The 143861-nt window shown below is 42.9% G+C and overlaps 2 protein-coding genes across 4 annotated transcripts; one reads left to right on the top strand and one right to left on the bottom strand.

Annotated features, from left to right (window-relative positions):
• Nucleotides 1-20651: 20651 nt before the first annotated feature.
• Nucleotides 20652-53771, top strand: LANCL2 (LanC like glutathione S-transferase 2). 3 transcript variants are annotated; one of them, XM_075083742.1, is made up of 9 exons: nucleotides 20652-21786; nucleotides 33455-33572; nucleotides 36339-36546; nucleotides 38786-38933; nucleotides 39545-39691; nucleotides 43046-43228; nucleotides 45289-45465; nucleotides 48806-48878; nucleotides 50600-53771. In XM_075083742.1, the coding sequence occupies exons 1-9, from the start codon at nucleotides 21583-21585 to the stop codon at nucleotides 50713-50715; spliced, it is 1374 nt and encodes a 457-aa protein (XP_074939843.1). In that variant the 5' UTR covers nucleotides 20652-21582; the 3' UTR covers nucleotides 50716-53771. The 3 variants fall into 3 exon arrangements, with proteins under 3 accessions (XP_074939843.1, XP_074939846.1, XP_074939844.1); XM_075083745.1 differs by lacking the exon at nucleotides 20652-21786 and adding an exon at nucleotides 24058-24081; XM_075083743.1 differs by lacking the exon at nucleotides 20652-21786 and adding an exon at nucleotides 28977-29215.
• A 5275-nt stretch (nucleotides 53772-59046) lies between these two features.
• On the bottom strand, nucleotides 59047-125059 carry VOPP1 (VOPP1 WW domain binding protein). The gene is made up of 5 exons (XM_075083741.1): nucleotides 124672-125059; nucleotides 82813-82871; nucleotides 67502-67579; nucleotides 65314-65450; nucleotides 59047-61416 (listed from the first exon to the last, which is right to left on the bottom strand). The coding sequence occupies exons 1-5, from the start codon at nucleotides 124720-124722 to the stop codon at nucleotides 61235-61237; spliced, it is 507 nt and encodes a 168-aa protein (XP_074939842.1). The 5' UTR covers nucleotides 124723-125059; the 3' UTR covers nucleotides 59047-61234.
• Nucleotides 125060-143861: the final 18802 nt, after the last annotated feature.

Below are 143861 nucleotides of genomic sequence, written 5' to 3'. Positions count from 1 at the left end.
TAGAGGCATCAATCCACTCTTTCCTTTTTCCTATCCTGCAACAGCTTTTGGCTCAGAAATATCTGAAGTGGTGTGAGGAAACCCTTCTGGTGAGAGGAGCACACCTCTTCACCCCATCCCACCTTGTCAGGCTTGGGCTGCTAAATCTGTACCACTCATGCCAGTAACATGTCTGGTCCTCTTGTTCCACTTGATACCCCATCTGCTTCATCACATCTCAAACAACTCAGTATAATCTTAAAAAACCACCTTCTGCATCCATTATCATATTCCTTGAGCAAGAAGCACCTCTCTGGGAATGTCCCTCAGGCTTTTCATTTTTCTCTCAGTCCACTCTCACCACTCATTTATGTTATGTGACCAAAGAACTCCTCCTGGCCAAGACAATGGAACTTTTCCTGGCCAAAGCTAGGAAAAGGTTGGGGCTTTTCTTTTTTTCTTTTCTTTTTCCTCCTTCACATGCTCAGTCTACTTGCTGTTTAGGCCACAGTCATCATCTCCACATTAAGGGACCCTGTACCCTGTTCCTACCTTTCCTTCACCTCCTCAAACCACTCACCATCTCGTCGGCTTCACATCCCTTCCTGATCTCTGATCTCAGTGCTGTGTTCTCTCACATTAACATATAGCTCTGACTAGCACCATATGCTCTTAAGGAGGCTAGATCTGATACAGCTACAAGGAGTGTGCACCCTACTGAGGAGGAACATCTCATAACCAAAGCCTGTAGCCATCTCCATCTTGTCAGCCACTGCATCAGTTACACTGATGCTGTCTTCTCCCCTCAGGGCTGCTTTGTTTGAAAGATATATATTTTTCTTTTCTTTTCTTCCCATGGAAAGCTGATAGCTTAACTTACTTAATGAAGTCCTCTACAGCCTGATGACTGTGATTTATTTTGCTTCCCAAATGGCTTAATTCTACATTTGTTAACCTTGATTTGTCAAAAGGACCAGTAATTGGAACAGGAGTTACAGCGGCTGCTTTAGATCAAATTATGCAAGAATTCCCCACAGTCTTCAGTGGGCCACAGTTTTTCTCTTTTCTGGCTGTATTTTCTTTTTCAGTGTCTGCCAAAAATGCTTATTTTTGTTGAAATTTCCAGCAAAAATAGCTCAGCAGTTTGGAACAGGAATGTGGTGTCAGAGGTAAAGGGAAGGATGGAAGGCATCTTGTGAGTAAAAACAATCTCATGCTTTTAACATCCCTGAAAAGCAAAACAGTTAGCTACTGAACTAGCTTTCCTCAGCAACTGTGCTTTTAGATATCACAAGAGAAACTGATTCTGAGTGAGCACATCCTTTTGCTAAGTTAGAAGGCTGTGCAAGTCAGAAATCGTTCACTGCATCAGACTGGATGCAACATTTAATGGGCTGTGAGGTCTGGCCAGGTGCTGTCAGGACATAGAGGGCTGTTGGGAAACCTCCATCCCTTGCAAGGCAAAGAGATCTTCCCAGCATTTCATCAAGGTAGGTGCTGATTTGGTGATGTCCCCCATGAACATAGCTGTGCAAAATCTAAAATAGGTCTTCCCTCACACATTGCTGCTGAGGGGGCTCTCTGAGCACAGACATCTCTCTCAGACCAAGTGAGACATCGCTGCTCATTAAAACCTGGACACCTTAGGGTTCTTTCTGATGGGCTGACTCCAGTGTGACATGAACTGGACTATCAGAAAACTATTTTTGTTCAAGTTTAGTTGCTTCACAGAAGTAGAGCCCTAATTCTCTTTATGCTCAAATACTTGAAGATTGAGATGATACAAGTCCAGTACACTTGGAGGCTGAGTTAAACTTAACTGGGAATGAGTGGCAAAAGCATCTTGTTTTGGCTGGCCCAGGGTATCCGTATATCCTTGGCATAGACTACCTCAGGAGAGGGTACTTCAAAGACTCAGAAGGGTATCGGTGGGCTTTTGGTATAGCTGTCTTGAGTAAGGAGGAGGTTTAACAGCTGTCTAGCTTGCCTGGTCTCCCAGAGGATCTGTCTGTGGTGGGGTTGCTGAGGGTTAAAGAACAGCAGGTGCCTGTTGCTACCATGACAGTGCACCAGCAACAATATTGCACCAGTCAAGACTCCCTGGTTCCCATCCATAAGTTGATCCAGTAACTGGAAAGTCAAAGAGTGATCAGTAGGACTCATTCACCCTTTAGTAGTCCCATATGGCCAGTGCAAAAATCTAATGGAGAGTGGAGGTTAACAGTGGACTATCGAGGCCTGAACAAGATCACACTGCTGCTGAGTGCTGCTACACCAGATGTAATAGAACTCCAATATGAACTGGAGTCAAAGGCCACCAAATGGTTTGCAGCAACTGATATCACCAACATGTTTTTATCAATCTCTCTGGCAGCAGAGTGCAGGCCACAGTTTGCTTTCACGTGGAGGGGTATCCAGTACACCTGGCATCAACTGCCCCAGGGGTGGAAACACAGTCATTTGTCATGGGTTGATACAGACTGCACTGGAACAAGGTGAAGATCCTGAACCCCTGTAGTATATTGATGGCATTATTGTGTGGGGCAAGACAGAGAAGGAGGTGTTTGAGAACAATCCAGATTCTTTTAAAAGCTGGTTTTGATGTAAAATAAAGTAAGGTCCAAGGACCTCCACATGAAATGCAGTTTTTAGGAATAAAATGCCAAGATGGGCGTCATCATATCCCAATGGATGCGATCAATAAAATAACAGCTATGTCTCCACCAACTAACAAAAAAGAAACACGCTTTCTTACATGTCATGGGGTTTGGGAGAATGCATATTCCAGGTTATAGTCTGATTGTAAGCTCCCTCTATCGAGTGATTTGGAAGAATAATGACTTTGAATGGGGCCCAGAGCAGCAGCAAGCCTTTGAAAAAATTAAACGGAAGATAGCTCATGCAGTAGCACTTGGGCCAAGGGCAAGATATGAAAAATGTGCTTTACACCTCACACAGGGATAACAGCCCCACCTGGATCCTCTGGCAGAAAGCACCTGGAGAGACTGGAGGTCGACCCCTAGGGTTTTGGAGATGGGGATATAGGGGATCTGAAGCCCATTACACTCCAACTGAAAAGAAATATTAGCAGCATATGAAGCAATTCAAGCCACTTCAGAAGTAGCTGCTACTGAAGCACAGCTCCTTTTGGCACCTCAGTTGCCTTTGCTGGGCTGGATGTTCAAAGGGAGGGTCCCCTCTGCGCATCATACAACTGATGCTACATGGAGTAAGTGGGTCACACTGATAATCAATAGGCTTGAATGGGAAACCCTGACTTCTTGGGGAATCCTGGAAGTGATCATGGACTGTCCAGAAGGCCAAAACTTCAGAGTGCCACCAAAGGATGTGCCCCTTTATATAATAAATTAGCAGAAAATGAAAAGCAATATGCCCTGTTTACAGACAGATCCTGTTGTATTGTGGGAAAAGGTCGAAGGTGGAAAGCTGCTGTGTGGAATCCTACAAGACAAATCACAGAAACTGCTGAAGGACAAGGTGAATTGAGTCAGCTTGCAAAGGTGAAAGCCATCCAGCTGGCTTTAGAGATTGCTGAACACAAAAAATGGCCAGTATTTTATCTCTATACTGACTCATGGATGGTGACAAATGCCCTGTGGGGGTGGCTACAGCAATGGAAGCAGAGCAACTGGCAGCACAGGAGTAAACCCATCTGGGCTGCTGAATTATAGCAAGATATTGCTGCTCAGGCAGAGAACCTGGTTGTAAAAGTGTGTCATATAGATGCCCATGTACCCAAGAGTCGAGCCACTGAAGAACATTGAAACAATGAGCGGGTAAACCAGGCTGTTAGAATTGAAATGGCTTAGATGGATCTGGATTGGGAACATAAGGGCAAACTAGTTATAGCTCAATGGACCCATGACACTGTGACAAAGTGGCCCCAATGATCCCTGTGAAATTGCACAGCTTCTGACCAACGCTATTATGGACTATGTCCAAGCAATACAGTTGAGCTTTGGCGAGATTTGCAACCAAACTCAGATCCACACATCTTTAGGTTAGAAAATGCTCAGAACAAAAGAAAACTGAACAAAATGTGCTGTGATCAGATACCTTTTATTAGTTTGAACATGATACTGCCTTTCAGTGTAGTGATGGTAGAAAACATTAGGCATCAGAAAACATCCACTTGAATACTGAGTGTTAAAAAAAATAATTTTGGCAAGTAGAACACATCTGACAATTCTGTTAAAATATAAATCTTAAGTTTTGCTCTTCCTGCACTTAAGTGAACTCCTGTCTTGAAGAAAAATGTAGTGAATATGTGTATTCCCTAGTACCCTATAAAACCAGTAAGTCAATTCAGTTTGGGCTTGAACAAAAAACCTATTCCCAGATGATGTTTCTTTGATTCTTTTGCATCCTGAGGCACTTGGCAAGAATCCTGACAAACAAGGTTAAACTCAAAAGAGACTCAAAATACCTGAGGCAGTGGGTTTCTAAGCCTTGATCAACTGGAAAAGAGGGAAGCATTTCTTTTTTCAGGGAGAGGAAAAAAGAACAAAGAGAGACCAGTTAAGCAATGCAAACTCAACACAGATACCAAAAATAGAAAACCCTAACATTGACAAACCAGGAGGCAGCAGGCAGAAAATATCACATCACTAATGTTATTAGTACAGCCAAAATAGTACAGGGTGAATTACCACTGAACACAAAATAAAATCTGGGGATGGTATAGATTATAACCAGCTCTAGCAAGCAGTGAACTGATTATTCACCAGCAATAGCTGCTTGGTACTGTTCCTCTAAAAGTAATGTGATATCTTTGAAAAGGGAGGGGTTACAACTAATGTAAATCTTTTCCACTACAAGCAGATCTTTGGAGAATAAATATCCATTTTCCATATTTTACTTGATACTGTAAATTCTAGCATTGTCACAAGCACAGCATATCCATGATTTTTTTTTTAATCAACATGTCTAATAAAAGGCCAGGCCCCAGAAAAACAAGCTCTTTTCTTTTTACAGCAATGCCCTTCAGCTTTGACCCTGGCTGAGATGGTAGCATCACAAGGACGCCTGTATGCCCATTTCACAATTTCTTGAGATTGCTACCAGGTGTAGAGTTAATTAATACCATCAGGATACTACATGTAAAATGCACATCTTAACTATCATAAAGTTAATGTATCTTTTATTTAGAAAAGGAGTAATACATATGCATTTCAGTGAAAGATATTTTTGTTGGTACATTGAAGCACTTATAAAAACCAAAATACCTACACATAAGGACAGAGGAAATCGAACAGTATTTATAACAGAGAGAAAAGCAAGCCAGGGTGTCTTTTTAAACTATGCTATAGTTCAAAGGTAAGTTCTCCACTAGCTGCAGAAATTGCTGTATGATGCTCTTTGGTTTGCATTACTTAGGAACACTGACCCACCATTTTAGCTGTAGAAATCTGAATCTCAGAGATGAATTGGTAAAACCTAGAAGCAAAGAAAGAAGTAATGAAAAAAAATATTATTACATCAAAATACATTAAAACTTCTGAGTCTTCTCAATTCTTTCTCACAATACTTTTTCTGTCAGTGCAATCAGGAAAGTAGACATATATATAAGTGTTTCTTTATTATTCAGCTGGTCTTACACAGGCACCTATTCAGAATCTTCTGTACTCATTTTAAGATAAAAATACTGTTGTTTGAATCTTAGTCATGTGAGCTCCAAAAATGCTATACAGCTAGGAAAGCACAAACTACATTCTAACTCACTTTGTTTTTCATTGAGAGTATTGTTTAATTAAATCCCAGCCAGAAAGATTCTACAAATTATAGGCAAGTTTTAATCACTGGTGGTGATGATAAAGCTAGGAAAAAAAAAACACACTCAGTTCTTAAATACCATGTTGAATTTTTCAGGATTTGCAAATTAACCATGTCCTCCTGTTACAAATCCTTTCTCCCGTCTCTGTAACACTACTGTTACAAAAGATGCTCAATTTATTGTTAGATAAATAGGGATGCTTACACTGTTTCAGTTTGCATTCTTAGAGTAGACATCTGTTCATTTCAAAAGCTCCTGATATGAGAAGATAAGCAGGTCATGTTCTCCAGACATGTGCTGATGGGTATTTACTACATCTCTGCCTATCTTTGAGAAAAATGTGAGCTTAACTAGCTGTAACACAGGCTATTCCATTGTCTCAAAGTGGAATAATAAGCATTCTTGATACAGAAAACAGAGATCACATCATTGTGTATTAACTTTTCTCTTTTGAGGTGCTTGAAGTTATGAATTAACAGGCTTTTTCTTAAATTTTAATCTTATTCATTGATGGAGGTTTGTTTGTAATACAGTGAGAATACCCAAAGTTTAAAGTAAGCACTACACATAAATCTTTCCCTTTGTAGAGAAATAAAATGTCCTATATATGTTAGGCCTTTGCCTATTATATTGTTGATGGTCAGTGAGATCTTCTAAGGCACCACTAGCAGAAGAGCTAACCAACTCTTTCCTTTAGCTAATTAAGACACCATGTCCTCTTTCTTGAGAGTAACAGTTTTCTGTTATTTCCTCTAAGCAAAAAAAACCCTGCTGTTTAACTACTCATAGGTAGAATCATAGAATCATAGAATTGTTTAGGTTCAAAAAGTCCTTTAGATCATTGAGTCCAACCATTAACCTAACACTGCCAAGTTCACCACTAAACCATGTCCCTAAATGCCACATCTGCACATCTTTTAAATACCTCCAGGGATGGTGATTCAACCACTTCCCTGAGGAGCCTTTTCCAATGCTTTACCACCCTGTCAGTGAAGAAATTTTTCCTAATATCCAATCTAAACCTCTCCTGGTATAACTTCAGGTCATTTCCTTGAGACCAGCACCCACCTCACTACAACCTCCTTTCAGGTAGTTGTAGAGAGCAATAAGGTCTCCCCTGAGCCTCCTTTTCTCCAGGCTAAACAACCCCAGTTTCCTCAGCCACCCTTCACAGGTCTTGCTCTCCAGACCCTTCACCAGCTTCATTGCTCTTCTTTGGACATGCTCCAGCACCTCAATGTCTTTCTGGTAGTGAGGGGCTCAAAACTGAACACAGTGTTTGAGGTACAACCTCAGCAGTGCTCAGTACAGGGGGACGATCACTTCCCAAAAGGTACAAGAGAAATGATTGCCTTGAATAACACTTCAAAGCCTCAGGCTTTGAAGGCAAGGTTGCTGACCTTATGGCCGCTTCTGCCTCTTTTCAAAAATCAAGTCGACACATTTAAAACTCACAGGTCACTGTGCCTCAGGGTCCAGCTCTATGTCATTTCCAAGCATACACCACATGAAATTCTTGAGTCCCTGTAAACTAGAACAGACATATATCAGATATTTCAGGCATTCTGCTTGCCTCAGTTAGATGCAGAAAAATCTTTTTTTTTTCCTTTCTCAGTAACAGCAGGAGTCTGTTTAAGAACGAAGAATTAACAAATCCCATCTGCTAAGCACAGTTACCTCCTTCACCCAACCCTCTATTGCCCACTATCTATCTCTTGCTGCTCCTCCGAGATGCAGGTCAGTGGATGTTTATACCCATACCTCTGCTTAGAAGGGTAAGAAGAGCATTTGCAGTTTCTGGTGGTCTGAGGATAATGACTCCAGATTAATAGCCAGGAGATTAGTGTGTAATAAAGCTAGAACTCATTCAAACTTAATTTCCTTTGCTTCTGAAGCTTTCTCAGAAAACACACTTTCTCAGAACAGCTTCTTCCTTCCCTCCTACTCTGTGCCTTTTCTCAACAGCATACTGCAGCAGATGCCAGGGTTTCTGGTAAGGAGCGGAAACATCGTTGTAATGGGTCTTTTGCTATCAGACATCAAGATTCAGGATGCAGTGGGAAAAACGAAATCTTTTTGCCCCAGACCATGGGGCAGCTCCATTGGCATCCCTAACTCACTTCCTGTGTTGGGGGTCTCCACTGCTTTCCCCACATGAAAGGAGGCATGGAATCCAGACTCAGCCCCAGGACTCACATTTGATGCAGAGATCCCAAGGCCTCTGTATTTGGAGATGTGCTGCTGCAGAAGAGGAGTTCAAACACCTGTGGATGTTGCATTGGGGAAGCATATGGGGGAAGGAAGAGCTGGCACCAAACCATAAGGCTCCTGGTTGCCATGTCCCTAAGGGGAACAGAAGAGCTCTGTCCTTTTTGCTGATCCATCAGCTCGTCTCTGGGGATCTGTTTAGACTGGGGTAAGGCTGCAGTGTCTGGGGAAGGAGGAACCAGGAGGGATGCTGTGTTTGTGCAGACACTTGCCCTCTGCACTGCACATAAAGCACCCCTAAGCTGGCTAACAGAGGGCTGAGTTGGTGACACCAGCCAACGCTTTGCCTGAACAGTGGCAGCAGTCAGTAAAGCTTCCCCCCTTTAAGGCTGTTAGCAGCATTTAGAGACACTGAACAGTGTACATGAATCCAGCAGCTATGTAAGGAGAGCACTACGCTTCCTAGTTCATAGGTAACTCCTGTATTACATCTCAAATCCGGGGCCTCACAACTGGCATTCAAAAACCCAGAGCTTTTCTGATGAATGCACAGTCTGCTGTAACTATCAAGCAATGCCCTTTGCTGCTGCTGCTTTAGACATCTGATTGAAACCAGCACTGGTGCAATCTTTACATACAGACACTTTATTTGGGAGAGCTCTTACAAATGGAGCTGGGCTGAAGTGACAGTATGAAGTCAGGTTTTACATTCCCAGCTTCCCAACAGGATTAGGGTCATAGCTCTCCAGTGACCACCTTACTAGATGACAGAGCTAGAGAATACAAATGTGCAAATAATAAACTTGGAAGCCTTTACAGTCTCTGCCCTGGTTAATGAACACAAAGCAGATTTTGGGCTTAAACATATTTCTCTGCTATTGCTATTTCTCTGTTCTTGAGGTCCTACAGCTTGCCCTCATCTCTTCTTGCCTTTCAGTTTCTTGTATGCTTGGTCTTTCACATTAAGGTTGTGTTCTGTCTTATCCTCCATTTCCTCTTCCACAATAATCCTAAGAACGGTCTTTCAGGGTATGTGCAATTAGCCTGATTTCTGCAAACCAGGATACCAGCTCAGCCAGACTGCTGAGGTTATTGGGATTTCATTATACACACCAGACAATTCTTAACAGGCCTCCCACAGTTCCTTAATTATATCCTGTTCTCCAAGTATCATTATTCCCTAACTGGCCCCAAATTAAAGTCAGTTTAAAAAAAAATATTTAATCTCATTCCTTTCTTACTTGTGGTTGTCTAACATCCATATAAAACAAAAGAGGCCTTATAATTGCCTTGTATGTTTGAAGCTTGGAACTGAAAATTATCTGCAAAGATAATAACAGTCAACCCTGCTGTGTTCCTGGTCTTAATTTAATAGAATAATGGCAATGCAATCCTGATAAGGACCTCCTAGGATCCTTTCTCCTCTCTGAAGGATAGGGCTATTATACCTAAACCATATGTAATAATTTGTCAGGTTTGATATTAAAACCCTTCCATAAGCAGTCCTCCTCTGTGCAGCATATTTAGGCACTGAACCACAGACACTTCCTAATACCAAACCCCAAAGTATCTCCAAAGCAAATTCACTGAGTCTATTTGCAAGGGTCTTCGAGAACAAATCACCACCTTTCCATTTAACAGGTCTTTCAATACTGGATTATTATTACATCTTAGCTCTAGTCTTCTCTTTCATATACCACAAAGCCATTTCCTTCAATATTTTCTCGGAAGTCATGTCTTTGGGTCTTGTTTGCTGGCCATGTTTTCTTTATCCCCTACCCTTTTTACTTCCCTCCTCTGGACTCCTCCCAGTTTAGCAACACTTCAAAAGTGTGGTGCCCAAAACTGTTCAGTGCCAATATCTGTGTCCCAGGGCCAAGAAGGGAAGGAATTACCTTGCATATGTTACCTTCAACACTTCTGTCAGCATTGCACAGCATGAGTTTTGCTTAGTTTTGTAACAGTATCATATTATGACAATTTCATTTGTCATGGCTCCTTTAGATGGCTCCACCTAAAGCAATCACATCTCTTCATTCCCTATTTTATAATTTGTATTTTATAGTTTGTATTTGAGTACTGAATTTTCCCTTGTTGTTTTTGGACCTTTTTTTGCTGTTTCTTAATATGGTTCTGAATTTTGATCCTGTACCTTAAAGAGCTTGTAATCCCTCCCAGCCTCATGTTGCTTGAAAACTTGTGTGTTTAATGACTCAAGTTGTTAATGAAAATCCTGAGTAGAAATATTATTTCTGCAGAGCCCTGCTTTTAATGCCTTCCTAGATTAACATCAAACCACGTGAGTGTGTGCTCACTGTATCATGACTCTGGGAAGATACACATTTCTTTGCTTCCTTAAGAGCATGTTAGGTGGGACCATGTCAAAAGCCTTAGTAGCGTTGAGATGTATCTACTGCTTCTCCTTTATCCACAAGAACAATTATCCTGTCAGAGAAGGAAACAAGGTTAGTTTGACATAATTTATTCTCAGCAAATCTACTCCAGCTGTTTTTATTAGCTTATTATTCTCTAGGTAGTTATACATTGATTCTTTAATAATTTAGTCTTGTGTATCTTTCAGGATAACACAGATAGACTTGTTATCTCCCTAAACCTTCCTTTTCCTCTTTTGAAGGATGGGTTCTGTGGGTTTTCTTCTAGTTCCTAGAGAACCTTCTCCTCTTTTGTTACCAATGAGTGTTAATGGTTCAGATACTGCTTCGGTTTCTTAGATATTCCAGGGTAAATTCTACCAGGCCACTCTAAGTTTAGTATACATAACACATTAAATATTTTCAAACCTCTTATTTCCCTACTCAGACTCATGCATCTCTGCTCTTGTAAACAACTTAATTGCTTTAGGCATTTGCTCGTAATTTATATCATGCCTGAAGCAAAGATGTCATTGAATATATTGGCTTTCTCATCGTGGCCTGTTATTTGCAATCCTCCGCTATTAAGGAATGGGCCTGAATTTTACTTCGCCTTTTCTGCTCTTGTAGTGTTCGTACAATCTTTTCACATGAATTTTTATCACCCTCAATAGTAGTACATCATTGTGTACTTTATCCTTCTAGGCTCACCCATACACTTCTTTTTTTCTACTCAGCTTTAGCCGGATGTCCTTGTCCCTAATTTGTAAATAAATCCGTTTTTAATATTCAAAACTTCAAAGAGCTTCTGCTGCAACTATTCCTTCTTCTTATGCTTATTCCTTTCTCCCTAGCACAATAATTTGCTGTTGTGTCTTAAATACAGCTTCTTTCAGTAATTGCTCTCTCCTGCACTTCTTTATCCTTAAATTATCTTCCCAAGAGAATCTACTTACAAATTCCCTGAGTTCATCAATGTCTGCTTTACCAAAGCCCATTATCTCTATTTTGCTTCTCTGATGCTGTCCTTTTCTTAAAATAGTGAACTATGATCAATAGCTTTGCAACCATTTCCTTCCCCTTAGTCCCTGCAATCTATCATTTTTACAGAAGTTGGGCCAATATGTTAAGAAAACCCTGTGTCTGAAAGCTGTAGTTTCTGGTCAAACAAAAGATATGAAAAAGACTGCAAAGCACTCATGCTTGAGCCTGGATACAACAAAACCTGTACTACTTCATAATGGTCAACATTACTCCAGAAATGTGCAAAGGTGAACTGTTTAATTCTGGTGTGTTGTGTCATCTGAGTTGGAACACACACATGGAGAAGTAATGTTAATCAATTTTGTTACTGAAGGAAACCTAAATCAGTCGATGCAGTTACACCAGCAGAGTTTACATTTTCTAAGGTGTTAGCAATCATCACTCACGTTATTCAAACATACAAACTTCTGTACTGTATCACTTCTTCTTAGCATCTTCATAACTGCAGGGGGATATTCATACTGGTATCCTTCAGCCTTATGGTGAACAGCATCCAGTCCAACAGTGATGGAGGCACTATACGACGACTAAGTCATTCCTCTGTTCTGTGACCCAAAATGCTCTTCAAAGCTAGAATATCTGAGGAAAAAAGGGGCACACACCCCACATAAATTCCATACCTGTTCAGACTAGGAAAAATCTAAATATGGCACTATTAGTAGTCTCCTTTTTGTGAGACTGACAGATTTTAAACAGCTTCCAGGAGGGCATCACTTTCATATTTCAGCTGTCTTCTCATTATTTTTAGACCTGGAAGCTCAGTACTGGATGACAGAAATATTTGTACAGTTAAACACCAGGAGAGTGCTACGGAAATAAAAACACATGTCAGGAAACTGTCTGAATAGGGAGTTCACTTTAGAAAGAAATCTCCCTTCAAGCTATAAAACGGAAAACTGCCTAGATCCATCCATTTCTAACTTACTCTTATCTGTCACTCCAGTGATTAGCCTTGTCATTCCCCTGGCAGAATTTTAAGCAGGTTTAGATGCCTGCTCTCCATCCCCACGTAAACACCACATGTGCAGAACTGTTAATGATAATTAGACTTTAAAAGCCTGCTGTAGGAAATCTCACACAGAAGCTCAGTGAATATGACAACCAGGTCACTTGCCTATATACCTCCCTCAACAGGAAGTTTATGAAGGTGAAAAAAACCCCTATGCTCTCTCAATTACTGGCTACTAAAAACCGTCAATGAATAAGGAGAAGCTCTTTCACATCCCCTGAGGCCACCATACTTTCCAGAGGCACAGGACTATGAGCATCTTGGTTTACTGGCTCACAACAACCATATTATAGCATTTTTTTTCCAAGATGCTTATTGAGGTCTTTCTGAAAAGCCTCACTGAAAGATCGCTTCAAAACCCTCCTCCCTCTGATAGTTAAACCCGTTTTTGTTTTTAGCCAGAATTTCACCAAGGGCAACATATAACCATTTTGTTCAGTTGCAAGTATGGTCCTTAATCATTCTGTCTCCTCCCTAGTACAGATACAGATCTATATTTATATCTGTTTCATATTTATGAACAGCAACTATACACCATTTCAGCCTTCATTCTGCTAAAAAAGCCAGAGTGATCCAGGTTTTCCTCATAAAACAGGCTCTCCATTACAATTCTATGCCTCTGCTCCAGTTTTAATGGATCTTTTCTGGGCATGACGCACCAGCTCTACTGCAGGCGGACTTATCATGACCTTGGACTGCAGTCAATACATGCTTACCCCTGTTGAAACTACCAACCTCATGTTCATAATTTCCCATTTCTATCACTTTAGTCTTCTACTACAACATTATGATAATTCTCTGCAGAATTGTTATTTTTTTCTTATTTTCTGTACAAACACTGTTAATACAAATGTTCATTAGGATCAGTCCCAAATCCACTCCTCTATTACCTTACCATCAACTCTATTAGCTTTCCTCTAGCTCCATGCATGTCGTCTGACAGCAGCACATTGTTGCCTCCCCCTCTGCTAGATCCTTGCAGATAATTGTATTAATCTGCTCTTGGGCTACATGGGAAATTACCAGTTATGCTACTGTAGTTGTACAAATGAGTGACAGCTACTGTATGTCTTTTAGCTACAGAGCTGCTTCTCTCATCAAGGAACAGTACAGAGTTACTGTGCTGTGAGTGACGTATTATAAACCCATGTTGTATTTTTTCCCTTTCCATTTATCTCCATCTCCCCTATTAATCTTTTCTTCAACATTTGTTTTAAATCTTTGCATCCTGCACTTGGGTCACAACAACCCCATGCAACACTACAGGCTTGGGGAGGAGTGGCTGGAGAGCTGCCTGGAGGAAAAGGACCTGGGGGTGTTGGTTGACAGCCACCTGAACATGAGCCGGCAGTGTGCTCAGGCGGCCGAGAAGGCCAATGACATCCTGACTTGTATCACGAATAGTGTGGCCAGCAGGAGCAGGGAGGTGATCGTGCCCCTGTACTCGGCACTGGTGAGGCCACACCTTGAGTAACTGTGTGCAGTTTTGGGCCCCTCACTACAAGAAGGACATCGAGGTGCTGGAGTGTGTCCAAAGAAGGGCAACAAAGTTGGTGAAGGGTCTAGAGAACAAGCCTTAAGAGGAGAGATTGAGGGAGCTGGGGTTGTTTAGTCTGGAGAAGAGGAGGCTGAGGGGAGACCTTATCACTCTCTACAACTACCTGAAAGGAGGTTGTAGTGAGGCGGGGGTCGGTCTCTTCTTCCTAGTAACAAGAGATAGGATGAGAGGAAATGGCCTCAAGCTGCGCCAGGTGAAGTTTAGTTTGGATATTAGGAAAAACTTCTTAACTGGAAGGGTTGTCAAACATTGGAACAGGCTGCCCAGGAAGGTGGTGGAGTCTCCGTCTCTGGAGGTATTTAAAAGAAGGGTAGACGTGGTGCTTGAGGATATGGTTTAGTGGTGGACTTGGCAGTGATGGGTTAGTGGTTGGACTCGACGATCTTAAGGGTCTTTTCCAACCTTAACGATTCTATGATTCTATCCTACTGAGGTCATACTAATGATTGGTAATGGAGTGCTTCATTATTTCTCTATTCGTTAAACAGGTCCTATATGTGCTGTTCTCTAACCACATAATATTGCCTAATTTGATAACTGCACAGATCACTGAGGGAACTGCAGTTTCATTTGCCAACTTTTATGATCCCAGTTAAGCTGGGTATTAAATTATTTAACTTTTGTTTCAACCCAAACCCAGAATGTGGTAATTTGTTCTCCTTCACTTGTTCCCATTACCCTGTTTCACTGCCACATTCTGTAATTGCCACATTACAGAAAGCTGAGCTGAAATATTAATTTTGCTTTTCATTAGACCTAGATCACCCTTAATCTCCTTAATACTTTTTAACCTTCTTCTTACCTTATTTTAAAAACAAACAAACAGACATATTTTTCTTTGCTCTTTGTTACTTACATAGCTAAAGGGATTTTAGTGTTGTTACAGCAATTATTGATTTCTTTTGCAAGACCCTAGTCACCTTAATTTTGGGAGCACTGACCTTTCTTATCCTATTTTCTGACAAAACAGGGCTTTTTTTAGAAATGCAAATCAGAACTTGGAGACAGGTTATAAGAAGAATTCAAAAGACAAGATCATCTAGGCACATTTGGTAGAATGGGGTTTTGGTTAGCATGGACCATTTCAGTTACTAACGGAAAAAATGAAGCTGCTTCTTTTTCTGTCTCTCCCTCTTCCCAACCTCAAGTTGCAGAAACCATGGGAAGAGTGACACTAATGGTGCAAACTGTGCACCCTGCAGGGGGACTGACTGGGAAGGGCTGGAAGGGATGAGCTGCACGACCTCTTACCTGTGACTCCATCTTACAACATGTGAGCAAGATTGCACCAGGCAGTGATAATAAGGGGGCTGTGACTCCCTTGGTCATCACTGCTCTTCTGTAAAAATGCACCAGCTCCCTATGCTGTTCTCCACAAGGTTAAAAGAGGGATGTGTTATACCTAAATCAAGTGACTGGTCTCCACATGGAGTCTCTTCCTGTATGAAGGCTGTGTTAGGAACTTTTCCACATGAATGTGGTTCTCCTTTGGCCTTTCAGGTAAGGAGGGAAAAATATTTATCCTTTTGTTGACCCCCATCTCCCTCCTTACTCTGTGATTTCAGTTCAGGCTTGGACCTAAAGCACCAGATGAGACAGTTCCTGCTTCCATGACTAAGGTTGGGGCATGGACCCCACAGCAAGGGACGAAAAGGGCACTGCTTGGTGGTCTCCACAGCATCAAGCAACATGCATAATGTTTCCACCAGCAGATGTCCACCTAGAAATTTTATATTTCTAGTAAAATATGTGAGTGGTGTACAGGAGAAGGACAGAATCCCGCTGAGTACTGAATGCTCGAATAATATCTTTGTAAATTGGTCTCTGATCCAGGCTTCTGAAAATTATATGCTCATCAGAAGAGCTCTCGACAGCTTGCAGGAACACATCCATAACATAGACCAGAAAATGAGACTTTCTATGCTTCTACAAATGCTGCAGGCCCAGGGGCTCTCAGACAATTAGCGGTAATCAGCTGAGATACACAAGTAGGTTTAGTGCTGCAAAAGTTCTAAAGTTACCTTGCTTGAAGGTGCTTGTGTTCTGCATGTTTAGTCCCCCCAAAAAACATCCCGCTCTGTCCTGATGTGGTGAAAACCACTGAAGATAGAAGCCAAACCTGTGAACTTGTGAGCACTTTTTGAAGAATGCAAACCTCTCTGATCAGACCCTGAACGAACAGGACTGAGGTAATTCAGAGCACCATGCCCATTACTTCTGGTGAATCTTGGGCCTGGGTCTTTCACCTATCCTTACCTCAAAGTAGAGACTTGGGCTGCTCTTTAAGCCCCACAGACATTGTGTCATTCAAAGGATAACAGAAGAAGTAAGAAAATAAGATGTAGCAGAGTTAAAGTCAAATTTGAACATCCAGCTTTTAACAGCCTCCTTAGGCAAAGGGAATCCCCTTGTCCAACACTTGTTCTTTTGCTCCTTTTTATAGATACTCTCCAGCCACAGCTATCCCAAAAGTACACACTCCCCTCAGTTCACCCTGGTCCTTGCCTTTGGGAGAGTTACATTTGTTTTCTACTAACTGAACTTTTCTTTCCCTGGGCTTACAAACCTTGTCGGGGTCAGAAATAGCTCCTTTGAAAATCCAACACTAGACTGATTATTATTAAGGGTACATTTTAATAACAGTGAGCTGGTTTCATTTTCATCATAGACAGTAAAAGACGTATAAGAACATTTACAGGCATCTTTGCATTATTTCATTAGCTGTACTGCTCAAGATGTGCAAATCGAAAACCACTGGGATTAAGGGGATAAGGAAGGGAAAAGTTTGATTATGACAAAAGACATTCTTTGAAAACAGGCTGAAGTGCAACAACTGCTGCTCAGGCTTATCATTTATTATCGTGCACTCATCAAAACAGAAGTGCAACAGACTTGACAACACTGCTTTTTCTGCTACTGGACAAAGATAAGAACAGAAGATAAAACAAGAACTGTATTAGATGGAGTTATTATTAAAACATTTTTTGGTGGTTGAGTAGCACGGTGTCTTATCAGATTCACAGACATCTCTGAGATCTTAAATAGCAAGATTATGCTATAATAGAGATCGGTTACTTATAGCAGCCAGAGAAATCTGCTGCTACTGAAAAGAAATATGATAACAACGCATCACACAAGCCCATTTGTTCTTGCATTGGATTATACTCCACCTGAAGCTGAATTGAAACACAGGACTGAATTTGGTCCAAAATCTATAAACCTTTTGCAACTAAAATGCAAAACTTGATCCTGCAGATTTTATTTTGTAATATCATCATTATTGCAGGAAGCAGTCCCCTATAGTTTATTAGGCCTAAACAGTTTTAAAGTATTTCGTTGCAGAATGTAATATTAGATTGTGGTGGAGAAAAAAAGAAATTAGGAAGTACAGCTGAGGGGAGGGGACAGTAATGGTGAGGAGGGAATTAGGAAGTCCTTATAGGCTACTATAGGCCTACGGTAGTGATAGAGGAGAAAAAGGCTTGCTGCAGAGAACAAAGGGTGCAGCACAGACAAAGTGCAGCCTGAAGAAGAGAGGACCAGAGAGCAAGAAAGTAAAAGTCAATATGAAAGATTTCATTCATGTTGAATAAATGTCTAATCTGTGATTTGCAGTGAGTATAAACTGTCCCATCTGCACTGACCTGCTGTCCTAACTAATGCCAGCTGAAAAACTGCCATATCTTGTTTTTCCACAGGTAAATACTGAAGAAAGCAGTTAACAGCCTTGTCCTCTATTATGTATGACATTAGCAGGGCCCATTCCTGAAGCTCTTGCTTCCCTCAGTTAATTTCAGCTGAATCTCATAGCTCTATATTTAGAAATAAAATGAGATTAATGCCAGCTGCTACACTGGTTTCCCAGAATTTACAAGGCACTTTACCATTGGTGCTGAAGTCTCATACTCATCATCCTGTCTCCATGGAACAAAACATGGACAGGGCTCTTGCTTGCACATATCTGGAGCCATTGTGCACGAAAATAAATGAGCGCTATTATACTGTAAGAAGAATGAACACAGCTGCTGAAGGAACTATTAAACATGTCACAGCTAGAGCTTCGGAGATTCCCGATGGTTGCTCACACTCATTCTGCAAGCTGCATCATGTTGCAATATGATGTAGTTCTCATGGGGTATAGCGTGCAGGACAGCTGTGTGCTAGCCCTTGGAGGGTTGGCTCTGTGATATACAATGCTCTTTCCCTCCTTGTTAGTTAGGATAATTTACTACACATACTGGGAATCAAACAGTAAAATATATGGGAAAGCACAGCATCTTTAATGGTTTATGCATGGATTCTGATTATTTAGCTCTGGCCCAAACAGTAACAGATACTTTTTTTATTATTTGAAAAATTGGCACTAGTCCCACTGGGAGCACAATATCAGATGCTGTAGGATGTAAAGAGGATTAAACGGAAGGAAAGGTCAGAAGAAGTAAAAGAGAAGGGTTTATGAATTCCTCCTGTGTAAAGAATGAGTAGCCCAATGATATGTTAAGCAAAACTTTTCATGAATTACGTGAAGAAACTGACATCTAAGCAGGAATCAGGCCTTGGTTAAACATTCATTCCAATTTTGCCTGTACCACAGAAAGGAAAAGAGCAGCTTTTGGCTAGATCAGCTTACTGCAGGGCTGCACGTTTGCCGGTGTTGCAGAAGTCAGGTTACAGGAGTGCATAGCTGAAGCGAGAAGAAAGGATGAGGACTCACTGCTTTCAGCGGCATTTAGAACTATTCTGGATGCAAGCGCCCAGGAAGTAATGATTTCAGTAGGTAAGGCCTCCAGCTCCGTAAAGGTTGTCACCTCACTCAGCCCAACCTTTTTCTTCTTCCTGTATCCATGATTCCCATTCAGGCTGTGGGAGCTCTGTGTGCATCACAGGTAAAGGAGCAAAAATAAAGCCTAAAATTCTTTTGAACTATATCCCGCCTGTTAAGAACAAAAGAAGACTTTGTATGCTTGAGACAAAACATACCATATTCCAACAAATATGAAGAACGGTGAAGATGGGAAGAAAATCTCAGGTCCACAGGCACAACAGGGTGTTAAACACAGCAGTGTGCAGATAACCAAACAGCACAGCAAGGCCACGGGCAAGAGATGCAAACCCACCACCCCCCAGCCCACCCCTCCAGAGGAAGAGAAGAACCTGCTCTTGCAAAGTGCCAGGGAGCACCTTCACTTCTCATCTGTGGGCCTTGAGCAGGTACCAGTTGGTATGGTCTTGCCTTTATATGCCCACCATTTTGATTGAAGGGAGTAGAAGGTGTAAGAAAACAGAAGCCACACACATTTGTATTAAAGGTTTAATTCTGATCTTCGTTATGGGGATGTAGTTATTTGCACTGACACAGCTGGTCTTTGCTGAGAGCCTTCTCTCAGCCACCTGAGATGAAAACATGTTCTTTGCAAAATGCCTACACAGAGACAAGAGATCTTTTTAAAAAGGTTCTGCGTTTACCTTTTCAGGCTCCACAACACAGCACAAAAGACTTCCCCATTAAAGAGGAAATCATGCATAAAGTGATTTTTTAAAATGATTACAGAACAGGATATCTTACAGATGATTGTGTAATTTTTGAGTGGATTGATATTTTCACCTTCAGAGCAAATAGGAGGTACTTCTTGTTGGACAAGTTGTTTGGAATTTATGCTTTGTCATCAGGTCAATTTCTAAAAATACATAAAATGGAGAAAGAACGTCCTAAAATTTAAAAATATAAAATTTATATCCTGCCACGAGTTAATGGACATGTCCCATTTATTTACACATACAAACAACTGTAAACTGAAGCCAATGCTGGGACAGGCGTCACCTACATTTAAACGTACACACTGAGTATGTATTTTGATAGCAAAAAAATTACTCAGCACTGAAAACTAAAGATCAATAAGTCTGCACAGTGTCCAGGTCTTGAATTAATAGTTTACAGTCTGGCTGACTGACAATTACTAGCAAAAAGCGATGGCATAGTTGGGAGTAAATATTTGATGGAACAACAAGGTCTCCTGCGTACCTATTTTTACACAACACCACGTGCCGTGTTTGGCCGGATTGGAGGCTTTTTGCAGCCTGTTTCTACACGAGAGGGTTTCAGTATGTGATAAGAATTCTGGAAGGCTACAACAATATTGACAGCACCTACCATTTATTCGTGAATAGATAAGACTTATCCTTGGTTATTTTACAGTGCCCCTTCACCTGGAGCTCTTCTCCTATCTTTAAATGGAGGTGTCCGTAAAATAACGGGCTGAATTTACGTTGACTCGGTGCCCTGGCGTTCAGTGCCCGCTCCCCCACCCCCGCCCCAGGACAGGATCCCAAACCAAAACGCGTGATCCACATGGGACCGATCCACTGCTCCTCCCGAGGCGGGATGCCATCCCCGCCCCCACCCAGCGGCACGGATCCCTCCCCGCCGGCCCGCGCCCGGCCCTACGCGTGGAGGGGGGCCAGGACGAGCTGCCGCCGCCTCTCCCCTCCAATGCTGTGGGGATTTTTTTTTTTCTTTTTTTAATATGTTTTGGCTGTTGGGAGCGTGCTCGCCGTGGGCAGAGCGGTGCCTGCAGCCAGCGCGGCCGCAGTGAGCCGGCGGGTCAACACTACTGCCCGAGAGCGGGGAGGGGGCTCCCCCAACATCCTCTTCTCTCCGGGCGGCTGCCTCCCCTCGCCGGCTGAGGGCGGCCGCCGCCTCCCCCCCTCCCCGGGGGGCAGCAGCCGAGGGCCGCCTCCCTCCGCTCAGGGCGGGCGTTGGGGCCGCGGCCACCTCCCCCCTCCCGCCGGGGCCGGCCGAGAGTGGGCGCGCAGGGCCCGGGGGCTGCTGGCGAATGAGTGCGGCTCGGCGGAGGCTGCGGATGAGTCGGGCGAAGGAGCTGGTGGCTTACTGCCTGCTCCTGGGGCTGTCCTTCCCCCTCCTGCTGCTGCTGCCCTTCCTCTGAGATGCGCTGGGCGACGGCTCGTCCCCGCCGCGGGGGGACGGGCGGGAGGAGCCGGCGGGAGCCCCGCTCCGCCGCCCGCCGTGCGGCCGCCGGCAGCAACAGCAGCAGCAGCCTGAGGGACTGACGCCCCGGCGGGGGACGATGGGGACCTCGGACGGGCTTTGCGGCGGTGCCACCCAGCCTGCGCGGGCGGGCGGGCTGCCTTTCCCCGCGGGGGGGCCCGGCCGCGGCCCCGGCCGCGCTCTGCCCCTACGGGTGTGATGGCGGCGCCGCCGCGCTCGCCGCTCCCTCTCCCCGGCTGACGGGGACGCCAGGCAGAGCCGCGGTGTCGCAGCTCCCCTCTCGCCTTCCCAAGTTAGGCTTCGGCGGCTCGGCGCCGGGGCCGGCGGCGCCTCTGCCCTGAGGCGGCCCAGATGGGCCAGCGGCCGCGGGCACTGCCACCGCAGCCCCCTCAGCGCGGGGCCGGCGGGTCGCGCCTCGCCGCCCTCCCTGAGCCAGCGCCAGCGCCGCGGGGCGGCCGCGGGCCCCTCGCCTCCGCGCCCACCGGGCGGCGGCTGTAGCCGGCGGCGGCTGCCGGCCGCGGAGCCCGCGTTGCTGCAATCCCGCCGCTCTGCGGGGCGGAGTGTGTCCCCGCCGGCTTGCCGTGCGGGGAGGCGGGCCGGGGGCCGGCTGAGATGGGAGAGAGCATGTCCAAGAGGCTGAAGCTGCAGCTGGGCGGCGAGGCGGAGATGGAGGAGCGGGCTTTCCCCAACCCCTACCCCGACTACCAGCCCCACGGAGCCGGGGCTGCTGCCGCCCCCAGCGCGGCGGACGGCCAGCGGGACAAGGCGCCGCTCCAGCCGGAGGAGGAGTCTCTCCCCTTCGGCGCCGACGGGAAGGTGAGTCCGGGCGGCGGGCGGGTGCCGCGCCGCGGCCCACCGAGCCGAGCTTCACTCCCGGGGTCGCTCCCTCCCCGCAGGGGCGGCCTCCGCCGGGGCCTGGGGCCCGGCCGCAGCCTCCGGCGGCGCGGTGGGGCGGCCCGCGGCCTGTGGGCGCCGCCGCGGGGCGCCGGGCCGGCCCCTGCCCGCCCCGGGGCAGGACGCCGGGCCGTTCCCGCGCGGCGGCAGCGGCTTCCGGGGCTGCGGAGGGGAGAGGCGGGCGGGTGAGCCGAGGAGAGGAGCGGGAGCCGGGCTCAGCCCGGCCCCACGGCTTGGAGTCGGTGACAGTGACTGCTGAAAGCTGTTTTTCCCCGGAACGCGAGTGAGCGCGGGGCCGGGCCTGGAGGCTGCGCTGCGGCTGCCGCCGCGGCGCTCTCACGCCGCTCGCGAGTTGCCCGAGTTTCAGCAAAGAAAGCACACAGAATCAGAGAATGGTAGGGGTAGGAAGGGACCTCTGAAGATTATCTCATCCAACCCCCCCTGCTTGAGCAGGGACACCTAGAGCAGGTGTAGGAAAGCCGGGAAGGGAAAAGATGACCGTGCATCTAGAAAAGAGGAATTTCTCCTCAGGTGACAGCAACACTCAGGCTTTGGGTGATGCGGGACCGTTCTCTCCAAGGCATGTGTTTACTGTCATACCCACGTGTATGGATCCAGGTGCGCCACGGCAGTCGGTTCGGCCCAGCAGAGGGGCTCTCTGGTGGCACTGCACACACGAGTCCGTCCTGCTCCACTTATCTCCTTGACAGCACGTGCTGCTGGTTGGGGAGCTGTGGGTGTTCTAGGCTTTAAGCACAGAAGCTTCTCTGGTTTGTTACCATGCAGGCTGGCTTACGCTGCAGAAGGAATACCAGAATATGGGCCTTCTGTCATTTTAGCCCCTGAGCAGCCTTGTCTTTCAATACTGTGCTGCTTTGTCACGTTTCAGATGAAAAACACTGCACTATGACCTCTCTAGAAGTGCAAATGCACTGGGTGCGAAGCTGACTTTCCTAGCTCGCACGACTGTATGCTGAGGTGAATAAAGGGGAGCCTTTAATCTCTGCTGTGTATTTTCCTGCTTGTGGCAGTAAGGAATCTTGTCTTGTGGCAGACAGAAATCCCTATATAGTCAGTGCTGGTAAAATTAATTCTTCTGTGAAAGAGAACTGTGATTTCTTTGTATTTTGTATCTGTCTCAGTATATAAAAATATCCAAGTACAGTGAGTTAAGGTATGAAGGCAGAGAGGAGATGGCAAAACAGCTATAGCTATATATTGTTGTTAAATTGGTAAAAAACGTACCAAGAACTTTCTTTTAAGGCCTTCTGTAGGCCGGTCATCCTTCTTATGTACCTGCTTCAGATCTGACACTTCATGACCATATTTTTAAAGAGAAAATAAACCTTCATTTACTGCTGATCTAGGTTGACTACAGCTTTCCAAAGTGAGAACTGATGTCAGAGGAAGGTGAACTTCCTTAAATTTTTATTTTTAGGGAATATTAGCTGTATTGCAGAATAGTTTGACTCTAATTTACTTCAGATTTAATTCTTGAATTAATCCAAATTCAGAGACATTCTTCTGCGGCAGAGCTGAAATGAGTTAGTCAATGATTTTGTAGCCCTAGATTCACATTAAGAATGCCTGTCCTGCTCAGCTGTAGATGAGTATGCTATTTTACAGTGGGTGCAAATATTTTTAACCAGCATCAGTGGTGGATGACATTCCTTGTTACTGTGTGGCAGCTGGCAGCTGTTTTTGCAGCTTTGTTCAGAAAATATCTTTGAGCACCTGTCTAGCTGTGTAATTGATAAAAAGTGGTGCCTGGGCTTTGTTACATTCGAAAGTCTGAAGCTCCTCTGGAAGAACAAGTCATCTTCTGTACCATGTAAAAGTGATGTAACTGCACCAACTTTCAGTAGCCTTTGAATTTTTTCAACTCTTTGTATTTTGTAGGAGAAGGCAGATATGTGTGTACATTTTCCTTTGTTTCTGCATCTGCAAAAGCTGAGGAATTGTCCTACATATTTCTGGGCTAGAACGTAGCCATGAATATATTTATGTGTATTCATATTCTTTGCAGCATTTGCATATTGTCAATCCTAGTACTATCCTGGCTTTTATGAGACTTCCTGATGAGTATTTTGGGGTGCTTTTGTTGCTGTTTGTGTTTTTTGGTTTTATGGTTTTTTTGCATTTAACAGACTCCAGTCCTGTAAGAGAAACATCTTTGCCTGCCTAAAGCCCCAGTGAAGACAAAAGGACTTTACACAGGTCAGGGAATCTGTTCTGTATACTGCTGTACACAATAGCACAAGCCTCCTAAAAATGAGAGCAGCTTTCAGAAGCTCTGGATAATTTCTTCCTCCCATCTGCTGCTGTGTGGAGCGGTGAGCACTGAGTGACTCACGTAATGACAGCTAGAGGTGTGCGGGGCTCTGCCATTGTCATGGAAGGCAATGCATTATTAATTGGATTTCGTAAGTTGCCATGATTGCCATCTAAAATTCATTCGGCTGATAAAAGGACAAGAAGCTCTTCAAGTCATTGTCTGAAATGTGAGACAACTGGGACAAAATCCTTGCTGCATGTGTTTGTATGTATAAAGTACAGTTCAGGAAGCTAGAAGGTAGGAGAGCAGAAGAGAAAACAAAGTTTGGGGCTGCTGATTTGCATTCTTAATAATAGTCACAGTAAACACTGCAGTTATCTAGGTGGGCTCTGCTCACACAGTTGGAATTCACTTTCTCCTAACTAGATTTCTTCACTGTGAAAGTATCATGGACTTGAATTACTTCTCTAACTTGTCTGAGAAAGCTGAATGTAGTAATTCATCAGGCAGCATTAATTCTAGTTTAATAAGAAACATAATTTTAAATATAAGCCTTTGTTTAAAAAACTACAATCCTTTCAATTAAATATAGGTCCTATAACCCTTTTCCTTTTGATGTGGAACCCATAGTGATACCTTAGCCTGAAAAAGTACCTATAGATTTTATCTCAAAGTGGTCCAAAAGTTTCCAAAATGGAATGCTCAGGGAGGCAGAGGAATTAATAGACAGCTGTGGATTCAGAACAAAGGTTATTCCCTAGTTCATGGGAAAATCAGTTTGTCTGTTAAGTTTCTTTTAATTTTTAATTCATTGTAATTGTTTATTGGGGAAAGTATTAATATTTAAAAAGCAGGTGTTCTTCCGATAGTTTCCCCCACATTGTGGGCAACTCTACTTATAAACTCATCTGTTCTTACATGTGGCAATTTTAGGCTGTGGGCCTGCGCAGGTTGGGAACCAAAGAGTAACTCATCTGAGGGGTATTGTGCTTTGCTTTCCTACCTGAACTGGAGCAGATATAACCTATAGCTGCAATTAATGTCAAGACTCGTTGGCATTGTGTTGCCCATTGGCTGTGGGTGGGGGTGTGGGGGACCGAGAATGGGGAGGTCTGCGCAGGCTTGCATGAAGCGGGGACAGCCAGTTGTCCTGGCTCAGAAACTGTTTATCGAAATCTTCATGTGATAGAGAGCTCTGAAGCTCTAGTGGATTTCCTGGGAAAGGGAAGGGTGAGGAGAGCTTGCTGATAAGGGTGGTGATGGCTTGTTCAAGGACCTGGCCCCATGGGTGGCCCACCAATATCAACTTCAGATTGCTCACCATCTTCAGAGCCATCACAGCTCTGTGGCTACATCTGTAGTATAGTCAGGTGTGATTTGGGAGCCACCTTCACACCATCTGCAGGCCAGTGACTTGGGAACCAAAGGCAGGCTGATCTTACCTGCTTGCCCAGGGGAAGCTGGAAGCAATCCCATGCCTAGGCAAACTGATGTGGATTTTGTGTGTTTGCAAGAAAAGCACCCCGGCATCAAGGTGTTACTGCATCCCTGCCTTCAATTTAAGTTTGTCTGGATTTGTTGAGGCATCACAAGGGAGTCTTTGACAGCACTGAAATTGGATTCAAACTTCATCATAGGTCACTAGGATGCCCAAACAGTAACTTCTTTTCGAGGCCAATTCTTTTTTGATAAGTTTTTTTCTGACTTGCCATGACATTTTAAGAATATTAGTAAAAGGTGGTGTGTTCTGACAAATGTATACAATGTACTTAATTAGGCTTCGTGGGGCGGCTTCTTACAGGAAATGCGTTTTTAAGCTAATGATGCTTACTGGCAAAGAGTATCACTAAATGGGGATACAGAATATTTACTTAAGATTGTTTTTTGGATTATTTAGTGATGTTTAGTTTCCTGGTGCTTTCTCAATTTCCTGTTAGTTCTGATAATTCCTCTATGTGGCTTTTCTGTCTTCCTCCCCCTTTAAAATATCTTTTAAAAATATGTCTAAAGTTCTTTGTGATTGCTTCACTCTTCATTCCCTTCCCTCTGGTATTTTTATGTTCGTCAGGTTTTCTCACTGGGCATTTTAGTTGTCTCACTGAGAGGAGCAAGTTCTCTCTGTTCTGGGACCGATTGCAACTGCTTACACTAGTAGGAATCATACCACTCACTGCACTGGAGGCAAAATTGAACCTTCAGAGCCAGTAATTACTTCTTACCACTTTTTTTTCTGCTGGAGATGTGGGATGGGGTAGCTGCATTTCTTGAGATGGCAACATTCTTGACCATTCCAGGCACCCCATCTCAGGTGCGTGCTATTTTAATAGAGGATTCTGAGTACTGCAAATCATGTTTCTGTTGAAGGGAAATTTGTTTTGCTTTTTGTGAGTCTTGGTTGAAATTGAGTCTAAGAATCAGTTTATTGTATTTCATTGTCCATTGCTAACTCACAACAGTTAGCGTACACAGCCTGAGAGGAAGAATGGCTGCTTCTTTCCTACAGTGCGCATCAGCGTCAAATGCAGCTTAGCACTTTTCTGATGCTTTCATATTGAAAGCCTCTCCTGTTATTCAGGACAAGACCTTAACTACATGTTTAAGCCTATTTGGTTTTAGTCAACCAGTTCTGAATGAAGATGCTTTCTTAAATCAAAACCCAAGTTCTGATTAATTTGTCTCATGTCCATCCACCCTTTGCTGGTTTCTAGTTTCATCTTGCAGACCTGTGTTAATGAGTTGTTACTCTTGGCTAGTTGTGTGGGCAAATGCAATAACAAGTACTCATTTTCTGGTGAAAATAAACGATGTCTGCGGTCTAACTGCACAACAATGATGTGCTGTCAAGTTCAATATCTGGAATATACCTGTGCATCAAATATGTCTATGCATCAAAATAATTTAGACAGTATTGGCTTTTTTTACAACTTGTGGACCACCTAAAAATGTCCCAGCTAGGGTGGAGACCTCTGTGTAGTGAGTGACTTTAAATTATACTCAAAACACTTTTATTTTCTTAGTTTTCAAGAAGTAGCATGCTGATGCTAGGCCACTTGGAGGACCAGTGATTTCCAGTATTGCTCTTTTGCTTTATCAGCCCACGTTTCCCAGAACACAGGATAATGTTCCTTGGTGTCTGTTAATCGTGTGTATTTTTGCTACCAGTAATCAGAAGCTTTTTGATGACTCTGTAGGATATCTAAATCTTTAGGCTTTGGGGTTTTTTGCAGCCTAATCACCAATGAGACAAATACCTCCTTTTAGACACAAATGGATTAGAGGCACAGTCTCACTATTTCTTACATGCTTTAAACAATTCTTTTTTGTACCTTGAATGAATTGTCTTTTAATGCTCTTTTTCATTCCCTCATCTCCTCTGAGGCAGGGTGACGCCTGCATTTAAAGCCTATTCCTGAACTAGCATTTGTTAGCAGTGTAGTAGTTTGCCTACAGCTATTGATTTCTTTCTCTCTTTCACTCCCTTCACCCTTTTTTTCTTTAATTTTTCCCCCACTATTACATGCATGGTACTAGGTGCCAGATCACTGAAAAACAGAGCAATGTGTTCTACAGACAGAAGTGTTTCAAATCATTTATTAAGCATGTGATTTTGCAGAACTGGCATCTGTTTCTGGAAGGACCTAACTGACTAGTAGCAGAGAACTGTGTTTAACTGTTTCAGAGGCTGGGTGATGCAGTTTCCTAGTATCTGGTATTTTCAGAGAAGAAAAAGAAACTGCTCTGGGATCTGTAGCAGCCCCTTTTGATTTAGGTAAAAACAAAGCAAAGCTTGTTTTCCTGTACAAAAAGGCAGGTGGCTTCCCAGCTGACCTTGCTAGGGTCTGCACGTGGTATACTACGCCTTCTGGTCAGCTCTTGAAGGAGCTCTGTGGAGGTGAGTGTTGAGACCTCATCCTGCTTCAATAAAACCGTGCTCCAGCGCGTGGGTGTGAAACCTGGTTCCCTTACAGTCAGTGGCAAAGTTCCCAATGATTTCAGTATGGCCAGGATTTCTCATTTCAGTAGAGCTGTGTTGTCCCCAACTCTTCTCCCTTACCAGTGTCTGTCATGTCCCTTGTGCAGTCTTCTATGCAAGTTTGGTTTCTGAGTAAGTCTTTGCTGCATGCCAACTTGAGCTGCATTGGTTTTTTGTCCATGAAATGCGCTTTCCCTGAAAGAAACCCCAGCACCATGTTATGTCTCCTGTTCTACACATCACCAACAATAAAGTCACTTCTCCCTGAGATCTCTTTTCTTAACCTGATTTAAACAGAGATAAAATAAGAGTTATTTTACTTGTTTAGTAGGTACCCTCTGTGTATAGGCCATCTCCTTGCTGCTTTTGCATAACCAATTGCTTCCTCCTTCAGTCCACCAAAAGGTGATGGGGTAAAATAGAATACTGTAATGGTAAAATAGGGTTAATAGGGTTGTTTTGGGAGCTGGTGGTGACAATACTGGTGTGTTAGCAACTAAGCTCAGGTCTCCAATGTCCTGCCGTGAGTCTGCACAAGTTACTTGGCATAGATGTGTTGAGATACAAATAAATGCTTTGAAAAACGTCAATATCTAACCGTCTTTGACAAAGGCAAATGAGATAATTCACCCTGTGTCAGTCAAACCAGAGTATTACGTCTAATAACAAAAGGCATGCCATAAGGTCTTGTTGCATTGTCACATGTACGTAAGCACTATGATACCTAGTCCAAATGTACATGCTTTATTTTAAAACCTGCAAGACTTCAAGTTAAAGGCTTCTCTTACCCACCAGAAGTCATCATGTAAAACACATACGTAGCTGCTACTTATTGCTGTAATGGAGAGGTAGTTCAGGGAGGATTGGTATTTTATTGTCATATCAACTGCAAGTGAAATGTGCATTTGTTTTAGGAAGTTTTTATTTGCATGGTGGTAGGTGTATTTTTTTTTTTGTAGTGTGTGTAGTTTTAGTGCTGAGTTTACAAAAGATGGTGATTTAAGTTCTCTTTAGGAACCTTACAAATACAAGAAAGCAGATAGGGGAAACAGGTATTGCTGACAGTGACAGCATAATTTGGACACCATATCATTAGTCCTAAGGTGAGTGATATTACATATATGTTTACATTCCTTATGATTTTGTTGGCTTTAAAAGGCTTTGGATTGGGATATAGCTTTGCATACCACCTCACTGCAATGGGAAAAGTGATGTGGTTCCAGTAAATCACAAAACAATTTGCAAACCCAAAATGTTTGTGTTTTTCTGTACTACTTTTGTTTCATGCTGATAACAAGCCTTTCTTGTTACTGTAATCAGTATTGTGCAGGGTTCTGTTGGGTAATATGGGAATGAGCTCTCATTTTTTGTGTTTTGCCAATCTAAAACTTGAACAGTGGTTGGGATGATAATGCTGTTCTTCCTGCAGCAGCAGAGGAGTAATGCAGTAGTTGAATTCCTGGAGAAAAACTGTTTATACTTGTTAAAGATACTCTTCAGGTCCTGTTATCACCCAGTCTGTTGTGAACCAGGAGTAAATGTGATATTGGGTATCAGAGGTCAGGCTTCCTGGTTTTTGTTTTTTCCCTACAGGAATAACAAGTCACCTGCAGAAAGGCTGAATGCCAGCTGGAATCATCCTCATGAAATTAATATGCTTCTCTTGAAAATCAATCTGTGCACAACACAAATTAGCTTTATGCTCAGCTGTAATGCTGCCATAAGATTTCTTGAAGGAAGTTTATAAATATTCTAAAGCCATATTTCAATATTAATTTCTTTATGTAATTAATTTATTCTAGTGCACGTAAGCATCTGTTATAAGCTTATAGTGGAATCTTATCAAATGAACAATGGCTGTGCTCTGCTTCAGAGCAACCAAAAAAAAAAATACCCAAAAAAGGCAAAGAGGAGGTGGTGGAGGAATAGATGGGGAAAACTTTGTTGTCACTCATAACTTATTCACACTGGCATAAGCTTGGGAGTAGCTTTGTCTGGGCTGATAAATGTTTGTAATTGTAATCAAAATATCCTTTGATCTATACTTTTCCAAGCACTGACTTATACGTAAGTAACAATTCCCATTTTAGAGAGAGGGAAATGCCAACCTGAGCTAAATTACTTGTATGGGACTGGAGTTTCAAAGCAGAACCCAGGTGTCCTGATATCCTAGTCCTCCCCTCCTGCCTCTAAGTAGTTTGATCTGGTATTTGATAAAAAACAACCTGATTTGGTATCAGCAGGTGTATTGTCAGAACATAGATAACCAGACTGCTGTGATGTGCAGTAAGTAAACAAATCAGGAGCCTCTGAAACCTTAGTTCACTCTTGTCAGATAAACTGAATGCTATGCGTGGATGCATCCATGTGGATATCCTCACGCTGTTTCTCCATATGCCTTAGCCTTGGCATAGCTGTCTCTCGAAGGAGAGAAGCTCTGCCCTTGGGAAAGATTGTCCTTTGTGTTGAGACTTCACTGAATTAGTTAAAGGGAAGGGGTGTGTGTTGTGTGTGCATGTGTCGTGGTTTAGCCGGCAGCTCAGCCCCACACAGTCGCTCACGCACTCCCCCACCAGTAGATGGGGGAGAGAATCGGAAGGGTAACGCTCATGGGTTGAGATAAGAACAGTTTAATAATTAAAATTTAAAAAAACAAAACAAACAAACAAAAAAACAAAAAAACAAAAAAACAAAAAAAAACCAAAAATGCAATGGAAAGGAAAATAACAAGAGGCCCACCTGGAGGGGGTGGGGGTGGGGAACGAACCACCGAAATAAACCACACGCAATGCAGCCGCCCGCTGACCCAACACCGCGCCTCCCCCGAGCCACAAACTGTGCCCCCCCCGCCCCATACCGGCCATGGTGTCACATGGTATGGAATGAACCTGCCATTGGCCAGTCGGGGTCAGCCACCCCCACCGTGGCCCCGCCCCTCCCAGCCTCCCGCCGCCAGCGCGGCAGAGCGCAGGAAGCTGGAAAGGTACCCAACCCCCCATGGTGAGGAGAATTAACCCCTTCTCAGCCAAAACCAGCACAGCATGGTACAGTTTCCTACCAAAAAGTTGCTTAATGCCATATTAAGGCCAAAGAGTAGACGTCAGATGCTTACTGTGTTTGGTTGCTACTTCTAGAATTACTGGAGGAGGTTAAGGGAACTGTAGCTCCTTCCTGGCGTGGTGTGTGTGTGACGTAAGATATAATGGCATAATTTCCTTTTCCCTCCCTATCCCACCATCATAAAATGGATTTGAACCGTTGACCCTGAAGACTTCTGAGTGTGTCAGAGGACTTGATTGATTCCCGTTATCTTTCCGATTTCTGAATCCATTGAATGGATGTTTGAATTCACTGATTTTTATTTTAAATTCTGCTCTGAACAAGACTACAAAGTGTGTTGTATGTTGAGTAATCAGTTGCATGCTGGCATTCAAGGCCTGTCATTTATCTGAACCCCTTCCTTTTGGGATGTGTTGTAATCAAGCAAGAACTTGTCTTCCTAATAAGCTAGTATCTCTTTCTATAGTAGAACATAATAAATGTAGATATGTTTAACATGAAACTAAGCCTTAACCAATCTGATTTATTCTGGTTGTTATTTGGGAGCAGGTTGGGAAAGCAAGTGGTGGAAGGAAATCAAGCACCATTCAGGAAACAGTAGCTTTATTCTCAGTGTAAGCTGACAGGTAGCCAAATTGGATAATGCCCTTTTTTCTGATGACCACTGCATTGTGACTCTTGTTTTGGGAGGTGGGGAAGCTCTGACAGCTTCCATGTTGCTAGAGACTTTCTGTTCTAGATGTTCCTGGATAACTGAGTCTTAGGTGACAAGTGATGTATGCTTGTGGCTTTCTGTAGATGATGGAAAAAGCACATTCACAAAATATTTTTGGGTGGCACAAAGTCTGTGTACATCACTGTTTTGTCAGGGATGCAATTATCTGGTAATGTTAAAGTTTTTCCTATAGCCCAGAAAGGGAAGAGGTTTTTTTTGTTTCTCCTTCTCTAGCTCCATAGTAGGTAAATTGTTCTATAAGTAAACCTAGACCTTAGGCTCTATTTAAATATATAAAATAGCTTTTAATAAATATGTTAATAGGAAAAGCTGATCAATAAATAATACTGTTTATATAACAAAAAAAATCCCACAACATTTTTGACTGTTGTTTCTGATGTCTCCACTCAAATATAGACTCATTCTGTGAAAGGATTTCCGAATACTCTTTCCCATGGAAGCTAATAGGGCAGTAAATTCTAGTTAATTGACTGTTTCCAAGTTCCATAGGTTTAAGGGAGTAATCAGTAATGCATCATCCCATACAGTATGCATAATGAGAGGAAAATGGTGGCAAGAGTAAAGTATCCTGTGTTATATTTCATATGTACCATCAGATGTAAACTTTTCTTGGTCAACAGTAAAAGCAAGCAATGAATAAAATCAAGGGTTAGTTTCTTCAACTTCATGCATGATGTGAAGCTGCCAAGCTGCTTTTATTCATCTTCTCTGTGTCTAGCTCATTCTTTTAGGTAGTTGTTCTTCAGTAGTTGACTGCATTTAACAACCTCCTCTCATGATAAAGCATGTCAATTCTAATATTGTTTTGGGGAGAGGAGAGAGCAAGAAGTGAGAGGAAGAACATCCTATGACTCTTAAGCTGTTTGCCTTCCATGTGACAGTCACAAACTGGGCCATCAAAAAGAGTCTTGGATTTAGGGTGAAAACATATTCATGGATGATGGCTTGACTTTGACTTGGTTGTCTCAAATATGAGCATGTGTTTTTCCTTTAGCTATTTTCTGCTCCATAGTGCCACTAAAGATGTTCAGGGGCTGTGTGATAAGAGCAACCACCTATTACACAGGGCTTGTAGGTTCACTGTGCTGTGTTTGTCCATAATATGGTCTTGGTACCAGGACCCTGCATGGAGTATTTGCCCATGGAGTGGCAGCAGATGGTTGTCTTCTGTTTGCTTCTACTCACCTTTAATTCAGCTCAGAGAAGCTTTGCTTACTGTCTTAAGAGCCTGAGATAAGAGACAGGATATAATTACATACTGTCAGTGTCCATAGCTGGTCTTCATGTGACTTTAAAGCATCCCCAGATAATTTAATGTAGACACTAGTAACTTATTCTAATATGTGTTCAGAATACATTACATGGGACACACTTAAGATGAACCACCTTGACCCTGCTGATTGCTGCATGAAGTATTTATTCCCTAGTTATTTTTTGGTTGGTTTTTTTTTTTTTTTTTGCAAACAAGAAAGTGGAGCAGACAGCTTGCATTCTTGGATTCTTTCCTTTTCTGACTCGCTCCTTTTCTCCTGTATCCTGTTTTCAGGTCAGCGCTCGGTTCTCAAAACGGATCCAGGCAAAAATCAAGGACCTTCTGCAACAAATGGAGGAAGGGCTGAAGACGGCAGATCCACATGACTGTTCTGCCTATACTGGCTGGACTGGTGAGAAAGCTAGAATTTGAATGAAGTGTGTTTGTTAAATGGCATAATTGGGTTTATTCACAGGAGGAGGTTCTGATATTCTCACAGGAGCAGCAGAAATATTCTGATAGAGGCATTTGTGTGAGTTGGTTTCTTTTAACTCTGGACGCTTGGTCACTACTGTCTGGAATGACTTGCATCGATTTCAGTGGACAAAGAATCTAGCTAAAGGGTAACTGGCTTTTGTATATGGAGATCTTTATCTTGCAAAAGGAGTGAATTTTTCTAAGGCTAGCTACTCCTTCTTTTGGCTTACCTCTAGGTTCTTTAGTATTCTCTTAAAATGGGTTATTTTCACCTTTTTCTGTTCAACTGACTGATAGCAGCTGTCTGATGGTAACAGCATGTTTTAAGCATTAAGAGGGCGTGCCCAGGATCTTGGCGCCTTGAAGTCTGGAATATGGATATTTGGCTCTGCATGTTCTGTCTGTACAAAAATAGTAGGGGGAATATGGAGGTGGGGTTGCAAGATTGTGAAGTACGTGAAGATAAACAGGTGTGTGCAAGTGCTCGTTATTGCTAGGCACTGTCATGCATTTAGCATTGCATCACTGATGCTGTCCAAATGTGAATAAGCCCTTCTGATCCTTAGGCAGAGCCTGCAGTTGTCAAGCCTGTGGCCACTGCTCTTCAAGCTGCCAAAACGCTTTTCTGTCTTGGCCTCTTAAGTGCCACTTTGCCGTTACAATGATATATTCTAATCTTATTCTGTCTATCTTACTCTTCAGACATACTTATGCTTTTAGCATCGCATGTCTGAAGCATGCCCTGAGGAGATGTATTCTTTTATCTTTGTGTTGTAAGGGGGAGGAGCGTGGAAAGACACTCCAGGCTTTGCCTGTGCTCAGGCTTAATTCTGGCAGTGAAAGGGTCAAATTTCTTTGCTTTCTTCTTAACATTTTGGTACAGATGGTGCTGTGGGTGGATGGGTGGGGAAGTTTTAGACAGCTCAGACTGAAATGGTAGATGTGTTTCAAGGTCTGAAAGTGAGCGGCTGCTAAGTGCGGAAGATCTCAAATAGTGGGCATTCTCACACTGACATTATGAAATGGCGCCCAGGGAGCCATGTTCTGACACTGTGACTGACAACTGAAGTTATGGCTGATAAACCAGAGCATGCTGAAAATGAGTCACAAGCTAAAAGTAACACAGCCATCATTATCTGAAACAAGAAGATAGATGAACAAGTAATGCAGTCTAATGACAATCGTGTTTATCCATCCTGCTTTCCTAGATCACCGTAATCTCTCTTCCAAGTTGTAAACTTCTTTCAAGGCTTCTGTGGAATTGACTCCTGGATAAAAATACTTACATGATCTGGCTTTTAAAAAACTTAGTGAAAGTAACTTTATTCCCAAACTTGTTCCTTGCAGCATTTTGCTAGCGTGCAAATCAGAAGATAAAAGCAGCGCTGAAAACAACTGCCCTGCTTGTTATATACAAAGTCTAGACAAATCTTATTGGCAGTGCACTGTCCTGAGCATTGGCTTGAGCTTTGTGAAACATTAAAATCTTGCAGCGCATGCTGTTGGCACATAACAGTTGTAGGACTCATATTAGAGTCCATCTTGCTTATACGCGTACTCTTTGTACATCTAGGAGGAGCCACTTTAAAGGTGTTGCACAAGGAAGGATTGGATGAACTGGGCCTCGTGGCTACTTTCTGACCATCCCTTGATCAAGCACAGATACCTACACATTTGTTGCAACATTAAAAAAGGTTACAGAAATCCCAGTAAATAGCCCACAAGTTCCTGTGCCACTGAATTGGGTTAACCGAGCTCTGCGGCTCTCCTCTTGGACTCATCTAAAAAGGCCTGTTCAAAGCCAGTCTGGGGAACATCTGAGGAGGCGCCAGCGCTCTTGTGGTGCTGCTGTTCTTGTACTCCTCAGGTAGCCTCTCTGTGGAGCTAAGTGGGCCTTGTGTATATTCGGTTTTAGTTGTGGCTTAGGAGAGTGCCCTCCCTGTCAGAAGCAAGTTTGAGATGCAGTAGGGTCTGGAGGTAAATGTTTTGCTTCTGCACATGTATGTTTGCAGTTGGCTAATAGACACCCACTTAGATGGACTTTTTTCACTTTATCCAGTCTACATTGTTGCAATTTTTAAGGTTTGGTTGGGTTTTGTTTTAACTGAAAACTGTGTAATGAGTTTAATGGAGTGAAGCTTGATATTACCTTCTAGCATCCTCTGAGGACTTTTTTGCTTTTTGGCTTTTACAAACCAACTTAACTTGTAGTAATGTATAATTTTATTGGGAAATGCATTTAAGAGTTATAAAGAACTTGGCAAGTTGAATCCAAAGACTCATCGAAAGATCTTTTTACAAATCAAATGGAAAATAAGTCAATTCATGCATACAATAGACGAGTATTGTACAGTCAGTATACTTGGTTGTATACACACTTGTTAGCCTATGGTTTTGAGTCTTCAGTGATTTCTTCACCAACCATTGGTGCCTGTGTCATGAATTTTCTTCATTCTCTGCAGATTGAGTCTACCATTGGGCTTCAGTCTGATAAGTTTGTTTGGGGTTTTTTAAATTATTTTTGTCACATTACAAATTGAAATGTAATCAGGATAGGTTGCCTGATACCTTCCCATTGCATAAGCCAGGACCCTTGACTGACATGTTTTGATTGCCCAAATACCTGTTTGCATTTACGTTACTGGTTCAGAGGCACTAAAGAGGGGAATATGACTATCTCTTTTTCATGTGGTTGTTCCAGGTATTGCCCTCTTATATCTGCAACTGTACCGTGTCACAAAAAACCAGGGCCATTTGCAGCGATCTCTTGATTATGTGAAGAGAATCCTTCGCAATCTGAATGGCAGAAGAGTTACTTTCCTCTGTGGTGACGCTGGGCCACTGGCAGTGGGTGCAGTGGTTTATCACAAGCTGAAAAACAACAGTGAATCTAAAGAATGTGTTGCCAAGTAAGTGGCTGATGGTGGAAAATGCTGTGCCCTTCATTTGTAGAGAGCATTGTTTCAGTAATGTTAGCAAGTGGAGTTTTGGAGGACAGGATTAAAAAATTGAGACACTTCCTCCCCTGATACATTTTTGGTAGAAGAATACAAATTAGGCTTTATCTTTATTAAAGCTGGCTTACACTTCATTCCTGTTTAGCAGGTTATCTTGAGTCTTCTATCGCTGTACGGACAGGATGTCCTGGACATATCTGTAGTGCATGCACATTTTGATTTTGTCACATTGAAGTGACATTTAACAAAAGCCGCACGCTTGTCATCGGCAATATGTAGTGCTTGTGCAGTATGTGATGCTTCCTGTAAAGCGTGGGTCTTAGTTGTGGATTCATTACAAAACATGTACACTGCAGCCATCTGGAAACATCCAGACAGAAACGTAGTACGTCGGATTGATATGTAACAAAGATTTAATAAACCAAAGAGGAGGAATTTGCTGAACTGTGAAAGGCTTTAATTCAGTCAGAGCACATGAAGGATAGCCTGAAAAAAATTCCAGCCGCTTTTCAAAGTAATCTAGATGTAACAAATGTCTTGAGAAGTCCCATTTAGATGTAGATCTTCCTTAGGGAACTAACTCTCCCTTTGCTGGTATAGAGCTGACTGCTGTCCAGGCAAGGGCTGGAAGCACTGGAGCCCTGTGGGGTTTGCATTTGGCACCAGCAATCCACCTGCTAGTAGTCCAGCAGCATGCCTTATGCCGCCAGAATTTGTGGACTAGCCTTGTGTTCTCATTTCCACCCTAGTTTATATTAAGAAATATAATTGGTCTCTTTCTAACCTAGAATCCTAATGGGATTAATCTCTGCTGCTGTTCCTGAATGAACGTTTCAGTTTTGAAATGGGTGGTAGGCTTGGGTTTTTTTTGCTTTTAGAACTGGCAGTAAACTTGAGCATGTCATTTTGGGTGCAGCTAGGAAAGCAGTGTTGCTGTAAGGCATGAAGCATAAGTACAGCAAAATGAGATTAGCAGTAAATCTTCTAGTGTCACCTCTGTTTGGAAACTCATTTCTAGGAGGAGGACTGAAAAGGAGGTTAGTTTGATTATTTGTTCCTTTTCTTCCCTTTTTGTTTACAAATATATTCATGACACCAGCTGAGTGGTACATTATCAATGTCAAAATGTAATCTATGACTGCACTTTTAGCTTTCTACCTTGTGACTCTTTAGTCAGATGATTTGAATAATAAATCTTAACAGTGGACAGTTTATCAGAAAAGAATATAGTTCCAAGTCCAAAGAGTAGTTCCAAGAAAGGAATGATAATATAAAACTTTTTTTGTTTTGTTTTGTTAGTGGCTTTTCTGTGGTATTAGGCAGTAACAGCGTAAACAAGCCGTTGGGGTCAGTGTGTTGCTCCAGCAAGAAGTTAGCACTAACATTTCTGCTAAGTAATAGCTGTTGGGGGTGATCTGGGAATTGAACTTGGTTGTAATCCAGATTGTCTTGCCACCTCCCCCAGTTTAAAATGCAGTTGTCTCCACAGATTCATCTAGTGCCAATTTAATCACAAAAGATCAGAAGAGACAGGGAAGGAGTGGGCAGGAAAATGGATCTCTGCTCCACCTCAATTCTAATGCAGGCTGTTGGAGTAATAGCAAGGAGTCCCTTTGGAGCAAATGAGAGTTGTGATGGCTAGCCCAAGATATTTTTCCATTGCTAATGGCAAGCAAAACACATGTGCATAATAGCAGTGCCCTTGTCAAAATTGAGCTGCTAAACATTTGAGACAACGTGTTGTCTAGGGAGGGGGAGTGCTGAATAGTGGTGTCAGGGGTTTTTGTTTTTGTTATTTCCCTCTTACACAATCTACAATTAAGGGTCCTTGCTTAGGTGAAATTCCCAGAGGCTCCAGGTGGTGCTCCCTATTTGTTGGAGTAGTTCTCCAGCCTCATCCAGCCACCACCCTGCACTCATACATCTGTTCCTGTCTGCAAAAAAGAACCTGATAGTTGCACTAATACTTGCCTGGCTCTGGCTCTGTGTTGCCTGTCTGTCAGGGATGGCCAGCATGCAGTGCTCCTGTGTGTAAACCTGGCAGCCAGCTGAATGGTGGATGACTGGGGGGAAGTGCTGGGGCTTCGGTGCTCATTCTGCTTCTGGTTTGGTTAATGGCTTGTGCAATACGTAGTCCAGTACGGTCTCTAGATAAGATGCTTTCCCTCCCCACCTTCCTTGTCTGATGCAGGTTGTTGCAGCTCCAAAGGACAGTCATAAGCACAGATGCTGAACTTCCAGATGAGCTGCTTTATGGCAGGGCAGGTTACTTATATGCCTTGTTGTACCTGAACACTGAAATCAGTCCAGACACTGTCCCACAGTCTGTTATCAAAGAGGTAAGACTCTTTTCTCTCTCCAATGCTGCAGCATCAGTGATGATGAACTGGAATCACCCCTTCACATAATTCAAGGGATTAAGAGAGGGAGGCTGGAGAGGAGAGGGACCTAGAACTGGGAACTCTGTCTCATCCCTCCCTCCAATCTCTTCCCCCTTTCCCTACTGCCTAGCTGGGACTGAGACAGGCCAGTGTGAGTAGGTCCATGCCTGGCCATGGAAATGGATCTAATGTGTAACTAGTTCTGGAGCATTTGAAGGTGAGAAATTGTTATGAAAAACCTTAAGAAAGAAGTGTGGAAGTGTTTAAGTGAAAAGAAGGAGAATTCAGTGTGGGGAAGATGCACAACCCTTTTGCAGGTACCAGAATCAGCGAAGGCAGGCCTAGAAATAAAATATTTTTATATTAAATTTCTGTTCTTAGAAATATAAGTGATTCCATCATTTAGGAAAAATTCCATTTCTACCTCAACACTCAAGTCCAAATGAATATCATCATCCTATCGCTGTTTATTGTGGCTTATTCTTTACTGTGGTTTTAATCATGACAATGCAAAACCCTCTGAATTAAAGCAAGCAAAACAGACAGAAGGGGTGTATTCTCTTTCTTAGGTAATAGATGCTATTATTGAATCAGGAAAAAACTTTTCGAAGGAGGAACGGAAAACAGACCGTTGTCCTCTGTTGTACCAGTGGCACAGGAAGCAATACGTTGGAGCAGCCCATGGAGTGGCTGGGATCTATTACATGCTCATGCAGGTAAGAGTGTCTTCTGTGGGCTGGGTGAAACACCAGTGATTTCTTGTTTTGCATCAGAGGATCTTATCTTCAGCTTTCATGCATGTGCAGCATTGTGCCGGGTCAGGGTCTCACAATTTGGAGTTGGACTCTGCAGCACAGAACTGTTCAGAGATGCTAGCTCAGGCCCTGGCACCAGAAGAAAACTGGGACTCGGTATCCTCATATTAGAGTGAATTAACCCTTGAGTTGTGGTTCAGACCACCAGTGTTCCAGGAGCTGAAGTTTCCTATCCTTAACAGAGGCAGTTAGGTGCCTTCCCTCATCCTCATATGTATTTTTTCTGGTGCCTGCAGTTAGAAAAGCTAAATATTCACTTACTCACCGTCCATCACACTTCAATTTTTTTCTATTTTTAAATGAGTGCACCTGCCCTCCATGCCCTTCCTCTCTTCTCCAGAGATTTTTTTTTCCACTGTCTTAAAGCTTTTGGAAGACTATCCTTAATCACGTATTAGTCTTCAGTATGCTTTCATTCTTTAGGTGTTCCTCCTCTTCCTTATTCCCCTCCCCCCTTGATGTTTCTCAAAACAAACCTGTGTATCTTATTTCTGTTGTTCAATCTGGAAAAAGGGCCTTAAGATTCATTACAGAAATGGCCATATTGCTGCAATATTTTAGTTGTACCTGTTCCTGGTTTTTATAGGTGCTGCCAGTCTGTGCAACTTTGTAAATGTTAATTTTCTTACCAGTTCATGCAGAATGACTTTTCTTCAAGGCCAGTAGAAGGATTGTACATCCTCACAGCCTGAAGCTGCATACAGATATTCACTGCAGAGGTGACTGAGCTGGTATTTGGTTTTGCCACTGCTCAGCCATTCCTCATTTGCAAAAGATGCTGTGACTTCTCCCCGCCCGTTTCAGATTAGCTCACACCACTTCCACCAGTAGCTGAGGCTAAAGCTGCTGACTTTGCTGTGGAAGCAGCCACTGCTCTGCTGCCTGGGGACATGTCTTAACCTCACTACAGCCATTTTTTGCAGCGACCATCTCACTGGGGCCTCAGGCTGCTCTGTGCCTTTATCTTTACTTCCTCCTTTCTTCAACAAGGTGGTCTGCCCCCTTGTGGCTTCCTGGCTTCCATTTTTCCTTCCCTGGCTCTGCTAGATTTTCTGAGAAACATCTGGTCCTTTAAAGAAGCCTCTTTAAAGGCTCCATCCTTCATTTACTATTCAAGACTGGTAGCAGAAATAATTGCACAGTGCTTTTTGGTTTAAGCAGAAGCTACTCTGTCTACATGTTAAAATCGTAACTATCTTTTTCTTTACATATAATTGCTACTTTTAAGAATTACCACAAAGCCATTGTTTATGCAGCATTAGATTACTGTCTTTTCACCGTACATTAAATATTGTGAGTCATGCAGAGTTGAGTCATCCACTGCAGAAGAAGATGGCGCATCAGAATCCATCCTTTCCCTAACCCTCCCACGCCAAATAAGGAGAATAGTTCTGTATTTTCGGCAGAGAATTCAGAAGCTGGTTTGTTGAGTGAATGTCCGATAACAAAAAAAAAGGGCATCCAACATAGCACCTGAGATGTGAAGGTCACTGGTCATCATTTCTCTACAACACTTCTATGGGGAAAAATGTATTGCTGGATTTACTTGTGAAAGAATACTGGAAGAATAAGACCTCAGCAGTGTTAAATATCTCATCCAGGAGGTAGAGGGGTAATTCTGAAGTGTGAGCTAGGGCATCTCTAATCGTAATCCCCTTCACTAACCCTGAGGCAAAAATGTCTGTCTGTATATCATAGCCCTTGGCCAGAGAGTCAGGGACATACCTGTAGGTTACTTTTCTGCTGTTGGAAGGAGGTGCTGGGAGCCTCAGCAGCTTGGGCAGATCTTGTACTCAGACCTTTCCAGAAGCACAAGGTGAGAAGATGGTTTGTAAAGAGTTCTGCTCTTCTTAGACTTACCTCCCAAGGGCAGACGTGCTGGGTTTGCCTTGCACAGTTCAAGACTGAAGGCATATTTTGCTGGTGCCCATCTGCTTTGCCTTCTGCTGCAGGGGTGCAGCGTGAAATCAGAGCCCTGAAACAAAGCTTTCCTCAGAGCCTCCCAATGCCACAGATCAGCATCTGAGTGAGGGCTGATCAGCTCTGCGGTGTTCTTCATGATAAGCTGATGTGTATTCTGGTGTGCTTCTGATCAGCAGTGTGAAGGTTTCCATTCTACTCAAAAAAGTGCAGAGGTGGAGTTTGCCTGAGGGGCCTGGTAGGTAGAAGTCTGGCAAAGGTTTCCTGGCTGAGGTGAAATAGAGGCTTTTGGGTTTTTTTCAGATTACTGAAAATACAGGTATTGAAAGTCTTGAATGCAAGTGTGCTGGAGCTGGTAGGAAACAGTGAAATTGTATGGCATCGAGTCAGCAACAAAGACAAGTTATTTTTAAAAATAGGCTCAGTTATTAGGCTCCTGGAGGCTCCAATTTCTGCAGTTGTTCCCACAGCTTGCAGGAATTCTGGAAATCATGTAGGCTCTGTAAAAATAGAGAGCTTTGTTATGAAAATACTGTAAAATGGACTGGTAAGAGGAGGGAACGCCAACTAGGTAACAGCTGCAGACCCAACAGATACTCAGTTTCTAAACCATTACTTAAAAGGGGAGTGCAGGTTGATGGATATATTCTCCTTTTGGCAAGGATGTAAACTAAATAGAAGAAATGAGATAGAAAATTCAGAAGAACAATCTAAGGATGAGTTTGTAGTACAAAGATGTTTAGCTACCTGGAGAAGTAGCTGTTGCTTCTGAAATTGGAGATGAAGTTTTAAAGCTCATAGTTTCAGGGAGTTTTGTTTATGATGGAAAACTTTAAACTTCATAAACCCTTGCCAGGTATGCCACAACATACACTCTTCTTCATATATTGAGAAATAGGACAGGTTTGTCTACGTTAGTTATTTTTAAAACAAAATGTGTAACCTATTGTGTTTTAACTGTGTATTATGAGCAATGTATCCATAAAACCATCTTTCTCCTGTAAGTGTTCTATTTTAAGGTATAAAGAGAGGCCTTGGAGTCTTGAAATCTGTATTCTGTTGTCAGTTCTTCCGTAGTCTTTATGTGTCACCTCCAGTACGACAGGTAACAACATGGTGCCCCAATTTCTTTGTCTCTACAGTAGCTGTAAAAATGCCTTCACAAGGGTATTGTAAGCAGACATTAATTACATCCATATGAAGTGATTCAGAGTATTTGGATCAAGGGCACGTATGTAGGATACTTGAAAATAGATCATAGCATTAAGTGTTGATATTACTACTTCTGTTTATGGTTTTGGTGATGGTTTGGTTTTTTTTTAATGTTTTCTTTAGCCAGTTGCAAACGTGGACCAGGAGACTCTGGCAGAGCTGGTAAAGCCAAGCATTGACTATGTGCGTCATAAAAAATTCAGATCTGGGAATTACCCATCATCACTGAGCAATGAGACTGATAGACTGGTTCACTGGTGCCATGGCGCCCCCGGAGTCATCCACATGCTTATGCAAGCTTATAAGGTGAATAATTTTGTGTTCATATAGACTTCTGTTTTTACAGAGAGACCTGTATGCAGACCTGTTAGATTGTAAGGCTTGCATTTTATGTCTTCTAGATCTAGACTTTCAAGCCAGAACCTTAGGCTAGACACCTAAAGACCTAGGTAAAATTACTTCCCAGGGTGTTAGTAGTTACTAGACATCAGGCTTTCTTGGAAAAGGGCCAAGTGCTTAAACAATTTGATGTCGAAGTCCTGGGTGTGAGAACATTGACCTAAATTCTTTGAATCTTCATCCCAAGAGTTTTAAGAATTATGTTGGTTTTCAAATGCATAGGTTCATGCATCTTGCCAAAGAATGTCTTCCATAAATTACTCCATTATTAAGATATAGCTCTTGAGAACTTAATGTCAGAGCAAAGATCCCAGGCCCCTTCTAGGGCATAAATATAACTGCTGAGCTACCACAGCCTACTGTTTGCTCTTCTCCATCCTTAACTAGGTTTGCTATCTCTCTTGTGTTGTGAACTTCTGATTTGCATGACATTTGAAAGTATGCCATTTAATTAAATTTATGCAGATTGATTCTTGCTTTTGACAGCCCTCCTTGGCAGATTCCCTGGTCGGCCTCTGGGTGGGCTGATGAAAAGCAGGCTTGGTTTATGGAATAATTACTCTCGCTGCTACCTGAAATGTGAACTGTAAATCTCTTACAGCATTGCTCAATGTAGCAGCAGTCACAGTTGCTTTTACTTTGTAGACTTCTTTTTTTCTTCCCCCCTGCCCCCCACCTTCTCTGTCAATGCAATGCTTTCCCCAGCACAAAATGTTTTGCAGGAGATAAGAGAGATAGGACCAAGTTCTGTTTAGCAGCCTCCTTTCTGGCCTCTTTTTATGTTTAAGGAGATGGGGCATATGATGCTTTTCTTTTACTCTTTATAGTCTGCTTTTTGAAGACTTGGTAAGAAAAATTGGAGTATGTTTTGCTGCCTATGCTTTCATACCAAGCACAGGGACTTTTGATAACAGACAGCAATGTTTGTCCTGGAAATCAAATGCTGTTGCCAGGCCTTAATTAAAAATGTTACAGCTAAGTAGCTGACAAACCCTGTTCAGACAGAGGGACTTTCTTTATCAAGCTTGTAGATTTCAGAACCTTGCATGTTAATTGCTTCTATTACCTTAGTAAATAGCCTGGCAGGAGATGCTGTCTCTAAAGGACTAAGTCTACAGTAGTGCATCAGTTATTCTTTTTTTTTTTTTCTTGTTGATCTGCAGAGTGACTTAGGCAAAGGGGAGCAGAAAAGTAGCCTTATAAAGGTGGAAGTCTGGTGGTGTTCAGCTAAATTACTTGCTTTTGTTTTCTGCTCTCTGTGTCCAAAATGCACTTCAGCAGTTTCAATAAACTTTGCAAGTTTGGTCCTTCGCCCAAACTGGCTAGTGCTTCTGAGTATTTCCAGTACAAATACTGATTAAGGTAATGGAGTGTTCCTAATTGTACTTGTGACAGAGAAAAGAGCCCTGTGCTGTGCAGAGAGATATTCTTGTGCATTTTTGACAAGGAGTTGAAGGCAGATGGTGAGTAACCAGGAAGAATTACTCAGGAAGACCAGGACATAGCCCATTTAGGACCAGATTTGGTGGCCAGTATTCTGTGTTACGTTTCTTGGAGGCAAGAATTATATTTCTGTATTTCAAATCAAATGATGTTGTAGTTTGGGAATGGAGGGGAGAAGCAAAAAAGAACTGTGTACCCTTCAAATAGGTTTTAGGTTGTAGAAACAAGGGCCTTGAACTTGAGTTTTTCTTTTGGGGTCCTGATTTCAGAAACAAAAACTTGAAGTTCTTTCTTTTTCCATGCAGTGATAGGAGAAACAACTTAGAAAAGAAAGGAAAGTCTCTGATCATAGAATCATAGTATCGTTAAGGTTGGATGAATGGATTATTAAAATTCAAAATAAATATTATATGGAAAAAACCCACTCCAACAGCGAAACATCTCTTGGGTCCAGCTTCCTTTTTTTTCCATTAGAACTTCAATTTATGTGTGTTTATTCTCTGTTTTTTTTTTTTTCCCCACAGACTTTTAAAGAGGATAAATACTTGAAAGATGCTATGGATTGTAGTGATGTCATCTGGCAGAGGGGTTTATTGAGAAAAGGATATGGGATCTGCCATGGTACTGCTGGTAATGGCTACTCCTTCTTGTCTCTCTATAACCTAACTCAGGACAAAAAGTACCTCTACCGAGCTTGCAAGGTGAGCTCTGCAGCATCCCAGCAAAATTACTGTTCCCTTTCATGTCATAACACCCATGCAAGAGTAAACTGATTGGAGTAGGCTGTTGTGTGCTAGAGCTAGAGCTGGCGGGCTGTGCAGCTGGGTGGGGCAACAGGGTTCTGTCACTTGCTCCCGTTTACTCACACCTGGACTGGACAGCTTCAGCTGCGTATGTGGGGCATGCACCATCTTAATATGCAGAGTGAAATGCACAAATGTTCTGTAAGGGAGGAGGAACTAAACATGTATTCAGAAGAAAATAGAGTCTGAAAATCAGCCTGCTTGAACAATAACAGGCTAATGTTATGTGGTGCTAATTACTCCATTGAGACATCCACTGTCATCTTCAACTCCTCAAGTGATACTGTTTGTAGTCTTTTGTAATTACTTGTTTTCAGACTAGTGTCTGGGGCTTTTAGAGCTCTGAATTGCAGCTATTAAATTGCGCACTTTGATTTTTTTCATTAATACAAATTGCGGAGAAAGACACACTCAGAATTTTTCCACTGGAATTGTCCAGGTTCTGCTATCAGCTCTGACTGTGCTAGCAGTTACCAAAGGAGAAAGCTTTCCCTGCCTCTGTTTCCTCATCTCATAAGACTTTGGTTTGGTTTTGGTTTGTTTTGTTGGGTTTTTTTCCAGCTTAATTCACTGATCTTAGGTTTCATATTGCATACACAGCTATTTAGCTGAGGCCTTTTAAAAAGTATTGCAATGGGAAATTCGATGAGTTGCTTCTTAGGTGCTTTTAGATGAGCACTGGCCATACATAAAGCTATTGTGTTCGCCTCCAGTGTCAGCCTGTCCTCCATCAGCAGAGCTTTAAAAAGTTGCTCTTCATCTCACATTTACCAAAGCATCACACCATGAGGACACCTGTAAGCATACCTGCATCCCAGAGCATGTAATAAACCCTGCACTCCTGCAGCAAATGTGTGACTTAGTTACATGTGGACTCACCCACAGCTGAGGTGAGCCACAGCACCAAGCTGGCACTGTTGTTGGCACAGCTATCAGGCTTTCCCTGTCATCCTCCATGCTAGTGCATCTTCTGTGGCTCTGTGCAGTGTTGGCAACTCCTGTTGGTGTTGCATTTCTGGCCCAAGAGAGCCCTGACGTTCTTCTGTACCAACCTAGAGAAAAGCAAGCATATCTATTTCAAAGCCAAAACAGGAAGACACTCGGGTTACATGCCTGAAATTGCTTTGAGAAGGAAGATGGGGCACAGGGGCCAGTTTGCTGGAGGTGCTCAGCATAGTCAGGTCTGGCAGCGTACTGGCAGCCAGTCTGCATTTTAGCATTGCTGGCACTCAGTCAACCCCTTCGGGCTCTTGCGGGGGAAATCTTGAAACAGGCAGAGGAATTTGCTGGTCTGGCATTCTTGAAATCTTTTATTTTTGAGCCAGAGCATGCAAGGAAGCAAGTGTGCAGTTATGTTGGTACCTAAAGGCACGTAACTGAGAACTAGATGGCTCCTCTCCCAGGGGTGTTTGCTCACTCTGAAAACACAAGGCCCAGGGGAAGGAGTCTGGCCAGGAATGCCTGGTTACCTCTCAGGAGCCAGGAAACTGCTTCACAAATGAACCGGAAGAGGTTGAAAGGCCATGACTCACAGAGACCCCTGGTTTGTGCTTCTCACTTTTGGTTTTGCAGCTTTTCTCCAGTATTATCAGACAGGCTCCCAGGAGGCTGAGCCACTCCTAGTTGGCCTGCCTGAGAGAGGGGCTGTGGCATCCTGGGCTCCAGGCAACAGAGAGCATTTAAGCCCTGTGCTGCTCAGTGTTGTGATTAAACCGCTGCTGATGGCAAGCATGCTCAGTCTGTGTGAGAAACAATGGCAGGTGTCTTCCTGTTAGAAGATTCTACACCCCGCCTGCCCTCACCCTTGGTTTAACAAAGATTAGTGTGGTTTACTGGATCTGTGAGTTGTGCTGAAGCTATGAACTTGTAAATTATGGTTGTGCTTCAGTAGCCTGGGGTGCATTTTTTGAATTCTGTTGCAGTTCCCAGGCTAGCAGTAATAATAAAGGCTAGTAATAAGATGTGGATGTTGCAAGAATTGATTGTAGTTTAGAAACATGACATAAACATGTTCTGTCCTCACATACAAGACAAGATTACATGGAGAATTAAACCATGATTTGAAGTTATATACCCATTGGGGCCCAGAAATATTTGATGAGTTCATAATAACAGTGTGGACCACAATGTTTGTGGGTTTTTTGCTGGGTTTCCTCAAGACATTCACATACACGCACACACCCCTACCAAGAGGAGGAAAATTTATCCCCCAGTAAACATTTAAACAGAACGGGGCGGGGGGGGAAGAAGGGAGGAGATGCCACCCTTTATCCTCCTGTTGAACAGATTGATGGCTCCAGGGGCATGCTTATGCCCCATATAGCTCCAACTCTAGAGCCGGGGCACCCTCTAGTTAGTAGGATGAGCTGTTTGCTAGAAGGTTACCCAAATTGCAGGGGGAGCGAGGAGAGACAGCTCAGCTCTTGCTTTGCAGGAATCTTTGCACTGTATTTTGAATAAGCAGTGGTTTGTTTTCAAGCACAGAAATGTCAGGGGAACTTGTGGCCCCCATATGCTCTGGGGAGCCATAAGGAAGAAATAGATGGTTGCTATTAAATTGATCCAGATGCAGTTCGTAAGTCATGTATCTCTAATGTAAGTACTGCAGCAGTGTTGATCAAACACAAGAAAGACACTGTTAACTCTTCTTAATGGTATTCCACCTTCTTCGGCGAAATACTGATGACCATAATTGTCTAACTATATAATGATTTTTCATAAAGCTTGGGGAGAGCAAATAAATGAAATTGAGCAATGGCAGCTGGAGATTTAATACTGTAAATTTGTGCATGGAAGTGAAAGAAAAACAAAATGCGGTTAACAAATCTAAGACCTGAGCATGTGGATAAATTAAGCACCAAGACAGATTAGAAACTGATACTACAGTATTAGAAAAATATTGCCCTTGAAACTGAATATATCTGTTCTCACGGCATTTTTCATTGATATGTAGGCAGGGTTGATTTACCAAAAACAGAAATTAAGTACAGCCCACATAATTATGTTGTCATCAAACTGAAACTTGTGCTGTGGACGTACATAACCTAAAACCTAATTGCAGCCTTGTCACAGTTGAAGTGGGGCAAATTTGTCTCGGACAGCTATTTCTGTGTTGTCTCTGCTTACACTATTTTACATTCAGTACCTGTTAAAGATATGTAGATACTCAAGCTTGCATTTAACAGACTTAAATGAAAAAAAAAAAAAAATCTCTTTTTTTTTTTAATGTTTTCCCCAGTTTGCTGAATGGTGTTTGGAGTATGGTGCACATGGATGTCGTATTCCTGACCGACCTTACTCTCTCTTTGAAGGTAAAGTGATGGTGTTGCAAATGGTATTGTATTGTCCAGGAAAGAAGGGCAGCCTTGCAGTTTTGGCACGCGCTTAGGAGTTGGGAAGTCTTTGGTGGGTTCCTTTGCTATTAAAAATAGACCCACCCTGCCCCCCCACCTCTGCCTACAAGAAGAAGGAGGGGCAGGGAGACAAAGACAAAAGAAAATCATTTATTATCACAACTTTCACTTTTGGTTGCATTTCAGCAGTTTCCAGTGTAAAGCCAGTGCCACTGTCTGTCTTGAATAAAATTTTGCTGTGCTGATGCCTCTTGGCTTAAAGCAGACAGAGGTCTGGGCAACAGTTTAGTCGCCGGTGTTGCAGAGGGGGTCTCAAAGTACTTGCTGGCTTGTCAGAACGAGGCCTTTTCTGCTACAATACTAAACCAAGGAAAAGCTAGTTTTAATATGAACCCAACTCACTTGAACAGAAAAGAAATGTAGAGTTCTTAGGGGCTTTTCTGCAAGTTCAGAGGTGTTCCTAAATACTTTCCTAGAGCTTTGTATTTTTTTTTATTTTTAGCTTATGTTCTATTCCCTATCTCATCCTTATGCTTTAGAAACAGAGTAGCAAGGAATCATAGACCCAAGTAAGATTTAAAGTAGTGCTGCTATTTCATAAGCAATGATCCTAGTGTGCCACCTATCACAAATATGTGAAATTACAGCAGACTGAATGGGATTGTTTTACAAATAAACCAATTCAAGGGGTGAACACGAGAGAGCAGTAGTTATACGCATCCCTTCTAAATACAAAGTTGTTGTCTTAATATTTAAGGGAGAAAAGTTAAAGCATTCTTATTCCTGAGAGCTCTCTTGCAGGCACACAGTCTGTTGCAGAGGAGCTTTGAAATTTGTGAGAAGGTGAAGTAATGCCAATAATAGGATGATTTGTGCTTTAATGCTGACATACAGCTTTTATTTTAGTTTTTACATGTCAGTGATTTTTAAACAAAAATCTAGAAGTCTCAAATTTGAGACAAAAAATTCTTAATTGGGAGGGGGGTTGTAGCCAAAATTGTGCTTGAAGTTGTCAAATTCTGCACGTACATGCACACTTTCAGTGGAAGTTGCATGTGCATCTTACAGGATTGTCTTAATCATTTCATTTGCATCAGATGCTGTATTTCAGGAAGGTTCCTTTGTTTGTATGTGCTTAGCTGTTGATAAAATAGGATTTTAGCTTGATCATAAAACTGAGCTTGTATTTGTGTGCTCTCCTGCTGTAGGGTGCCTCTGTTGTCTGTTCACCGTAAGGGTTTTATTAGGTGATACTGGTGTTAGTGCTTCAGGCTCTGGATGACCTCTTTACTAATAGGAAATAAATTATCTGTACATCAGAAGTATAATGAAGTTTTGCCTTTGTTTTTTAACCACTGAAATGATGAGCAAGAGCTGCTCAAATGCTGAGGGACAGTCCAAACTAGGATTTCCTTTTTCTTAATGAAGTAGCATTGAGGTTGTGCAGCTGAAAAGATGGTAGCAGAGAGATCTTGGTTCTTGCCTTTGATGTTTTCAAGTGAAACCTGGTTTCCTGGGCAAAGTACAGAAGAACCTGCCTTTTCATAGGCCCAAAGTGCACCTGTTAAAAAAAAAAAAAAAAAAAAAATCTAGTGAGGAGGTGCTCAAACAGACACTGTTGCCTTTGCTGTCAACTGTGCTATTTTAATGTCAAAGATCTCTTTCTCATTATGTTTTAGGCATGGCAGGAGCTATTCACTTCCTCTCAGATATTTCAGTACCGGAGACTTCCCAGTTTCCAGCATTTGAACTTGGACCTCAAAGGAGGGAGAACAAAGTGGAACAGGACAGCTAAAAGATCATTTTGAAAGGAAACTGATGCCAAAAGAGATGAGACTGTTTAGTGCCTCTGATACTGAACCAACTCGGCCCTGAACTGACGGATGGATAAATCCCTTTTCTCATCCCTCCCTGCCCCAAAGGACCATGAAGTCATTAGAGCATGAATGGGAGAAGCCACATTTAAGTTTGGTTAAAGTGACACCTTCAGATGTAGGACAAGAGAAGTCAAGTTTTGAACTTTCTCTCTTCCCTTGTATTTGTCTTCAGGTCTTTGACATGCTCTGCATGTTTATTGGTGTTGTCCATTGATTTGAGTCTTTTGTTGTTAGCGAAAAGCTGGTCTCTGTGTGAAACTCTGTCCTGTACCTTCACGCATGACTCACAACAGCAGTGTTGCTTTCTGCGGCCTGGTTACCCAGAGAGTACACCTTACACCAGAGAGTTCGCTGCGGGACAGTGCCTCACTTCACTGGTGAGCTGGCAACTTCAAAAAGAGATGAAAAACATTCTTATGTTCATATTTTTCTCCACAGTCCCTGGAAGCTAAGGTGATGGAGATGAGCCTGTTTTGATGAAGAGGTATGAGGCCATCTGTTTTCAGAAACTTCACAAGTTGGAAGGGACCTGACTTGTCTTTGCTGCTGTTGTGTGAGGTTTTTTTGAAAGCCTGAAAAAGAGGCTCCCTTTGGTACCTATACCTGGTTAGTGTGTTAGGCACTGACAGCAGGGTGGAGATCCTTGCCCCCAACCTCTGCAAAACCCCATCCCATGGCATGAGCTTAACAAACTGAAGGTGGAGTCACCCATACTAACCTTCTGCTGCCGCCAAGAGCAGAGCAGGGACAGATAACTGCTTCTCCTTTCCTGTGTGCGGTTTTGTAATAAACCTGTCCTGTAGCACCTAGTATACAAATGAGTAAGGGACGGTGTCAGGGCACTTTCTCATGCTGGTAACTTGGGATGAGTGTTCTTCCCAAACCAAGGCAGTGATTTGTTCTGGGCCCTTCCCTCCCTCTCCCAGCCCCACTGCACATTTAGCCTATATAGTATGATAGGAGCAATAAATACCAGCTGGTTGTGGAGGCTGCAGAAGATTAATGAGCAATATGAAACCATGCCTAGAGGCTGTAATTGAAGTTGATTCGATTTAATCTTAGAATCCAAACAGAAGTAGTCCTTTGCCCTTAGTTTTAACTGTGCTACTAGTGCTTTGCTGCTTCTTGTAGCATAGTGGGGTTGTGAAATACTAGACCTGCCTCCAGGTGTTCCTCAGTATCAGGCTCTTGGTTTGGGAGAAGTGGGACATACTGTTAGTACACTTGGAGCAGGCTTGTGTGTTCCAGGTAGTAAGCATGCTTACTGCTTGGGAAAGGTAAGCGTAGCACACTCCGATGCCCTCAAGCTCTGTTGTCATCCTTCCCCCAGGTCTCCCTGTGCTCTGTCATTTCAGGTGCTTATTTTAATTGATGCCTTCTATCAGGTGGGAGTGTGGCAGATGGCAGAGACATTGACCTTTCAGGTGTGCACTGGGACGTATGTGACCTGTGGGCCATCTGCTGAGCCCCAGTGTTTGCAGTCAGGCTTGGAGACGCGTTGTTCCACCTGTATAAATCTCTGAATGGTAGCAGGTGACTTCCTTGAACTTTATAATATCTGTTGTCAAATCCATTGGGATGTTAATAATCTTCACGTTCAGTTCTGCTGGGCAAGAGCAGCAGTGCTGGTGTGGGGACAGCTTAATGTCACAGCATAGCTCCTCTGCTGGTTTGTCAGGTAGGACTAAAACATGGGAGCAGCGGGAGAGACTTTTCTACCCTTCTGGCAAAGGGCAGAAGATGAGGTGGGGGCTACGAAACCCAGCCGCATCTATACAGTCAGGAACGAGGCAAAATGCTGAAAGGCAGCGGGAGTGGGGGATGCTGCATGGCAGGCAGCTGGGGTGAATCACACCAGAGCAGAGCAGCAGAAAGCAGAGGGGTCAGTGAGAGCTGATGACGGCAGGCAGCTCACAGAGTGTGCCAGCAGAGGCTGTCTCAAATGAGAGGTTCCTCCATGGCAAGCACACTACGGTCTAATCTGTTTCTTCAGTCTTTGGATCACTGATCCTGCCCATAGGTAAGCCAGGGAGGAAATTTGTCCAGGGTGAAGTCTCATAGAAATTCTAACAAAGGAGGTAGATGGCAGCTCCGACCCCTTTTCACATCATCCCTACCCCTTTTTTCCTTCCCTTCCACTGTAACTGCAGAGCATGTGGGGTGGGTTAACGGGGAAGGGGCTTGCCAGGTTTGCAGGAACTGCCTGCAAACACAGAACAGAAGCCAACAGCCTTCCTGGCAAATCCCAAGCATGTGTTAGACTGACTGCTTAGCTAGGGGGTCAACAGGCAGGTTTTTCATTCAGTGATTATATACATATATGCCTCCTTGGCTGCTGAGCTTGGAATGACACCTGTGGAACATGATTTTGGCTGTCTGGAGCCCACGGGGAATTAAAACTTGCTGGTTTAAAAAATATATAGGTATATACACACTTAGAACAGCTTAATACCAAGCAGATCTCCCAGATGCTTGAGTGTACCCATTGAAACAATGAGCAAGTCAGCTACCAGCTCTTTCTGTACCGTAGCCAGCCTTCTGCTGCGGTGGGGCCTGGCACCGTCTTTCTCTGCAGAGTGCTCTTGGAATTGAGCAAGACTGGAAGCGTAATGGATCGAGTCAGGAAGTGTCTGACAGTGCGTCTGCCTCGTCTTCCTGACATGACTTTCCCTGTGGCTCCTCCTTTCTGTTCGTCACAGTGTTGTGGTATGTAGGTGGCCCATTAAAAAAGGATATTGTGTGAAGGAGAAAAAATGTATTTCATCAAAGCATTGTTTTCAGAAATCACATGACACTAAAATGTGGAAAATGTCTTAATATTCCCTGGTTTGCTTTGTCTGTGTGTAATAGTCCATCTGTTGCAAAAAGTAGTAGTGTTAAAAATGGAGATGCTCTTTGGGCAGAAAAAGAGGAAAAAAATGCTGATGTTTTGTTCTTTGGCTTTATTAGTAAAGACCAAGCTATGTGGTGGTTATTTATGTGATTCTTTTTATCTCTTTTTTTTTTTTTTTTTTTTTACCTGTTGTACTCCTTACTTCCCTCCAGCACTGTAGCAATAGCTGTCCTACCGATCTGACTGCTGAACCGCCTCCCGATCTCATAGTCCTGCTGCAGGGTGAAATGCATGCCAGAGCGTGGGCAAATCGTTTGGTTTTAACCTTCACCTTTTACTAGCATTGAAGACCTCTTTACTGCTGCTTTTCCCAGGTGATTTTTTGTGTACGGTGCTTAGTGCGAAGCGTTGCTTTCCTCTCTGGTCCCATGGGTCGTGTTGAACAGTTTGCAGCTAAAGCCTGACGCATGACTAGCTGGTTTTTAACAACACATGTATGAAATTTCTCTGTCTAGCTGACTAACATCTGTTTTCCAGCTTTGAGAAAGCTTGATGTTTTTCTCTGGCTAGACTTTAACAGAAGAAAACTTCCAAGTATGCTGCAAGCAAGGGGCGGTATTTCTGTTTCACGAAGCCCAGTGTGCCACTCACAGCCCTCTGCTACTGAGTGCAACTGCAGCTTTTTTGAATTGATAGCATTATTTCTGGTCTGTCACTGGGGACCTGAAGATAATATGTACAAACTCAGCTGTAGCTAGATAAATACATTGGGGCTTTTCTAGCACAGTAGTTCTCTGTAAGGTCAAAACAGGGTAGGATAGAGAGAGAGGTGGGAAGAAGCATGTGTGCTACATGTCAGGTAATAGCTAGGCAGCAGCGTGCTGCCTGAGCCCTGTCCCATCAGGGTGATGCAGCATTTTTTTCCTGGTGAAATTGTTCACTTTTCCCCCATCTGTTTTCATTGGTTTCACATCGATTCACAGGTGCAGGAACCCAGCCTCTGTCTGGCATAGCAGCCATGATTTGCATGCAGGGAGCAGTAGTGACCTGTCTTCAGCCAACAGCTACAAGTGGGCTGCTGTAAATCCAGCTGTAGCTATTAGATAAACTAGAGCGAGAGAGACATAAAGACACATCATAGAATCATAGAATGTCCTGAGTTGGAAGGGACCAGCAAGGATCATCAAGTCCAACTCACGTCTCTGCACAGGACAGCCCCAAATTCACACCATGTGTCTGAAGGTGTTTTCCAAGTGCTTCTTGAATACTGTCAGGCTTGGTGCCATGACTGCCTCCATGGGGAGCCTGTTCCAGTGCTCCACCAGCCTCTGGGTGAAGAACCTTTTCCTAATAGCCTACCTAAACCTCCCCTGGCACATCTTCCTGCCATTCCCTCGGGTCCTGTCACTGGCCACCAGAGAGAAGAGATCAGTGCCTGCCCCTCCTCCTCCTCCCCTTGTGAGGAAGCTGTAGACCACAATGGGGTCTCCCCTCAGTCTCCTCCAGGCTGAACAAACCAAGTGACTTTAGCTGCTCCTCATAAGTTTCTCCTCTAAACCCTTCACCGACTTCGTGGCCCTCCTCTGGACACTCTCTAGTAGCTTTATATCCTGTGGTGCCCAAACCTGCATGCAGTACTCAAGGTGAGGCCACACCAGCAGAACACACACCTATACCTGTGACTTCTCTCACTACATAAAGCCAAAATAACACGTGTGCAGCTAAGGAGCTACCGCCATCTGTAGAGGTGGGAGTCAGAGGGCTGCTTAACCTGTCACTGTTCCCTCCGCTTTCTCTGCTGTCCCTTTCACCTTGCGGCACCCAGCAGCTTGGGATGGTGGCTGCCGGTTGTGCCTCTCCTCTTTAATAGCTTTATTATCTAGCTGTTGCTTTGTAGGAACTGCCTTATGCCGGGCCTTCCCCTGCATGGTGTCTCTGGAGTAGTTTCCCTGTCAAAGAGTACAAACTGTAAAATCCCACAAGGCAGCTCAACTCCTCAGCAACAGGGCATCAGTGGGTAGGGTTCCCACAGCCACAGGGTCTGCAAAGACATTCTGGCCCATTTCTCTCACCTACTGAATTAGCAGTGATGCATGAGTTAGATCAGAAAAAGGAAAATGGAAAAAAGGGGAAAAAAAACCCCAAGGCTCTGCTATCTGACAAGGCGTTTTATCATCTTGGCTGACCTGCATGCCAAAAAGTGGGTTCTTGGGTATATGCACAAAAAACTAGCCCATCGGAGGGTTTTGAGGTTGATTTTTTCTTTTGTTTAAGTAGGGAAGAAAGAGCAATACCCCTTTTGCTTCTTCACATAGTCTGAAGAGGTGGTTGGAAAATGTAGTCCCAGCTGTTTGTTTTCACAGCAGTATAAGCTGTCACAGGGCTGTAAAGAAAAGGAAAAAAACCCACCCACAAAAAAAAAAAAAAAGCTTGTCACTACATTATCTTTTCCCAAAGTGATAATGAAACACAGACGCAGCTGCCTGGCAGTCCTGAACAGAAATGGCAGGGTTGGTAACCTCCCTGTCAGTCTGGGGCCTATTTGCAGCACAACTGATGTGTCAGCCTGCTAATTACTGGGAGGCACAGAAGGCGCTGTAGGATGCTGCAGGTGACATTTGCCCCTCTCCTGTGAGCCACAGGGCACCCTGTCATGCCAGGGAGGTGGTGGTAGAGGAGAGATGCAAGAATAAAAAGCCATTAATAAGATTGTGCTACTTCAGCGACTTCAGCCCAGCAGCACTGCCTTGATGGGCTCCCTCGCCCACACCTTGGCAGAGGTGTCTTAGGTGCCCTGGGCCTGAGAGCAAGTGCCAGGGCTGCGTACTGGCTGGAAGGCTGAAGAAGCAGCAGCAAAACTTTATGTACCCTCAGATTGCAACGACCTTAATTCACTCATTAACATGGAGCCTTCCCTCGATAGCAGGTAACGCAGCGCCTTAGGGGGAAGGTACCTTATGGGAAGAAGATTTACTTTGCCTTCAGTGTGAGCCTGAGGCAGGTAGAGCCGTGCACCAGTGGCCGGATAAACTTTAGCCTGACTGCTCAGAGAGGCTTTACATCCCTGCTGAAGGACAAAAAAGCAATCCCCATTGCTGCTTTTACTCTGAGGAGAATCATCTTGAATGAGACATCACTCTCCTGCTGCAGGGCTGAAAGGAGATGCATGGAGCATACAAGTCAGAGCACAGAAGCTGAAGGAAAGTAATTTCCAAAGCCTCCTAGGACAGGCAGGACACAGCATCTGCAAGGTTCGTCCCATGATTGTGGAGTCGCTCTGCACCCCTGCTTACTCCTGACAGTAGCTAGTTAGAAGAAGAAGGTACAGAGTGTTCTTCTCCTCCCCACTCAAACCACTGCAACCCACCATCAATCCCAGGCTGATAACCAACATCTGCATAGCCCCTCCTTGGAGCTCACCACAGACTTAGGGCATCATACACAATGCTAACCAGCAAGTTTGCAGGCTGTGCCACTTCATGTGATGGTAGAAGAACTAGCAGCTGGAAAAAATGCCCAGAAATGGGGCCAAACCTTCCCCACCTGCAGTTGGGAAGGTTTGCAGCACAAGGAGATGGCTGACTCCCTGTTGAGAGCTAGAGTCTCAGAAGATATTGCCCTTCAGAGATAAATTTGATGACAGCATACCTGGAGGCACAAGCTGCACACAAGGATCACAGGATCATTACAAGTCTATGAAGACCTCTGCTCATTCTCTCCCTGCACAATCCCCAAGGAAGAAAGAGAGCAGAGCATATCCAGTCATGCACAACCTTTGCTGTTCTTCATTGAGACAGGATTGACAGCAAAAGCTCTGGTTGAAAACCAACTGCCCAGCCACAGAAAGGACAGGTTACCCCCCCATCCCACAGCACAGCCTGGGCAACAAGCACAAGCCTTGCAGCTACGCAGGACTGGCCACACCAGAGCTACAGGCAAGGTGTACCATGAGTGCCTGGTAGTACCTCTTCTATCAAAGTGGTGTAGTTGGAGATTTCACTGCAGCAGGAAGGGACTGACCCTCTTCTCATTCTCATTTCTGCCAGGGTCACAGCAGCAGAGACCTCAAAGGTTTCCTCACCCACCTAGATGCCCAAGTTCCTCCTGATCACAGCCTCCTCACAGGTACGTTAGACATGTTTTGAGGATGTACTACTGGAGAAAGGACTTCAACGGGGTGTCATTTATGTTCCTGGCTTCCCCCTGGGCTCAGTGGCTTGGCTTAAGCATTTCCATTCTGCCCAAGCCCTGTTCAAGGCATTTAAACCCCCTGTATGAAATGCCTCTGAAAGAACCAGGATACTGATCCCCACAACATATTACATCAACTTCCTGATGTAGATGGTGAGATCTCAAAGGCAGGTGAGGAGTCCGACCCATATCCTGCTCTGGCACACCCAGGAAAGGGGCAGGGGAGTGCCTCACACATCCTCAGGGCTCCCAGCCACTAGCACCAACCATGTTTTGCAGTCAAAACACCACACTGCCATGTCAGTGAGGCACCAAAATCTCTGCTGTGCTAGAGAGAGGACACAGTAGTGGCAACCCAGAGAATCCAACAGGGGAATCTCAACAGATAAAGCATCAACACACCACATGGAAGTTCACATTAGCAAAGCTGCAGCAGCTGGCAGCTCCTAGGGCATCACCACTGCCAAGTAAAATCCTGTTGGAAGATGATGTTTTCGTTCACCTGTGGGACTGCCTACCTGACCTGTCACCACTGCCTGCTGGTGAGAAGTAACCCTGTCCTTTCCAGTGGTGTGGCTGTAGCCTCTGTTTCACATCTGGCTTGAAGTGCTGTTGAGTACAAATCTCTTGGAGGCATTAGACCTGCCTTCTCTCCTCCTCTGCACACAAGAGGTCACACTCTTTACTTGGTAATATAAAGAACTTTAAACATACAGCTCAGGAAAGAGCAATGAAGAGGGCTACAGGCACGGCAACATCCAATCTTACTTTAATAAAATGCATTTCAAAAGAAAGCCTGGGCAAACTTTATGAGCAACAGAAGTCCCCAAGACTGTAGACAGACCTACTTCTGCTCCATCCATCCCCGAACCCACCAACCCAACCTTGCAAAATGTGCAATGCACATTCCTGATGAACTTCATATTGTTGACACGACCCTACCGAAAGTTACAGGGCTTCTTCCTTCTTTCTCCTCACTACCTTTTTTTTATTTTTTTAAAACTACAAGGGAAAAAAAAAGGGGAAAAGAAAACCACAAAACTTCCAAAAGTGAGGCAACGAGAGGAAAGGCATGTAAACAGTTTGCAAGTAATTCATATGGATGCCCACCCAGGTGCTGTGTTTTCAAGAGAACAAGAAGCAAGTTTACTATCAGAGAACTGCATGTGTTATAAAGAGGTAGCGTCATCCATCAACACTAGCAAATAAACCAGCCAGACTTCAGGAAAACTTGAACAGAAGTTGAATTTCAATGTACAGCATAAGAATTCACTACAAAAGGTTTCTATTCAATGTGTCCAGAAAAATGCCAGCTGTTGAAGATATATTTTGTAATATAAAAGGACTTAACAACATCTATCTACTAACATGAGGTCTGTTGTCATTTCTATTGACCAAAAAAGAAAGGTTGGATTTGCTTTTAAAAAATTATGTCATGTATACACAATCATATCCAGTGACATACGCAGCTTTAAACTTCAAGTGCACACTAATTTAGAAAATATATACAGTTGTGGTGAGCAGATGGACCTAGTAATCATATATAAACTATACTTTTTTTATCTTAAGTGTCCACCGAGCCTACACTACACACAAAAATACTTGGCTTTGTCCCTTATTATGATGCACAGTAAGGGAAAGCCTTAGTTACAGTTTAACCCAAGTCAGGTTTGCGGCAATGAGCTCCTCAAAAGCTAGCTCTCCTCCAGATGACTACTAACGCTACCAGCAGCTTTTAGAAAGAGTTACCCTTAATGGTTTTTCTGTTAGAGACTCATGTTCGTAATAAAAAGGATGCTCTCTTCTGCCAGTCCTGCAATTCCAGCTTGCCACCTAGGACGAAGTTCTCACAAGCCACTGGCATGCATTAAGAGCACAATAAAGCTTTGGCTCCCTGTGCAACGCAGGTCTTCAGATTACTGCAAACCACCTCGGTGTCCTCTGTGCCCTGGCTGGAGTGACACAGGAGCAGTCGCTGTATTGGCAGTGAGTAAGCATTCAGCCAGTATCCAAAGGACCGTATTGGACTCCTAACCCCTGCTGTTTCTGCAGGTCTTTCAGCAGTAGAAGGCAATGGCATCTTCCTTGTGTCACGTCATGTCTCAGAGTAGCTTCACCTTTTTGCTAGACACAGATGGGTGTGACAGCCATCACAAGTAAAGGGGCTCTGTGTTTATTTGAAGGTGTTGGCTCATGGTCACGCAGAGAGTCAGCCACGAGCGTGAGATGGTGGATTGGGAATCCTGGGACCACTCACAGCAAAACGCATGAAGAGCTAAGAGTCACTGAAAGCCGAACCATCTGCGCATCAGGTCAAGGAACTGCTCTTAGGCACTAGTACGAAAAAGTTATTTGCCTGAGCGAGCGAGGAGAACAGTTTTACGGATCTGTCACCTGAAGATGACAGCTATACTTGGTATTCTTTGTGGCAGCAGTAAAACCATAATGAAAACAACTATTTCTCAGGGACAAAACTCCCATCAATGTCAAAGGGAGCAAACGTGGAAGTGTGCTTCCATGCCTTCTTACTGTAATTATTTTCCAGTTCAGGGAAGAAAACTTCCCTACATATTTCAGTGTTGCTAACCGTTCTGTCAAGAGGCACGAGCACAAGTAGCTCTGAGGTTATGATACCTCCCTCTCACTACTGACATTTAGGTCATCGCTGTTTCATGCAATCTCACCATTGGCAAAACAGGGAGATTCAGGATGCCAATCACGCAGGCAGTCCAGGTGCTGGCCAAGAAACACTCAAGCCCGGGTCCTTTGCTTTGAGATGCATCATTTAAAATAATGCATCCCTGTTTTCTGGGGCACTTGGCAAAGCATGACTCGACCAACACTGGTGCTCCAGTCACTCACAGGCTTCTAGCACAGCATCAGTCTGTTGTGCATCGGAACCAAGTTTTACGAGAAAAACGTAAATCAAGAAGATAGTGGCCACAATTTCTTGTAAAAGCATTGCCCTGCCTTTCTTACTTCTACCCTCTTTTTCTGTCATTTCCAGTAGATGGGGGCATTTCTGCCACGGGGTTTTTGAGAGCGCACATCACTCTGGAATTGCATGAAGAACTGCTGTCAGTAGCCTGCCACAACGCAATTAAACCCATTATTGAAACGAACAATAAATAAAGAGAAAGACGTAGAGGTTTTAAATATAGGTTTCCATTAAAAGCATTACAAAGACGACTTCTCTCATTTTGAAGACAAAGAAAAAATCCACTTCTACTAAAAAAAACAGAAAAAAATTTAAAAATCACCCCTTTGCAAGTAACTTTAATGAGGAAAGGTGCAGGGAAGGGAGGGAGAGAGGACTTGGGAGAACTAGCAAGTGTTCATAAGGGTGGATGCCCTCCATCTCATTTTGCAATGGCACCTTCTTCTCACACAGTCAGGTCAGAGAGCCAGAGTCCTCACGTAGAGGATTTCACCACCTGCTCGTAAGGGGGAGGTGGTGTGTTGCAGTAGGAAGGTGGGGGTGGGTAAACTGGGTTTCCTTGTGGGGAATTGGGCTGGACGTGGAAAGCCATAGCCATGGGATTCATCACAGGTCCACCTGGATCTGTGTAATACGGCACTCCAGGTTGTTGTGACCCTGAAAGAAAGGAGAGAAAAGGTATCAATGATGGCAGAAGCATCACGAAACGGTCGTGCTCTTCCAGGGCTTCTGCTCTGTACACTTGGACAAGTTTTCTCAAAGTGTTCATCACAGCATGGACAAGGAGCCACCTTTCTCCCATTCCAGAGAAAACCCAGACTTGCAGGACAACATTGACTTCTTGAGATTTCACCAGAAAGTTTCAATTTCGCACGCAATGGAAATCATTTAGTGAAACAAAGGGCACCACTGCCCCAGTTGATTACCATCTGAAAGGGAAAACAGCGAGCCCTGCTCAGTTCCCCAGACAGAAGAGCTGCTGTGCCTGCAATGAGGAGAGATGTGGGATCCCAGATGGACAAAGGGGCTTCCACTGCAGCCCTGACTCAGATGTCAAGTCTTACGAGAGAACTTCACAGGTTATTTTGTAATATATTGGATCTGCTCATATGCCAGAGTGCATCTCAAATAGATAATTTCCCATCAAGGCACAATATGGCTAAGGAGTAAACATGTATGAAGCAAAAACCCAAGGTGAAGCCAATTATGGCTGGCTAACACAATGGGACAAGATTGCTTTGCACAGATTAAATTTAGGAAACAATGTTGGAGCCTGCAGGGAGAAGGAAAGGAAACACACAATCAAAAGCAAAATTCCTTCGCTATGACACATCAGGAGTAACACAGACTGCTGCCATGAGGAATAACAAAGGTGGCCTGTAACTCTCCTCAGATATCACAGTGGGTGGTGAAAGATGACTGAATGTGATTCCAGCAAAGTCACAGATTGTCTCTATCTCAAGATGTAAATTAGTTTTATTCTCTTTCTCTCTGCCTATTTAAATAAAGCTGGACTGAAAAAAAAGTAATAGCTGAGCAACAGGTTTTCTTCTTTTGGTGCTACTCTTTTTCCTATAACGGCACAGCCTCTAAGGGATTTTCCACTCAACCATTCGTTTCCGTGACTTAGTGACGCTAGGACTCAGTATTGCCACAGAAGGAATACAGGCTTCTTGAAGATTTAAGCATTCTTTAGTACTTCACGCATTCAGGAAGGAGCTACATACCAAACCCAAAAACATGTCCTTCCAGTACTAAATCAGACAGGTTGAGCCATAAGGCACAAGGATGTAAACTGTCCCAGAGCCTAGGGTGCCTGCCTAGGGAGCTTTTTTTGGACACTCGGGAGCAAAGAAGATGGAAAGCAGATAGGGAACGCGGCTATTTCCTTCTTAACACAGTCATTTTTAACACACCACCACAATAAGTTTTTCTTTTGCCTGTTTGAGCAAAGAGGACTGCTCCGCAGCCTCTATTCCTTTGCCACAGTGACGAGAAGCCGTTGTTCTGCTTCCATGTATAGCATCAGCACGTGGCTGCGGGAGAGCCAGGCTGGGAACAGGATCCGCATCCTACCTCTCTAAAGTTTGGGCTAATACCCTCTTTTGTAGCCTTTTTCTTAGGCACTTTTGCTTTAAAGTTAAATCCTGCCCAGCTCTGTATTTCTGCAGTTTCCATCCACGTTGGGAAATGCGAGAGGTTGAGGTAGCTCACTGCAGCTTGCTCCTCAGGAAAATAACTGTTTTCATTAAAACTTCCGTGTATTATTATTGAATTGAGGGGGGGAGGGGGGCAAGTGCGGACACCAATCTTTTGAGATATTTTTTCAGTTCATTAAACCCAGGAGAAAACAACATCTGAACATCAACTTCCTTGCAGGATCAGCTCAGCAAGTATTTGTTAAGTGTCTACAAAGGCATCCGACCTTTTCTAGCACCTGAACTGCCAGTTTGGGGCTATGTAGGCCAGACCTGAAGTGAAAGACACCACCAGGTCTCCAAACTGCTATTTGTAGGTGAGGTGTTCAATCCATTTTCCCAGTCAGGACCACAGAAAAAGCACTTCCACCTCCAGGCTGCTGCTGGGATGGCAGAAGATGCTGCAAGGAAGGAGGGAGATGGGCAAAGAGACCTGTTTCAGGGGCTCCACCTCACCTGTGAACTGGCTACTGCTACCAAATCTGGAAGAGGAGCTAGAGGAAAATGTGAACTTGGTTGACTAGTAATTCCCATTGCTTTTGCTATTGAATATTCCTAGAACAGTAAAAAAGGTAGAAGAAAATTTTGGTGGGGTTAGCTCAGAGCCCAAAGCTTTAAGAAACAGTATTAACAGTCTGGAAGCAGGTGGCATAGGCAGGTCACCAAAGGGCTTTTGCTTATTTTATATTTGCCCACAATTTGCATTCCATGAAAAACTAAAACCATGCTCTAAAATTAAATCCGGTATTTGCCAATTCAGCCAAAGATGCTCCCTGTTCACATAAGCCTGAGGTTATCTTTCAGGCTTAAAAATATAGTTTAGTTAGTTTGGCTCCCTCCCCCACTGTTGAAAAATAAATACTCTCTGTGGAATGCTTGTTCAGTCAAGCAGAAAAAGAGATGCAGAATGGACGCCCTAAAAGTACCCTTATGATTAAAAAAAGGGGGTGAATAAAATGTTAGTTTTTTGTCTGTAACATCTTTTTATCCATTTAGACCTGTGAAAGAGAGGGGGGAAATGCGTGTCTATGAGTACATGCTCAAGGATGCAATGAAGAGCATTTCCAAAGTCTGCACAAGGCACGTGGGTGTGCAATAGCAGGCATGACAGGGAAGAGAGCATGAATGCTGCATCTCGGAGTCACAGCTAGCTAGACAAGGACACTCTTCTAAGGAGGCTGTCTTGACACAGCCACAGTATTGCACAGAGATCTAATGGTTCATAACACAATTTTTGATAGAGAGGTTTGAGGCACCAAATTTTCAGAGATATCTCCCTTCTTTTTACAAAATATTCAGTTTTATTTCCACTTCCAAGCCAGCATGAAACAAAACCAAATTGCCAATTCCAAAAAAAAAGTTGTCAGAAAAGGGAATTATCCTCTGGCTTCAGTTCTCTCTAATACATCATGCAATAAAATGACAGCCTGGAAGGAGAAGTGTCAGTGTACCAAGCGTGCCTGCATTTGTATGTGTGCTTTCACTGGCACAAACTAGCCCTGGTTTATACAATCTGGAGAGTGGTTGAAAAGGTCTCAGTTTGGCCTTGCTGAGGCAGGGAGAAGGCAAGCACCTGAGTGTGTACTCAGATATAATCTCAGCACTGCAGAAGGTCTTCTAACCAGAGACAAGCGGATTCAAAATGCTCCCATAAAGCACAATCATCATCTGCTTACACATGAGTCTTATTTTACAGGATTCTCCTAACTGGGACTATCTAAAAGCCAGAGGGGAAGAAATAACAAATTTAGAAAGCAGTATTGCTAGAGGAGCCATCACTAGGTAGATCCTCCTGACGCTCACAGCCATTACTGACCAGAGAGAGAGCAATCAGACTAACAAGGGGAGAAGGACCACTTCGCTGCAGAAAAACTGTAGCACAGAGCATGGAAGGCGAATCAAAGAGAAGACTTGCAAGATAGCCAGACAGTAGAAGAAAAATGTTAGGCTTTCCTTCACCTCTGCCAGATGTCACCAACTGTATTTAAAACTCTTTCTTCATGTCACTGTTCATTTTAGATACCTATCACTTTGTCTACACTGCGAAGTGTGAACTTGCTAGCCTCCTTCCATGCATACAGCTGTAAAGATATTAGGAACTACATCAGAAGGGAACTGGAAGTCCTGTCATCCTGGGTTTCACAAACACTTCTGTACACTGCAGCTGAATTATGCTGTTTGAAAGGCAAAAGACTGCACTCATCGCAGGAGGTGGCTGCACGGTTCAGTGCAGTGCAATCCCTTGTCCAAATCCCACAGTTTGCAAAAACCAACAAAAACTCCTAACCCCACCCTTTTTAAATAACTTGGCAAATTTAAGAAATTAGTGAAAGTTGTTCAATGAGCAGTCTCTGACCTGATGCAGTGTTGACTGGTTGTCTGGTGTAAGACACATTAAAAGTAGGTTCTTCTACTAGTGGAGGAGGGTACATCCGCCTTCGGATAAAGAAACCAGCTCCACAACAGAACAAAACTCCCATCATCAAAAGGAACCTAGGCAAAGAAAAGAGGGAAGTCAAAACCCACCCGCGCTCAGGCAGCTCTCAAACCCAGACTGTTCACCGAGACAGAGAAGAGTGTCATCTAGCAAACATCAGCCTGCAACTTTTAGTGGGGTTTCTTAAACAGGTCATCTCTTGAGAGCAGGTTTATGTCATTTGAGATAGCACTCATGGGCACTTACAGATATATTACGGATGTCTTTAGCAATTAGTACTTATTGCCTGATGTTTTCTGGCATGTAAAATATAAATCTGAAACTAAAAAGCCCTTGAACATTTGGAAAGTTCAGGGTTATACCTGACCTTTGGCATTGGGATGCTGAACTGAAATTCCAGGTCAGTACAGTTTGAAACTGCATATCTTGTACACAAGCCTCATGTTTACAGCATCAAAGCTGGCCAGGAGGTCTGTGGGGGACAAAGAGGAATACTGTTCTGCAGTTGCCCTTAAAAGAAGATTCTTAGATGTTCTTAAATTACTCAACACTGTCATTTTGTCTCCCATGGGAAATATGGTAGCTGGCATTTAAGGTCAAGTCAGAAAACTGAAGCATTCAGCACTAAAGATGTCAAGATTTGCTTTGTGCTTCCTAGATGGTATACACATTCTCAAGGAAAAGAAAATAATTTTGCTTCAGTAGTTCTCCTCAGCAACTTTTCTGACCTGACTAAACTGTCCTCATCATTCCCTTGCCCTGGTGCTGTGGAAACAGACACATGAGCAAGAGCACGTCAGACAATTTTGTTCTTCAGACTGAGGCTTTCACTGTGTTTCCTTGATTAGTTATCAGACATGCTAGCAACTGATGCAAACTCCCATAAACACAAATGGTTCTTCTGCCTGTAATTGCCACCTCATTTCAGGGCCCTTTACTGGAAGACAATGACAACTGCGCTCTTTTGGAAGGGATGAAAGTTGGCCAGAGGCAAGCCTACACACCATGGTTATCTCCTCTGGAACATTCCCAGGTGCCCGAGAGGAAGAGTGTGACACTGTGTGGCAGTGAGAGATATTTCATGGAAGGGGTCAAATTCTGTTCTTGTTTCTACAGTAGAAATGAGAGCAAAAGGATGTCCTGTTTCCCTGAGCCAATATTAATACATTCCCTTCTGGCAGTGTTCCACAAAGGATTTGTTCTGAACAGAAAAACAGAGATTTACAACGTCACCCCAGGGATTGAGGCGCAGAGCTTTTCAGTTATATCAGTAAGGATTGCACACTGAAATCCCACAGTCAGCTTCGGGAAATCTCTGTATTATAGCATGTATCAGGCTTCTGTTTTTCAGTGTTTATTCATTTTGAAGGCTTTTTTTTTAAAGCCATCTTCAAGTTCTACATAAAAATGCCTGAAATCAGGTTTTCTAGGAAAGCTTTTGCTTTCTCTCCACTGTAAGAAGAATGTTTTATTCAGGTGCTTTCTTAAATTCTTCTCCAAAACGAATTTACCTTATTTTTTCATTATGCATATAACAGTGATTAGTTTAAGCTTTATCCAGATTACTGAGCTGCTGGTTTCACAAGCTCAGATCTTTCTGCCATCTCTTCCCTTGCTGTCATCTCCAGTGAAATCCTCATAGTCATAAACGTACTTCTCTTCCTTTTTAATTGAAGCCTCGATTTGGCTGGCAATAATGTCTTAAACGCTGCCTAAACGCACAATCATCCTTATACAATCCTCTTTTAAAACTGAGTGCCCAACAAAAACAGACAAGCGCTGCTGCTTGGTAGCACCTGAGACAGGCATAAGGACTTCAGCAATTCTGGATGAAAGTGGGAGTGCTGCCTGTACAGACAAGCAGAATGCAGAAGCAGGAAGGGTCAACCTGACATGAGTAGCCTACTTTTCCAGTGTTTTCTCACTACATCGGGAGAATTTTATAAGCAAAAAGCCAAAGTCCTTGCAGTTATATGTACACATATACAGTACTGCATACTTGTACCTATTTTATTTTAAAATACTAGGGCTGGCCATACCCTGATTTAAGTCCTACAAAGAAGATGAGAACAGGACAAACATACAATTCCCAAATGCCCTGACTTACCAAAAATACCATAGTCGCTGGATAGAGAGAGCTCTTACACAGCATCTTGAACCACAGCAATCCTCATAGGAGCGACATCTGCAGAGAAATAAAGAGAAAAGGGCATTAGGGGAGCGGTTGTCTCTCAGATTAAAATGGCATCCCCAACTCTGACACCGTTCGTGCCCCTGCCTGAGGTGTTATTTGTGACATTGCCGTGAGCCTGGGAGGCAAAGCCTCCTGGAAGTGTTCAAGGTCAGATTGGACGAGGCTTTGAGCAACCTGATCTTGTGAAAGATGTCCATCCCTGCCTTTGGCATGCAGGTTGGGCTAGATGATCTTCAAAGGACCTTTCCAACCCAAACCATTCGGTGGGTCTGTGAGTAAGAACAGACTACCCTTGGCCAGATAGAGTTGTCAATCACATGTACACATCCATGGCACAGCTCTATCACTATTCAGGAACTTTTTGCATGTTACCAAGACTACCTTCCTATATGCTTCTTTTAAAGCTACCTCAGAAAGACTGAACGTAGTAAGTCTATATAAAAGGGCACATTATAAAGAAAAGCAGTATTACTGTGTTCTCTTTCACAGAAAAATGAACACTGCAGACCTCAGACATGAGCCATTTGGGGTTTTATTCACTGCACCAAAAAAGAATTGCAAGGTCAAGACTGCCAGATCACTCATTCTTTGCAAATCAGCAGCTTCCAGAGAAACTACCAGGTGCAGACAAAACTTCAAGCACACAGTTATTTGCAAATTTAATGGAAGTTTTTGCTTCTCAGAAGTTGCACTGGACTACAACTGCCAACAACTACCATTATTTAAGTAGGCTTTCCTCTAAACCTCCGCATTTAAAAATCAATATTTCATATGGAATAGAACCATTTTAAAGGCATTATAGCACCAAACACTGTAAGCACAAGGTACCACTTCACTAAAAGGTAGGACATACATTAACAGCTACCTCTGAACAATTTCTATGGTAGCTGCCATTTCCCACACCAAAGAAACTTATTTAGTAGGAAAAAGGACAGAGGTAACACAGAAACTATGGTATATGACAGACTCAGATGAAAACATTCAGATTAGCATATCCACATAGCAAAGGAAAAGAGGCAGTTACCAGAACCGTATCATGTTTTTAAGGGGTTTTCACAACTGTATGCTCAATGCACAGATTTAATTAAGCATCTGGTTTTGGAAAATTTGCCCAACTGCATGACTGTGCTCCCATATTTGCAGGCAAAGCTACAAAAACCAAAATCAATTGGATAATTGTACAGTCAATTACACATTTACACGCTCAATTAACAAGCCTTCACTCACAAAATACGTCAAGTCACATAGGTTTCAACCTCTAATTGGGGCCAGAGGAGGATGCTCTATGGATACATAATCAGTTGTTTTGCAAGTGAAAACAGTTACACGCTCTTCTGATGACAAGTACGCAGGATTTATTTAAGTAAGCCAGAGGATCTGACATGATCAGCACAGCAAGGTCCGTTAATACACTCAGGCAGCCAGACTGAGACTCAAGCAGAGGAAGTTGCTCATGCCAAAACATCCACTTTGCCATCCCTGAACCTGAAAGTGTCCTAATCTCCAACTTTTCTTCTTTAAAGCTTGCCAGACCCTAGTAACTGTGCATACTCAAAGCTACCTGATCTCACAAAACTACTAACAAGACTTAGCAAGTCAGCATTAACTTCAGTCCCATCAGGACCAAAAAATTAAGCATCCCTCTATGCTCCCCAAGTGGATCAACCCAACAGAAGGTTTCAATCCATATGTTAAATGCATGGACAGGATCAGGTCCCTTATGAAAGGGGGTGGCAGCTGCTGCCTTCTGTTAAAACAGCAATCATGGTACCCCTTTTGCTGTTTAACACACTCATGGTTGGAGCACCTCATCCATGTTGATGGGCACTTGCTCTTTTTGCTGACGCTGCACAGCAAAGTCCTTTTAAGGCTTGTTGGGCCAGAAAAGCAGAACCAGGGCCAGGAAACAGAGCCTGTAAACCTAGAAAGAAGAAGGTGGAGGTGGCAACTGAATGTCGATCTCTTCCTTTGTGGGCAACCTCTGCTAGCCAATAAAAAAGTTTCCCACCCATTCCTGCTCCTCCACATTTTAAGAGAGCCACACTCACATCCATGAAAGAAAGGGAATGAGTTTCCAACCTCACTGGGGGACTGCCCTCTTGTAGCCTTTCTTGAGGCAAGTAAGGCCAAATTATAGAAGGGTTTTAGGAATGTGAGCAGTCTATCTCTGCCTCCACACACTGGCTCTGTCAGCCCAGACACCTACACCTGACCACAAGTGGGATGGGGAGAGGATGTGCCAGGCATCTGGTCCCAAAGCCATTTCCCCAGACCAAGCCCCAAGACCTGAACTTGTATTAAAAGTTAAGCTAAAAGTAAGAACCCAGGGAGGCTGCACGTACACCTCCCTTGTGCCCACCCTTGTCTTGCTTGCTTTGCATCTGTTTTCTCCAGAGCCAGAAGAGATGGGAAAAGGCTACTTTAAAACATATAATTATGGTGGTTCAAAACACCAAAATTAAAACAGGATCTGTACAGTGAGCATAATACCTGAATTTACTTTTTATTTTTGATCTCCAAATTGTCTAGGCTACAAGTCAGCACCATTTTTTAAGTCTCAGTGGCTTAGCTTTTCTTCCTGCAAAGCAGGATTAAAGTACCAGCTGGAAGACAGTAAAGCTCAATTGCTGAATGTTTATGAAGCTCCTGAGACCACTGAATGGCAAACAAACAGGCCATCAAAGAGAAGTCTACACGGGTGATTGCACTTTCAAATGGCTGAAAACAATGATGCTGGAGGAGTCTCTCACTACGACTCTGTTTAGAGAAGCTCCATTTTACAACAGCCAGTAAGCTTTCCGAGGCAACTCATCCAAGGCTAAGCACTACATTTGCTAGGTAGATCTGTGAAGCTAAATCAGAACCATGACTTGGAGAGAAATTTGAGATCTGACACTAGTAATCCTTTCACTTTTTGACCCATAAAACCAAACAGGCTCTTGATTTTGCATGCCTGCAAATATGGACACAGGTGCCTATGTAGGAGCCTGGAATCAAGGATGATACCATGATAACAACCTGCTGTTTGTATTCCCCAGCAGCACCAAAAAAGACTGGAGGAACAAACAGCCCGTTTGCTGATACTGCTGTCAGGGTATGACAGAAGCTATGCTGATTCAATACGCTATGAAAAAACAACACAACTTCTGCCAGCATCGATCCCAATTACAAGAAAATTAACTTACTTACAAAAGCCATATTTATTAGCAGGCAAAAGGTGACAATAAAATGAGCTTATTAATGGAGTAACATACAAGCTTAAGTATAATCAGTGTTTGATGCACTCTTATTGCCTGACAGCAAATCCCAGCAGAATTAAGACCCTGGTTCAGAAAAAACAATTCAGCACACACACGTGTATTTATTGAATTGATATGCATACCCTTTAAATTACACTTCTGCTTTGGCTCTGCTTAATGGCGAAGGGCTTGTGCCCAAAGCTTGTTCTTCAACTGGCATTACTATCGATCTGAACTGGATGAGCCCATGTCCTACGGAAGACATTTCTAAAGCCAATTTCCCTCTTTCATACATCAAAAATGATCCCAAGAACTGCATTTCCCTAGGGCAATGCTTGTTTCATAGATCAAAATTTAACCCATTACGTAGGATAAGACATGATCCATTAGTTACTTTGCTAATCTGCAACCTCACCAAGCATACAGTCTCTCTTTTGAAAACTGTCTGCAATGTGATTTATGATTTAGAAGGTACACCTTTTCATTCATAATTCAGTAGAATGAAATTAATGCATTGGCATGTCCAATGACTTGTACTGCTAACACACCAGGGAACTGCTGTATCAGAGATTAAAGTTACACTGCGTGTCAGATCACAGAGACAAGCTTTTTGTATGGGTTTGCAGTTAAATCACAATGCTGAACTTCATTCCTTAATGGACAAGCAAAGCACAAAGTTTCACATGAGGGTATATGGTATGACCCAAACACCACAAGCAAACCTTGTACTTGCATGTGTTCTGTAGACAATAACTTCTCAATGAAACGGTCCAGAAGCTCTTTTCCATTTATACCACATCTGCACTGCTAAACAAGTCCCTTCTTAGCAGAGCTGCTGCAGGAAAGAACTGCATCTAAAAATAATTCCCTGATTGGCACTTGCTGAAAACTGGAGAAATTAAAGAGGTAAAGCAAGGATTACAGTCTTCAGCAGACTATAGAGCCACAGTGGTCTGACAACATTCCCTGTCCTCACCCAATGTGGGTATTCCCCATCAACACCATCCCTTTGAAATGCAGGCTCTAGTGCTCTTAGGTTTCCTCTCTAGACTGCATCATACGTGCCCAAACCTGATTTAACATTTAAGATGTTTGATTAGTAACATATTTTGGAAAAGTACAACAAAACGTAAATCATTAATCCATATGTTGTCACAGAAACCTTACTACAGACAGAGGGACAGCAGATGGGAGGGTTAAAGAAAACAATGAAACCCCCTCATCAACCAGCTACAGTAAACTGCATGATTTCTAACCAGTGTCCTGTAGACAAGCATGACTAATTCAAAACAAGGCTGCATGCCAGTGAGAGATTAAATGATTGCTGTATGTATGTAAGGTCTATGAAGCAAACTGGAATTAACTGGAACATAAGAAGCACTGGTAGTTTTTTAAATGGAGGGGAACAAAAGGGAGCCAGGAAGTTCAGCAAAGGAGGGTGTAGCAACAGACCAAAACTAAGAACAGAAAAGAAAGATTTTGGGGGGATGGGTAGTAGCATCAGATGAAGCTAAGGAAGTCTCAGCTGTGGTCCTAATACCAGCACAGGCAAAAGACCAGAGGGAGAAGCACAAGTGCTTACAAGAACTGGAAGGGAAGAACTGCTGAAGACTGGGTCACCTCCAGGCATACTCAATACTGAGCCCTCAAAGCCAGAAGGGTCAGGTCTGCTGCCATTGAACAGATGAAGGCAGACAGCTGAAGTGTGCATATGTATTTACTTGTTCTAGGACAAAGAAGTTAAAAAAGGAAAAGAAAAAGACAAAAATATTTAACCTGCTTGAAACTCAGCTGCCAGGATACAGTGATGCTGAACAGAAAAAAAATCAAATGAGCCATGAAACAAAAAGAAAAACAAAGCAGGCAACCACCACAATGTGAACAGCAGAAGCAATTCTGATGAAGCTCAGAGTCTTAGCTGTGCCATGACTGAGGAGTAATGTCACTGAGTTCCACAGACTACACTGCTGTAAGACTCAGACCTGAAGACTGAGGAATGAGGGAGAGGATCAATAGAAAATGTACCAAGTAACTGAAAAAAACTTGGTAGAAAAAGAACTCCCTCTATCTCACTGTTGATTAATTTATTTCAGACCATTCTGTATGTGCATTTCCATCTTTCAGTAAAAAGGCAGTTTTCAAGGCAAATTCATTGCGTATACTGCTATTTAAGGAAAGACCCAGGTTATTGACTGCATACATGGGGAAGACCACCAGACAGGTGGAGGAGCTTAACGCTACAAGCATGATGGAGAGCTTATGCCAAGGAATCCTTTTGCTGCAGCAGCCCACTGAATATGGAAATTGAAACACAGTGTCCCACTCTACACTCAGGAGTCCCACCTAAGTAACTATTTTTGTGTCCCAAAGTGGTTTAACCTCTCTCCAGAAAGACACTGCAACACAAAGGCCACATCCCTCTACTGACATTCACTTAAATACTTGACAAGCAGTAATACGCAGGAAAGGTCTTTGGCTGGTGGAACACAGTGATAGGTAACATCAGCCTTCCAGCCTTGGTCTTAGAACTGGTTGCGCCTCCCTGGCATGTCTGCATACATGGCCTAATTTTCAAGAGGGACACAGCTCCACCACAGTTACCTGCAGTCACAGGTTCTCAGCACCCAAAAGCATTTATCTTCCTCTCTTACACACAGCAAAGGTGATCCCTTAACGTATGCAAAAACAGTGCCTTGTAAAATGTAGGTCTGATTTTGGTGAATATATAACTATATAACAAATATAACTGCTTCATAGATGAACACAGCCACAACCTCGGTGGAACATCTGTACTTGAGAGTAAAACACTGCCGCTGGTACCCAGAAGAGCACTAGAGATAGAGTTACCCAAAATCACTCAGCCCTTAACTACAGAAGGAAACGTAAGGCAAAAAGGAGGGAAGGAGCTGTCAGGTAATTTTCTTCCACAGAGTAGAAACAACAGAGACAGAAACAATATTTGCTCAGATTAGATTCCTGTCATCTTTGACACAATTAAAATCTCCTACAGCGAGACAAGATACTTGGTTCCCGTCCTTCACACAGACATGAAAAACAAGAGCAGGCAACAGCTGAAAAAGGGATTATTTCTCAATTACTCTTTAGGTGAGGAGCCTATTAACAAGAACTCAGCAGAATATGGTAAATCCTCCCTCACTTCTGATGGGATGAGAAGTATTTGCTCAGCTGCTCCTATCAAACCTTCTTCTGCTACCCAACAGCTCACCATAACCCCAGCCCTCTCTGCTCAGGCCCCAAGAGGAAAGCCACCAACAGAGAGACTCTCCTTGTTATCTGTGAAGGCAGTAAGTTTCTGGCCAGCACATATCCATCTAGAAATTTTCTCTGCTCCTCTTGTGGCAGCACCTAGCAAGCATTGCTGTGGTTTGGGTTTTGTCCAGTGGCAGTATACGGCACTTTACACAGCCGTTTTCCAACATAGGCTGCAGGCCTTTCTTTCACAGAACAAAGCAGAGAAGTAGCATAGCTTAAGGCTCTGGCAAAAGTAACCCGTAGATAAACTGTATGACGAGTTTTAATTTTCTAGAGGTAGAATTGTAAATTTCTCATACCAACAGGAATGAGGGCTTCTAGTTAATCATCAGGTCCCTTATTAAACACACAATTAGCTCTTCATATCTCAAGCTGCTTCCAGTGGGCAAGCAGCCCTACTGCATCTAATGGCTGCTTTAGGAGATTATAAGCAATCTGCTGGCAGGGGGCGATGGGTGTCCATGAATTTTCTATCTGCCTGAATTTAACATACTAATGCATAGCAAATCTTTTTTCTTCACCAAGCGAGTGCAGGATCATACACAGAGGTGGTCATAGGTACTAAGGGCCAACAATTAGGTGCCACAAAGTCTTTTATAGGGTCTCCCTATGTAGAAAGGACTAGAAGCTTCAAGATGACTTTGGGGTCAAGTGCTCCTTGGTGCTGTCCATTGGAGCTTAAGCCAGGTGCAAGCCTTCCTGTCACACTGACAGGAAGCCAGAAGAAATTGCTTCTCAGCCTCACATTAAGGTTCTTGCCTAGGACACAGAGAGTTAATGCGCTGATGAATATTTCAAGTCAAACAGCCCCAACAGGAAGAACTCATGATAAGCTACAACTGTGGTTACTGTATCCTCTGGAAATGAGAGGGGGGTGGGATTGGGTTCCCTCCTCCACCTCAGCCAGAGCAGAGAGAGACTGAGCCCCTTTCCTCCTTCCTCAGAATAGGCTGCCTACACCTGGTCAGCCTCCAACTCCAAAGTCTTTCAGAGCTTCAATCTCAAATTAGGTCAGTCGCTTATTGCCTGTGATGGCACAGATATTAAATCCCTCTCCCCTCCTCAAAACTCATTCCTAGCAAGTTCAGTTGGTTGTTAATTTGGTAACCTAATTCTCCCTAGGTTGTACATCGGACAAACGATCCATCAAAGCAAATTCAAGTGCTTGGCAAGGCATCAAGTGACTGGGTGATTACAGCAGTCGAGACTACAACCTCAACAGATCCATCAACATTAAGGAAATCTAGTCCCTTAGTTGAAGCAAGGAATATACCACCTTAAGGGCACAGACTACTGAAGCTAGTTGTGATGTTTTGTAGCTTTATTGTTTAAGGCCACACAGGACTGAGCAATAGTGGTGGGTTTTTGTAGACTTTACACACAGATGGTCTGATAATTACCACTGTCTTCCTTCACGATACAAACTGTGCACTTACGTACTTGCATTGAACTACATATGCAAACAGGCCCTTCCTGTGGCTGCTCACCGCTAAATTGGTGGCCCTGGCCTGAGTCCAGGCCTCCATTTCTGTACAGTGCCAGCCATTCAAGGTGCCTGGAAGCATGCAAAACTATTACGCTGCCTCCCCTCTCCCTCCACCATGCTGGCTTCAAATCAAATGGAAGAATAAATCAACAGCTAGATTACTGCCCTAAGCACACACCTGCTGACACTTCATGTGGCTGTAATTGCAATGGGAAAGTTAAGTGTATCATCAAGAAAGCCAACTTAATTAAAAGCAGTAAACATAACAGGATGTGGAGCACAGAAAGTCGCTCCCATCATGCAACGTGCCCTGCGTCTAGACTGGGGGGTTTTCCCAGCCTCTTGTACACACATTGATGGAAGAAGTACTCTCTAAGCTATCTAAATAGCAGAAGACAAAATAGCTTTTTTATTGTTAAACTGGAATATTTTGCAGGTTCTTGGTAATGCACAAAGTTATTATTATAGAGTGACCACCAAGCACATAAAGGGCTTACACTCAAAACCGAGATGGATATGACTGTGTGATAAATACTATAAAATTTAAATCTGCAAAGGAAGATAAGTGTGTGGAAATGCACAAGAAATTTATTTCAAAAAAACATTAAAAACCACAACCAGAATACAATCACCATTCTTCTCCAAAATAAGAAAAAGAATTGACTGTTCCCAGGAAACATGTTTTAAACATGAAGAATATTCGTAAACATTGCTTTTTTAGGTTTACATTAATGTTCTTATACTAATTCTAAATGAAAAATTAAACAGATTTAATCAACATAGATGTGTACACGTGCAGCTGCCTGATGTATGCAGTAAGCTATTTTATACAGCAGAAACATATTAGCCTAAAAATACAGCACTTCCATCTGCACAGGCTTTTAACATTAATTCAGGTCCTGCTTCAGATAACGAGAATTAGAAGAGGTTACAAGATGGCACACCCTATGTTTCTTCTTTTCTTCACATATGTGCCAGCAGCAGTGGTAACATTTTCTTGCAGAGAAAGTTTCTACATTTCTTTCTGGAGGTCTTTCACCTGGTAGCACAACAGTGACCAGTCAAAACATACTTAGACATGGAACCCATGGCTGAGCTCCAGTGCAAAAAGTCAGTATTCAGGAGATGGAAGCAGGTACAGGCTACCAAGGAGAACTTTAGAAATCATCACGTACACAAGTAGGTGTGAAAGCCAAACCTCACCTACAACTGATCCTTGCAAGGGGCACCAAGTACAGCAAGAAGAGCTTCTTCCACCGCACTGGCAGTGGATGGTATCTGTGGACAAGCTGGAGAACAGCAGATGTCATTTACCTCAACTTCCACAAGACTTTCCATGCTGTCTTCCACAATATTCTTGTACCCAAGTTCAGATATTATGGTCTGGACAGGCAGACAGCTAGATGGGTAAAAAAAACCTGGTTGGATGGTGGGGCTCAGAGGGCAGTGGTCAATGGGTCACACCCTCTCTAGAGGGTATGAAGTAATCACTGGTAGTACCAGAGAAGCCTGGATCTGTCCTGTTGAAAAGTGTGTTGCTGGAATTGGTGATAAGAGTACTCTTACCAAGTTTGGAGATGGCACCAAGCTGGGGATCAGTCAATGAGCCCCAGGGCAGGGATACACTCAAAGGTCTAGACTGGTTGGAGGAATGGCCTGACAGGAACCTCATGATACTGAGCAAAACCAAATGTAAAGTCTTGCCTGTGGGAAGGATGAACATCTTGATGGCTGTGGAGCAGGTCTGCTGAAAAGGCCCTAGGAGTCATGGTAGACAGCAAGCTGAGCATCAGCCAGCAGTGTGTCATGACAGTAATAAAAGGCTAAAAGTATCCTGGACTGTGTCAACAGAAGCCTAGCCAGTGGATCAAGGGAAGTAACTGCCACCTTTCACTGAGCACTTGTTCAACCACACCTAAAACACTACATTTGCTTTGGCATCCCCAGTAAAAAGAATGAAATTGATAAACTCGAGCAAGTTCAGCAAAGGGCCACCAAGACAGACAGGGGCTGGGGCACTTGCCCTATGAGGAGAGGCTGAGGGACTTGGGCTTGTTCAGCCTAGGGAAGAAATGGCTTCAGACCTAAGAACAGAGCCTGCCAGTACCCAGGAGAAGGTTACTAAGAAGATGGAGCCAGGACCTTCCCAGTGGTGCAGGGTGGGAAGACAGACAATGGATGTAAACTAAAAGAAAAAGAGGTTCTGACTTGGTGTGTGAAAAAAAAGCTTGCCCACCATGAGGAGAGGCAGGCAGGTAGCAGAGCATGTTGCCTGGATAGGTTGTGCCATCTTCGTCCTTGGAGTTTTCCCAAGACCTAACTGGTTAAAGCCCTGAGCAACCTGGCCTGACCTCATGGCTGACCCTGCCCTGAGCAAGGGGTTGCACTGGAGGTCTCCTGAGAACCCTTCCCACGTGAGTTATTCTCTGATTCTCTAATCAAAGGTACTTTCTTTTCCTCACTACTTCTCTTAGAATATCACATTATTAAAAAATTCAACACACGATAATCCAACAGGATGAGCTGAAATAATGTTAACTGAATACTCAATAGCATCAAAGCTCTTTTCTCCAAGTCAGCCAACCCTCTCCCTGTGTGTGACTACTTCACTGACCCAGTGACATCAGACACACTATTTCTATTGCTGTGGACATATGCTTACCACTCGTACTCAAAAACATTTGTGCTGCTTTATAAACATGCCATGGAGCCTGTAAAGGAGAGGATAGAAACATTCAGGCTCTAGCATCTGGAATTTACCACCTCATTAAAAGCTCCAATGTGATGGTAGCTAACAACAGGAGAAAAAATAACCAGAAAAAACCTATGGGATTGTTCAGTCATACTGGGGAACATACTTTACCCTGCAGTGAGGGGGACAATCATTCTAATCAAACTACTCCTCATCAGCAAAATATAAGGCAGCCTTCCCTCTACTATTCATTCCTTATGTAGAAGTGGAAAAAACAACTGGATTATCTTAAGTGCTGCTGGCATCTGCATACAGAGGAGGTGGTTTTGCAACGTACTGCATTCACTATGTAATTATTTACATTATTGCCAAGTAAGAGAAGTATATTGACCGTCTCAAGATCATTAGCACTTCAGGTACATCCAGAATAAGACTGAGTTGACTTATTTAAGTGAGAGTAGAATGAGGATCCTTGTAGAGGATCAGAGTCAAGTCTGTTGAGACAGCTTTAATTCTGAATTGCTTTCTGTGTAGGAGATGTATGATCTAATTCTTTAAGCAAAGTCAGGGATAACTTGGCTCCCTGCTTTTCCAAAGGATAAGCATTAGACTCCTATGACTAATTCCTTTCTCCACTTCATATTTGTTTACTTATTTTTCTAGGCCACATAAATTTTCTGCTGAAGCAGGAGAGAAGCATGTAACTGACAATATCTTGTGACTCAGGCAACTAGGGCACAGAGAAATGGGTGGTTTGGTTAGTGAAGTAGGTTAAGACCAGTCTTGGAAATTCTCTGTATCAACAGTAGAAGACCAATGTATGTGTCTCAAATTCCTGGGAAGCTTTCCATGATGGCTTCTAGTCTGAAATAAGTTTAAGTTAACAGATTCACACAGCAGAGGTAGAGAAGTTCGGAAAATTATCAATTCCTCAGTCTAGCCTTAAGAAATGGAATTATATTTGGAAGAAATATGCTTGAAATAAACTAAAGCTTACTGCTGATCTGTGAAGGCTAGAACAATTATGTCCACTGGAAAAATAATCGAAAAAATATACTAATACTTGGACAGAGAGATGTATCATTAGTTCTGTAGCAGAGCACTCCAACCTTTGCCCTAGCTGTTAATACAGAAAGCATAACCAACAAGTTTTAAGAAAGCTTTGAGCAACATCTCTATCAGCTTTTTCTTTTTTAAATAATTACACTGGACAACAGATTGAATCAAAAAACTAAAAAAAACCTTAAGCTCCAAAAGAAGAACAGTCATATCACTGCAAGTTTTACCCCCCAATCTAAATATCCAGTTTGAATTTATACAGCTGAATTTACAGTACATTTATTTTGGCACACTGATTTCTTACTCAGCGTTCCTCTTGCTTAGCAGACAAAGTCTTATCTCTGTCTTTGGATGGCTGAAGTAGAGCCTTTACAGGAAAGATTAACTCAGCTATTTTGCCTTTAAATTGCTGATAAAAGCAAACAACCATTTTATGTGACAGTCCACCTTGGACTTCTGTTACTCTAGACAACTGAAAGAGACGCAGGCACCTTTGAGGAGGACGTGCCTACCTAGAAGAGATAAAGCACATGGACATGCCAGTCCAGGGATGCCATGGTCCAAGCATGACATTCTAGATCTGTGAATAGACACAGGACTTGGTATTTCTGATCTCACAAGCCAAACTTTTCATTATAACACAAAGTGGCTCCAAGAGAGATGTGACATACTGTCAGGATAGGTCTGAAATCACAGGGAAATCATTAAAAAGGATTGCATTGCTAGGTTTCATAAGTCTCCGAAGATAGTCTCAAGACCAAAGGACAGACTACATATGTTAACTGGGTAGAAAAAACTTCTGTCAGAAAACCAGTGACAGAAAGGAATGGAAGCTATTGCAAACTCATTTGATTAAATATATCTGCTTCTTATGGACTGTTGCTCCAGAAATTGTAAGATAAAATAAAACCCATTTCACTACAGGACATTCAAGATCTAGAGTTGACAGAGAAGACACTCTCAAGATGAAGTTATATATTATGCCTTTAGAGAATTCAACATCTAACCGTATGCTAGTGGAGAAGATCCTATTCATGCCTCCTCCCCCACAATATGCAGAATACTCCTTTCCTTTCCTCCCATTTCACCAGTGTTCGCCAAAAACTGTACCAAGCTGATTCAACACTGACTCAAATGTGCTAAAATGAACAACTTTCTGTGGGATTAGTAAACTGAATTAACACAGTGAAGGGTCAAACAAGTGCCAGAGCAATGGGATTTTACCCTAAGATATTGAGATTGGTGTTGTGCCCCTCCTCCACCATACAGGTGTGTAAAGACAGCAAAAGTAGGAAGCAGCTGGGGATTCTAGACAACAGAAGATGAAATTGCAGAAGTAACAAAATAGGAAACCCCAGGCACCACAGACATCAATGACCTTCCTATCGTTTGGATGCCTGCCCCCTTTTAACTTACGGGCTCCTATGCACTCAAATACCCTCTCTCCCTTCCCTTCCATGTTCCTTCACTTGTCACACGTTATCTACCCTCTGGGATTTTCTATTCCCAAATCCTTATTGTCTTTCCTTAGTGTTTCTTCTTCCCCACTTAAACTCATAATCACAGTAACAATAGCATTAACATGACACATCACCACTGCAACAATCACTGAGCACACACATCCCACCCCTTTCCCCTTCCTTTTTCCATTTACTTACACTATCCAGGAGGCTGGCAATCGCAACATGTTTATGCAATGACTCAGATAACAGAGTGCTGCAGTAACTACCACAAACACACACAACTACAAGTAACAGTCTTCTGATTGACCTGATGTAGCCAATATACAGTCATCCCTCCACATTAAAAGATCTCCCAAACCAACCAACAACCCACCAACACCATAGACCCTCTCACAACCTTCATCCTTCCAAAGTTCAAAGCTGTGTACAATTCCAATTAATCTCTTTGATGGACTGTAAAGTAAACACACTGCTTTTCCACAAGATACTCTATTTCAGCACACAAAGAAAACATTAAACTAGTTACCAAAAGGAAACCAATTAGAAAGCAACCTTGCATGCATCAGATCTATTGCAGATTGTAAGTCTCCCCTTTGTACCCCTTGCTTTTGCAGGACTTGGTATACATTTACCTGAGGCACAAGGAGTCTGAGCTAACACCCAATATACAAGTAGCCACCCCTTTTTATTACCGAGGGAAACAATCATTGGCTGCAAAAGGACATGGGCGGAGACGTAAGCTGAACACCGAGGCGATGCTGAATAATGCACTCCTGAATATCAAGGTACAGTGGGATTTTCATAATTTCATAACATCACAGCTTCTTTCCCACAATGCAGTGAAATAAAATAAAATGTAGGTGGAGCCAAATTCCTGTTATTAGCATGCGAAGAAAGTGAACTTACTTAAATTCAGCCATCTGTTCTGGCTAACCATTTATGAGTAATCCTCAACATTTCAGTCACATGAAGAAAAGACAGCAAGTTCTAGGCACAAACACTTCCTAAGCAGTTAATATTCACAATCGTAGATGATTAAACCATATAGTGTTTCATTCTTTCATTGAGGTTTGTTTCTTGCCTGGCTTCCTGGTTGCTTTTTGTCTCTAGCATTTCTCTCCTGTTCCTGGCAGATGAAGTGGAGGTGGTGAAGAAAAGGGAGGAAAGCTCTTGGGTGGCATAAGGATTACAGTAATTTCCAACCCTTCAGCAAGGAAGAGCTTGCTCAGGGAACAGATGACCTGCTGCTACCTAATCCTCCACCCCACTTTACAGTTGCAGACACCTGTAAATATAAATTAAAACAAACAAACCAAAAAAGGTTATACAACCCAGAGACAGAGTTCAGCACATTTATCTCCTTTCTGCTCCCAAATCCACAGGGGAGATACCTCCTACCCACACATTTCCTCTGCCTTTTTGTTGTTGCTGTGGGCAACTTAGAAAACTGCAATTCAGAGATCCTCAATCATGCACCTACAGGTCACTGACATTTGGTTCACACCCAAGCCTGATGTGAATGTAGACGCTACTCATCAAAAGGACAGTTATGCCACAGATAACAAGTCATCCCAACTCCCTAAATTAAACAGTATTAGCACAGGGACAAACTTACTTTCAAAGCATTCTTGATCATCTGCCTGATTACCTGCCCTTGTTCAAAACTACAGGAAAACTGTCCTCACACGGTTCTACTTATGTTTCCTTTCAGCATTCTGAAATAAGCACTGTTTAAGGTCTTGCATTTTGTTTTCAGTTGGAAAGGTTGGCTGGATTGTGTGGCAAAACCAGTCTGTACACCTTTTTTTAACAAGAAGAAAGGTAAAGAGATGGGACATGGGGAAGGAGGAAAAGGAAAGTTTATTGCATCTTCATTTTCAAGTTAGAAAAAGTCTCAGAGAAGTTACGGAAAAAGTATAATTAGTGAAAGAACAACACTCTAAGAGCCTACAGAATCTAATTCTCTCAAGCACTAGAAAATGCAAAAAGGAAGGAAAGTGTTGACTACTTACATATAATATGTAGGATATAATCCTTCAAAGTACCAGCAATGCTTTTTGGCCTCCGTACACTACAAAGAAAGAAAAATATGGTATTAATATTTACATAGGACAATGTACAATTATAAACACAAGCGCAGAGTAAATACCGTGACTTTGAGCGATTAGGAAAGGTTTATATTGCCAAAGATCTCCCAATCCTGACACACACAGCAACTGGGAAGTCAGTTCTTGTGAATGGCAGCATGCCCTGCCAGGGTTTGGACCCCTCAATCAAGGCTTTCTGTGGGGCCCCGTAGCTTCCCACCATTCACGAACAAAGTCAGTACATTCAGTGCAGGCACAGGATCCAGCTGCACATGCTTCCTGGCAGAACTGCTGTCTTAAAAGGCCACAGAGAACTTAAGAGCCCATTCGTGGCTATAAGTCTCTTAAGACACCTCCAAGGCATAACCAGTTTGATGACACTATGCATGTGACTACACAGTAAATTCAATAATTAAAGGGAATTATTCATCTTTCTGGAAGTCTCTGGTGTGTGGAGCCAGGCTCAGAAAGGAGCAGAGCAGAGAACCCATCCATCCCATCTCCTCTTCCTACAGCTTGGAAATATCTCAAGTGTTCATTAAAGTCCCAGGGAAAGGAAACTGTTTTCTGCAGCCCAGGGGTATTGTTCTCTTCTGCAGATTGCCAGTGTATCCTTGTTAAAGGATGGCGACAGGCATTTTTCTCAGCGTGTGTGCGCAGGCAACGTGGGAAGCGCACATTGTTACGGGCACTGCCACAATACAGACGGCAGCTCAGAACAATAGCGGCGCTTAAAAAAAGAAAACCAGATGTCAAGCCCAAACTCTATATACAATGCACAAAATATTTCTGCGTATCCCGCTGACAGCGCTAGCATAAAATGCCGTCTTCAATGCAGATGTCGCTCCAGGAGCTCCACCACAAGCTGCATTACCCGATCACACAGCCAGGGCATTATGGGACATCCTCCATAGAGCAGCAAGGAATATCTTGCTGGTATTTTAGCAACAATTCCCTCTGCTGCTCACACCTGGCACCCGATGTCGTAGAGTGCTCAGCACACCAGCAGTGCTTGGATCATCCTTCATGTCCACTCGGCAGCTCACCTTTAAATAACAGCTTGTATAAGTTTATTAGCCTCCCCAAATCCTAGAATATTAAATGAACCCAGTTAAGACAAAGACAAAGTGTTTTTAGATCCCTGACTCTCACTCCTCATGAATAAGAAAGGCTGCAAGCTCTTTAATGAGCATCTGATGTGCTAAATCACAGACAGATCAATTACAGCCCATGAAGACAAACCGCTATGGATTAAATTGTTAAGAGCAGTACAGGAGATAGGGGAGGAGGAGGAGAAGATGACACTTTTGATGTGTGCAGTCAGGCCCTTCCACTAATAGAACACGCTCATACCAGTCTTCAAGATGCACAAGCTTTAGCTTCTGCTGAAAGGACTGGAGCTTTTTCCTCAGGATAAACAGCAAAAGCCTCGTTCCCCTCTCAAATCAATGCCACAGTCCAGGCACTATATGCAGGAGGGCTCCATAGCTGCTGCTGGAGCAAGTGGCATTCAGAGATCCTTCTCCACATTTGCACTAATCTCCTTTTTTCCCCCGTCCTTCAAAGCTTCCAACTTCTTAACCCTTCCTTCCAAATATTTTCATCAGCTGGCTGTTCCCTCTTATCCTAAAATTAGAAATATACCAATTTTATCTCCATAACACCCTGCAAGCATATATGTGTTGTAAACCCAGCAGGTCTGCTGCCAAGTCAGTGAAAAATACTTTGGCTCTTCACCTTTGAAGGCTGCAGATCAGCTGACCCTGGCTAAAATCCCAGTGTCTGCAGGTCAACCACTTGGGAAGCCTCATTTCAGAGTCCAGCTTGGGGTGTAAGCCATTAAATATTTTTCCTTCCTGCTTCTCAACCAATATGAGTCACCATTTACCTCAGAGCCTTCGTCAGCATCAAGCATTTTAAATTATGTTTTCCCAGCAATGTTTTGAGCACGTGGAGCATGTGTACCCTTTATAAGTGTAAAGGGGACATTTATATTCAGCACTCATTCTGCCCACCCTCCTCCCCGTATTTTAATCCACTTTACAAGTTCTAAAACAAGTGGAGAAGATTCCTCCTTCCCACACCTCCCAAGTTGTAAGATTTCTGTTTCTGCCTGTTAACAATTCTCTGTTTCAGACAGCCAATATGCTTACTGCTGTCACAAGAAAGGCTCCAGCATGGCAAAGTTTTGCAAGTAACAGTTCCTTCTAGCTTGGAGGACTTTGGTATTTGCACTAAAAATCCTTTGGTGCCCAGACTTTGCCTTTTTATGGGCCCTGGAACAGCAGATACCACTTCCAAATCTGCTTTTTAATATCACAGTGCTATGAATACTGCATGGCAGTTCAGCTCTCCTACATGGGAATCAGGCAAACAAGCAAGTGGACCCCAAATGTGAGCAGCACAGCCGAATACGATACAAATGACATGTGAAACAGATTTACACACACGGGGCAAACCGCTGCCATCCCTGCTCAGTTAAAACTCCGACCAATCTCCATGGCAACTTTATGCCAGTAAAGCCCGACATAAAGAAAGCAGCTACTAACCACCGTCTCTGCTGCTGGTTAGCAGACCTCACAGGAATTGACTGCTGAAAATAAGACAAGAATGTAATTGCCTCTAAGGATTTGAGCCTTTTTAGCACTCAGGTACCAGAGAGATGAACAGGGTAGTCTGAGCACAGATTAGTTTTTCCCATCCCACACACATCCTCTGAAGCAGGCTATGATCGTCTGTCTCTTGCCAAGATCCAAATTATTCTTGAGTGGTACTGGCCTCTCAGTTAAGCTGGTGGAGAGCCATACAAGCATAAGAGGGGATGTACACCATCAGCATCAGGCTCTCATCCTCACAGAGCCTTTGGAGGATGATGTCCTTCTAGTTTTTTGAGACTATTAAACCCTCAAGAAACTGCAGCTGGCAGCAACTCTCTGCAGTCTGGAAAAGAGCACAAAGGGAAGATTACTGATATTACTGCAATACAAAAGGACCTCAGACGTCAGGATTGGTGCCTGCTCTGCTAGCTCCTGTACGAAGACAGGCTGTATCTCAGAGTTTCTAACAAGTGCTTGTTCATGTCTTTAAAAAGCCACTTACCCATTCATTAATAGCAAAAACTGTGTGTTTATGGTTTTTAAACAAGCCTTAGGTATGACCTTACTGATGCTTTTGACCTTCTAGGAGAAGGACTCTGCACATTTTGCTTATAAAATTCCTCCTTCTATGTCCTTTAACAATTCGACACAGCTATAAAATAGAAATACAAGTGTACGTTCATTTTTAAAATAAATTATGCAGGTCTAATTGGGTGTGCATATGTAATCTTTAGAGAATTTATGGTATGTGCATTAGCCAGATGCTTGAATACATTCCTTAAGATTGCATATTTGGAAAGAGAAAAAACACAAGTGTTGGTTTTGTTTGTTTGTTTTTAAGTAAATCAGCATCTGTCTTGTAGCCTGTTTTCTTTGACAGCATGCAGCAACGTGAACCGCAAGCCGTCCTTTTTTGTGGCCTCTAAATTCGTTCAGCTTTCCTTTAAGAAAGGAAATGTGCTTCCTGCCAGAGATTGAAATTGCAAATATTACAGCTGCTAGTAAGAACAATGAGAAAGAAGTTACTAAAACGTTAACCAAAGACTGGTTTTGATCACACCATAAAATACAGAACGCGAGTACATATGTATGCACGTGGTGTGGGGGAAGACTGAGCAGGCAGCCTGCTCACTGAATGTCAGATGGTACTCTACAGATCATTAGTTATGCTTTGCAGGATTTGCAGAAATACTATCTCTAGCAGGAATATCCTCCACATTGCACATCGTTATCTTTCAGTCCACAGGACAGTAAAAAGAAAGCAGATTTGATCAATTAATTACTCTTTGCAGTCAAGGGAGCAGTGGATTCACACCCAGTGCTTTTATTGGAGGTTTGAAAAATTATAATAAAAAAGGATAAACAACAACAGCACCACTTGAAGATATTGAATACTTTCCCATGTGAGTACAGTCCATTTTTATTACTGGTACCAATGAAAAAAGGAGCCTGCTGCAGACGGATGTGTTTGTGGAGGGCAGGTGGAGGGCGATTGCTATCTGTATGCTGAAGGGACATTCAGAGTGAGTTTGTGACATCTGCTCAAAGCCAGATTCTGTAGGAGGCACAGGTCTGCTATCGATCACAAAGTCAATGAAACCCTATCAGTTATCAGCAACTGAGGGTGTGGCTCTTCCTTTTTAACATGACAAAAAGCTAGATGCTACACAAAATTTCCATTATGTATTACAGCTATAAGGATCCAAAGAGGTAGATCCAGAAGGAAAAAAAGCAGGAATTTAACTGAGTGACCTGCCATAACTGATATGACAGAAATGGCTCCTAGTATTCTGGGATGACCCGATTAGTGGCTGCTACCTTCCATTCAGCTGGGTACGTACTATATGTTAGCAGGGTGCAAGTTGATCCAAACATCATTCTTGTGGCTACTATCTCTGAGGCTCTGCTAGGATTAATTCATAGATGAACAGGAAAAAAAGATTTAAAAGTGTCTAAGACATGGAACAAGGCCTCATCGTTCCTGAGCATCACACAATCCTAGTCCAACATACACCCAGAACACACTTCCACACAGCTAGATCAAACTAGTAACTGGGGAAACAGGAAGGACACCACCTTTCTGACCATAAGGCTCCACAGCACCTGAGACAACTGGCTATGCCTGCTGCCTCTGTTACAGAAGGCTTCTTGCAAAACTCACCCACACAGATTTTTCCTAGTTTTATTGGTCATTGCACCTGGCAAGTACTCGATGCAGTCCAGACAAAAAGATGGGACAGTCTACAGTGCAACTCCTGACTAAATAATCAGTTCCAGAAGGCACATTATTGTCTAGGAATCACAATATTTTATAGGATCTGACCTTTAAAATTGTATCAGTTTTCAGAACACTATCCATTTCAGTGACTAGACAAGAGCTGAAAGCATGATGAGATACAAGCTGCTCATTAGATGTGGTGCGCTGGAATCAGAAGGACTTCTGCATGCTGCAAGTCTGAAAGATTGGATTTGCAGAATCAAGAATATGAGCAGTGTTCTTCCATAGCCAAGAAAAGGGCAAAACATCATCCATTAGAGTTAAAAGACAACATATACTGAAACTGAAAAGTGCAGTCTAAGGGTGAAAACGATTTACTACAGAAAATACATTTTGCTTTAGCCTTGCCCGAATCCATCAAAATGGTGATGGCTAACAGCTGAGGGTAGAAGTAGCCCAACTACTCTAAGAAACTGTGCTCACAAGCCACGTTACCAGTGGTTTCAACATACACTCTTGTCACAAAACACAGAAGCAACTCTTACTAAAACCCAGGATTACATTAAGGTTTTTTTCTTTTTACTGAGGTAATGAGGAAACAGCAGGAAATTCTTGTATAATAGGATGCCAATCCTTTACCAAGCTTTCCCTCCCATGTAAAAGTAAACAGAACAAATACCATTCCAGATATACAGTTGTTTCATCGAGACCAAGATTACAATGTCATATAACTCATAGCATAAAGAATGATTTTCATATATTTCAGAAGGATTTGTTTCTGGCCAGTCTTTCCAGCTGTTCTCTAAGAAAGAGGGAATATTTCCCATATAGGATTATTAAAAGAAGCAACTTTTCCCCCTTGAATTAATCAGTCTGTGTTTTGCAACAGTAAAAAATTTCAGCACAAGCAGCTAATTCTTATTAGTTCTTTTGGTGCTTTGAGCACATGCATTAATCATCATATTTTTATTTAGAATTAATGTGGGTTTAGCGTTAGGTAGCCTCCCATCACAAAGCATTACTCTACATTTAGATCGATTAACCTTTCCCACAAAACAAATACAGATAACCCTTCCATGCAGTTTCATCTCAGGAGCCTGACTTCCTCACCCACACCCACCCCCCACACCCACCATTGTCCAGCAAATTGAAAATGCACTTCAGCCCTAAAATGATACAATTTCAATTGAAAATAACTTTCATCAGTCTCGGGGTGGGGGGAAGGGCAAGAAAGAGACCCCCGTTTTGCAGAGCCCAGAGCAAGCAGGATGCAGGGTTACCGCCCCGGGGCGCCCTCAGCACCGCGGACAGCGCCCCACCGCCCCCCGCAGAGCCCCTCGCCTTCCCCATGCGCCCCGCCTTGGAAAGCGGTCTGGGGGGCAAAAACTGCCAGTATAAAACCTCACCCACATACATCACCTCAGCCAGTTCTCACATGTGCAGCGGTCGCACCTGTGAAAGAGCTTGTGGCATCTGTGAATGCTAATATGAGACATGAACGACAACATCGGACTGCCTTAGAAGGAACAACCGTATTCAACCTTCAAAATGTTTGGGAAACCATAGTTATGATAGTTATTGTTTTTATGTGAAATATCCAGCTTGGCTCTATGGCAGAATGTCAAGCCAGATGATAATAAAACTGCCAAAAGATCCTCAACACCAGAGAAGCTTAGAACTTGTTTTACATTCTTGTTTCTACACCCATGAATTCAGCAACATTTGTACAAACGTTAAACCTTCCTGGTGGAATTGACCTTATACTGAAAGTTCTAATGGCAGATCTGCAAGAAAGCACGAGGCATGCCACATATTGAAAGCATTTTCACCCAAGAAAAGCAAAAAAGATTCCACATTCCACCAGGGTCTCTGCAGCTTCAAGGGGGTAGCGGTAACTTGTTTTGTTCTGACTGGAAGGAAACAGATGTAACATTTTCCCAACTCAGCCAGAAGCAGTTGATCTATTCCAAACGGTACTGGGCAGGTTCCACGGCTTCAAAATTGAATTTAGCTTCTGCAATTATTCTGTTTCCTTTTATATGTGCATGAGAAATAAAAGCAGTGTTATTATTTGCATTCTTTAACTACAGAATAAGTCATAAGTCACCTTATAAAACAACGTTTAAATTAGGGAGTGTGGGGAGAAGGGATCATTTATCAGGAAGTGAAAGAAAGACCATGCCACAAGTGAGGATATTCACCACTTCCACCTTCAGTCTTTTTAAAAACAAAACAAATACTAGTTTTTACAAATAAAAGGATTTTGTGATTCTACAATTTCACTTTTAAGCCTCTAACGAACACAGCTAAAGCTTTCAGTGTCACCATCAAGACAGATATCAAACTTGTTTTCCTTTGACTAAAAACTGGAAGCTTGGTTCATCTCCAGCCCTAACCCCATGTAAGCACTTACTCCTCATGGGAACTGATGCTACCTAAAGTACTATTAAGAGCAAAGTCTAGATTTGGGTTTCCCCTATTTTTATCTAAAGCCACGCCAACATTCATTCCCTTAGCTCATGCTGAAGTGGCAAATTTGCCTGTTTCCCATGTATGTTTCATTCTTCCACTTTACCACCCCAAGAATGAAAACAGCCTTTAAATTACCTAGTACCTAAATCCTCAGGGGCCGTCTTTCATCCCCCATAATGATAAAACCAAAGCAAAGAAAGACTGAGCAAAGGAAGATGGATTCGGAACTCAATTTTCTCAGTCATTTGCAGTGCAGACAAGATTGAAGCAGTAACAGCATTGTGCTATAGATGCTGGTTAGTTAAACTATGACAGCCCATCAAAGGCTGCAGGAGGATAGATTTCTTTGATGGTCGCCGGGACTCAGGGCAGTTGCTTTGGGAATTCCCAGGCTTTGTTCTGTTGATGTTATGCATCCCCCATGCGCTCATTTGTTCCACAGTGAGCAAGTGAGAGAGCTGCCAGGACAGAGCACAGCTGCATAATCACAGCAACTCTTGCTCCCCTCTCTACTGCTCTTATTTTTCATTCTTGACATTTAATCCAGTGATGTACACCTTCCTCAGGTTCTTCTTAGGAGGAGTCATTGGAAAACAAAATTTGTTTATTCAACTGACTTTTCAGTTTTCTGAGATTTTTATTCCAAAGCTGCAAATACTGGATCAAAATCCTTTGTGTTTTGAAATCCTGAAAATATCTGTAACATTGAAGGCAGCGACTCCTCAGTCTCAAAATGCAGAGTCCATGACCAATCACACACCCAGTGCAGGAACAAAAGAAATCAATAATCATGAAATATCATTTAAGTGCTGGTCCCCTCTAAGGTACACAAGGCCAAGGCAAGTTCTCACCTTGTAGAGCTTATTCTAGAAACCCGTCATTGTTAATGTTAGATTGTTGTTAGGAGCATCTGTCCATTTTAAATCAGATGACACACTTCATGTGTGTATTAAACAAGCGAGCATCTGAATACAATGGAGATTAAAGAGGTTACCTTGGAAACATTCTGATATTTGAAAACCAGTTTCCAAAAAAACCTAGCAATTCAGAATCCAGATATTTCTTTGGGAAGTATTTGCGTCAACACTGCTGGGAGAAGCTTTGTTCTTGGTCAACTCCCAGCTGCTTAACAGAGAATTGTAAACTCTGCTGTCAGATGCTTACCTAGACATACTTCCATTAACAGTCATCATGACTGCGCTGTTCACATCCTTGCAAGACATCTCAATCTCTCAAGGGAAAAGCACAGATGTATAATCTATGGTGCAGGTCCAATCTGGTTTAATGACCAAACTGTGACTGGAGAAACAGTTCTAAAGGAAACGTCAGTTCATTTAGTCCAGCTACATTAGACTAACTACCTTGAAGTAAACACTGGAACTCACATAGTAACACAGTGAAGGTGACCATGGTCTGGTCTGCAAGGCTAGTTCATTGAACAAGGCTGCGTTAGTGTGAATATTAGAATGCTGAAATACGATCATGTCCATGTTGCAAGTCCAGAAAGCAGTTTGCTCTGGGACTCAGTTCCTGGAACACTGGCATGAGTTTACAGGTTTGGGTTCATCCAGGCTAATAATCAGGTTTTCTATTCTTGCACATGGTCTATTAAAGTTCCTAACGATTGGCAGTAAACACATCTTTCTCAGGCCAAAACTCTCCTCAAACAAAGAAACAGCAGAATAGTTTGACCAAGTGTAATTTGTATTTGTTTAAGAAGTCAATTCCAACTTTCAAGGAGATACTCTATTGTGGGTTTTAGACAGGCACTCACCAAGTAGACTGAAACGTCAATGCCTTTTCAATTAAACTAAGAACCTAAACTGACTTCTACTCAGTCCAATACCCTGCCATAGTGATAGCATATGATTATTGAATTCCAGTGAAACAAATCCAACAGCTGTACCTCACAGCTACTTATTGGAGCAGGAAGAAATACTAAGCATTTGTCCTTGGAGTATTTCCCATGAAAGGGCCAGAATAGCAAATAAATAGTCAACCCCTTCTGTCAAGCAACTCCTACTAACGGTGAAGCATTTTTCCAAATGAAGTAACTTCCTACATGTAGCTGTACGCTTCTACGGGAGAACTTATCTTGGGCCGCATATCTCCGGGACACAGGGCTCTACCCACCCTGGGGACAGTGATGCACAGACATCAATATGATGGATACAAAATGTCCGTTTATTTAGCTGCGTCACACGCTTATATAGCTCTTGCGCTTCCTGTTCCTGCCACTCTTATGGGGAGGAGTCTCTTTCCGTCACATCCCGTGATCTTCCGGTCGCCGATCCCTGTCTATTCCCCTACACCTACATAAGACCATAACATTTGCTTTCCTTCTATTAGGAGCCTGAATGTACCCAAACAATCATCTCCAATGTCCCAGTTTGTCAAGTTCAAACACAATCCTCTAAGACTGTTGACAAATATCTTCATTTAAATCAAAAGTATACCAGCATTTGGCATTTTTCTAAAAGGATCATTTCCTTGGTTTGAGTGATCACCTGAGTCTTTCCACAATTAAAATAGCTTTTTGGAAGGAGTGAGGCAGGGGGGAGAAAAAGGGATCTAATGCAGGTTCAAAAGATGACTGTCTAGACAGAAATACTGGGTACGTATAAACGGACAAATTCCAATAATCTCTTGGTATAGGAGATATGTCTTGGCTTATACTGCTTTGCACCCCTCAAACCACCAATTTCACAACTTGATGAAGGACATATTAGATTATATCTTTGCATGCCTCCTCTCTTGTTCAATCAGGGCATGCTCTTTGCTCAAATATCTGTCCATACACATGGATTTTCTTGGGACCCCAGCAAGCTTTCAGCTTCCTCCAATAAAAGTTGCAATGCAAGTCTCCTAGTTATCACTGCTGGAGCTCTAGTTACCAGTCCTGTGGTCTGTGGTTCATCTGATGTTACGTTCTTTATTTCTGCTTGCAGATGATAGGTCACATTCATAAGTCAAGCATGTACTTGACAAGACACAAAAAAAAAGTTGGCATGCTGCAAAGAACTCTGCTCTTCCCTTTGACACAGACTACATAGACATAAAAAAAAATCACCTCTTTATTAAGGTTATTTCCTCACAAAGAATATCTGAGGTTACCTTAGGGATGTTCTGCAACTGAGAACTGCAAGAGCAAGATGAGGTATAAATGAAACATTCGCTCTCCATTAACATGTGGTCTACAATCCAAAAAAGCTCAAGATTTCTGCCTGCAGGTATTGCTATGGATGGATAATAGCATGAGATATGGCCATCAATGCTTAATTTATCAACCTAGCAGCTAGAAAATTATTCAACTAGAATGGAAGTACTGAGGATTTTAATAGTGCCTGCCCACATTAACAGATGGAAATAGCACCAACAGTTCAGACACGAGCACAGATGCGCTCACATATTTGGTCAGCGTTGACAACATTGCATAAATCGAACTTTCAGAGAAAACTCAATATCTGTGCAAGCAGTGGGCAACTCCAGAGGTATCAAGGGCATTGCTCCTGCTTCCACAGGATGTGGCTTGGCTTGCTGCCCCTCTCCTCACAGGCCTGCCAGCTGCTCTTCCAAGTGCTACAGGGTTCATCCCAGAGTAGAAATACCACCACAGAGCGAAGGCACTAAAGCAGCATCACAGTTCCTACATTTTTCTGGGGCAGTTCTGTGCAGGCAAAGGACCCTTTAGGCTGTAACCACAAACAAACTCACAGATGGGAGAAAGAAATAGAATAGGACCATCAGGGCAGAGAAGCAAGGAAGAGAATGACATGTCCAAGAAAACTGGCAAGATGAGAAGTGGAGTAAAATCTGGGGCTAATTCTTTTTTCACCAGGGTCACACCAACTGGGGTTAACAGGTAAGAAGTGAAGAACCAAACCAGAATCGTGCTGAGCCATCTCCTGTAACCCCACAGGTCTAGTTTTCAGGATGTGGATTATCCAGAATGACCTCAGTCAGGGCACCTCCCCTCCTCCCTTCTGCTCCTCAGAAACAAAACCAACTGACAGAAGAGGCTAACTGGAAAAAACAGCACCAACTCTGAGCCATGGTCAAGGCTTCTTCCCAACACTTTTCCAAACATGTTTCCGAGGTTAGAAACCAACAGGATGGCAGACTCTAAATGACAGGCCACCATAGAGGAATGATAGCATCTTGCAAAGGGTATTGGTGAGGGGACCACTCCACTGGCTTTGTCATGTTTATACTACAGACAGATGGCTGGCACACCTCTCCTCCATGCAAGGCAGCAGCTCCCATTTTTCACCTACAACTTAATTTCAGACCAGAAGCCCTTTCTGAAAATGAAGCATGACACCATGAATTACCTACAGCTCCTCACACCAGACCAGGGCGGAAATCTTATCATCATCTTCCCACAATGCAAGGCAAAGAAAACCCCCTTTGTTTCATAGTGTGCTTAGCATCTAATTTGGGAAAGAAAGAGCCTGGCACCTCACCATTGAGAGGCTGCTTGTTCTTGGCTCACACTTGCCATGCTTGTTCTTTTTCAATGAAAAGATGAAATCTTCTAATAGTTTAAATGCAGTGGTGCCAACTCATGTCAATAAAGCTATGCTTCTCTACAGCAGCAGAAATCCTTACCCCAGTTAACAAACTCCCAGATCAGACATAAAACACCAAATAAAGCCTCAGGCCTTCAAGGATGCAAATAGGACTCCACATACAAGGAGGACCCTGTGTTACTACTATTCACAGTAGTGAAGTTAAGCACGTGCACAAGGGTTAGGGGGAACAGGTTTGGCTTTGCCCTTAAAGCTTTATGTTACTGAGTAAGACCACAAACCCACCTCTGTTATTCGTTTCCACTCAAATCCAGAAATATACCAATGCATTTTCAACATTTTTAAAGGAATGGCTATTAATTCTCACAGTGGTATGCATTTTTCTAAAATTATGTCCAGCCTAAAGAGTGGATGTCTTGCCATGAGTTGGATCACGTAACAAGACAAAAGAATTGGACCACCTCTCTCAGTTAAAGGAAAAAAACCTTCTTGCTAAGTTTCTTGCCAAATTGCTTTCCAAATAAACAAACAATACATTTATGTCTGGTTCCTACAGCTGCTCAACGACAAGGCTTCTAAGGAGCATCTTGTATTTCAGAAAGGGTAATGCTTTAGGATGGGCTTCCTCTCGTTCACTCCTGCATTCATCAGGTGTTTAGTCAGAATATTAAAAAGGCCACAGATTATGCAAAAACCTCTTTTTTTCCCCCCCCTCAGTGACCCTTCCAGCTACTGTTTGGTTCTCATTACATTCCAAAGTTCAAGACAATATCCTAACTCCTTGTGAGGGATATTTATTCTAGGTGTTCCAAAAAGCACTAGCAACTAACACTGTGATATCCACTGTCCCCCAACATCATCTCCCCATCTCCCCTCTGCACCCAAGGAGCCACCTGGTGCTGCAAGGGAAGGAGCAGAACAGGAGCCTGAACCCCTTTGGTACCAGGGCAAGATGCTAATTCATTAATCCACACTGACGTTTTGTTTTAAAGCATGGGCTCTGCCTTGTCATCCCTGATGCATTATCAGGCGACTTCTGGGAAGAAATCCGAGTCACTGGATACTTGAGGATACTTAAGAAATCGTGTTTTACAATCAGTCTCTTAGCTTGATTTTAGGGCCTCATCCAAAGACCACTGAATGGAGTGGCTGCCTTGGATTTTGACTTATGTCTCTGGGTAGGAATGTAAAACATAAATAAAACAGAAAACTGCTTTGCTGCTACCAACCTTGACAAAAGGCTAAGACAGATGCTACTAGCAGTAGGACTTTTAAAGGAGAGGGCTGACCATGGAAGGTGCCAGTTAACTCACTACGTGCCAAAGTGCCACTAAACCCCCCAGAAAGTCATACCAGCAACCAGACTAAGGGGCCCACGTAACACTGAATAAACTGCTAGTCTGCCCTCGGTACTATTTGTTTTATGAATGCTTTTGTTTGGCAGGGCCTTTTTTTAATTAAAAACAAAAAGTCAGCCTCTTGGGGGATCTCTTTTCCTTTCCTCTTCTGACTTCAGCACAAACACACTAGAAAAATTACAGCCACGGTACAAATAAAAATAGCTGAAGAACTTGCAGCTGTTGTTAATTTCCAAAGTATTCAATGTTGCCCATTTAATGATGGAACAATATGCTCCAGTCCTGGCACAAGGCTATCTGAGCAGGAGGCAGATATTTTAGCTCATGTGAATGCCAAAGGCAAGTCAACGACTATAGCAAGCTGAGAAAGGGCAGGAGGACAACATGATGTAGTCTGCTGGATGTCCACACCAAACATTTTCTCCTGCTCTTTCTTTCTCATTTAAAATTATTAGTGGACTCACCAGCTGTCTAGATCAGGCTCACAGACTTACTAACATGTATAGCAGAAAAAAAAAAATGTGCTTAATAAAAATTCATGTAGTGGAAAACATTTTTACAGCTGAAGAGCTGGTTTTTCTTTCAATTTTAAGTACTGAGTGTTTCTGGTGTGAAATGCATTACATAGGGAGGTTTCGCTTGCTCTATATCCCTGAAGAAAAGTCTTTAACCAACTTCTCTATAGTCTAGATGAGTAGATTTCCCTAGTTTAGTACAGAATAAAGTAATGAAGTACTTGGTATTTGTAGGGAACAAAACATGTGTCTTGAGCTTGGCAAGGAGAATCTAAAAACTAAAACCACATCAAAATACTAAAACCACTTTTGAAGCACTGAAGTCAGATGCAGCAGAAATGCTTGTTTAGTTACATCTTTTGCAGCTCTGTCTGCAGTTGCCAAGTATCTTCTCATGCTTACCTGCTTAGACTGAGCAGAGTTAGTAAAGAGACAATGCTGATAAATTCACACACAACATTCATGAGTAGCAATGAAGTACAAAAGAAAAAACTAACACTTAGGCACAGAAGTAAAATTCAAAGGCTCAGAAGTGACAAGGAAGTTGGGAAACTGTTGATTATAATTGGAAAAACAAGACCTATATGTGTTGGGCTTCATTTGCCTCATTCACAGGCATAAAGGCACAGTTAGAGGTCATAAAGCCAGAGCATTCCGCAGGTAATACTTAGTGAAAAAAAATTCTGTTCTGCTCTTGTTAAGGGCCCACTGGCAGAGCAAAATTTAAAACGTGAGAAGTAACAAGTTTAAAGAGGGGGAAAAAAGAAACTTTAAAAAGTCAAAGCTTGCAATGTTGCCAAAGCCCCTCTATTATGCTCAGATATGGTTTTAATCTACTCCAGGGAGGGAAAAAAAAAAGGCCCAAACAACCCAGCTTTTGGCAAGACTTCCCCACCACTGGCTGAGGCAAGCACCACCATCCCTCCTTGTGAAAGCAAAGGTTCAATCCAACACTCAACAGACCAGAGGCTCTGGTTCAGATCTCTTTATAACATCAAATAAACTGCCTGGCGAACATGATTGAGGTGGGAAAGAAGGTGGATTGGTTGGGTTGAAAGCCAGACATAAAGAGTAGTTTCACACACGGTAGTGGTTTACCCTCCTGCAGGTAAAGGACAGGATGAGTTTAAATCAAAGGCGACCAACAGCACAGATGTGGCAAAGCACGCCACTCCTGAGCGCCTAAGGGCGAGCACAGTGGGCAGGCAGCGCTAACAGGAACTGCACGGTGCTCCTGCCCTCAGCCCCGGGGTGGAGAAGAGCAGCCAGGTGAATCTAGGGGAATCTTCTGCAAAGGGATAAAGCAATGGTGAGAGCTGTGGAGAGCCTACTGGAAACAGTTCAGACTCCAGCTGTTCCTCAGGCTTTTGTGCTCTCCCTGACCTCATCCTGCTTGTAGAGTGTGTTTTGGGTCCTTCCTGCTCCTTTGCTCCTGCTGTTTAACAGAGCAAAGCCATATTCCTCTGATGTCTACAGAGACAGCAGTAATACAGCTGAACTCATTATCCATGTCAAACTAATTGCTCTGGCTATCCACAGATTGCTCCCTGCATGCACATCTGATCCCATGACAGAAAATGCTTGTGCATATGAGGTCACATCATGGGACAATACATGTATCAAGGCACACAGACACCTATCCAGCCACAAAAAGATATATAGGCTATAGTGTCCAGTGCTAAAAGACTAGGCCTTCATGATTTGAAGCACACATGGCTGCTACTCCACACTCTCAGGCAGGATCCATTCGGTGCATATTTCTCTGAGAAGATACCAGGTAGTTGAAATATTTCATTTTCTTTTCAAAGAAAGAAACTCAACCATAGAGGTGATTTTATTCAGCTTTTATATTTAATATTAGAGTTACCAATAATGTAAGCACTCACCTGTGCCACAAGAGCAATTGCAGAACTAGGTAAAATGAAAAAAAAAAAAAAAAACAACCAAGAAAAACAGAGGAAACATCTCCACAAACAGAGAATCACACAATTGGCATCGCAGCAATGCTCCCGCACACATTGCAACTTGAGGGTGATGTGTGGAAGGGGTGAAACAAGGTCCTGGTCATCACTGAGCTCCAACAACTCACTTAATACAAAGCTTTCGGAGGGAGAACTTAGCTAGTATTACACCAATATGAACAGACCCTACATGTGCAAAAGCAGGCAGTATCTGCATCTGTCTAGCTCATGTGGACTAGCTTGTGTGCCATCAGTGGTACAAGTATGACAGTTTGGAAACATTTACACTAGAGGATATTCTTCAAACTTACAGCCCAGTCCAGCTAGAAGCTTTCAGTGAGACTTCAGGGCTTGCAACTATACTACCAGGTAATGCAACTGAAGGGCTAACTATATTTTCCTTTCACTAGGGGGTGGGGGAAGAAAAGAAAACACCACCACACCACAAAACTGTTTTACCATGGCCCTATGTTCATGAAGTATTTTGCAGGGAAAAAAACAAACCAAAACCGTACATCCAGAATGACTGTATCTGTGAGATGACTCGGTGACTTCTTCCAGGCACATTCACATGGACTGCTCTTGGAACAGTACAATGTTCATTTAAATAAAAAGAAACATCATCAGGAGAAACTCTTCACTTTGAAACTGAAATTAGTAGGGTTTTGCAGCAGAACACTGTTGGAATTCTTTACATGGTATGTTTCTGTGTTCACCTTTTATAACTCTGTTCAGAGAATGAAATGTCAAACTTTTTGTCTGTAGCCTGATGGTTGCAAAGATCCCTGTTCATGCATTGAAGTAATCATAACCCCTTGACTCTAGCTGCTGATCTTGGCAGGGCAGGGAGATCACCAATGTGAGGCTGGCAACTAAATGGCAAAGATTACTAAAAATAACTCCACAACGCACTGAGAGTCTAAGGATGATAATTTGGAAATTCTTGTCCATTTCAGAAGAGTTCTACAAAAAAAAAAACCCTGCAGCTTTAAAAGTCTAGCTACCATAGTAATGGCATTCTTGGTAGGTTAAAAACATCTCCTTGAAACCAGAAATGACATCAGAAGACCAGGAACGACAGGATGAGCTTTCCTCAAAGTTTGCAACTAGAAAGGTCACTCAAGAGAAGCAAGGAGATAAGCACTTGGGAGCAGGACACCAGATCATGAATTCTTGGATTGTTGTGAACGACACTACTGAACCCAAATGAATCACAGAATAATATAAATTAAGAAAATGTACATGTGCAACCACATCCACCTAGACTGGCAGATATTCTGTAAGGACAGTGAAACACATCTGTGAACAGAGAAACAAAACCTGGACAAGAGGGAAAGTTGACAATGCTGTTCACCCAGTTCTGCAAAAGCAGAGAGATGTAAGGGAAGAGTCCATACAAACTTACTAAATCCTCTTCCTCATGATAGGGACACGAAGAAGTCTCAGTTCCCTTATTTGTACCTACTGCACAACTAATTAGATAGAACATACTACCCAATAGAGTCAAATTAATCCTTTTCCCAAGCTCTGTTTTGGGATAATTTCATCCTCTCTCCTATCCTCTCAGTCTCCCTGAGGTCATCTACACCTCTCTTCCAGCGTCTGTCTTGTTCTAGCTGGTACTGCATTTTTAAATTGCTCCAGCTGACCAGCCATTTTTAGGAACACCCATACTCAATAAATGTCTTAGGACAGTTTGAAATGCTGAAAGCTCTTCCTGGAAAAGAGTGATTATGATGTCTGTAAATTCAGCAACTCATATTAAAAAGGTGGTGGGGTTTTTTTTCAGTTTGAAAGAAGGAAAACAAATAAAGAAACAATGAAGAGGGGACCAAATCTCTCAGAACCATGTATTGCCTTTGCAGAAAGCTTAGGCAAAGCCTAACCACAAACTATCCAAAAAAAGGGTGTCAGCAGAGCTGAGGTCTTCTGACCTGCCCAGCTGTGAGAAAGTACCAGGGTGCAACCATCCTGAGAGGTAGCCATGTCTGAAATCAGACCACTGGCTGTCCATGCAGGTACCAAAACCTGAGCACTGCTTTTGTTTCTTAAACACAGCAAAACACTAGAGGATAATATATAAGCAGATGGTATTAGTTTATATTTGATGTGGGCTAGTAGGTAGTTTTACAGTTTCTGTGTAGTTTGAAATACGCAGTATACCGATTGTATAGGCACACTTAATGAGCCCTAGGTAAATAGAGGGCTCCCAGGATTTTTCGGTTGTTGCCCAGTACAGAAAGCTCCCATGAGATGGGCACACTTCCTCTCCCATGTCCCCACAACCAGCGAGGTATCCAGGGGCCTTGTACCAGAAGCATCTTGGGGCTCATTTGGGCCTTACTGGGAGACTCCTGCTCTTCAAAGCCAACACACCATACCTGGCATGTGGGTATAATGTTGCAAATACAATAGCTGCAATACAATAGCAGGGGAAGAGCATAAGAAGAGGCCAGATGAGCCAGTCTCATGCACAAAATGCAAAACCTGTCAGGTCTCCCTGCACGCAAGCTAACTGGAAAAGCTCCTTGGGTGCTTGGGCATTTGCCAGCATTGCTGGAAACACTGCAAAGGATATTTACAGAAGACAAAGAAAAAGCCAGAATGTAAAACAAATTATGAGAAAGTGCCGACTTCTCAACCTCAAACAAAGAGCTCATGGCAGCCAGCATGCATAAGAGCAGGTCTCTGGATTCACCACCACTTGGTTGACTTCTTTTTGGAGCCAATTCTTGGTTTTGTCACTGCTGTTTTCCTTTGTCAAGAGCCAGTAATGTTGTTTTGCTAATGGCTTATGCAGGAGTACTGGAGCCAGCAGCCTGCACACGGGTTGCTTTTATTGGTCTATTAAAATGAAATGAAGCTGGTGCTAAAGCTTTTATAATCATTTAGGATATTTCATTATGAGTTCAGGGCAGAAAAGCAAGCAAAAGCATGTTATACAACTGTGCAGGCATAGTACATCTGCCCCTAGTCTAAGGAGAAATCCATATGGACTGAAGGGAAAATGAACAGTGGGAAAGTCAGTCTTCCTGAATTTCTGCTGGTAGGAGAAGCTGTTTGCTATTCTTAGCACCACAGAAAGAAATAAAGGGGAAATAAATTCACCAGAAGTAGAGTTTGATAGAAAGTATGTCAGGGTGACTATTATTTCATATTTATCACTTGTTGCACCTAGAAGCCCTAATCAGGAACCAGGACATTGCTGCACAATCACTACACAGAAAAGGAGCAGGAGCTATCCAAATACAAAACAAAAGAAGCAAGAGAAAGCAAGATGCGAACAGAGGTTAAAGCAAACAGTGAAGCAATATTCCTTGCCATGACAGCAAATGGTCTTGATACAGCCGCTCAACTGCTGTCACATTTTTCATTCATGGCATAGAGTCCATGGTAGGACCTGCAGAAAAGCAAGGGAGAAAATTGCAGGTGTTTACTGAAAGCTTTTATCAATGGTTAGAGGAAAAGGCTTACTGAGGACTTCATAGATATATTTGAAGATTAGGGTGGCTTTAGGAAGAAAGAACTAGGACCAGGACAATAGGACAGGGATGCAAAAAGTTATTCTGACTACCCTGTTTACATTTTCATCCAAGCAGCAGCAAAGCAAGAACATCCTGCAGCATCAAGAAGATTAAGAGAACATCAGGAACATCAAGGAATCTCACACCAGTTTCTTTTCTGATACTACATCCAAACACTACTGTTCATGTCCCTGTGTTTCTGCAAGTCTTCCTTGGAGTGTAGCGTCAACAAATACCAAGTACCCTCAGTGAGTGCATTAGCCTTGCGAGCCTACAAATATTTTTGTTAGGGATCTAGTTCTCAACATGTCACCACTATCAGCGTTCTTACAGAAAGAGTGATTTCCCCCCCCCCCCCAATCCAGTCTGCACTGACAAGCTTTCTACCTGATTTTCTGGCCCCATGTAAACAGACAAGACTTAATTTTGGCATTAGGCTGTCAATCATTCTCTGGCCCTTTTTTTTATTAAAGGGCCTATCAAGTGACATTCTTGAATTTGTAGAACAATTTTGAAAAGAACTAAGTAGACAATTGGAATTAAGTAGACAATTGGTACTATTCCCAATTCATCACAAAGAAAAAGAGTAAGTGAATCCATGGTCCAAAGACTCAGAAGAATTTAGAACTGGGATCAAACCAAGATTTCTATGACTGAATTTCACATGTCATTCATTCAACTAGGTCAGGTCTAAAGCATGGTAATAAACTGGTTTTCATTTACGTGATGCAGAAACCATAGGTCCCTGGCTTTAAGTATCAGATGTGCATAAAACAGCCCTTCTCAAAAAAAACATTACTAGCCATGCATCATCAAAATATAGGTAAACCAAAGACTACAAAGGTCTGCAGTAAAACTAGACTGCACGTATCTGAATTTAAAAGAATGGGGAAACAGAAGAAGCAGCATGTCTCTGAGCAAGTGGCACCCAACTTCTTGTGTTTTTCCATACGGAACATTAAAATCATGGGCATATGATTTATGACAACCTCTATATTGATGAACAAAATTACAGTTACTAGAGGCCCACACCTGGAACTCTTCTAAAAAAAACCCAGCCAAACAAACTGCCATGGAAGATCCCTACCATTTGAACTTTGATTTACAATATTTTATATTAAATACACTCGCAGAAGCATTAGTCGTTAAGAACAGCCCAACTATGTAATCTGACTGCTTGATACAACACAGATCAAAGCATATAATCCAGTTCTTTCTCCAGCACCTTGTGTGTAGATAACCATATTAAGGCTCAAAAGGATCAATCTTCTTTATTTATAGCAATACTGAAATGGGTAAAAGTGACATGGATGCGAATGCTAACAACATGCTGGTGATTTTCAGTTCCACCTGTATCTCACCACTATAACCACAGCAGTACCACTGTGGTGACAGGGTTTGATAAGGAAGATAAAATGGGCAGCAGAATGCATTCCAATTATCTCTGACTCACCATGCACATCCACAAGTGGTTGTTTGCCTGCAGTTAAGAGAGAGACTCCAACAGCTTGGAGGTTCCACTTCATCCTGCAGACTGTTTTGGCATGGGTGCCTTTGCCATCTCTCAGTTCAACTACAGCGCTAAACAGAGATGTATGTGACATACCATAAAGGCATCAGTGCCTCGGAATATCCAACAGGAACCGACTATCAGAGTGCATTCCCTCAACAACACAAGCTAAAAAAAACCACAACAACCAAACCCACAAGCCACAAACCAAAGAAAAAAACCCCACACTTTCTCACCACTCTCTACAACATAGTTTCATACAATACAAAACTGAGCTCAAGAAACTTTCCATGGTTTGTGCCTCTGATGTGGAAGATTGCCCAGCTGGGTGATCTTCTCCCAGCTGACGCTGGGTCAGTATCTTCACCCACTCAGCATAAGGTGCTTTAGCAGATCATCGTAGCTCATCTTTGAAAAAGTAGGGGGAGACAAGCTTCCTCTCTGAGAGCAACCCAAGTCTAAACTCTATGATATCTCAAGTCTTACTGAAAGAACACAGTCCTGTCTTGATTTCTTGTCTTTTCTTGGTGAAAAACACCACTGTTTCTCCTTCCAAATGCACAATGCATCTCTTTGCCTTTTCTAATAGAAATGCACAACGATATGTACATTAAAAACCAACACACAATCAAACCAAGAGCTCCACCACATAGCCTTCTCTCGAGGTGCACAAACACCATAGGACAGGTGCTAGCCATGTTGCTCAGAAGACACTGGGACAACACAGCCGTAAATGTGGCACAGCTATATAAAACAAAAATTACTTTTAAAGCAAAGTTTTTTTCTAAAAAAAAAAAATAAAGTCATGAAATAAAACTTACTCCTAAACAATAGTGTGAGCTAGAAATCATGCAACAGAAATTCAATTTATGCAGTACAGCTCTTATGAGTCAGTTGTAATGATAAACAGCCTTCCTTCTGATGCTCATGCCACCGAAGGGAGCTGAGCATTTGCTGCAGAAGCAGTACATGTATTCCAACCGTCTTCTGACAGCTGCGCTTATCCACAGTCCTTCAGGCTAAAATCTGTCCATCTCTTCCTACAGGCACACTCAAACAAGCCTCTCAGCACTGCATTTTAGAAATTATGCTAGACTAGTTTCTCTCTCAGTATTGGCACTGAAGGTGAATACATACTGATTTACCTCTTAGCCAGCTCTATCAAAAGCAATGAAGCTTCATGAGGCATGAGTCAATACATACTTTTCAAGGTAGGTTTCATGGACTTTAGTTCTCTCTGTCGAAGTCCTTTACTCCACTAATACCCCATGCAGAGTAAGTTACAACTAAAAGTCAGTAACACTACTGAAATCCAACTTGAACCAATGAGTTATTTTATTACAGTTCTTTAAAAGCTTAGAAATTAAAATTATCTTAAACCTTTGTTTGAGCTCTTTTTCCATATCAGAGGGCAATTTGAAATTTTCAGCAGATACTAGTGACAAATTTCTCCCTTAGGAATTCCTGCTTTCCAAGAAGTGCTCATAGCTAGGAGCCAAAAGTACAGAGAAGGGCAACCACAATGAATAATGAAATAGATCAGCTACCTTTCAAGAAGGGTCTAAAAGATTTTGGAGCCTTCAATTCAGAAAACAGATGCATGGGTGATAGGCAAGAACAAGGTTGAACGCACAGCTGAATGAGGCTGAATACAGAACTATTATTCATCAAGCCCTGTAACATTAGTTTTGATTAATGCCCCTTGTCCTAGCTGGAAATTAGTTTAAGAAGTACTTCTTTACACAGCAGGTAAACAAAATCTGAAATCTGTTACCACAGGAGATTGCAGAAGCCGACAGATTCAAAAGGGACGAGACAAACTGATCGAAGACAGACCCAAAATAGTAACTACATGAAATAAAAAGGGAGCCACACCCTAATATCTCTGATCCAAGTGTTGCATATGTTGGATCATAGGCATGATCAAAGTCTGATTTACTACTAATAATAAATAATTACATAATTCAAATATGAAGGGAATGGACCTCAGACAATGGGCAGTCTCATGGCCTTTTCTGGAAAAGCACCTGCCACCATCCAAGGCAGAGTACAGGTAGAGATGGACTCTTGTCTCACCCATCTTATTTCTTTCAGTCTTGCAGTTACATATATTTCTCGATGCGCAATTAGCAAGAGCTGAACTAATAAACAGCATGAACAGAATACGGCTTTGGTCTGTATCTGAAGGTGACAAGGCAAAAAGCCTTTATAAAGGTGCTAGAAGCAAGACGATGCAATCCCTTTCACAAAGTCCTCAAAGAAATATTCATATTCTCCCAACAGAATAAAGTTAGAAGACAGATTTAAAATGTGCTAGTCTTGACAAAGTCTTTGGAAATAAATCAGGATGGCAGCAATATAGTTTATTTCCTATTTCAAACCAAATAAATGAAATATTAATCAATCAGTATAATCACTGCATAATCACCACTTAATTGAGCTTAACCACTACCACATATCTCAGAGGCAAGCATAAAGTATTAATTACCTAAAACTCACACAACATGAGACACATGATCTCTGACCCTACAAAGAATTTGAGAAACAAACCAACCAGTACATCAAAACACCTTCTGCAAGTTCATACACAGGAAAGTAATCCAGTGTTCAATACTCCATTATTCAGGCTCTCCCTACATAGCTGCAGTCAAAGAATAAAAATCCCATGATTATACAGATTTAAAAATCCATAAACAACCACAAAGATGATCTTATGCCTGCAAGACACAGACCATCCAATTTAACACAACAGCTCTCCAAGTAGGGAGAGCAAGCACCTGGGAAACCATGGGGAATCCATAATTTTAAGATAACATTATGACTGAACTTTGTTTAGAGTTAGAATTCATTTGAAGACAAATCTCAAATCAAAGCTGCGTGCATTTAAATAGGGAGAGTTTACTTATTTCTTGCAAAATGATTACCCAACTTCCAGGATCAAGATGCACCAGAACAAGAACAGTCCTGTGCTGATGAACAAGGAGTTTAAGAGTACTCAATGGCAATGTCTGTAGCTCCTTAAGGCAGAACCCTAACTGTATCAGAAGTCAAGTGCCACCTAAGGTTTTTCTAGCCAAAAGAACCGTTGATGTGATCGACACCATGAAACAGGGAAAAAGAGAACCCCAGAAAAGATACTCTCTCAGAGGGAATGAAACCGATACCTAGGTTTTTTGGTTTTGCCCCCCCCCCCTTTTTTTTTTTTTTAAGTTTCATTAAAGACCTTTAAATTCATTAGCAAAAAAATACAAACTATGAAAGAGAGGGCCTACTGAGAAAGGACCCCCCTATCTCATAGCCAGAACAAGTGTTGCTTGATATGAGAATGAACAACACCGCAAGTGGTAATTCTGTGGTCCTCGGTTCTCCTCCTTACTACTCAATAAAAAGGTCTCAGAAACCCCTTTTTCCTCACCTCTGCTAATCGTAGAATCTGCTCAATTTTATTTAAACCAGCTTTTAATTAAACCAGTTCAGTGAAACAGATATCTGTCTTTTCTATGGTTTTTAATCCATAGCTTCCAAGACCACCTATGAATAGAAGTTGATCATTCCTTAAGCACTAAAAGAAGAAAACGGAACAGAGATCACAAAGAAATGTCCCCAGGTCTGGCAGCAGAGCTGACAGCAGAATCCCGCTTTTGTAAGAGCCACTGCCCCAGCCATGGGGCCATAGTTTCATACTGCTCCCTGTGAAGTATCGTAGATCACACATAAAAACACTGGTTGCAAAAATATCTTCAAATACATGAAGAAATGAGTGAAGTAACTGATTATTTCTAACATAAGCTGAGCTCTAAAGAAATAACATGGGTTTTTAAACTGTCATATCACCATACAGGGCTCTTCTGCACCCAACAAAAGAGTCATCCCCATCTCCAGGATTCATTATCGACTTTGCCGACAGCCTCAGCTGGAGGACAGAGCACTGAGGAGGTGGGAAGTTTGGGTTGCGTTTCTACCCACAGATGTACTCCCTCCAGGTCAGGTTTGAGGCGTATTTGCAAGGCGTAACTGTAGGCAGCTTGCTTCAACACTCCCTGTGCTGCGTCTGCCTGGCGGCAGAAGAGAGGAGTCTTTGGGGACATTGTACAATCTATTTATGCACATAAAATTGTGATCACAGGCTGAAGATAAAAATGCAGGGCTTCTTCCAAGACTAAATCCACAGCATGCAAAAAGGAATCTTGAGTGCCAATTCTACACATTGGTACAATGAACTTTAGGATTGATGTTGTTAATACGCATACTTTTATTTGAAAACCGTTAATCTCTTTCCTTCTAATTTCATTGCATAAAGCCCTTGAATGGTCTCTCTTGACAAAGAGCTGCCAGTGCTATATCAGTCCTGATTTACCATCCCTGTCAATGTCCACAGAAACGTGATTGGAAAACTGGACTAGTTCAGAAAAAGTGTAAGTCATTAGATTATTTCAAAATATGGGGGGGGGGGGGGGGAAACAAAATGGTAAAACAAAACAGCACAAAACCAATTAGAACAGCAGACACAGAAGACCCTTACACAGGAATGTGTAAACTTACCACTTTATGTATTAAACATCCAGTTCCAGGGACGATTTATTAGTTAGATACTTTTTAAAATTTTATTTAAGATTGCCTTAAGATTTTCACTAAAGCAAAAGGACAATACCAAAACGAGCCTCAGCATGAAACCCAAACCCCTACCCCAGTTCCTATCAAGCAGGCAGAAGCTGAGGAAGGTACCGTGAACTGGCACAGCAAGGTCAGCAACACCACAGCCCACAAAAATTTGGTGCTCAGAAAAGACACTACCAACATCCTAAGCCCAAGTGTCATACAGATCTGTTTTACAACAGCCTTTGAGGTTGGGAAGGCATACTAAGCATTGCTTTCTCCACAGCTTTCACTGTACCACCTTCTCCATCCCTCTAGTTATTCAAGGGCAACAGTGATTATTTGAAATAAATCTCTCCAGTGTTGCTACACTCCTTGCCTGGATGTGCAATAACATTCATTGTTATGAGACCCACTTAACGTAAAAGAAGAGGGAGACAGATTTTTATGAGATATGAAATATTTATATTTAATAAATAGCAGCACATGAATTAATTATGTAGTGGCAGGTAAACTCCAGATGGTGCCAGCTTGATCTGAAACTTTAAACAGACATCTTCTGAGAAACCCACTCATATTAGGAAGTTGGGCACGTAACTATTTTGGGGGGTTCTAGAAATGTTTCCTGCATTCCTAAAACAAAACAAAAATATCTTTGTTTTCTTGGCATCTGTTGAGTATCCCAAAAGACTCATCCGCTGAACAGCGAGGCAAGAGAATGGAGGTGGTGGCGATTGTCACCTTGCAGTCAAGATCCACCCGAGCTGGTTAACGTGCTCCGCCAGGATATGACAAATTTGTGTTCAAGTCTCTGTCCTACGCAGGAGGACTCAAACCTCTCACTCTCCTAGAAGTGAATGAATACCAAGCTGCAGGAGGAGACAACATCTCAGATTTTTGTGCTGGCAGTGTTTCTGCTTGAATGAAATGCATAAATATAGGCGCAAATGCCCATCTACACCAGCATCCTATCTCTACCAGGAGACAGTAGCAAAATTTCAGAAACATCACGTAAAAACCAGCAACGACAGAATTGCCTCCTTCTCCAACAGACCCAAGCAGATTCCCAAAATGCCCCACACACGCACTTCTCAAGCCAAGGCCATGCTGTTTAACAGCAACCAGAAGACCTAATGTCTCATCCTTTTTTGTCTTCAATTTCTATGTTCTTCCATCTCTGAAGGGGGTAACTGGAACAAGCACTGCAAACACAGGTCTCCCTCTTCAAAGAGCATCTAAACCACTGAGCTATGGTGTAGCTTTCCACCTAGCTTAGTGCATACTTCCTTTCTATTTTGCACAGACAAGAACAGCAATAATGTCAACAATTTACATAGAGTATACTGGAATTAATCTTTCTCTTGAAGGCTAGGAACTCTTCCAGGAGAAGAGTGATACACACTCAAATCATCCTGAAGACATAAAAGGAGATAAAACTGGCCTCCCACACCCTGGGTGAATGCCAAGCTTTTCAGAAAAAAGTTCCACTCTCCTCTGACCACATACTGTAAACCTATACTTTCAATTTCTTAGCTTTCAGAAGTATTTAAACAAAACCAGCCTTTTTAAAGTGCTGAAACTGTTTCGATGTGCTGTTATTTCTGTTTTGACTAAAACTACTCAGTGGCATTGACCCCTTTTGCAAAACTTTAGACTATCATAGGACTGCATTTTTCAGTGAATAATTCATTAAAAGCAAAAAAACCAAACCCAAAAAACCTCAAGCCCAAGCATTATTTCTTGTACTATTTCAGTGTGTGTGAATCCAGCACTAAGAAGACAACAGTAAGTTAAACAGATTTAGTCAGCTATCCAAAGAGGTGGGATGCATGTGAAGACTTTTATTTGTTCATATTCTACCCACATAAATGTTGCCATCAGTAACAGTCTGAGGCTAATTAGATCAACAGAAAGTCATGAAGTCAAGTATAAAATAAAGGATAAAGATGCATATAGGATAAGAGTCTGGAAACGTCTATTGATCTCAGATTCATTACTCACAGGATGCACTGAACAAACATTAGCATGACAATTTAATAATTCCACAAGGAGAGAACTCCCCATCCAAGAATTTTCCTCCAGACCATTCATGTGGCTGGATGGATTAATCTCATCTACAAGATGTCTAGCATGGAACTTCCAAAAATGCCCGTTTTTAGAAGTCCATATAAAGGAAGGGCTCATTGCAAAGCATGCGCTTACCTAAGCCAAAGCAAGTGTTTACTGTGAAGTCAATGCAGTTTCCTTGTACTGCACTGGACTAAGAAACCATGAGTCAGAAATGTTAAGCTTCTGATTCTGCCACTGACACTCTGCATGACACTTTCTCCTCATGAACCCATCTGTACAACAGCTATGCATCTGGCCTGGATGTGACTGGAACATGCTACAGCACATTTCATATTTCTTAAATACTGTGGAATCCTTCTGTGAAAGGTGCCAGATGAGCACACTTATTGTCATTACAAATAATTGCAAAAGTTTAGTTTCCCATAAAAATCTAAGTACTAACTGTCTGAGACTTCTGAAGCATAACAGCCCGATTTGTTCTTTATTTGATTGCTTGTGTTTGAATAAAGCATGAAGAAGTACCGTAAACGTACAAATAGGTTTCATCTAACGTAGAAGACGGATATTTGGAGAAGCCGTTACCACAAATACAGCAGATATCAAAGTCTAGGACATCATTAAGAAAGAGTTGCTCCTCTAGAACAACGTACAGCACTGAAGTAAAAAGGAACAGTGATTCTTATTTTTTTTTCCTCTCCAGTTAGAAGAGCTAGGTATTAAAATCAGGTCCATAATTTAGTTTTGCCACCTTCAGTGTGTGTTCTAGGAAGAAGCGTCTGGGCATGAGCACCACCACTGTCCCTGCAGCTCCGGGTACGCCCTGAAGATAGAAGCCGTGCACAGCACAGCGGCAGGACACCAGCCCCGCTCGCTGTAACCATTACACCAGCTCCGCAGGCACTTCAGTGCCAAGCTGACACACGTACAGCTCCCAGGCACAAAGGTGGTACATCCCTGCCATTGACTTGCAAAAACACCCGCCAGGCTGAAGGACAGCCAAGTCCAGACAAATCTGGCAAGCCTGCATAGACAGGGAGATCAAGCACCTTGGAGGAGTCATTTGTTCACGTGGACAGCTTCCCAGTCAGCTCCTTCCTCGAGACCCCCGTGTTTACTACCCTTACAAGCAAGGCAGTCCCGTTCGAGGTGGTGTCCAGGGAGTCACTAGCCATGTTATGCCATTCCTACTGCTGTGAATAAGGTTGCTGAGCTTTCTCTAGGCAGTATCAGGAAACCCAGTATTAATTGTCCCTTCATAACCTTGCTTCACATCACGTTTAAACAGTCTCACTTGAAGGAAGGCCTTTTTACAAAGGGCCCCTGTTTCCAAGCCACTCTAGATCTTTTTTAAAAGCTTGTTGCAGGAACATTTCAAAGGAAACTTCTTAAAAGTTATTAAATTGGCTCCATTAGGCACTTCCAGACAGTGGGACATTTGCAGACACTGCTAATTTTTTTGCTCCATCAGACTTGCTTTTAGAAATCTATTTAACTGAACTTGAACCTCTGTGAGAAATTTAATATCTTTACAGTCTATTTTCTTGGAAGGGAGCAAATTGCCAATTAGGATCAGAGTTAAAACTCCAAAACACATAACCTATTATCCTCCTCCCACCAGTGAGAGTGCTGCCATCAAATCCAATAGAACTGGTACATACCAGCTGAACCCCAGCGTTTCTGCCATGAACTAGCAACCCATGTTATCAAAGCCTGCATCTGGAGCTCCCAGAACATAGAAGAATATACACTCCTGCTAAAATTAATCAGATTATACATGCTGCATCCAATATTGACAACAAAATCAAAACCTTGCACAACGCCCCTGCTCCAGATCTAAAAACAGCTCTCATACCTGTTTAGACCGTATTTATATATCTTGAGCCCTCCTATCCATTTGAAACTAAGAAATAACATTTTCCTTTGATCCTAGGCAGGAGCTTACAGACGTATCTCTCATTAATGTTGATGTAAATGAGATAAAACCAGTTAAACTGAAATGGTAACAAGTTACTATAGTAGATTAATTTGGTCTTCCTCCTCTTTTCACTACTTCACACTTGACTGTCAGTCCCATTAGGACTATTCTTATTGTATCTGCACAGTTGCAAATTAAATAGTTTTCACCTTACAGAAGCTCCCACAACAGCTTTCACACATCCTTACATGCTCTTGCACAAAAACTCTCAACTTAACTCACATCTTTCTTCCAGATGTGTAGTTTGAGGCTGAGAAGTCCATTAAACATCTGAGAATTTACAAGGTATCATAATAATTTCATATTACCCATGGCCTGTGCCTGCCCATGTTCCCTAAAGTTCACAAAAAGCTTACTAGCTGCACGAACAGTCTCCTCTGCCTACTTTCCGTCTACATTATGCAACAACCATATGTTTATTAAAAACATTCCCCTAACAGTCCTTTGCCCTGACAGCAACAGCAGCATATTCCAGGGTTGATGATACCCTACTAGAAAAAGGAGGCATAAATACGAAGGAGAAGGGGTATGTACACAGGGCAGCCCACTGTAACAAAGGGTCATGATGCTGCAAAGGGACTTCTTGGGAAAAGCAGCAAGCTGAACCCTCAAATCTTCATCCTAACATACAAAAAGGAAAAACGCAAGGAAACAAATATTCAGGCAAAAGGGACAGGATGGAAACCTGTATTTCTTTCAAGTAAAATGAATATATATATACAAAAATATTTTTTTAATCTGTATCAAACGTTTAAATGCAACATAAGAGAAATGGATTTACAGGGCACTTTTAAGTGCAGATGGCATGGCCTCAAGAATAGACCTCTGCAAACAGGGGAGAGTAAAGAAACTATGGGAGAGGCAAAGTCCACGTGGGAAGTGGATGTGTCAGGGCTGAATCGTAGATGGGAATGAAGAAAGAAGAGGAAAGTACAGAAAAAAAATACAGCCTTTTTAAAAAAGCTAACGGGGACTGAGAACCCAAGGAATTGGAAACCATTGCAAACTGCATTTCTGCTAATCATGAAATCAGTAACACACAAAAAGAGAAGAAAGCCACCCTTGGCCAAGAGGGGTGGAATGACAGTCTGGAGCAAGGCCGGAGAAGGAGGAAACAAGGTGAGAGCTGTAGGTGAAGAGAGGATTATGTGGCAGCTTGAAGAGAAGGTTAAACTGCTTGAGTTTCAGGCAGCAAGAGCCAATAAAGCAATTGAAGGTAGAGATCATGTGGCTGGAGCAACAAGAAAAAGTGACAACTATACTGTCAGGACAGTGTACAAGGCAGGGAAAGAAAAAATCCACAACACCAAGAATAGGGGAAGCCAGGAAAAGGAAACAAGATAAAACACAAGAAAAAACAGCAGCCACCTAGACTCCAGCAGTGGAGCCGAGAACTGCAAGAACATTTTCAGAGTGAGGACTGATGTTCCCAGATGAATCACCAGTGCTCAGAGAGCTCCTTTTACTCGCTTCCTTTCCCCACCACAGCCTCTCAGCCCCTTCCCACCTTCTCCCAAGCTATCCTTAACTCACTCCTCCACTACCTTCTCAGGGCTAAGAGACTGCAAGGAACGGCATGCATCTCCTCCCCCATGTCTCCCTGAAGACTTCAGTTAGCACTACAGGAGCTCTCACTGGCTTTGGCTATATCTGATTTTTTTGAGTCGTCTTCCCTTCTGCAAGTGAGGGATAAACCCATGAGCAGAGACACAGGTAGGAGCTGGACTGAAGTACACATGGTCTTCTCAGTCATCTCAAAGCAGCCCAGGAGTCTCCTTGCTCCTCACTAAGATCCTGGAAACTGTCCAGCATCCCCCAAGATACCTCACGGGAGGTACTGGCAATTTCAGCACAAAAAAAGATACTCTGGGAGGCAAGAGAAAGCAAAACCAGCCCAAATTCACAGAGAAGCAACACGTGTTCCCTCCTCCATCATCTGCTCTGCCTATGCATTGCATATCGTCGTAAGGATGCCACCAACAGCTAGCACAGGTTCATCAAGAGCCAAGAAAACTTACAGTCAGAGCAGTTTTACACCTTCACTGTACCTGCACAGCAGGTCATACCATGCTACGGGACATGAGGAACAGGAGCTGATGCGTCTCACCAGAGCACCACAGGGGCCGCAGAGCCGGGGATTCTCAGTGCAAACATGCACACATCAGGTGTCAAGTATTTCACCGCACGCCACAGCCTGGCACCTGCAGTTTCCAGTCCTTAATCACTGTGGATGGCTATCACAGAAATAAATGCATATTCACAAGCTATTCTTAGCATTCACCGGAGAGGCGATTACCAAATTACCCGGTTACATAATCTCTTTTATATAATCACGACTATGCTCTTCTCCTTATGCAACATGGAGGGCAACCACGGCCAGCTGAAGTAGCTCCTTCCCCAAGGACAGCTGTACTGGCAGCACCATGGGCGGATGTGCTGGCTATCACAGGTACATGGATGAGTGACAGCAAGAGCCAACTCAAGCTAACCAAGTTTTTCAGAAGCAGCGATGTACAAACATCTGCCTTTGGCCTGGGGAAGACATGAGCATCCCTGCCTGCACTGCTCCAAAAGATGTACGGTGCAGAGATCACCTCCACCTCAGGGTGGTCAACATAAAGTCAGAAGTGCACGGCACCCCCCAAGCAGCCTGACCCAGCGCTTGGTAGAAGCAAGTGGGATGTCTCCATTGACTTTTAATGGGCTTTGGACGGCACCCAGGATTAGGGCTTTAATAAAAATAGGAGGTCAAGATTACTACAGAATTAAAACAAGCTTAATCCAAATGCCCCTGGCTTTGTGCCATAGCCATGTCCACAGTTTCCATGCACAGGGAAAGCCAGGCAAAGCTGCAACCAAAATGGGTTCCCACAGAGCGCCTCCTGACAGGCGTGCACACGCGGGGAGCTGGCAGTATGGGTCAGCATAGCCACTCTGGGAAGTTTCACCCTCTGTAATACTTTGGGCATACCGCAATGCATCTTCTAAGCATTTTCAGGATCTCATCCAATGCCTTCTAGGAACACTGCAGATATCTATGCAGACAATTGCCAGCTATGGGGTGTAATGAGACCCAGCTTACTAATGTTTACACAGTGCTTTAATAAGCCAGCATCAAAAGTGTTACCTGCAGTAAATGAGAAGCACATTTTAAGTCCTGGCTTTCAGAAAATACAGCCACTGAGATCTGCAGATCACCTGTGAATCCTGGGACACTTTTCCATTACCACACTGCAAGTTCAGCGTTAAGCTCAGCAAGCTATGTGCTGCTGCCATTATGGGAAAACCCCAAAACTGTGAAGCCCCTCAACAGCAAGGCATTAACACTGCTAAAAAAAAATCAAGTCCTATTTCTGTAAATACCAAATGAATAGAAGACAGAACAAAATAACAATTTTGATCTCAATTCACCTTTTCTGAATGACACTCAAATCCAAAGGCATCTACCTTAGCTTTTTCTCAGGGTTACACAGCTGGTAGAATTTGGCCATTATTTGGCACTTACTGCCTCCTCTGCTCCCTGGTTTCCCTAGAAACACAGGTCATTCCAAGCAATATGCAGGCAAACCCCCAGCCTCAGCATGGCACGATATGCTTTATGCAAGGACACATGTGAACAAGTTTGGGAATAGAGACTGCTATTGTTACAGCCCCAGGAAAAATAATGAAGCAGCTTAATGTTATCTTACACTCTCTCAAACTATGGGATGACCCAGATTTGAAGAGGTTTAACCCAAACCCATACGCTATTATTACTTCTGTATGACAGCTGGGGGATGCAAGTTGCCTTAGTCAAAAAGCAGACCAGAGTTTTGCCAGTCCTTCACGAAGAACCCCACTGAAAAATGTTAGAGACCGTTGTGACAGCACTGCTGATAGCTCGGGACCAGCAAGCACCCTCAGCACTACTGCTGCTAAAACCACTGAAAATAGTGATCCTTGTTAGGGATATTTCTTTGGGATAGACAAGACAGCACTCAAGATAGGAGCAGCTGATGTCAGCCTTAAAAAGAAAAGCAAACAATTTAAAAGTAGATTTAAGACTTCTCACATAGCCCTCCTTCCCCCCACCCCCTCCACCCCTATTTTTTTTTAGGCTAGACAACTGGCTGACCATTTGAAAGCAGCATGTTCAGGGAGGAAGGTTTCCTTCTCTGTTTTGGACTGAAATCCTGCCAAACTTAATGGCATTTGCACAAACGAAGGTGGACGCTTACACCCATTACCCTTCCTGTACCAGGCTGAATCCACTGCTCCAAATGTGGTGGGGAAGTAGGGCCCTGACATGGAAACTCACACTATAAGAGAGCCAGCAGTGAATTCCTGGATCTCACTTACACCAGTATTGAGATAATTATCTGTAGCGATGAGCAACACATTTCTTCCCCTGAGGAGCAGAAATGAAAGGAAACACTTGCTTGACTCATCCTTGCCTGGTTCTTGCACCAAGAGCTGAAGCACGCTTAGTCACCTGCCACAGCGAGAAGCGCCTGCACCAACTTTTCGCATTTACAGAGATATTATGGGGAAAGCAGAAAGGAGTTTGCCATGTTAACAAGTTCTTCATCCACTTCAGTGAAGAGATTTCATAAAATTGGGAGAAATGAAATCCTGAGTTAGACCTGGGCAATTCCCCAGGTAGAGACTGCTACACTGTCTGTTATCATACCACCATGCCCAAACAGGAGTCACTGTACAGTACAAGCACTTTAATTTCAATCTGTTGTGTTGACACTAAAGGGACTGTACTAAAACCAGCATGGTATAGACAACTGAACTTTTCTGGTTAGGCAAGGCATGTCCCCTGTCCAGAAAGGGAGAAATACAGACTCAGGCTAGGACACACAAGATAATTTTGTTGGCCTACCTTCATCCATCAGGTGTGCAAAAAGACACAACCGTGCCAGCCAAAAAAAACCAAGTTCACAGCAACTTAAAACAAGCCTGTCTTTGCCACTAGAGCCATTGGCTTTTTTTTTTTTTTTTTGGCTAGTATATATTCCCTGACAGAGCTCCAAATTTCTTAAGACTTAACTTTCTAGATCACAGGCATCCTAGCAGCTCTTAACCCCATGGTAACACAAGTCCATCACTGCAACTACACTGCTGCCAACACCGAGCTAAGCAGAGTAGGTCTAAAAAATCATCACCCTCTCTTGAGCGGCAGTGCCATTGAGCCCCAAGAACATGATGATGTGTGCAACAAAATACTCCCCTCACATCAAGTGTAAGGCTGTTAAACCATATGCTGCCCATGGTCTGCTGTCAGTGAGACCTCTGCTACCCTCCCCCATGCTCACATTCCTCTCATATTAATTTCATTTCAGTGTTCTCCAGTTCTTCCTCCTCTAAGGGAGGATCCAAGCAGACTGGAATGCATGTAACTAGAAAGGCTTAAAAATACATTAAATGTATTTGCCTTAACTTAGTGTATTGGAAAGACAGATTTGTACAGGTATGGGCTGCATACTTCCAGTCCATGATGCTCACCTCTAATTCCACCAGTGCAAGAACTGAGAAGGAAGGATCCACTCTCAAAACTACTGCCAGCTATTTAGTTGCACGATGCCCACCAATATCAGAGGTGGGAGAGCAAGCCAGTTGGCATGCCATCATTCCTACTCTGGCAGGAAAGGAACAAGCTGCTCAGAGAGTGCTCAAGTGCAGCCAAGGCTAGAATCAGGCCATGCTCCCACCACCCTGCTTCAGCACCCTCCAAAAACGGCCACTTTCTACCATCATTGAACTTTGAATCTAAGGTAAAGATCACTTCATGATCACTTCCAATGAAAGGGATGCAGCCAAGTTGTTCGTTTTGTTTTGGTTTTTTTATTCCCAGACCTCCCAATGAGACAAGCAAAGGGAATGACACACTGGAGCACTGCTGGGTTCACAGTTACCCACCAGCTGGACTGGAGGACAACGGTCCCTCCCATGCTGCAGCTGATAGTGGACCTTCCCTGGGGGTATGGTCTCCAGACACAACCCTCTCCTGTCCCACAGATGAGGAAGCTGAGGAGGTCATTAGTTCTAGGTTGAGAACTTCTGCTCTGACAGACACTTGGCAAGTTATGTGGGAAAACAACATGACACCATATGGAGAAGTTAGTCTTATCTAACAGCATCTTTCAGGGGAAAACAAGAAACAGAGTCTGCTAGTCTTCCCTTCTAGCACTGCATGGAAAAGGTGTGTAGGATTTTCTTTGTTAAATGCAATATTGTCTGTCCTGTAGCTCCTGTTAGGTGGTATCTAACGTACTGAAATAACAAGTGTGCTACCAAAATGGAGTCCCACTCCAAGCCATACATTCCCTCTCCTCCTTTGCAGGAAGTTTCATGATGCTACCACTTTGCAAACTTCTGCTGAACCAGTGGAAAACTATACCCTCTCAATTTTTTCTCCATCCTTTTTTTGGTGGCTTAGACTTACATACGATCAGGGGGTTGATAAGATTCCTCCACAGCCGTGGCAGCACACAGCCAGCAGAACAAGGGGTTAGGGATCACCCTTGCCAGCAACAGCCCACCCCTGCATTGGATCAGAAGCAGATTAAGAAACCACTTCTTGCCAGTCCTTTCCTTCTAAAAATCTACCAGACTGAAAGCTGAGTCACTGAGAAAGAGGAAGAGATTTTTAGTTGAGTTATTTAAAACATGGGTTAAATTGACACCTATTTAGCGTGAAGCCAAAGACACACTTGAGACGAAAGACATTTTTAACTCAGCAGTGAAAACTTTTCCACTTAATATGTGAAAAACCTGTCAAAATACATTGTTTTCAAAAAGAAAAAACAAAAAACAATAAAAGAAAAATAAAAGGAAAAAAAGGAAGCATTCAAACCAACCGAGACTCCCCTCTCACGCTCCCTGAAATACCAAGCACTGTATTTCATCTCATGTATTACCTTACTTAAGTCAGGAAAGTGATAACATCCACTATTTAAGACCTTATCTTTCTTTTGTCTTGGAAGTGCTGTTTAACGCCCACTATCCCAGCCTTCAGACAGACCTAAGATTCATTACCCATAAGGCACTATTCAAGCAAAGAAAAAGAAGATCATTTTAGAAAGGCTTTGCCTCTTGTTAGTCAGAAGAAAGTTTGTATTCGCTGTAATAAACCCTAACAGGATTTCAACAAAGCCTTCAGCAAAGCACAAAAACTGTAGAAACAGCTGCGTTGATGAGGATACAAAGTAATGCAGCACCTTCAAAAATTAGGCTTAAAAATTTAAAAAATGCTTCCTTTCTGTAATTGTTTTTATTTATATGGATTTTACTTTTTACCACAACAGATTTGAAGTACATTCGTAGGCACCTTGTCTCAGCAAGAAATAAGAAATTTTAATTTAAAATTCTGTAGCTTGAGCTCAGGCATTAATCCGTTCCTGCCTGTAAACTCAGCCTACGCAGATGAGCAGAGCAAACATGTATGTGGGCATGCTTATTCCAGTTTTCCTAAGCCTCTTCCTAGTGGAGTAAACTAAAATAAATTTGCATTAAAGCAAAGAGAATTTCCATTGAGCCTTTTATCACTGATTTTAGCAAAATCCATTTTCAAAGAGCAGCTGAAGTCTAAAGGCTTGCTTTGGTCAAGTTTAACAGATCCCACCAGACACCTGCATTAGCTGAGTGGGAAGTACTGAGATAAAAAGAGTACTTCCTTTTTATAGATAAAGCATAACTGAAGGTGCTAAACATTTTTGACTGCTATAAAAAATATAAGCAGGTTTTATAGATGTTTTTTCTGATGAACAAAAAAAAAAAAAGCAGGCCCAAAAGAGCCCACAGCATAGCTATTCGCACCTCCCCTTAGAGGATGCAAATGGCACTCAGCCACCATTCCCGTACTGTGGCGAACACGAATCCGTCTCCTCCTCAGCAGGAGCAAAGTGAGAAGAGTGTGCAAGCTCAGTCCTCCTGCCTGAAAATCACAGCCCATCTCACTGCTGTCAAGAGGCAGGGAAGATTTGCCAGCACCAGTTGGATCCTCAAACTATAAATCATAAGTAAGCTCTTTCCTGCCTTTGCTCAGCAATGCAATAGCTGCTTTCCAACTGGCTGAAGGAGGGTAAGAAAAAAAAAATCCAAAAATTGTTTTAAGCTGCTAAGCCCCTACATAACTAAACCCAACAGGCAGGAGAGGGTTAGTGGACACATCAACACTAACAACCCCCTTGCAGAATTTCTGGGATAGACTTTTCCCCATCAGTTTAGAGAGGATCATTCCTCCTACCACCCACTGACACAATGCCCACAAGAGTTAAAACATCAATAGGACAGCATCAGCAGACTTCCACAGAGGGAGACACCATAGAGACAACCACCCTAGTGTACATGCACATTTGTACATTCAAGGGTACGTACATTCCTGTAATTTGTACGTAAGGACAGTTAATGGATAGAAAAAAGTACCAGAAACTGGGGGTGGAGTGTGTTTCCCCATACTCCCCACAACTTACTGAACTCTACCTGTACCTACTATGATCAAAATGTTGCCCATCTTAATGTGCTTGTACAAGGGTGGGGGGGGGGGGGGGGGGGGAGAACCAAAACCTCTAGTTTGAATAGATTGTAGGGCAGAGATTTTAGCTTTATCTTATTTGCTAAAATCTGTTCTGTTGAAGTCCACTTATAAAAATAATAGTAAAAACCTCCACACAGCAGTTACCCAAGTGGGAATCAGCTAGCCAACTTTACTTTTATTTAAACAAATCTTGTATGACAGACTGTCAGGAGTGTTTGAATTTTATTTCAAGATAACATATTTTGCTGTTCATATGACGTCCATTCTTTCATTCTTTACAAAAGGCACTTGACTTTTTTTGCAGTATCTTTTATCTGACAAATTAACAAGAACCAACCATCCAATTATCAGTATTTCTATCAGCATCCATGTTATAATTTTTAGTAATGAGAAATCGAGCGTGTAGAAATACAAACGCTAGTATTTCCAATAGTGATGATCTAAATTTTGTACAGCCATCTGGAAACATAAATGGTGGGTTTCTCACCCACTTCTCACACCACCTCCAGCAACTACCACAGGCCTCAACTTACCTTAATACAGAGCACGGTAAAGCTTGACTGAAATATTCAGGCAGTTACATTAGCTGCTAGGTTCCTCTGGACACACTATATGGGCCAACCAGAAGCTTAGGCACCTAAAATTATTCAACAGCTTTGAAAGTTGAAGCTATCCAGCAAGCCACTCAGCAGCAGTAACAGTAACACACTTTCTTTATTACCGCTGCAGCGGTGACAGGGCCCTTTACCAGGCTTAAACAGCTGAGCTGAGCCTCCCCATCCTTGAGCTGAGCCTCACCACTCTCTTCCACCCAGCACTTCCGCAAGTGCCTTTTTTTCCACACCAAGATACCTGGTGCCCTCATTCAGGCTGAAAATAAGCTCACTTCGTCATCAAGGGGGTGTGGGGGCTGCTTGTTTGGTTTTATTTTTCCCATCCCAAAGACAATGCTGTCCTTTAAAGTCACATTTAGGCTCAGACAGCCAAAGCCCTTGGCATGTCTGATGAAAGAAAAGCAGAAAATATTGATATATACCCTGAACAGACATCACTTTAAGGACTTCCTCAAAGCTTTTAATAAAATTGAGAGCCATCTACTCATACAAAACTGAGACAAAAACACAGCCCTGTCGGTGGAACCATGAGCCATGCTAGCGAGTGAGACTACTAGCTATTAGTGAATATTGAAATCACACACCCCAGTACTACAGGTCTACCAGATATCCAGGGTCCTCGTGAAAAAGCATGTTTCAGGCAACTGCATTTAATAACACACTGCTACCCCCAAGTAGCCAAATTAACTTGAAAAAGATGGATGATGATTCAACAGTGTTCATTTCTAAATCCTGCTTTCATAACGATGCCTTCAGCTGTCTTCATGAAAGCACCCCTGAGTGCACCCAAGTGCCTTCCGCAGCCCTTCAGTCCCTCTTTTACATCTTCTGCCTCTACATCAGGAACAGCAAACCATTACTTCTCCATGTGACTGTGGCACAGTCAGTTAACTGACTAGGCTTCAACCTGAAAGCCACAAAGAAGCATTCCCCACATCCAGTCTCACCCCTACCTTGAACGCGATGTATGTTTACTTGTGAAGGAGTTTATACTCCTTTCATTCATATAACCAGAAACAGCATTTTTGAATGCACACGGACAAAAAAAAAAAATACACTAGTGTTTTGCAACAAGTATTTTGGGTAATTTAAGCAAGGAGAACTTTAAACATCAGTAAACTACTGCAAATTGCTCTGAAGGGCTAGATAGCTTCCTCCCCGACCCTGCCCATTATTTGGTTAAGTGTCTTTTGCAAAACGCTGAATGAAAACTATATTCCTTAGCTCACGCTGTGTTAAAGATTAACTAAGATCACGTCAAAGCTGCAAAAAGATTTTTAAAAATTGTAACAATGCTATTTCAGGTAATCACCAGCGTGGAAGTTAGTGCAGAAGGCAGCAAAAGTTTCAAATACCAAACACCTTCTAAACAACCAGCTCTCTCTGATTCAGTTATTTAAACCCTCGGCATTTTGTTTTTGGGACTTTTTCCCATACAATACAACTTAAAACAATTTGTAATACTTTTTATTTACATAACATCTCATTTAAAAAGGTATCCTAAGGACTTCCAAAAAAGAAAAAAAAAAATCCACAAAACCAGATGGCAAAACAAACATTCTAGATTGAAAGAAAAAGGAAAAAAACACCGCACAATTAAAACCAGTATAAAAGCTTGAATAACAGCAACATGGGCTACGTCCAAAGAGGATTTATGCAAATAACTTTCTTCAGGCACGCAGGATCTTTTTCAGCGGAATACGTGTTAGAGAGCTGAGACATCTAATCAAACAGATCCTGGAGGGGTGAAGCCTTTCACACTCTCAGATGAACAAATCCCCTCTGGGAAATGCCAGTGCCCGTTTCATTTAATTGACATTTTGCCATTTGTGCTTTCTGAAGAGCTTCTGCAGAGTCAAGGAGCAATTGTGGACCAGGCTCTGGGCCAGGTTTACAGCCAGGGTAATGAGACACAGCCCAATTAAATTGAAAAGAATTACATTTATTTACATTAAATGGTGATTGTCATCCGAGTGTTTTAATGGGATGATGCTGGATGACATAGTGGGCAACATACCAGAAATTGTTTGTCTGCGTAGGTGGCATAAACATGTAGTAAACATCATTCTCATGAATTATATCCATTACTGAAAACAATCATTACACAGCCAGCACTCTAGTTTCCACATATGGGTTTGATGGTGTGTTGATTTTTTAAAAAAATAATTAATCTTCTGCCTAAACTGCTCCATCACAGAGGCAACACAACGCTCCACCCCTCCCAGCTAGACTGCCTCTGGGCTTTAGAGAGGTAAAGACTTACCTAAGACAAGCCCATGGGCGTCTCTGAAGCCACCCCAGCACGCTGCCATCCTATGTGTCCTGGTGCGGTGGCAAAGCTGCCGCCGGGAGCTACACATGGCAGCGTGCCCGTCACGAACCCGTCCCAGTGCCCCCCAGCCTGCCCCCAACCCAGCCCCAAGGTTAAACCGAAGACCAAGAGGCAGCTCGTCGCCAGACAACATCTATGGATCTGCCTGTTAAAAAAGGGGCTGGGAAACCAGCCCCATGACATAACTGCGTGGCACAAATTCCCCCCCCCCCCCCCCCATTAACGTAAGCTGCGCTAATATTTTTATTTTCTTTTTTTTTTCCTTCGCACGTATGTTGGAACTACTAAAGCTGCGCTACCGAGGCTTTCCGAGAAGTTTAACCACACAGCTCGGTGCCACCACGGCTCCTCCTGAGCTGATGCCGCCACACCTCGACCTCGCAATGTACGTTTTGTCCACACAAGGATACTTAAAACAGAAATAAAGAGATGCACCTTCCATTTAACCCTTACTGACAGGCGCACGTTTCGCGCCCCTTGGAGAGCCAGCCAGCCTATTAGGAAGGGACAGCTTCCGACAGCTTGCGCCCCTGCCCACAGGTCCCGCGTTTCTCTGCTCCAGCACATCACAGATCATCTTTTTCCGCTCCCGCAACGAAACATTAAAAAGCAAGCAAGCCGGGTCGCTGCGAACAGCCCGAACTACTGCACCCCGGCAGCCCCTCGGGCAGCAAGCGGGGCTTTGCCCAGCCCGGCCCCGCACCGCACCGCTGCGCCCACGCACTCCTCGCCGCACACTGCCCCGGAGCTTGTGGAGCCAAGCCCGTCCCGGCAAGGGCAGCAACCCCAAAATGAACACTGTCACACCACCTCTCACGCACAACCCCGCCCGGGTACGGACTGCCAGCTTCCCCCCGCCGGCCGCGGAGCTCCCGGTCGCGACTGACGGCAAATCGCCCCGCCGCCGCCCCGGGGCGAGCCCGCCGCCCTCCCGAGGCTGTGGGGGCCGCCGCGGGCAGGGCAGCGCTCCCCTGCCCGGACCACCTCACCTCCCACAGCAACGAGAGCAGCAGCGCGACCCCGGGCTGGAAGCGGTTCATCTCTTCTCCTCCTCCTCCTCCTCCTCCCGCGGCGACGGCGGGCTCGCCCCTGCCGACTCAGGCGCGCACGGGCGCTGTCAGCGGCGCCATGCCCGGCGGCGGGGGGATGGGGTGGACGGGACGGGACGGACACGGACACAGGCACAGCGGGGCAGCGAGCAGGGCGGGCTGACAGACAGCCCGGGGGAAGGGGCGGCGAGAAACCCGCGCCGGGGGCAGAGGGACGAGGCGGGGTAAAGCGGCAGGGCGGGGACGGAGGCGGGGAAGCCTCGCAGCGGGGCGAGGGCGGGCTGACCTGCCGATCTCCGCCGCCGCGGCGGCGGCCGGGCCCGAGCGGGCAGCGCCGCGGCGAGGCGAGGCGGAGCGGAGAAGGGCAGCGCGGCGCTGGGGCGGGCGGCACAAAGAGCCTAGGCGCCGCGGCGGCTGAGGGCGGGAAGAGGAGCCGGCCCGCCCCGGCGCCGCCCCGCACCGCTGCCCGGCCCCGGGGGGTCGGTGGCGGCGGCGGCAGGGGGCGGGGGGAGATGCCCCGGCTGAGCAGCACGGCGGCCTGCCCAGGGCGGGTCGTGCGGGGTCCCCGGGGGAGGTGACTAGCTGGTCGGGGTGTCTCGGGTGCCGGCTCCGAGGATGAGGAGCAGCGTCGTTGGAGTTCAAGCAGGCCAAGTGTAGGTGAAAGGAGGTGACGCTCCCCTCTGCCCCACTCGTGACACCCCAGCCGAGTGCTGTGTCCAGCTCTGGGGTCCCCAAGCACAAGACAGACACGGGTCTGTTGGAGCGGGTCCAGAGGAGGGCCACGAAAATGGTCGGAGGGCTGGAGCACCTCTCCTATGAGGACAGGCTGAGAGAGCTGGGATTGTTCAGCCTGGAGAAGAGAAGGCTGCAGGCAGACCTTATTGCGGCCTTCCAGTACTTAAAGGGGGCCTGTAAGAAAGATGGGGACAGACTTTTTACCTGTAGTGACAGGACAAGGGACAATGGTTTTCAACTTGAAGGATGTAGATTTAGATTGGACATAAGGAAGACTTTTTTTTTTTACAATGAGGGTGGTGAGACACTGCAACAGGTTGCCCAGAGAAGCTGCGGACACCCCATCCCTGCATGTGTTCAAGGTCAGGCTGGATGGGGCTTTGAGCAGCCTGATCTAGTGAAAGATGACCCTGCCCACAGCAGGGGGATTGGACAGGATGATCTTTGAAGGTCCTTCCCAACCCAAACCATTCTGTGATTCTATGATGTCTCTGCCTCTGTCAGCCGGGCAGGCTTAGCCCCCCTTGCCTACAGGGTGCACCTTTGGCACTTCAGAGGAGAGGCTGTGGCCCCACCCTAGTCCTTCATTTCCTCAGCATGCTTGGTAACAGCCCTTGGTCATCTCTCATAAAGGTCTCAGGACTAGTCCTAGACCAGAGCTGGGGTGCTCACCAACTCCAGCAGTGAGCCCTGTGACATGTTGGCTGGTGTAGTTATGCCCTGGCTATTTCCTTCACCACCACCTTGTACTGCTGCTTTGAGCCTCCTTTTCCAAGCCTTTTCCCACCCTTTCCACAGCTAGACACCCCCTGTGTTCAGTGGGGGGGAAGCACAGCTGTTCTTTCAGTTTAGAAGGGACCCAGAGTTTACTGAGGTCTCCTCCCCTTGCTTCATAGGAGAGCTAGCTAGTCAGTCCTTGGGAGAATATCAAAATAGATAGGGGGACAACCCTCTTCACCTTCTCCTTGTTTCCCTCTGACTGATAGACCTTTGCCAGCAGCATTTCTGAAGGAGGTATACCCTCCCACTGTCCTTTTGTGGGCTACCTATTTAGAAACATTCTTGTAACACACAGCTCCTTTGTTCAGCACTTCCTCGTTGTCATAGTCTTCAAGGAAGAAACTTGCCATCTCCTGATGCCAAGTTTCCCAGTGAAATGTCATCAGGTGGTTATTATTTCCACACAGTGAACTTCGGGGGAGTTAAGGAGTGGCTTCCAGCTGGCACCATCAATCATACGTCCTCTCAGGTCCTGGGTTATATGCTCTGCCTAAGAAGTGACTATAAACTTTAACAAATTCCCAAACGCCATGTGTCATGGTGTGCTCAGGGGTAGTGTGTACAAGTCCTTCCTGAATGACCACTGATTTTGATGCCTCTTTTTGTCTCAATTTGGTGCCAACCAATCTGAAGCTGTGAGGTGTGTTTTTCAGATGAACAGTCACATCTCTAACTGAATTTGCTAGAAGATGTCTAAGGAGATGTCACGGCCGTCACTTTGTCCAAGTGTGAAGACCGAATGAGGCAACTGTATATAGAAACACACAAGTGTCTAGATATAGTTTGAGTTGAAAAATCATGCTTTCTTACATCTGGGGTGTAGAGAAAGACACATTGTACACTGCGTATCATCTGAGATGGATCGGTTCATGTTGTCTCAACACACAAATACAAAGTCAGGCATCACTTCAAAAAGGCTCCAATTCATAGAGGTCGAAAAAGTAGTTTTCAGAGCCCTGTCCTGACGAAAGGCTTTAACACCAAACTCCCTTCCCATTCCTATTTTCTGTGTTGCATGACCCAGGAGATGGTGTTTTGGAGACACACCGAGGCACAGTGGCTCTTCATGGAGAAGCCAAATAGCCTGACCCAATTAGCGACACCAAATGAATCTGAACATCAGTGCTGAGCACGGGTGCCCTGTGGCACTGCTGTATTTCCCTACAGGGGTGCTTTGGCAGCCCGGAGACAGGCAGAAACCCTGATAGCACAAATTCTGGGAGGACTGGGAAAGCACTAATGCATAAAGAAAAGGTAGGAGAGGAATCTGGAATCTTGCAACCTAAGACACTACCACGCTTGAAGGCCAACACTGCCTGCACTTTCATCTGATGGCCCACTATCAAACAAGTGTAGGCAAGAGCCAGTTATCAGATACATTTCAGTTAATTAACACATACATCACTACTGAGTTTAAACTGAGAACCAAGGAAGAATTAGATATTTTTTTTCTCAAAAAAAGAAGGCTTCAGCTGGAGCAAGAAAGGGAAAAAAAAATATTAACACCGTTTTTATCCAATAGACAGATTAGCAAGAGTGAGATGGAAGCAGTGGCCTGGAGGGAAAGGAAACCACAGTCTGGAGGCATATGCTTCCCAGTGCATGGTCTGTTATCCAGCCTAGATAAGGGTATGGATATCCTATGCTATAAAATTCTTTCCAGGCCAAGAGATAAGCTGAAAAAGGAAAACCAGTTCCTGATCCAGGAATAAATGGTTTTGTATTTCATTTCAGTCATATCTTGGCTCACTTAAGTGATGTCTTCTTTCATTTCTGCCTAGCTTCAAGGAACCAAGCTTCTTCATCCCTGGGGAAAGCACATTAGCTTTAATGGAGTTAGAGTACAAATGAACTTAGCCCAGCATGTGGCATTTTCTCAGCAAAAGTGCAAGTTGCAGCAGAGCCCCTTAGAGCTTGTCTAGGCGGTAAATGAACACTTTCTATCCACCATGCTGCAGTTCGTTGGTGAGGCAGGCGGGATGCACGCACCGTGCCGGTTTGACACAACAGTGAAATGAGATAAGGCTTTTGTTTGAGGTGAGATCCCTAGGTAAACAACCAGCCTCCTCCTTCACATCCTGATTCCAGTCTTTCTTCAGATAGTGTTCAAAGAGCTTAATACTCCAGAGCACCCAGAATCTGCACGTACAAACAAATATATATTAAAGAAAAAGTAGTTCCAGGAGCAGTAGCATTAATGAAGCTTTATTTCATCTGATCAAGGCTTGCACTGCAGCTAGAATATTCACAATATCCCTCTCCTCCGTGGATTCTTAAGTGTTCCTCAATAATATTGCCATCGTTCTCTCAGTGGAGGTGCTAGTATTAACATTTCTTTTACTCGGCCATCTCTACTTCCTGAAACATAAAAGCATAATTTTTGAGACTGCCACTCCTCTACCAAATTTTTTTCAAATTGAGTAAGAGGTACAACAATTCCTAGGATGGACTTACAGTACTTATGTGTACATGAGTGTATCTTTTAGGCCTTATTTCTTTTGAACCCAGACCGGTGAATATTTTTAAAGAACATAGTGGTTATAAACTGCTTTTTATTGAGTGTTTTCTTGTTTATGTTGAAACAGTCGTGTCTAATACCATTGAGAAATACTCGATTCCACAAGGGCTGTGGAACACCTGTGTGTGAAGCAGGTAACAACTTTATTATAAACAAACAAATACAGTGTTCTCACTTGCCTCTCTGCATATATATATATATGCATATATATAACTGTAAATAATTATTTACATTCACTATTTTGTTTTTATTAAAATATGCCACTACCTCCTTCACACATACTATTAAATATTAGTCAAATTCTTCTTTGTTTTCCAAACACTGTATTTTAAGGGTAGGATCACCTCAAATACATTTTGAGATTCTTTTTTCGTAATTATATAAATGGTAATAGCCTTTGTCAGTAAGTAAAAGAAAGCCCTTTTAAATTACATAAAATATTCAGTAAATGTCTCTGCCTTCCAAAATCATCACTGATATCTGTTGAGAAACTACATTAGCATTATTCATTTAAAAACAGATATAAAAAATATTCATGAATGCAGCAATACCCAGCCAAGGCAAACATAATATCGTATTTCTGCAGCTTCCACATCTTGTTCAAAGCACATTCTTTATCTATGGTGTGTTTTTTTAAAGATCCTATAACTCTTTTAAGACATAGGAGACATTTTCTGAAAAACCATGACCATTTTTTCTAACTCTCTAGCAGTTTACACAAAGGTATAGTCTCTCAGCAGAATAATAGTTAAATTATAATCCAATTTCCCAGAATAAAGTCTAATTTTTTTCATCACTTGCATCAATAACTATCCATCGCGACTGAATTTAAATGCAACTTTAAAGGAAATCTGACTCAGGACTTGCTTAAGTTTTAACAACCTACTCCAAATTCAATAGCATATTTCTCTCAGTACCTCCATCTTCAATAATTATATCTTCAGTAAGAGTCTGTGGAGGCTTAGAGAGGTGATCCAGACGTAGCAGCCCTCCTTCAAATATTAATGTAAATATTTATACCTCCTACAACTTAATTTTGTATGGAAGGATATTATTGAGCTGAGCAGCACCAGCCAAAAAAATATCTGATTTGTATTTTAGTATTCCATTACATCCAGATATTAATTTTTTTAATCTTCATTAATATCTGCAAAGCGCATGAAAAGGTCAGTTTTCCATAACTACTAACATCAAATAAAAGTCACTGAACTGAAACAGAATGGCTGGATTGTACTTGGAGTCCTCCAAGTAAGAGTCCATAGTAGTCATAGTCACTATATACCACCACACTGGAAATCTGTGGCCATTTCTGACACCATTTCCAATAAAACGTAACATATTTAACAGATATGCTAAGAAATTAAGGGTGGAGTGATTATAAGCCACCCTGTCTGGGCTCCCAAACAACAGCCCTGCTGCTCACACTCTGTGACTTCCAGGCTTTCTTGGCAGAGTCAGATATTTGTCCATCATATTAAACAAATAATTCTATAGCAAACAGTATTTTGAGAAGGAGCAAGTATAAGATAAGCATTAGTATTCCAAAACAGAAAGCTTATTGATTAAATATGCTACCCAATACAACCAGAATAGCCGTGTCAATCAGATCAAATGCTTTTTTGTTCAGTTTTCTCAATCAAGAATGAAGTTTTATCCTCTCGGCAAAGTTACTAATGGTTTGTGTTAGAGAACTCAGGAGCTCAGAGTTAATTCTTTGTTGTTTTTTTTTTCCTGTGAGATGGATCATTTGTAAATGCAAACTCTTTGTTCCCAGTCCACAGCGAAAGGTCAAACATTGGCTTGGTGGAAGGATTAAGGAAGGTTAAGTTCCTTCAGAGTATTATTATAGGACCAAAGCTCAGTACCAAAGAAACTTTTAGGCTCTGAATTCCTATTTGGGCTACTATTATTGGTTCTAATGGATATTTAGAAATCTAAACACATGCTGTTGGAGCTAGATGTCATCTGCACTGCCTCAGACCTGTCAAATTAGAGCAGTAACTTTCCAAGCTGCCTTCAAATGGTTTGTAGGGAGACAAAGACAAGGTCTGAGCAGATGATCACATCTACAAGGGGAGGAGGACAGGGCTGAGTTGCATCTGTAGGAGATAGGGAGATCAGATGAAACAGTCTAACTTTGTCCAGACAGAACTGGGGTCAGAAAATTAGTAAGATTTTGTCAGGAGGATCTGGAAGACAGGAGAGGACAAGGAGATAAAGAAGGGTGGGACTCCAAAGAGAAAGGCACAGTGCAACAGAGCGTGGCGAACATAAGCAGTATGGTGCACAAGGGTGGAAATGAACTGAAGCAGTGGTGATGTATACTGCTGATGGCCTGCAAGCCATGGAGTGGTAGCAGTATTGGCAGATAAATGCAGTTTGCCTCCTCCCTTGGGAAAGTGAGAGCCTGTGGTATAGAGGCAGGGTAGGGAAGAAGGGGTGGTAGTGCTTCTCCCCCTATGTCCAAGCACAGAACCAACAGCCGCTGCCTGCTATCACTGAGGTTGAGTAACCCAGCTGTAATTTATATATAAATATGTAATATACCAAACAATTTTTTTTGTTTCAGAGTCTTTATTAGGCAATACAGTAAACTGCAAACGGAAAAAATGATGCTCTGGCTGAATGTCTCTGCATCCCTGTGAGTCCTTGCTTGCTCTCAGCTTTGCTCACCACTAATTTCTTCTACAGAGCAGCCACTTGATTCAAAAACATGGTTATTTTCCCTAAGTGTTGAAAGAAAAGGGATGAGGAGAAGAAACGGATGTTGGCAGAGACTAAGAGCTAGAACCAGTCATTTTCAGGAGTGTGTCGCATATTCAGACACTGTCAGTGAGCTCTCTTAGCACTCCGGAGAAAATGCCTGGGGAACGCAGTTCCAAGCACACACTGGCATAATGGAAATGCAAAGCTATCTCCTGTGGCCTCTGAGGACGAGCCCCTGGAATCAAATAGTCTGAAGCACTTTATTTTTGCTTTGTCTTATCTCATTTTCCTGTCTGCGCTGTGAACAATCTCTCAACCCTTACAGCATCCTCCTAGCCAGAGAATAAAAAGCTCTACCAGGTCATTGGTTACAGTCTGGAATAATGAGACCTCCGTGATCCAATTCTTCTCATACCAATGTAAATTAACATTAATTTCATTGAAGTCAATGAGACAAATATAAAACCAGTGCAAGGGGACAATCAGGTTTTAGATTTCAGCTTTGAGTCAAACAAAACAGATGAAGTTGCCTAATAGGGGTTTTCCTTCTTCATTTAAAGTAGTAACCATCTCCTGGGGTTTCTTTCCTTTAGTGTGAATTTATTTGTAGCACATTGAGAATTTCTTCACTGCTATAGCCTGGATATTTCAATGTGAGAAAACAACATCCCATTAAATAAAGATGGGAAAATGCATCAGTTGTCTGGGAACTACAGGCAATGTGTTTATTAACTAATGTCCCACCAGCAGTCTCAATTTTTTCATATTGTAATGAGACAGGAGAAGGATCAAGCTGTTGCTGGACTGAAAAAAGTCAACACTAGATGTATTCTAGAAATAACAAGGGATAAAATGCAGCTGATGTCAGAATGACAAGAAATCATAACAATACTAATGGGACATCTGATCTGTAAAACAAACCGTTTTCAATAATGGAAAATATGTAGGGCTTTTAAAAGAACTATGCCACAACGCTGTTCACTCAGTCTGTTGTAGCAACCTTACAGAGCATCATGGGGTCTGTTATGAAAAGGAAGATTATTTAACCTTTAATCAATCTTCTTTGAGATGTTCTGTCTCCATCTACATTCACACACATGCAACACTTAGTCAGGGAATATTTGCCTTAACAGTACCGCCAATGGCATCTCCATCCACCTACTCTTCCAAGTTTCACTACTGATGCTACTGCCACCGCCACTGCCAGGGTTGCATACAAAACTAAAAAATGGGATCAAGCATATCTCCTGGCTTCCTGAAAATTCAACAGGGACTAAAACAGCGAACAGAAGGTCAGCGATGGTAGATGTGTAACCTTTCCTTCTCACTCAAGCAATGGTCTGCAAGTGTGCTCAGCCCTTCGATAATACAAAGTGTACTTACCAGCCAAGGTTGTGAAGCAGTCTTGATAGCATGGATAGCTTAGATAAAAATATAGGGCAGGCAGATCTGCAAAACTTGCTGGCACAGACAGCATGAGGTATAGCAGAGTCATGACTCATGTTGTTTAAACTCTGGACAGGGTTGTCTACCATACGCTTGTGTGAGGTAATGAACTGTCAGGCAAGGAAACTTTCAGGGGAGATGATGAGTCAAGGAAGGCAGATGGGGAATACAGGAGGTCAAATGTAGGTTTGGTCCCTCGGGCAGGGTTTCCAAGCACTTGTCTCAGAGTTAAGTTTCATAGCACTAAACCACTCAAGCACACAGCACTGATATGAGTGCTGGCATCTGGATAGCTTTTGCTGTCTAAATGGATCCTAAGAGGCTGTGACAAGAAAACTTTAGTTTTGCTGGAATATGAATAGTGAGGTGATTCCTATATCAAGAGTGAAGAAAGAGTCCCAATGTATTGCAGATCCAATAGGTATTAAGATCTCTTCAGTGAAGATACTACATAGTGGGGTTTTTCATCCTCAGAAGGAACATCTCCAGCCATCTGCTATACCTTCTTCAGGAAACTTGAGGACTGGAGCCAAGAATTTCTCCCTGGCAATAGTGCAAAAGGCACATGCATGCAGGCACTGAAGCATGTAAGGCCCTGCATGAGGAAACTACCTTGATTTTCTTTAAGCGTGCATACTGCTTATATAAATCAAGCCAACTCCTTCAGCTGAGGAGTATCAGTTCACTAACTCAGGATGCATTCTGGCAGTCCAGTTCACTGTGTAAATCTAAATGTAAGGGCTTAGCAAATAGTAAAGGCTGTTGAAGCCAGTGATTTATTATTTGCTTGGCCTTAACAAGCCACTAATGCTATTCAGTGCGGACAAACATCTCATACCTACCTAAATTCCACTACAGCATTTATTATCCAAGACTCTCCTTCTCAGCTGTTCTGAACCACTGCAGAGTGCTGTGCATTGCTAAATAACTTTCAAGCAGCTCTATTTTCAGCTAGGCTAGATTTTCTACCAGCAAAACTTGCCTTATGTTAGCACATATTCGCCTGGCCCTCAGTCAATTTCAAGTCTGATCATTAAAATCTGTATTTGTGCTCCCATAGCCCATTTCTTGTGATGCTCCCTGTTCCCGCTAGTCCAGCCTTGAGAAACTACACTACGAGCACACTCCAGGGTGTCCTTATGTTTTAGGAAGTAAGATTTGGATTTTCTAGGCTTGCTGATACTGAAGAAGAGGCAGCGTGTGCCCAACTGTAGAAATAAAGCTGTTTCTTGAGCACACGGGCCAGGATGTGGTAGGGCTAAATAACACTGCTGGGATAAGAGGATGGAAACAAAACAGTCCTACCAAAAGCCAAGGGAAGCTGTTAATCTTACATGGCACTCTGTAGCTACTACTGCTACATAGCTGGATGCTATGAGTGGCAGGTATTTTCATTAATGATTCTCCCTGGTAGTAAAGACTACATGGCATTCAAATAGAGATATCCCTGGAGCATAAACGGGTGGAACATTTGAGGTTGAAACCTAAGATTATGCAGACCCCATGGAGAAAGAGAAACTTTCTGCTGCAGCTACTCAGAAATGATACAAACACAAGATGGGTTCCTCCAAAAGAAAAACTGAGAAAAAAATGTTTCCCTGTCTATTGCCCCAAGTCTTTCCATCCTCAGTCACCCCATTCCTTTCTCCCTCCTCTCTTTTCAAAATAGCAACTGACTATGCACAAGGAGGAAGAAAACAGCAGGTCTGAAGTCTTCCAATACCTTTAAGATGATAGCCATACTGCAGCTGTAGCCCAAAAAATAACAAAACCATTCTACAATCAATGCAAAAATCATTCCCAGGTGCATTTTTTGACAGATTGAATTCTTAGTAACAAACAGCAAAGCACACAAAAGGGCAGAAAATAGATTTAAAAAAATAACAGTTTCCACATTAAAAAATGGATCCAAAAGAGAGTCTCTTTGGGTTGCAGCTGTGTTAAAAATTGGCTTGAGAAGAAAGAGTTATAGTCTGATAGAGAGTTGTGGGGAATCGCTCCCACATATAGAAGTGTTGATATCCTACAGCTTAAAGTAACAATCTTCACACACCCATGCATTAGGTAGTGGAGTGACAGACACATGGATATCAACAAGCCAAAAAGCAATACAGTGCTTTGGCCAGTGGAGCCAACCATTCAGCTTACCGTGCACACAGCAGAGCACTACACAGCAGCAAATTGCAATGTCAACATCAATTATTTACTAATTATTATCTATGTATTATTATTAATAGACCTCCCTTTGACGTTTGCAGGGATTCTGCCTGCAAAGAGTAATGCAGTTCCCAAGGTGAAGTGCTTCTGGACTCCGTTCAGGATAAAAATCCATTGTCCTCTTGTCCTTTTTTAGTGGTGATGAGAGGTATTTACAGGAACAATAGGGCTGACAGGAGAAAATATCCTTCTTAAGGAGACATTAGTCCGCTTTTCACTGTACAAAACCCAACAGGTTTAAGGGCAAGCATAAGACGACTGAGCCAGCCCTTATTCCAGCAGTAGCTAAGCCTCAGAGTTTCTACACTGTGCCTAGAAAGAGTCAGACTCAAGATGTTTATTGGCAGATGAGGCTGGTAACATGCATCACCCTCCTTATGTCTGCTGTATTCATACCTGATGAACAAGAGATCTTGGGCCTGTGCTAAGATATGGAGAGCAAAGTATCTACTTCTTGCAATCTCCAAAGCTTGGGATAAGATGATCTTTTTATCTCAGGCTTGAGAGGTTCACAGTATAGATGGTCTTAAGAATGTAGAAATATCCACACTGTCAGTAAATTATATTACTTTATAACTAACTATATTCATATGCATTTCAAATGGAATATGAAATCTTATAGCTAAAAATAAAACAGTGGAATTATTATATTTCTGATTGAAATAACCAATCACTTGGTCTTGTTGCATCCTAATAAGGTAACATTAAACCTGTAATTATGACAGTGTAAACTGAGTACCTCTAATAGTTGTCTTTTCATCCAGCCATTCTTACTCATGAAAATAAAGACAAACACAGCATGTTACAGCGCTTTTTCAGATCACTAGGCCAACCTAATCTAATTTATGCTGGCAACCTTTAATTTTAACTAGGTCAATTCACTCTGTGAAACCACAGAGAAAACTATCTTGACAGTGTGAAATTAAAAAGTATTGGAAACAATGAGTCTGAAATTGCATGTAGGAGGACAGCAACGTCCGAACGAAGGTAGCCACGATGGAAAATATTGTGCAAAGCTGTCACAGAAAAAGAAACTCACTTTAGAAAAAAATTGTCATTTACTCACATTGGGTGAGGTCCAGCAAGCTATTGGAGTCCGCAGGGGATCTTTGTCTTGGTTTCAGTGGGCTTTGGCTCAGAGCCATTGTTTCTCACAGTTCACGGAATCAATTTAGTTCTTCGACTCTTGAGACTGAGTTGAACAAGTAATACTTATTTTGATAATGCAGAAGCCCTGCTTGACTAATTTGAGGATGTTTTGAAAAACTGTGTGCAGGTCACCTTTATTGCTGGGCTTTACTGAGTCTGGACTCCAAGAACTCCTCGTGCCTGTCTGCTACTCCCTGCTCCATAAGAAGCACAGTGCATAGAGGGGTAAGGTATTGACTGGGCGATGCTGCTTTCAGAGACCTTCCACAGCTAATGCACGTTTTAATATTCCTAACTTACAGGTTTTAATTAAACCAAATGTCAGTGGAATCATATTATTTTCTGCTGGTTAGATTTTAATGAAGTTTTAAACTGATCCTTCACTTTAATGAAATAATTATATAACGCAGGGATGTGTGCTGCTGTTCATCTGAATTAATAACGTGATTGCTTTGTGTGCTGTCATTTTCTGCCAAGGAGGAAGAATATCAAGCAGCTTTCTCAGTCTGCAGATAAATGAAGCAGAATTCTCCCTGTTTGTGTTTACTGACACAAGATATGTGCTCTCCCTTATAGATCATGTCTTTCTTACAGTCACTGTTCTTCACCCTCTCTTACTCCCAAAACTCATGGAGTCTGTTTTGTTTCTGGCTGAAGAAGCCAAGTTAGCATTGCCAGGGCAAGTGACCATTGCCTGTCTGCTTGAAGCAATGCAAGCAGAGTCCAGAAAGCTTACTCAGTTACAAAGAATGAAGCATTAAAGCTTTCTGTTGCAGGCAGTTAAAAAAATAAACAAGTTCAAGCAGCTCTGTGAATTAGGAGAGTTGGTTAGGATAAAAAGGTATTTAAAGGAAGTGGGCACTTAATGCTGAGATGAAAGGACGGGTCAATAGCAAAAAAGGAGGAGGTGGCAGCAGTGTTCGACCTACTGGCATTTTTCAAGGGCCTCTGTACTTCATTTGGGCTTTCATCCTTCTTTTTCTATAATTATTCCATTTGCAGTGAAGTAATTAGAAGGATGTTTGGTCCTCTGGTGAGCCTTCATAAGCCATTCATTTCCTGCAATAGTTCGGTCTTTGTGAGGCACACCGATCTTCAGAGAAACAACGTAGAAACCCCATGAGTGCACCCCAGGGAAAATTCCTCCCTGTCCTGGCAGCTGCACACAGTATGCATTGCACTTTTTAAACTTTCATCTCTAACAATGAAACAAAGTCATCAGAAAAGAGAGAGTTCTACAATCTAAGTACACATGGAAAACACTGTTGCCTCATTTCACCTGAATGTGGTTAGCAACTCGGTATGTAGGGTCTCACAAGGATATTCCTGAAGGATAAGATTTCTACATGACACTGAGCAGATGAATTCTCAATCTAGTCTTGTCTTATTACAGTGCTGTATGCAAAGATTGCTTTTCTGAGCAAAGCAGAAGAAATTGTCTCCTGTGGAGTGCTCAGAGCCACAACTGATTATCTCTCCAGCAATGCCAAATACAAGAAACTCCCTCCTCTCTCTCTCGAGGTCTTGACTTCCTCACACTTCATGCTCCAACACACTCACCTGCAGCAGTCATCCTCAGCCCTGAGCAGCTTTGGTTTAGTCTGCTTTTAGCCTAGTGCACATATTCTCCCAGTCCCTGGGCTCCCCAGTTCAAGAAAGACAGGGAACTACTGGAGAGAGGCCAGTGGGGAGCTACAAAGATGATCAGGGGACTCGAGCATCTCTCTTATGAGGAAAGGCTGAGAGACCTGGGTTTGTTTAGCCTGGAGAAGAGAAGACTGAGGGGGGATCTTATCCATGCTTAGAAATATCTGAAGGGTGGGTGTCAAGAGGATGGGGCAGGACTCTCTTCAGTAGTGCCTGATGACAGGACAAGGGGCAATGGGCACAAATCGGAACACAAGAAGTTCCACCTGAATATGAGGGAAAACTTTACTTTGAGGGTGACAGAGCAGTGGCACAGGCTGCCCAGAGAGGTTGTGGAGTCTCCTTCTCTGGAAATATTCAAAGCCCACCTGGATGCATTCCTGTGCCCCCTGCTATAGGTGTCCCTGCTCAAGCAGGGGGGTTGGATGAGATGATCTCCAGAGGTCCCTTCCAGCCCCTACCATTCTGTGATTCTGTGGAAGAGAAAGAGTTTGGCCTCTGGATCTAAGGTCTCTCTCCCATTGCCACCTCTCCATACAACACCCCACATTAGCACCAAAGGAGGCTATTGAAGTTGCAGATCCCACACTTTAAACATCGTCAGACCCACTGGCAGTCCTCCTAGGTTTTCATGGAGTATCAGCCATCCAGATGAAGGTGCTTTCAACACAACTCACTGTCAGGTTTAGCATGGCTTCACACACCAGCCAGAGTCATTTACCTATTCATGTGCCATGGCTTATCAATATGTATGGACTGTATCCATTAGCCTAAAAGGGATCTCCTGAGTCATCAAGCCTAGTTTCTTGCTATCTCAGGAATCTCAGTCAATTCAACCATAAATTTACCAAAATACATATTTCCACTAATCAAATTCTGTTCAAAACCAAAGAAAAATTAGTAATTTTAAAGCCCTGTGCAAACTCATTACTCAATGTTTGTCTTTAGGAAAGTCATCTCAAATCTAAAGTAGCTTCAAGTCAAATATCCTGCAACTTTTTTGCGTTTTGCCAGCCTGCCTTTCAGCCAAGGTGAGGACTAATGGGCCATGGTCCACAGTCCAGCATGTGCCTGCATTAGCATTACCCAGTATGCTACAGTAATAAAATAGCTGCATGTAACCTTGCTCAGATAACTGAAAGGAGATGACTTTCCAGAGTTCCTCATACACATCGACTATTTTTGTGGGTTTAATACAATAATTCATTATTATCATGACTCCCAAGCTGCCATCACTGCATTATCGGTTTTCAGTTGCAGGAGACTGAAACGTTTTCCCTTCCCAGGTAGTAGTTATACTTTTGCATCAAGACTTCCCACAGCCTGTTAAGTACTTTTTTTTTTTTTTCTAAAATCTTCCCCCAGGGGTTGGAAATGTGGGTAGGCTAAAATGGAAACGGTCTCGAGGCTTTTTTGCACTCTGGTAAATTCTGTGTTCCTCTTTTTCATATACAGTCACAATGGTTTTGTAATATTGATAAAGCTCCTGTGATAAGATCTGAGCCCTGTATGAATCAGTTGTGAATATCTGGGGGCCCAGTTTGCAGTTTTGCATTTCTTTCTGATGGTGGAAATTCCCTTTTTACAGATTGTATGTGCTAGGCAACTTTTACTGTCACAACTCTCATATCTCCGATTTCATTTTCAGAACACCACCATTACTTTTTTCACAATTTGTAAATATATCTATTCCTACTCCCAGCCGTAGCATGTGCTAGAATAGGTGGAAAGATTTGTTTTTTTGTTCTGCTGTGGAGCTGTTGGCAATGTGTCTTTAAGGACCATTCTTGGGTTTTTAGAAGCCCGTTCCAAGTGTTGAGCTTGGATCTTAGAGGAAGAACCAAAAACTTTTCTGGGTGCTGGAGGGAAGAAGAGACCCATCTGAAGTGCCAAAGCATCAGGAGATGGCAGACAAGAGTGGAGGAACTTGCAGAAGTTTCCTTAGAGAATGGAGAAAGGTAGATGAACGATCAAGCTGGAGGAGGCCGTGTTCCAGAAAGCCAAGAGTAGCCCTTGTAAGTGCATTTTGAATGTGGATATTGTACGATCCCAGATGCATATAGCCATCAAACCACTGTAGCAGAGAATAAGTGCCAAGGATTCCCATTGTCAAATAAGAAGTCAAAATAAAGGCAATCATTTACTGTCTGATATTCAGTTGTCAGGCATTTATTCTCTTGCCCACGTTTGTCCAGCAGTGCTGTGAAAGGAAAGGCACAACTAGCTAAGAGGGTTTTTTAAAAATTGACTTTAGCTAACTAAAAAGGAAATAGGCATATGCATGAACACATGTCTGGTAAGAATCCAAAACTGAACTGCATGACACCTGGGTTGGAAAGTATAGAGGCTCAGTAATGTACTCTGCAATTACATACATTTCAAGAAGTACTAACAGTCAAAGAGCTCTCTGAAATTAAATTCTGTTCTTTCTCTTTCAGTTCCTGATGACCAGAAGTGGTAAGCAGCTACACAGATCATCCAGGCATCTGTCTGCCACACTTCTGACTGAGCAGCGTTTTTGTCGGTTCAGCAATTTTATGCCCTCAGCTCTAGGGAGAGGAGAAAGAGATTGACTTTAAGGGTTCAGCAACTCCAGAGACCTAGATATTGATGTTGTACTGGTATATACTGCTGTGCTCTGTGTTTGGGGCACATAAAAAGAGCTGTTGCCATTTCTGAATAGTTTTCAGTTCACAGGTCTGCTTATTTCTGTTGACACCTCAGTGACAGAGCTGGTATGACACATTTCTGGCCTTAGCTGGAGATTTATGAAATTTCATTCAGTTTGGTTGGTACTCTAGGGTTAGCCTGAAACTGCCTCCTGATGGGGGTTTTCCTCCTTTTAAAAGGCTGAAATACTCTTCTTGCTCCTAGTGCCCTACATCAGGTTGCACAAAGGGAAACTGTTATGTGGACAACTGGATGCCATTTCCCACATGGTAAAAACTAGTGGTTTGAAAGTGCCAGAGGGCTTGACCCCTGCCTGATTAGTCTTTTGAGTCACCCCAAAAGTTAGTCCTTAAGCAGTTAATGTCATTGTCCCTCATTCCTAGGTGATAATCCAGAGCCAAGCAGGACAGAATAGCAAAGGTGGAAGACCAAGGGTCATCTATCCACAGAGAAATCATATCTTAACAACTTTCTTAAGCGCTTGTGTTTAAATTAATGGCAAATTTTAATTATAATTCACCTGAGACACCTCCAAGATGTTTTTGTCTTCTATTGTTGTCAGAGCAGATGATTAATTTCTGCTTGTTACGTAGATGTGAATAAGGCATTTGTTTCCTGATTTGAGTAAGGAGGAAGAGAGCTATCATAACTTACGACAACCTGTGTGGTTCTCAAGCACATTCCTATTTCATACATTTTTTCACTTTTAATGAAGTCCAGATCAACTATTTGGCTATCAAATGTTCTTGCTCGCTTGACCCAGGTCTACAGTTTTAGTGCAATTTCCTCCTTTTTAAACAGGTGCAAAATCCCCAGTCATCCTTTCCCTGTGCAGATGAATAGGTAGTTCATTTCTAGGTCCCTTAGTATTACCTCATTAATCTATGCATATAAGAGTCCAAAACTCCTGCACATTTCACAGCTTCAAGGAGTGGCCAGCTTGCTATCAAGTTTGTTAGCTGCCTCAGCCTAAGCAAAACTCTACTTTCTGTCTTTCTGTCCCATTTTCCACATTATTTGAAGGACTTTTCCCTAAAGGCTTGTGATGCTTATCCCAGGATTACCTGATATTTCAAATGATCCTCCTGACTGACTAATTTTGTCACAGTAGTGGTATTTATCTGAATTGCTTTTCTCTGCTTTTTCTGACTGTCACTTTCCTGGTTTAAACCAAGTTTAACACTTTTTCCCAACCACTCCAAGCACCATGAAGCAGATGAGAATCCCACTTCTCCACACAACTTGGCACAGTCCCAACGCTTACAGCATTGGCTGTGGTGGCGTCCCATACCCCTTACTTCCACAGGAGTTTTGTCTTCTCTTGCCAGTGCAAGCACTGTGATGAATAGCACGGGCTCCTAAAACCAGACTTCTCAAGACTGTCTTGCTGAGCCCTACAGCCTGCCTCCAGCTATGTTTGCCTGTACACTACACTGCAATCCCTCTGTCACCCCCTGGTCCAATATAACAATATGCCTGACACACTCATCCCCATGCAGAGGAGAGCTGGCTGTGCCATGCTGTAACACGTAATGCTAAAGTCACAAACACATGAACAGGTCCCATCAGAGGACAAGCTCCCCAGCTGTTTCTACCTGACAGTGTGCTTGGCATCATGGGGCATATGTGCTGCTGCTCAATCAAACTTTGCAAGAAGCATCCCCTGAACCTGAGCTAGCTCCTCACAGATCGGGAAAGAATATGCTGCTGATGCTCAAACCCAGTGAGCATTTATTAATTGGCCCAGCAAGAGATTCCCTGTATGGTCTATATGTGGATACGCGAAGAGTACAGGGCTGCTCACATCCTCTGCTGTTCTGGGTGGGTCACTTCTCTCTCGTCTACCAATACACTGAAGCTGCTCAGCATCACAGGGACATAACCAATCTATCCTACCTTTGACATTCAGCCTGAACAGATGTGAATAAGCAAACATTTTCAAAGAATGAAAAAGAAGTGGCTTTGATTTTCTAATCAAGCATTGCTTGCCTAATGTCACTTACATTGAACGTGAGGGTGTTTTTTCAAGCTTAACGCATTCTTTCTTTTTCAAGCAAGCAGTTCTAGTCAATAGGTGAAAAAACAAGGAATGGCAAGTTTATACCAGGAGCATACAAAAGACCATATCATGCTTAGTCTGCTAAAAACTTTTTTTTTTCCCTATAAGTGGGGATTCAACTTGACGATAGACTTCAGATTTTGTGCCTGTATTAATTAGAATTGACTTTCTTACCCACAGAGCCCTTTCCACACAGGGTTAAATAACTAACAACATAATTTGTCTTTTCTTTGATCAAAGTTTAATCAAACAGTAACCATGGGGATGCAGAGATGCACAGGCAGAAAAATCAAACACCATACATAATACCTCTTAATAGAGGTTCAGCAACCATAAAAATAAATAGACTGTCACTGTTTCTAGGTTTCTTGATCCAAACAGATGAAAACATGAGATTTTATCTGCATTGCTAATGTCACAAGATTGTAACTAGAAGAATACCTGGGCACATGATGTTCTATAGAAATTATTATCTTTGTCTAATTGCTGTGTTTTCCTGGAAGAGAGAAAGTCGCTTCCCATTTTATCTTTCATCCCCCAGATCTGTCAAAAAATAAATACAATCCAGTATTAAGGACAGAGGTTTGACTTACACACTGAGGCCCAAATCCTGCAGTCCTTATTCAAAGAAAAACATCTCCTTGCTGCTTTAGGAGCTGAGACTAATAAGCTGCCCTTACTTGCACCACACAAACACACATAAACACAGAAATCTGCAGGCTTCATACTGAAAACAGAACCACAGACTCAGCAAACAGCACATAATTATTTGCTCAATTACTCCCAGAGCAAAACATCCCGTTATCCTTGAGCTGGCAAGGGAAGGACGGTGCTCAGTTCCAATTTTTTTTTTTTTTAATATATTTTTTTCCATAGGTTTATAATATTGCCAGATGTTGGCAGATGACCATGGGGACAGCAAATACCACCTTCCCACTTCAAACTATTAAACCAAAAAGTTAAATTTTAGCATGGACAAAATAACATGTATTCCCAAGGTAACGCCTCAAAAAAAAAACAAACGTCAAACCACAATGGCTTGGAAATTTTCCAAAACTACTCAGTCTCAGCCAGGTATCTGGTGTGGAAAATTACAGTCCAAATGGTTAAGAATCATTAGAAGTAATTCAAAACAGCTTTTTTCAAAGGAAAGTGTTGGGCAACCTTACTGATAGGCAGTGCAACAAGTTCTGCATAAAATAA

Source organism: Phalacrocorax aristotelis, chromosome 2 (genome assembly GCF_949628215.1).
Source record: "Phalacrocorax aristotelis chromosome 2, bGulAri2.1, whole genome shotgun sequence".
Lineage (NCBI taxonomy): Eukaryota > Metazoa > Chordata > Aves > Suliformes > Phalacrocoracidae > Phalacrocorax > Phalacrocorax aristotelis.
The sequence above is the reverse complement of the archived record's forward strand: the minus strand, read 5'-3'. Positions and strand labels throughout refer to the sequence as shown.

Bases quoted from the DNA above. Each gene is read 5' to 3' on its own strand.
- LANCL2 (XM_075083742.1), top strand. From the start codon at position 21,583: ATGGGAGAGAGCATGTCCAAGAGGCTGAAGCTGCAGCTGGGCGGCGAG. The intron at 38,934-39,544 runs GTAAGACTCTTT...TCTCTTTCTTAG, and splicing joins CACAGTCTGTTATCAAAGAG to GTAATAGATGCTATTATTGA. The intron at 39,692-43,045 runs GTAAGAGTGTCT...TGTTTTCTTTAG, and splicing joins TCTATTACATGCTCATGCAG to CCAGTTGCAAACGTGGACCA.
- VOPP1 (XM_075083741.1), bottom strand. From the start codon at position 124,722: ATGAACCGCTTCCAGCCCGGGGTCGCGCTGCTGCTCTCGTTGCTGTGG. The intron at 67,580-82,812 runs GTAAGTAGTCAA...ATTTCTCTGCAG, and splicing joins TTATATCCTACATATTATAT to ATGTCGCTCCTATGAGGATT. The intron at 65,451-67,501 runs GTAAGTCAGGGC...TTCTTTGCCTAG, and splicing joins CAGCGACTATGGTATTTTTG to GTTCCTTTTGATGATGGGAG.